This window comes from Neofelis nebulosa, chromosome 1, assembly GCF_028018385.1.
Source record: "Neofelis nebulosa isolate mNeoNeb1 chromosome 1, mNeoNeb1.pri, whole genome shotgun sequence".
Classification (NCBI taxonomy): Eukaryota; Metazoa; Chordata; class Mammalia; order Carnivora; family Felidae; genus Neofelis; species Neofelis nebulosa.
In genome coordinates, this window is record NC_080782.1 from 123085755 (window position 1) to 123229053 (window position 143299).

Sequence of the window (143299 nt, forward strand, 5' to 3'; positions counted from 1 at the left end):
CATATTACCTTACTGTTGCAAAACCAAAAAACAGTTTGGGATGCCTAATTGAATTTTCTGTCTCAGCTTCTCCCTAAGAGTCTTCTACATGCTAATAAAAACATTAAATTAATTAACAAGAGATTGGGGAGAGGCCAGGGGAGAGACAAAGTACTCTTCCCAAAAAAGGTGGAAATTTTTAAATGGTTATTAAGGAATAGATGAATAGAATGAATGTTTATAGGAACAAAATAAAGAGGAAACAAAAAGGAGGGAGCCATAGGACTTGTCCTAGCAGGGTGGAAATCTTTAGATGACTACTTAAAAATGGGGTAAGTAAAATGGACACTGATTGCATTAAACAAAGGTTTTAATACAGCACTACCTAAGGTTGGGCAGGCCAAAGGGACCTCCTCGTTGGCCTCCCAACATTAAAGGACCCCCAAACAAGTCTAACTCTCTTTACCCCTGTTTGAAGACATGTAAAAAGTCAGAAGGTAGAGATTACAATGAGAAACTTAACCAGAAATCCCTTGGGGACATTGCTTAGGCAGATTAATCAAGATAAAGACTGACAAAAGAGTCAGCATCCCATGACTTGGCCTCTCACAGGGGACCCAAAGCCTTTTGCACAAGAGTGGTTAAAATGGTCAGGGGGTGAAGAAGAGAAGTTTCCAGGACTCCTTGATATGGAAGTCCCACATAATGTGGTACCAAAGCCCACTGGTGAAGCCATGATTTGGGCTACAATTAGGTTGAGATTACCTAAAACCTTAATGGTTGGCCGGATTATGAAAGACAGAATGTTTAAGCAAGTATTATGTAAAGATGTTGTGTTGGGGCACCTGGGTGACTCAGCTAAGTGTCCAACTTCAGCTCAGGTCATGATTTCATGGCTTGTGAGTTTGAGCCCCACATTGGGCTCTGGGCTGACAGCTGAGAGCCTAGAGTCTGCTTCGAATTCTGTGTCTCCCTCTCTCTCTCTTCCCCTTCCCTGCTCGCTCTCTGTCTCTCTGTCTCTCTCTGTCAAAAATAAACGTTAAAAATTAAAAAAAAAAAAAGAGGTTGTGTCAACTTTACTGAATATTTTATATGGGAATGGATGTTCTATATGGCTGAGGAACTCTTCCTCTACCTAGTATAGTAAATTCAAAACCTGTGGATAATATCCCAATAGAGGCTACAGTGAGGAACATATGAGTTGATAGAATTATGGTAAAATTTTGTAGAATTGGTATCTTTGAACAAGCTATACATGAAGAGGTTGTGTCTTTTTTACCTGATTGTACTTGGGCTACAGACATTGTATCTGACTGGGGAACATTTCTCCTACTTAGTATTATAAAACAGAAGACATGTAAATCAGCTCTCTTCAAGTAAGGCTAATTGGACATGCTAAATGAGAACTAGTAAGATTGCCTGAGCCACACAGTGTGGAATGGAAGCTAGAGTACTAGTAGGGACAAATTCTCTCTGTCGATAGCCCTATGTGGAAGGAACCTCGTCTGGGACTTAAGACAAAAGCCTGTGAGTGCTTCCCAGTAATGACTATGGTGACTTTGGACACCAAAGAATTTCCATTTGACAGGTATTTGCTACCTTGCTATCAGATGTTAACCAAAGCTATCCTGATTACTGCAGGACATAGGAGGTTCTTGAAACCTGAAATACCCATAACGTCTAGAGTGATATTGAAAAACACTCTAATGAAGACCTCAATGCCCAGACAAGTTCTATAATAAAATGGAAGTGATTTACTTAGGATCATGCTGCCTGGGGAGTACAGGAGATATTTACAAGTAGGAGCCTCTTTTCCCCTAGGACTGACTCTGGAATTTCATAAGGACTTTCTGCATTCTACTATCACACGACAGTGCTCTATAAAGAGCACTCGACTAACCAACAAAAAGTTGCTTGGTTTATGGATGACAGTTCCAAGGTGAATGGACAAATATCCTGTTTGAAAGGCTAATACCCTGATAAGGTGGTCACCTGAGTCCATGAAATAAGTGGATATTAGGGCAATGTAGAGAAGTGATGAATCTAGACATATTCCTCTTGCACCCACTGAGACACAAAATGCCAGTAAAGACTGTTCTGACTGTCCACAAAAGACACAGAGACTACAGGTGGCTATATGGCAGATTCCCTGGTGGGAAATCCTTGAACATAACTGGCAAGTCAAGCTGATACTGGTAGCTCCAGGGGGCTACAAATGGGTGCTGACAGGAATAGATATGGACAATGGACTAGGCTTGGCTTACCTGGTGGTAGATGCAAATGCTCAGAGTGTTATGAAAGAACCAGAACAGAAAATACTGCACCAATTTAGACAACTGACCATCATTTCTTCAAACCAAAGAAAAAAATTGGTTGTCTAAAATAGGGGCAGATAAAAGCAGGAAGATCTGGCTTACATGCCTTCACAGGTGTGTCTAAAGGACTGTCCCTACTGGCTAGATTTCTCTTGTTTTTCTGATGGCTCTGGGGAAGAGGGAGTAGGGGAGGTGCTGCCATACTTTTGTCCCTGTATCACCTCAACTATTTTTTCCCTGCTTGATACAGTAGTCATAGGACCAGGTCTGCAACTACAAGGTCTGGAATCAGGGATAATTCCTAAGCAAGAAACTGTAACTATGTTTTTAACCTTTATGTCAGAATTCCTAAGGGCCTGCTCAGCCAGGATGTACCTTCACCCCGTCTGGAAAAATTGGGGTTAACAGTGAATGCAGCTATATTGCTGGTGGTATATATAGCCCCCTCATTCTGCAGCTCTGCAACCTTATTCTATGTGAATAGGAGTGGACTCAAAGGGAAGTGTTGCTAGACTAGTATTGCTGCCTGCAATCTAGACCAGCACAGTGGCCAAATTTAATGTCCCTTCCAAGCATGGAAAATTTTGAAAATAAATGCAGAGAACAAACAATAATATCTATGACTAAAGGAATGGATAAATGAGTTATGTAATGAAGGAAATACAGTACTACACGAACACCTTGAAAGAAGCTCAGAGCAAGAGATTATATACAGACTTTCTTGTTATCAACCTTCTAATCTTTCTACTCCATGACGTATAGGCCAAATCATCAGCCACTGCTCATGAATAAATGACGTTATGAGTTGAATTATGTCTTTCCTGAGACGTTCTAACCCCTGGTACCTCAAAATACAAAGGCAACAAAGTTAAAATGCGGTCATTGGGATGGACTCCAATCCAATATGGCTGATGCCCTTATAAAAAGGGGAACTTTGGACACAGACACAAATGGAGTGAAGACTGTGTAAAGATACAAAGGGAGAAGAATTCCACCTACAAGTCCAGGAAAGGGACCCAAAACAGACTCTTCCCCCTGAGGCTTCACAAGGAACCAACCTTGCTAACATTTTAACTTCAGACCTCCAGCTCCCAAAACCACAAGATGATAAAATGTCCATTATTTAAGCCATCCAGTTTGTGGTACTTTGGTATGGCAGCCCTAGAAAACTAATACAAATGCAAATCTATACCTCTAGGGGCACCTGGGTGGCTCATTCCATTAGGCATCCAACTCTTAACTTTGGCACAGGTCATGATCTCACAGTTTGTGAGTTTGAGCCCCACATCAGGCTCTGCACTGACAGTGTGTGAAGACTACTTGTGATTCTGTCTCCCTCTCTCTGTGCCCCTCACACATTTGCTATCTCTCTCTCAAAATAAATAAAAATAAACTATTAAAAATTCTATAACTCTAGCCATCTTTCTTTCCAGGAAAAGTGAACAATCCGTTGTATCAGTTGAAGTTCTCTCCCATGAGGGGGAGTTCACTCCCTTTCTGGGCCAGTCCTACAGGATGCAATTCTCTAGAGGTCTTATTCTGGCTTCTGCCAGATTTCTGTGTGGAAATATTTCTAGGTTAGGCTCAAATTTTCCATCTTCAGTAATTTGATCACAGGGCACTCCCACTGAGACCAGAGTTGGAGGGTGAAAGAGAGGGGGTAATGCAGGAGCAATAGGTGCATTGCCAGTCTGAACTATCCACTAATGAAACATATGAAACATTTACATTCTCTAGAACTTGTCATGTATGATCTTGTATTATTCCACTTGAAGATGGAATGCTGATACACAGGAAACCAATTTTATGGTTTGATGAATCCGGTAATATCTAGTAGTCAGGGGTTCAGTCTCTACCACAGTCTAGTAACAAACCAGAAGCTGTGTTACTAAGTTGGGATCTCTAGGAAGCTGACATTGAGATAGAGTTTGAGTGTAGGGTGTCTGCTGAGAGTTCTTTGGGATTTATATCTGTGGAATTGAGGTGATGGAGGCAGGATTCAGCAGACAGTGAAGTAGGGAGTTCTGGAGCTAAAATGGCCCATTAGAGTTGTTTTGTGTTAGTCTGAAATAACCAGGTCTTCATATTTCCACCTTGATCAGTGGCTTGATGTGGCTTACCCTGGGATGGGTGTGACAGCTGAAGGATGCCCACTGATAGTGCTCCTGCCACTCCCAGACACAAGTCCTTCTCTGAAGGGGAATCTTAGTGGTGCATCTCCATGTCTTTACAGTACACCTGCTGTGCCAGTCAGATCCTCTTCATACATATATTCAGAAGACAGCTCTTTCATGGTTCTGATGGTCCTCTTCCTGGAGGGAAACTTAAAGAGAAAGTTTAATGGGATGACCTACAGCCCCTGCTACTGAACCTGGTTTCAGGGTTAAAACTGACAATCATTTCCTCACTTCTCTACTGTCCACTTTAGGTTTCTTCCAACCCTCCACTAGCATCCCTGCTGATCTCACCAGCTTACCTGGTGGTGTAATCCAGACGTTCATCCCTGAGAGATCTGAGCCATGGTCACCATGCCCTTCTCAATCTGGGATTGTTGCATATGTCCAATTACCAAAGTAAATGGCCAAAGGTGTACTAGGAGGCATCTAAGTGGGTCCATGGGGTGCCAAACATATTTTTCCTTGCCCCCCAGTATGTAATAGCAGCCCTATTTCCTCCTGATGATAAGAGTCAAGTTGGTCACTTCTCTTCTTGTCTGCTGGACCCTGGTCACATAGAATCCAAAAGATTGAGGCTACTGCTTTAGCTTACATTATATTGGGAATCTTGCTTTGTTTCCTGGTGGAAAATTTTCCCTTTAGGGACAAGGGCTTCTAACCATGCAGAGTCCAGAGTTCAGAAAAGGGAAGCACAAATTCCCTAAATTGTTTGTTAGGAGCAATGGTAACTGAGGCCATTCCTGCCATATAAAGGGTTTAGTTTTGGTCTCAATTGCTGGAAGGTTAGACATTTGGCTGTGTATGGAAGCAGCTAGATCAGCCTTGGTAAGTGAGGCACAGACACTTGCATCGTTGCCAATGTGTCCTCTTTGTTCATGTGCTCATCGTGCCAGTGGTATTCTGGCTGATGAAAAAAGCTTTCTAAAGTTCAGAGGGTATATGGGGTGCCTGGGTGGCTCAGTCAGTTGAGTGTCTCATTTTGGTTCAGGCCATGATCTCCCGGTTTGTGGGTTCAAGAGCCACATCAGGCCCGGTGCTGACAGCTCAGAACCTGGAGCCTGCTTTGGATTCTCTATCTCCCCCTCTGTCTCTGCCCCTCCCCCACTCATGCTCTGTCTGTCTCTCTCTAAAAATAAACATTACAATTTTTTTTTTAATTTTTAAAGTTCAATGGATATATAATTGTGTCTATTTCAATGTTTAGTGACTCTTCTTGGTGGGATGCCCTCTGGTGGCCATTAACTTAGCACATAGAGGTTTTCACACTTTATGATCACTCTCACATGTCCATCAACATGCTTCTAACCCAGAGCTCCTTATACTCAATCTTCCAACTTTTCAGACGTGCAAGATTTTGTCCTCTAACACCTTTATTCAATGAAAAGGAAGCAGAGCTCTTTGTAAGGATAGTGTAATACATACTGGATCACCAATAAAAAAAAAGAATAATTTTGTGACCTCTTGCTATTACCAGAAACCAAGAAGGATGCTTTCAAAATAATGGGTTGGGTCAAAACCCAGAGAGGCCAGTTTAAGGAGTTTCCGGCTGGCCAAGTTGTGATTAATTAGTAAAAAAGAACCAATGATGTATACTTGATTAGAACAAATTAAGTCCATAAATCCATGAGTATATAAGGATACAGAAAAAAAATGTTCATTTTCTCTTCAAATAATTAGTAGTACATTAAGTTCAATTTTTAGTTTGTTCACTGATCCTTTTGCTAATATATATGTCTATACAAGATGTCTTACAATATATATGTCTATACACGATGTCTTACAAATACGTATGTTTGCTTGCCAATTGCCAATTTCTACCAAACAGTCTGGTTCAATTTTGATTGGGATTGCATCTCTATAGAGGTCAACTTTGTAGTAATGGACATCTTAACAATTCTGAGTCCTCCAACCAGTGAACATGGCATATTTCTCCATTTATTTAAATCTTCTCAACTCTTCTTTGCAATATTTTATAATTTTCAGTGTCGAAACTTTGCACATCTTTGGTTAAATCTATTCCTATTTATTTTCTAATGTTATAGCAAATGGTAGTTTTTAACTCTTATTTTCCATTTGTTGCAGTTATATAGAAATGTAACTGATTTTCTGGGGCACCTGGGTGGCTCAGTCTGTTAAGCGGCCGACTTCGGCTCAGGTCATGATCTCGCGGTCCTTGAGTTTGAGCCCTGCGTCGGGCTCTGTGCTGACAGCTCAGAGCCTGGAGCCTGTTTCAGATTCTGTGTCCCCCTCTCTCTGACCCTCCCCCGTTCACGCTCTGTCTCTGTCTCAAAAATAAATAAACGTTAAAAAAAATTTTTTTAAAAGAAATATAACTGATTTTCTATAGTATAGAAATCAACCTTATATCCTCACCCTTGCTCAGCCTACTACTCATTAGTCCCTGTAGTTTAACAATTATTTCATCTGTAAATAAACACTAATATTTTAAGTATCTGTGTCTTTTATTTACTTTTAAAAAATGTGTATTTTGAGGTGGGGGTGGGGCATAGAGAAAGGGAGAAAGAGAATCCTGTCAGTGCAGAGCAAGCTCCGGGGCTTAAGCTCACAACCAGGAGATCATGACCTGAGTTGAAATCAAGAGTCAGATGCTTAACTGACTGAACCATCCAGGCACCTCAGTCTTTTATTTATTTTTCCTGTATTTTTTTTAAAATTTTTTTTAATTTTTTTTTCAACGTTTTTTATTTATTTTTGGGACAGAGAGAGACAGAGCATGAACGGGGGAGGGGCAGAGACAGAGGGAGAGACACAGAATCGGAAACAGGCTCCAGGCTCCGAGCCATCAGCCCAAAGCCTGACGCAGGGCTCGAACTCACCGACCGCGAAATCGTGACCTGGCTGAAGTCGGACGCTTAACCGACTGCGCCACCCAGGCGCCCCTAAATTTTTTTAATGTTTATTTATTTTTAACACAGAGAGAGACAGAGCATGAACAGGGGAGGGGCAGAGAGAGAGGGAGACACAGAATCTGAAGCAGGCTCCAGGCTCTGAGCCATCAGCCCAGAGCCCTACGCGGGGCTTGAACTCACGGACCGCGAGATCGTGACCTGAGCTGAAGTCGGAGGCTTAACTGACTGAGCCACCCAGGCGCCCCTATTTTTCCTGTATTTTTAAATTGACTAGATCCTCCATTATAATGTTGAACAGAAGCAGTGAGAACTTACTGGCCTTGTCTCTAATATAATGGGGAAGTACTCATTATTTCACCATTAATTATGATGTTAGTTGTAGGATTTTTGTAGATATTCTTTACCACAGTGAAGATGTTCCCATCCTCTACAGTGTTAAAAATTTCACAAAGTGCACTTTATATTTTTCAAAGACTTTGTATGCATTTATTGAGGTGATCGCATAAATGTTCTCCTTTATGTTGCTAATACCATGAGTTACATTAATCAATTAATTTAACACATACTATGTTTATCATTTAGGATTTTATTAGTTTTGAATAATGTAAAATTCTCACAACATGACCCACAAATCAGCAAGGTGCTTTTTTCTCTCCTGGAAGAGTCCAGAAATAGTCAGTACAGGCATAGTGTAACCACTTAATACAAAAGGGGAACAAAGTTACTAATTTGTTTATGTTTATTTTTGAACTATGTGCTCACTACAGAAAATACACCTTTTACAATGTAGAGAAAAGGGAATCAGAATATTGGAAAAGTTTCAAATCATGATATCCTGAAAGGGCAGTAAGAGTAAGCAGGTTTGAGTGCATAATTCAAACAGCTGTGCATTTCTATCCATCAAAGTAGGTCTATGAAGAATGAGCTCATGGAGATGTTTGTGGAATCTACCACCTCTGAAGGAACTGAGGTTAAGTGCTTAATGATCGGCTCAGGGCTGATGTTCAACAAAGCCAATAGTCAGGAAGTCATCCTTGAAGTTTGAAACTTCTGAATGGTTCTGCATCTGTCAATCTGCTACTTCCACACCCTTTTGAGATTAATAGCTTCTTCATTTTGCATTCCAAATCTCATGCATGTTCCTCTTGTCCACTTTTAACCTGAAACCATATAGGATTCTGGAAAATGTGGTTCTAAGCCTCATATAACACAATCCAGCACAATCATTATCCTTAGCTTTCATTCTCATGGTTGAAAGGGCTCTCCAACTTGAAGTGTTGTGTCCAACTTGGAAGAGCAAAACACAGAAGGTGAAATTACCAAGTCTAATGAAACCATCCTTTTTGATAACTTGGCAGTTTTTACTTATATCAACTACCCATTGACCAAAACAATTAGTTATGTACTACATTAGCTACAAAAATGCTGTAGATCTCTCAACAGTAAGAATCAATTATTTGTCCCAACAAGTACCAAAGTCAATAGCACAATGACCACATGCATTGCATATAGTGGTAATTAGAAACAATAACAAAAATAATTTCAAATACACTTACATACTGAAAATACTTAAGTTCAAAGAGACTTCACAATAGAAATGATATAATACATTTTAGTGAATCATAATACAAATAAAATATCAGAAGTTGTATGATATAGCTACAAGGGTATTGGGAACAACAATTTTCATACCATAAAGGTTTATATTAGAAAATAAAAAGTAGGAATTATGAGCTAAAAAATATGAGAAATTATGAGCTTATGAGTCACTTCAAAGATGAGACACTGTTAAAGAAATTCCATACTTACAACATTTTAAAGATTTCTCCTCCAGTATGAATTTCCTTACACATAATAAAAGATGAGAGTCATTGGAAGGTTTTCCAAAATTGACGACATTCATTGCATTTCTCTCCAACGTGACTTTTCACGTGCCTTTGAAGCATGAAGGTAAACTAAAGAATTTTCCACATTTTTTACAGTCTTGTATCACAGTATGAGTTCTCACTAGCTCACTAAGCAATGAGAAAAACTTCAAAGCTTTTCTACATTCTTTACATTTATATAGTTTCTCTTCTGTGTATATGTTCTCAAATATGTACTGAAGTGTTTGGAAATATACTTTTCCATATTTCTTACACTTATATGCTCTCTCTCCAATGTGAATTTTCACAAGGCTTTGAAGGAATTGGATACAAGGTAAGACTCTCCCACATTCCAAACATTAACATGGTTTCTCCCTAGTATGAGTTCTCATTACCGAACAGATGCGAAGGCAGTAGATACTACATTTCATATATTCACAGTGTTTCTCTTCCAATGTGTAATATCATATATACAGTAAATCATATACAATTATAAGGCATCTCTCCAGTGCTCGTGGTTATTAAAAGGAGAGGGAAAACTAGTCTTTCCCACATTTCTTCCATGTATAGAGTTCCTTTTTGATAGGTTTTCTCACCTGTTGAGTAAGCTTTGAGGAGTAAGTGAAGGTTTTCCTATATTCCTTACATTCATAAGGATTCCCCTCAATGTCAATCTTACATGTACAGTAAGGAATGTGGAAGAAATAAAGATTTACTCATAATCTTCTATAGTCAAAGTCATACCTTCAATATGAGTTCTCACATGTGTCTCTAGGTTGAAGGACAACTGAATATTTTCCCACATTTTTCACATTCATAGTATTTGTCTTCATTGAGAAAGCATTCTTCTAAGAGATGAAAAAAATGCAAGACTTTTTCACATTGTATGAAATAAAGCTTATTTCCACCATGAGTTTTACATGTACAACAATGGATGAAGAATGAATAATGGTTTTCCTACATTTTGTGTATTCTTTTCCAAGAAGAATTTTCACATCATGAGCCCTACACTACAAAGAATAGCTGACAGGCTCTCTATATTCCTTAAACTGATAGAGTTTGTGCCAGTGTGTGATCCCATGTGTGTTTTAACAATGAATGATTAGTTAATGCTTTCTCACATCCACTGAATTCATAGCATTTCTCTTCAGTATGAGTTCTTTTTGTGCACACTTAAAGTTGGAATCTGGCTGAAGGCTTTCTCACACTGATTATTTTTATTAGATTTCTCTCTAGTATGGAGTATCTTCTACACATTGCATATTAAAATCTTTTTCAAATATTTCCCAATTTGATTATATTCAGAGTTTGTTTACCATATGAATTCTTTTTTTAAATTTTTTAAACATTTTTATTTATTTATTTTAAATTTTTTTTTAATGTTTATTTATTTTTGAGACAGAGAGAGACAGAGCATGAATGGGGGAGGGGCAGAGAGAGAGGGAGACACAGAATCGGAAGCAGGCTCCAGGCTCTGAGCCATCAGCCCAGAGCCTGACGCGGGGCTCGAACTCACGGACCGCGAGATCGTGACCTGAGCCGAAGTCGGACGCTTAACCGAGCCACCCAGGCGCCCCAAAATTTTTATTTATTTTTGAGACAGAGAGAGAGCATGAACAGGGGAGGGTCAGAGAGAGAGGGAGACACAGAATCTGAAACAGGCTCCAGGCTCTGAGCTGTCAGCACCGAGCCCGATGCGGGGCTTGAACTCACAGACCACAAGATCATGACCTGAGCTGAAGTCGGAGGCTTAACCGACTGAGCCACCCAGGCGCCCCTTTTTTTCTTTTTTTTTAATTTACCATATGAATTCTTAATTATCTCTCCTATGTCTTGTACTGATCTTCTCTGCCATGACAAAAAAAGATGAGGATCACCTAATAGAAAGTTTTTCACATTATTGGTGAAGTGAAATAATAAAAACTTAAGGTCGACTGTGTTAAGGAAAGGCTGTGTATTCATATCCTGAGATACCCCAAAAACGTTACAGGTAAAAAGTTAATTTAGGATATAAGATGGAATACAAAAAAATACATAATTAAGCAAAACAAACAAACCAACAAAATCCAAACCCAGTAAACAAGAAACAAAGGAATGAAAATAGATGGTACAAAAAACTGCAGTAGGGGTGCCTGTCTGGCTCAGTTGGTAGAGCATGCAACTCTTGATCTATGGGTTGTGGGTTTGGGCCCAACATTGGTTGTAGAGATTACTTAAAAAATAAAATCTTAAACCACCACAACCCTAGAGAAAACAAGCAACAACTTCTTTGACCTCAGCCCCAGCAATTTCTTGCTTGACATGTCTCCAAAGGCAAGGGAATTAAAGGCAAAAGTGAACTATTGGGACCTCATCAAGGTAAAAATCTTCTGCACAGCGAAGGAAATAATCAACAAAACTAAAAGGCAATCAACGGAATGGGAAAAGATATTTGCAAATGACATATCAGATAAAGGGTTAGTATCCAAAATCTATCAAGAACTTACCAAAGCCAACACCTGAAAAACAAATATTCCAGTGAAGAAATGGGCAAAAGACATAGACACTTCTCCAAAGAAGACGACATCCAGACGGCCAACAGACACATGAAAAGATGCTCAATATCACTCATCATCAGGGAAATGCAAATCAAAACCACACTGAGATACTACATCCCACCGGTCAGAGTGGCTAAAATTATTAACTCAGGAAACAACAGATGCTGGAGAGGATGTGGAGAAACGGGAAACCTCTTGCACTGTTGGTGGGAATGCAAACTGATGCAGCTGCTCTGGAAAATGGTGTGGAGGTTCCTCAAAAAATTAAAAATACAACTACCCTACAACTCAGCAATAGCACTACTAGGAATTTATCCTAAGGATACAGGAGTGCTGATGCATAGGGGCACATGTACCCCAATGTTTATAGCAGTGGTTTCAAGAGTAGCCAAATTATGGAAAAAGCCTAAATGTCCATCAACTAATGAATGAATAAAGAAGATATGGTTTACGTATACAATGGACTACTACTTAGCAAAGAGAAGGAATGAAATCCTGTCATTTGCAGCAACGTGGATGGAACTGGAGGGTATTATGCTAAGTGAAATCAATCAGTCAGAGAAAGACAGGTACCATATGTTTTCACTCATATGTGAAACTTGAAAAACATAACAGAAGACCACGGGGGTAGGGTAGGGGAAAAATAGTTACAAACATAGAGGGAGGGAGGCAAACTGTAAGAGACTCTTAAATACAGAGAACAAACAGTGTTGGGGGAGAGGGGAAAATGGGTGATGAGCATTGAGGTGGGCCCTTGTTGGGATGAGCACTGTGTGTTTGTATGTAAGCGATTAATCATGGTAATCTACCCCCAAAACCAAGAGCACACAGTATACACTGTATGTTAGCCAACTTAGCAATAACTTATATTAGAAACAAAAAATATTTAAAAAATTGCAATAGACACAATAATATAAATAATTACATTAAATATAAATGGAACTAACTCTACAATTAAGAGACAAAAATGATAAAACTGGATTAAAAAAAGCAAGATCCAATTTTGTGTTTACATATGATGTATTTAAAATATTAAGACGGCAATCAGCAAAACTAAAAGGCAATGGACAGAATGGGAGAAGATATTTGCAAACGACCTATCAGATAAAGGGTTAGTATCGAAAATCTATAAAGAACTTATCAAACTCAACAGCCCCAAAACAAATAATCCAGTGAAGACATGGGCAAAAGACATGAATAGACACTTCTCCAAAAAAGACGTCTAGATGGCCAACTGACACATGAAAAAATGCTCAACATCACTCATCATAAGGGAAATACAAATAAAAACCACAATGAAATACCACCTCACACCTGTCAGAATGGCTGAAATTAACAACTCAGGCAACAGATGTTGGAGAGGATGTAGAGAAAGAGGATCTTTTTTGCACTGCTGATGGGAATGAAATTGGTGCAGCCACTCTGGAAAACAGTATAGAGGTTCCTCAGAAAATTAAAAATAGAACTACTCTACAGCCCAGCAATTGCACTACTAGGTATTTATCCAAGGGATACAGGTGTGCTGTTTCGAAGGGACACATGCACCCCAATGTTTATAGCAGCACTATCAACAATAGCCAAAGCATGGAAAGAGCCCAAATGTCCACCGATGAATGAATGGATAAAGAAGATGTGGTATACACACACACACACACACACAATGGGAGTATTACCCGGCAATCAAAAAGAATAAAATCTTGCCATCTGCAACTACATCAGTCAGAGAAAAGCAAGTATCATATGACTTCACTCATATGAGGACTTTAAGAGACAAAACAGATGAACCTAAGGGAAGGTAAGCAAAAATAATATAAAAACAGGGAGGGGGATAAAACATAAGAGACTCTTAAATATGGAGAACAGAGGGTTATGGAGGGGTTGAGGGAGAGGGGATAGGCTAAATGGATAAGGGGCACTGATAAATCTACTCCTGAAATCATTGTTGCACTATATGGTAACTAATTTGGAAATTTCAAACTAAATTTTAACCAAATTTTAAAAATAAATAAATAAAATTAAAAAAGAAAATAAAAAGGATGAGAAAGTAAAAGGAGGGAAAAGATATATCATATGAACTCTAAGCATAAGAAATATAGGGTGATTATAGTAATATCAGATTAACAGTATTACCAGACACTAAACGGGATGTTTCATACTAGTGTCAGTTCATCAAGAAGATAAAATAATCCGGGGCACCTGGGTGGCTTAGTCGGTTAAGCATCTGACTTTGGCTCAGGTCATGATCTTTTGGTTCATGAGTTCAAGCCCCGTATTGGGCTCTGTGCTGACAGCTCAGTGCCTGGAGCCTGCTTTGGATTGTGCCTGTCTCCTTCTCCCTCTGCCCCTCCTCTGTGCGCTGTCTCTGTCTCTCTCTCAAAAATAAACATTAAAACATTTTTTTAATTAAAAACAAATTTAAAAAAAGATAAAAGAATCCTTGTGCATATCTAATAACAGAGCTTCAAAATGTATGAATTTTTACAAAGTGCTACACCAGAAGGGAGAAATAAATAATGATTGTGAATTTGTCTAAGAATTTAACATTTTATCTCAATAATTGACAGAAAAACATGTAGGAGAAATGGTAAGAATAAAGAAAAATCAAACAACATTATCAAGCAACTTGGTTTAATTGATATAGCATACTAAATACACATTTAAGTACACATGGGAAACTCACCAAGATAACCCATATATTGGATAACAACAAAACCCAATAAATTTCAAAGGATCAAAATCATACTGAGGATGTTTCCAGACCAAAGCAATTATTTTCACTATGAAAAATGTTATCTCTGGATATTTGGACATGAAGCAACATACTTCCAGTTAACCAATAGTTTAAATAAGAAATCAACAGGGAAGTTACAGATGAATTCAAACTGAATGTATCAAAATTCATGAAATGTAGGGGTGCCTGGGTGGCTCAGTTGGTCGAGCATCTGACTCTTGGTTTTGGCTCCAGTCATGATCTCACAGTTTCAAAAGTTCGAGCCCCCTGCCTGGATCTGCACTGGCGGGTTCTCTTTCCTTCTCACTCTGTCCCTCCCCTGCTCGTGCTGTCTCTGTCTCTCTCAAAAGAATTAAAATTTTAAAAATTCATGAAATGTAGCTTCAATAATGCATGGAAAGAAATGTATAGGTTTTATTTATATATTTTAATCTATATATCTATATATCTATATATCTCTCTCTCTCTATATATATATATAGATATATATATATATATTAAAAGAAGTTTAGCATCAATTATCTAAATCTTCAGAGAAACTAGGGGAATAAAACTAAACCCAAAGTAAGTATAGAGAAAGAAATAAAAATATAAGAGTGGAAGTCAATGAAATAAAAAACAGAAATAGGAAAATAAGAATAAGATTGGTTTTTTAAAAAGATTAATAAAATTGATACTGATAAACCAATACTGATAAAGACAAAAGGAGAGATAATGTATTTTACCAATACCCAGAATGAAAAAGGCGCATCATTACAGATTCTAAATATATTGAACAGATGATATAGGAGTATTAGCAATAACTTCATGTCAATAAATTTAACATCTGATAAAATAGATAAACTGTTTTAAAAAACACAGGTTACCAACTGACACAAGAGAAAACAGAAAGGGAGAATTGCAGCCTATCTATTTAAGCAATTGATTTTACAATTCAAAAGACATGTGTCTTTTGTGGTAAATTCTATCAAATACATAAAGAAGAACTAGTATCTTACACAAACTCTTTCATAAAAGAGAGGAGGAGGAAACAATTGCCAAATCATTTTATGAGACCAATATGACCCTGAAACTAAACCTGGTAAGAGTATAACATGAAAAAAATAGATAGGTCAATATTACTCATGAACATAAATGCAAAATTCTCAACAACATAGTAGCAGATCGAATCTACCTAACAGATAGAATATTTTTCACACAGCTGCATGCCACTTGGAAGAAAACTGTAAACAATTTGCCTGGCCAGTCACAGCCATAGGTGTGCTTTTCTCTTCTCAGTCTGTAGGACTCCAGTTCATTGGATCTCCTTGGGTATATTTGTATTCTTCTATCCTTGCTGCAGCTACCCCATAATCAGAATGGAGAGGCAACTGATTCAGATTTCAGTGCTCAGATTCTAGCTATGACTATAACACAAGTAGTGCAATGGCCACTTGAACTTGCAAGTTGGAAACAACCAATAGGACCTGGACCAGGCTAAGTCAAGTGTCTCAGAAACAAAATTAATGTCACCCAAAAATGTAGTACTAAAGATAGATACTATTTAATGCAATATTCTAAAAAAAAAAAACTTAATGAACAAAATCAATGATGGACAAAATATCAGAATAGTAAACAAAGAAAGGATATAACCACACACTTGCACAAACGTGGTCTCATCCTAATCCCATCCCTGTCACATTCTGATGTCAACTTTATTGTTTCCTGAACTCATTAGGGGAAAAAATTACCATACCTACTGTACAGTTCTCTCTCCTGGGCTGTTCCTTCAAGGACAAGAGGGCTATCAAACATCTAGATATAATAATGCTGGAACTGTTAAAATTACAAAATAAAGCTCCTTTAGTTTTCAAATATGATCTCTTCTAGAATACGTTATCAATGCCTAGTTTATTACATGCATTTATGCATTAAAGGAAAAATCTCTTTAAAAGTGGAAAAGCTATGTAAAAGCAATGTTACTCTAGTAGTTACATGTGCATGCAGGGCATCTCTACCATCTACTAAAGCTACTTCCCCCCGTCCCCCGCCAAACGCACATAATACAAACATACATAGACACACAAACACTTAGTGCAGCCCTGGAGTTCTAAAACTGGGCCAGGCATTACCAGTCATGTGTCATGAAAGATTTTTATTGCTTTTTCATGACTCTGCTGATAAATTGGAAGCAATGCTCTTTTTGAGGCATTCCAGATGAATCCAAGAAAGACATAAGTATTTATCCTTGGGAGATGGCTTTAAATTCTATACTAATAAAATATTTGTGAAGTAACCTAAGAAAGGAGTAGTGAATACTGACACATGGGGGTCTCTGAGCCTGTTACAAAACACACATCTCTGTGTTTTGAAAAGGTTGTTAGGAATTTCTGATCTTTCTACCAAGCATATTTTACCAAGTTATTTAGATTGATGATCTGCTTATGAAGATTTTCAGGACACATGCCTCGGTAATTTATTTTACTAAGTAAACTTTTTGGTCCTGCTGCTTCCCTGCCTGAGAAGGAAACCAGTTCTGGATTATCCATAAATATCACAGTCATTTTGTCAGGGCACCACTCCCACAGGTTTTAAAGTATAGCTTATCAGCTCACCTTCTCATTCTCTTCTTTAGAACTTAACCTTGGCATTGCTACTAGCCAAAAATATTCCTTTGAAAGTTCAGTTTTTATGTATGTATTAGCCAAATTGGAAAATGACTAAATGAAGCTATAAAGTCAGCTACATTATCTCTGAGTATTCATCTCATGGCTGCAAACTGGCTGCTTCAACTCAAGGCTTACTCACCAGTACATACACTGGTTATGAAAAAGGAACATGGGCAAAAGACCTAAGAACATGCCACCTCAGACTAACCCTCTGAGAAATATTTGCCTTAATTATACCAAAATTGAAGGCTTTTTCACAGTAAAAAAAAAGCATCAGCAAAATAAAAAGGCAACCTACTAAATGGGAGATGATAATTGCAAATGACATATCCAATAATCAAAATATGTAAAGAACTTCTACAACTCAACACCAAAAAGCAAATAATCCAATGTAATGGGCAGAGGACCTCACATTTTTTTTCAAAGACATACAGATATCCAATACATACATGAAAAGATGCTTGACATCACCAATAATGAAGGAAATGCAAATCAAACAAAATAAGACATCAACCTACACCTGTCAGAATGGCTGGTATCAAAAAGACAAGAAATAGCAAGTGTTGGCAAGGATGTGGAGAAAAAGGAACTCCCCTGAACCGATGGTAGGAATGTAAATTGGTGCAACCACTGTGGAAAACAGTATGGTGTTTCCTCAAAAAACTAAAAATAGAAATACCATACAAGGCAGTAATACACACTGGTTATTTAACCAAAGAAAACAAAAACACTAATTCAAAAATATATATGTACCTTTATGTATAATGCAGCTTTATTTACAACAGCCAAGGTATGGAAGCAACTTAAGAGTCCATCAACAGATGAATGGATAAAGATGATGTGATGTGTGTGTGTGTATATATATATATATATATATATATATATATATACACACACACACACACACACACACAACCGAATATTATTCAGCCCTTAAGAAGAACAAGATCTCACCATTTTCAACAACATGGACCTAAGTGTATTATGCAAAGTGACACATGTCAGACAGACAAATACCATATGATTTCACTTACATGTGGAATCTAAAAAAAAAACAAAAAAACCTGAACCAAAAACAGAAACAAAAACAGACCCACAAACACAAAGAACAAACTGGTGTTTGCCAGAGAGGAGGGAAGTGGTGATGTGTACAAAAGGTGAAGAAGAGTGAGAAACACAGGCTTCCAGTTATGGAATGTATAATTCATGGGGATGAAAGGTAGGGCATAGGGAATACAGTCAATGGCATTGTAATAGTGTTGTAAGATGGTACCTACACTTGTGATGAGTAAAGCATAATATATGGGGTTGTTAAATTACTGAATTATACACCTGAAACTAATTTAACATTGTGTATCAACTATACTTCAATTTTAAAAAGGAAAAGAAAAAAGCTTTAAAAAAAGAAAAATTTCCCTTAAGCAAAATTCCCCAAATGCACTTTCAAATCATTAACAACAGCTGAATACTATATTCCTACCTGCAAGGGATCATGGGAACATGAATATTTTGGCCTAGAAGAGGGGAAGGCAAAGAAAAATGGGTTCAGAAATGGCTTTTTAGTAGTCACTTCTCTCTGTTTCCTATTGTTGCTGTAACAAATTACAAAATAATTGTGACTTAAAAACTCAAGTTTAATATTTTACAGTTCTAGAAGACAGAAGTCTAAAATGGGTCTCACTGGGCTATATTTAAGGTAGGGCTGCATCCCTTTCTGTAGGCTCTAAGGGAAAATATATTTTTGCCTTATCTAGCTTCTAGTGCCTCCCTGAATTCCTTCACTGGAGGGTCCCTTCCATCTTCAAACTCACCAAAGGCTGGCCGAGTCTTTCCTAAAACATCTCTCTGATAATGACTCTTATTAAGGGCTCTTGTGATTGCATTGGATTCACCTGGATTGTCTAGGGTAATCTAGTTTAAGGTCAGCTGATTATCAACTTTAATTCTATCAGCAATTTTAATTCCTCTTTGCCACTTAACTTGATACTCATGGTTCCAGAGATTACTTTGTGGGGCCATTATCCTTCTTACCACACTCCATTCTCTGCCCCCCCCAAAGATCCACATTCATTCCACATTAAAAAAATATATTCAAGGTCCCCAAAGATCTCATCTCATTATAGTATCAACTCAGTCCATAATTTCATCTAAATCTCATCAACTCAAAAGTTCCAAATTTCACCAGTGACATCATCTAAATTAGGTATGGTTGAGACTCTAATTACCTATCCTGAGCATAATTCCTCTCCATCTGTGGACCAGTAAAACTAATTATCTGTTCTTCAAACTGTATAGTGACAAGAGGGCATAGGTAACAATAGTTATTCCCGTTCAAAAAACAGAAAATGAAAGCAGTCATATGTTCCAAGAAATGTAGAAATCCATGTAGGAAAACTCTATTTGCTTTCAAGGCTTGGGTTTGGAGCTCCACCCTCCAGGCTCCAGCTCTGTCTTAAGAGTCATCTTTTGCATGAGAGGGTTGTACATGTTTTAGCTAAGTAGTTTTTTCAGTCGTTTCTTGCTTATATAATTGTGAAGTACAACAGGTTTCTTTTCTATCATTCTCTCTGTGCCTTCCAACTTATGCTGGTAATATTTCTGCCGGTATAACATTCTCAAGAACCTTTTGAGTCCCTTGTGTATGTCACAGGGATTCTCTCTCCTATACAAAGGGCTGCTTCAGAGTTCTTTCCTGGGTAATCTCATCTCTATTCCTGACTTCGGCTGAGATGTTTGGGATTTCCATGAAACACATGCCTAATCTCTTTAAAGAACCTGCTGCATGACTGAATACTCTTACCTATTAATTCTTCCAAAGCACTATCAAAAGGTTGTCCTGTGACACCCTTGGCTTTCTCTCTAAAGCATGCTTTCCTAATAGTGACTTTCCTTTTTGAGCCCCTTTTGCCATTTGAATAGGCTGAGAATTTCCCACATGACCAAGTTCTAGTTCCTTTTTGCTTAACAGTTCTTCCCTCCATCTGTCTCATTACTCTCATATTTTATTATAAGCATCAAGAAGAAATGAGGTTGCACCTCCAACTCCTTGCCTGGAAATCTCAGTTAAATAACCAAGCTGATTATTTACAAGTCCTTCTTCGGTAAAACTGCAGGACACAACTCAGCCTAGTTTTCTGCTACTATATAACAAGGATTCTCTTTACTTTCCAATATCACCTTCTTCACCTCATTTCTTTCTGAGCCCTCATTATCAGTGACTTTAACACCCATATTTCTACCAGCATTCTCTTTACAAGGATTTAGATATTCCGTAAGGCAACGTATATTTTCTCCACCATGCTCATTTCCTCCTGAGACTTTGATAGAATTGATAACATCCATATTTCTACTAACAGTCTGTCCAAAACAATCTAGACTTTTTCCATCATGCTTTTCAAAATTCTTCCAGCTTCTGCCTTCCTTCCAGTTCCAAAACAACTTTCATGATTTTAGTTATTTGTTACAACAGCATTCCACTCCCAGGTAACAAAACCTGTGGCATTCAGTGTTCAACTGCAGAAACAGAACCATTAGGAGATACAAAATGAAAGATTTGTTGCAAGGAAGTGACTTAATTGTGAGAGCTGGCTAGGCAAGTCCATTATCTGTAGGGCAGGCAATTACAGGGCTGGCTGAAACTCTGGAGCACAAGCTGAAGCCACTGCCCACAGACAGAATTTCTTCCGCATCTCAGGGAAAACTCAGATGTGTTCTTAAAGCCTTTTGACTTATTAAATCACTCCTACACAGAACATCTGGGATATTCTCCCTATTTTAAGGTTAGCTAATTAGCAACCTTAATTCCATCTGAACCTAATTCATCTTCACAGTATAGCATAACATCTTCACAGGTTCCAGGAATTAGGATGCAGATGTCTTTAGGGGGCCATTATTCTGCCTACGCACACTATTTTATAGCATTTCCAAAATTAAGAGGCTCCTGGAGGTTGAGATAAATTTTCTTTGGCTAACTAATAGTAATATACAATGTATTTTCTTTCAAATCCCTTAACAATAAGCACAATGTCATCATCCAAAGGCAAGTAGATACTGGCATATTGTGCCATCAAAAGCTCCACTAGGCCTAGAATCTGGAACTCATTTGAGAATTACTCTGCAATCCCAGGGGACAACTGTAAGCAATGTATTACTCGATACTAGAATCTTTAGAGTATCTAGGAAGTCCTCAACACAGTCAATCTGGGTATCAGCAAATCTGCCCAGGACTCTTAACAAGATTGTAATTTAAGTTACATGTAAGTGACAACCCATAAGTCTTTTCAACATTAATTAATATGAGAAAGAAATCATAATAAAGATATACTTTCATGAGGTGACATATATATTTCAGAGTGAAAATCTAATGATTACAAGTGTGATTTTTAAAAAAATAAATAGCATGAAAATATATACATTGATGCCTATTAGTAAAAGAAAAATCCAAACAGAATTCAGAAGAAACTAGACATTAGTATATACAAACTGAGTTCACCCAAAACTCACAAGGGGTTATACAAAAGTTGTAGCTGTGTTACTAATAGAAACTAAAAGGATTCCAGTAATTTAAAAATGAAGTATGTTAAAAGGAATCAGACATTCTTATGTAATATCATATAGTCAGTAAAATATTTTCAAAATGAGAATTGTTTATTCTAAGAGGTTAATTTTCATATTATCCTTTAGGAATGAGTATGAAAATTTTAATCAGAAATGTGAATTTCCTGATATAAAATTTTTGCTGATTATACAATAATTGTAAAAATAATCATAAGACAACCAAGCCAACAAAGCAAAGTAAATTTACTATGGAAAATAGGGGGGGGGGGAGTAGAATTAAAATTACTACTGGATTAAAAAATAAACAGAAAGGTGAAGGAGACAAAGCTAATGTAAAAGCAAACAGGAAACTTTCAGATACCTAAACTATTCTGGAACGTTGGATTTCCCTCTGACTTCCTCCCAAGGTCCTGGTTTAGAATACTGGGGAAGAAGGGCTTCAAGAACTTGAACTCATTGGTCCCCGAGTCTCCCGTCAGACACACCTCGTACTGGTAGCTCTGGGACAGCGTCCCCGCGCCGCTGACGTCCACCAAGTGGCCCGGAAAGTGGCCCTCGGGCCCCGAGCAGCGACCCGCAGACGCCGCCCGGCTCCGCCTGCACAGCCGCACCGCCACGAACACCAGCACCGAGAACAGGAAGAGCGACGACACGGACGCCAAGGCCACGACCAAGTAGACGGTGAACGGGTCTGCCCGCGCCTCGGCCGCCGCTACCTCCGGGAGCGGCAGGTAGGGCTGCGAGAAGCCGTCCACCAGCAGCACGTGCAGCGTGACGCTGGCCGAGCGCGGCGGCTCGCCATTGTCCTTGACCAGCACCACCAGCCTGTGCTTGACGGCGTCGCGCTCGCTCAGCAGCCGGGCCGTGCGCACCTCGCCGTTGTGCGCCCACACGCCGAACAGCCCGGGCTCCGTGGCCTTGAGCAGCTGGTACGACAGCCAGGCGTTCTGGCCCGAGTCGCCGTCCACCGCCACCACCTTGGTCACCAGGTAGCCCGCCTCGGCCGCCCTGGGCACCAGCTCGGTGCAGGGCGCAGAGCCGTTCTGCGGCGGGTACAGCACGAAGGGCGCGTTGTCGTTGTCGTCCAGCACCAGCACGCGCACCCGCGCCTGGCTGCTGAGCGCGGGCGAGCCGCGGTCGGCCGCGCGCACGCCGAACTCGAACGCCTGCAGCGCCTCGTAATCCAGGGACCTGAGCGCGAACAGCTGCCCGTTGTCCGCGTTGATGGACACCAGGGAGGCCAGGGGCAGCTGCGGGTCCGCGGGCGGCAGCAGTGAGTAGGTGACCTGGGCGTTGGCGCCCGAGTCCCTGTCCGTGGCGCTCACGCTGCCGATGTGCAGGGCGGGGCTGTTGTTCTCGCGGACGCGCAGGGTGTAGGTGGTTTGGCTGAAGGCGGGCGCGTTGTCGTTGACGTCGGAGACCGTCACGGTTATGTTGTGCTGCGTTTTCAGCCTGGGGGTCCCCAAGTCGGTGACTGTGATGGTGATGTTGTACTCGGGTCTTGTCTCTCTGTCTAACGCCCCATTTGTTACCAGGGTGTAGAAATTCTCTTCTGATGGCTTCAGGACGAAGGGAAGATCATCCTGGATGGAACAAGTCATCCTTCCGTTGTCCCCCGAGTCTCGGTCTCGAATTCTAAACAAGGCCACTTCTGTCTCTGGAGAATTTTCAGGAATGGGGCTGGTGAGTGATGAAATCGTTAGTTCTGGGAAGTTATCGTTAACATCCACCACCTCAATGGAGACAGAACATCTTCCAGAAAGCCCCCCACCATCAGTCGCATCTATTTCCAGCTCATATGAAGATATTGTCTCAAAATCTAATTTTTTAAGTAGGCGAACTTCTCCTGAAAGGTTGTTTAGCTCAAAAGTTGCGCTTATTTCTTGGGAACTATAAAAATAGGAGTATGATATTTCCCCATTTGTCCCAGTGTCTAAATCTCTAGCAGAGACCTTGACTACTAGCGTACCTACAGGGCTGTTCTCTGGAACTTGCACCTGGTAGAGTGTCTGTGCAAACTCAGGGGCATTGTCATTGACGTCTAAGACGAAGATGCGAACCTGGGCAGTGCCAGACAGGGGTGGAGAGCCGCCATCCAGCGCTGTGAGGGTTAAGCTGAGTTCGGCCTGCTTTTCGCGATCCAGCTCTTTGTCTAGTACCAGCTCTGGGTATTTCCTGCCATCCCCCCGGGTGCGGGTAGAAATATGGAAATGAGGGTTGGAACTGATACTGTAATTTTGGATGTTGTTGTTGCCCACGTCCAAGTCCTGGGCTTTTTTCAGTGGAAACGCGGTTCCAGGAGGGCTAGTCTCTGAGATTTTCAGAGTCATTTCTCTTTCAGGAAACTCAGGAGAATGATCATTTATGTCTCTCACCAGTAGTTCAGCTCGAAATACTCCCAGTGGTTTTTTCAGTAACACTTGGAAATGCATTACACATGGATCTGTGGGGCCGCACATCTCCTCCCGATCCAGTTTCTCATGCAGTATCAATTCCCCGGTATGCAGATCAAGCTGCAAGCGGGGTTCGTTATCCTCAGAGACCACCCGGGCTCCCCGCGCGGCTAGCTCCCCAACTCCCAGCCCCAGGTCCTTGGCCAGATTGGCCACAAACGAACCACTCTCTGTTTCCTCCATCACGGAATAGCGTCGGGATTTCCAGCCTGCCAGAGCCACTCCCAACATGAGAAAGAGAATCAGGACTTGCCTTTGTTTAGGAAAACACTCTTTTCCGACCTCCATCTTTAATTCCATAAATGCTTTCCAGAAACGGGGCTCAGCTCTACCTTAGGGACGGTGATAGATCTCTTAGTCGGTAACCTGTCCAGAAATGATGGTGAGTAGTAAGACTTACAGTCCGGAACTCTGCTTACAGGCTTTTGTCTTCGGCTATAGATCTAAGGTAGAGTTCGTAGCAGTTCCTGGGCTTTTTTTTTTTTTTTTTTACGCCTTAGCCTGCAGCGCCACCATGCGTTGTCTTCGAAAAGAATTGCTACAATTTATTCCCTCTGTATGATATCTAGCCAGCTATTAGGAGTTTGGAAATGGTTTGGAAATGATGTAATCAGAAAACCATGCAATTATAATTATTCATTCCTTCATTTAAAAAAAGTGTTATTGATATCTATGTACTAAGTTCTGAAACAGATCAGCAAAGAACCTAAACATGGTCCTTACTTTTTAAAACCTGTAGTATGGGTGAGGTGCTCTGAAAGATGAGAAGTGAAAGAAGACAATAGTGGTATGTCATCTTATAAATATAACAGCATATGCTTACGTGATTTCTTAAAATTCCCTCAGCAAAAAGGAAAGGGTTAATTCTTCTGGATTTTCTTTCAAATTCTAGGCAGTGTATGTGACAGAATTGTGGTTCCCATTGGTTGAATCATATCAAAGAAAAAACTACCAGTTAGTTCCAGTTTATGATGCCATTTCAACATAAGGTCAGAGAATTATGATTTTATGAAACTTTCAAACTATGGGAAAATGCATATAAGTCCTATAACTCTTACCCTGCTTTTTCTCCTTAGTATTGACCACCATCTGATATAGCATATACATACATAATTAGTTTTTTCTTTTCTGTGTCATTTTTGTGCTTGAGAACTTTGTTTTGTTGACTTCCACATCCCCCAACATCTATAAGAGTCCCTGACACATGGTGGATACTCAACAAATATTTGTTGAATAGATCATTCAATAAATCACAATTAATTTTAAAATTCTCATAGATGGATTCTCCTCCTAATGTAGAAGACCCCCTTTTTTTCTGGGACCCTAGTTCATTACATGAGCTGGATAAACAAGACCCCATATTCCCAAGTAGCCATTTTCTATGTTCTTTTGAATAGTAATTTGCAATAATTCAGAGTGATCTAAATGTATTTCATCAAATGGCAAAACACTCTGGCTTCCACTATGCAATGGAATAGATTCTAAAATACAAACAAAAACCAGAACATAACAACCAGGTTATAAAGATTCTACAAAAAAGGTATACATCTCTTTTAGAACACATTTCACATTGTCAATGTTATTTCACCCTAATGCTATTATGACACTGATTATATGCAAAAACTCCTACGTAGAATTTTCATAAGACATTCCAAAAACAGTAAAATTTGAAAATAGCCACCAATTCTTCTCAAAATCATACATTTTAACAAAAGCTTGTGCTTATCCCTAACTAATATTCCACAAACTTTTGATCCCAAATATTACATTAATATAAAAACCCTAAGTTAAAAAGTTCCAATTAATAGTAAAGTTCAACCCATGAAAGAATATCTAAACATGCTTTTGACAAGGGAAAAATCCACTTAGCTATCATAATTAAAAGGAGATTTATTAAAAGAGCACATATTTGTTTCCAAAAACCCAAGGGAGAAAGCAGACTTGGGAGAGATTGGTTAATCTGTAAAGTTGCTTTTTAGGCATCTCCTTTCTTCTTTTCCCTAAGTGGATTGACTTTCTGTGTTTCTTTCCATTTATTTAGCCAACACGATATCACATTCTTGTTAAGTTCTTAACAGAAAAACTATTTTAAAACATTTTTTTTAGGGGCGCCTGGGTGGCTCAGTCGGTTAAGCGACCGACTTCAGCTCAGGTCCTGATCTCACAGCTTGTGAGGTCAAGCCCCGCATAGGGCTCTGTGCTGACAGCTCAGAGCCTGGAGCCTGCTTCAGTTTCTGTGCCTCCCTCTCTCTCTGCCCCTCCCCTGCTCAAGCTCTGTCTTTCTCTGTCTCAAAAATAAATAAACAAAAATAAATAAATAAAACATTTTTTAGCGTTTACTTATTCTTGAGAGAGAGACAGAGACAGAGCATGAGTGGGGAGGGTCAGAGAGAGGAGACACAGAATCCGAAGCAGGATCCAGGCTCCAGGCTGTCAGCACAGAGACTGATGAGGGGCTCTGAGCCACCCAGGTGCCCAACAGAAAAACTATTTTAGATCTGATTTCTAAAGCCATTTTTTAAACAAAAGAGTCAGATTTGCTCAGCTTGGATTAGCGATATCTACCATCTTGTCTGATTGTCTGAAGTCACAAGGGGAAATGAGTGAAATAAATGTAGCTGAAATGTAGAATAAATGTCACTTCAACTGAAGAGAGAAGTTTACCAAACATGATGGGGTGGGCTAGACAAAAAGGATCTATCATTTAAGTATCTTGAAATAATCTAATAATCTTTTAATAATACTCATATATATGATATATTGAAGGTTGTTATAGAAGAAAAGCCCTTAAATATGGGAGAAATTGTAGCCTTTCTATTTAATACTACCGTGAAACAAAAATATGCATTTTTTTGCAGAACTTTTTTCCACTTAAAAATTTAAGATAGGTAAGCTTAATATCAGATTAAACATAGGCTTCATTATGTTAATGAATGATACCTCCTAAGTAACCACAACATCAAAAATTTAGAGCTTCCATATACCAACCAAATAGAGGATGGAGCTGGAGTCATCTTCAAATCAACAGTGCTCGATAATGAAAAGTTGATAAACTGAACCACATGTTCATGATTTTTCAGTAAAGCAATAAATTTGAAATTTCTTTGTTTCCATCAAAATAGAAATAAAAAAAAACAGAGTAAATATGAGGATATGCTTAAAGAATATTTCTAATCCCTTTAATAGGAATGTGGAATCAGCAAAACACCCAAGAAACACATTCTATATGGACCAAAGCAGTAATGGAGACCTATCATATTTAGAAAGAACTAACCTTCATCCAAATTCGTAATTGAATCCAAAATTTACAAAATGTGTGTTTTCCTCCACATCATTCACAGACTTCTGTTGAGCAATGGAGACAATAGATTTCAAAAACTTAAATTCCTTGGTCCCAGATCCTCTCCTGACACACCTCGTACTGGTAGCTCTGGGACAGCGTCCCCGCGCCGCTGACGTCCACCAGGTGGCCCGGAAAATGGCCCTCGGGCCCCGAGCAGCAACCCGCAGACGCCGCCCGGCTCCGCCTGCACAGCCGCACCGCCACGAACACCAGCACCGAGAACAGGAAGAGCGACGACACGGACGCCAAGGCCACGACCAAGTAGACGGTGAGCGGGTCTGCCCGCGCCTCGGCCGCCGCCACCTCCGGGAGCGGCAGGTAGGGCTGCGAGAAGCCGTCCACCAGCAGCACGTGCAGCGTGACGCTGGCCGAGCGCGGCGGCTCGCCATTGTCCTTGACCAGCACCACCAGCCTGTGCTTGACGGCGTCGCGCTCGCTCAGCAGCCGGGCCGTGCGCACCTCGCCGTTGTGCGCCCACACGCCGAACAGCCCGGGCTCCGTGGCCTTGAGCAGCTGGTACGACAGCCAGGCGTTCTGGCCCGAGTCGCCGTCCACCGCCACCACCTTGGTCACCAGGTAGCCCGCCTCGGCCGCCCTGAGCACCAGCTCGGTGCAGGGCGCAGAGCCGTTCTGCGGCGGGTACAGCACGAAGGGCGCGTTGTCGTTGTCGTCCAGCACCAGCACGCGCACCCGCGCCTGGCTGCTGAGCGCGGGCGAGCCGCGGTCGGCCGCGCGCACGCCGAACTCGAACGCCTGCAGCGCCTCGTAATCCAGGGACCTGAGCGCGAACAGCTGCCCGTTGTCCGCGTTGATGGACACCAGGGAGGCCAGGGGCAGCTGCGGGTCCGCGGGCGGCAGCAGCGAGTAGGTGACCTGGGCGTTGGCGCCCGAGTCCCTGTCCGTGGCGCTCACGCTGCCGATGTGCAGGGCGGGGCTGTTGTTCTCGCGGACGCGCAGGGTGTAGGTGGTTTGGCTGAAGGCGGGCGCGTTGTCGTTGACGTCGGAGACCGTCACGGTTATGTTGTGCTGCGTTTTCAGCCTGGGGGTCCCTAAGTCGGTGACGGTGATGGTGATGTTGTACTCAGATCTTGTCTCTCTGTCTAGCACTCCTTCTGTTACTAACTTGTAGAAATTTTCAACAGAATGTTTCAGAGTGAACGGAACATCTTCCTGGATGGAACAAACCATCCTCCCATTTTCCCCAGAGTCTGGGTCTTGAATACTGAAAAGAGCTATCGTGGTCTCAGGGGAATTTTCAGGGATGGAACTTATAAGGGAAGCCACCGTCATTTCTGGGGTGTTGTCATTTATATCCACCACCTCTATTATGACAGTGCATTTTCCCGAAAGACCTGCCCCATCAGAAGCCTTAATATCCAGCTCATATGACTTAATTTTTTCAAAATCTAATTTCCTAATTATTTTAATTTCTCCTGTGAGTTCATTTAGTGCAAATGTCCTAGTAATCTCTTCATCGCCATAGAAAAATGAATAGACTACTTCACCGTTTATTCCTGTGTCTAAATCTCTAGCTGAAACAGTGACAATAAGAGATCCCAGGGGACTGTTTTCCAGGATCTGCACACGATAGAGTGGCTGCACAAACTGAGGAGCATTGTCATTGATGTCCAAAACATGAATGAGGACCAGGGTAGTCCCAGTTTTGGGAGGAGTTCCACCATCTACTGCCATGAGAGTTAATCTAAACTCGGGCTGCTGTTCTCGATCTAGGGCTTTGTCCAGAACCAGTTCCGGGTATTTTCTGCCTTCACCGCTGTTGCGGGTGAGCACGTGGAAATGGGAGTTGGGATAAATGGTGTAGTTTTGAACATTATTGACACCTACATCCAAATCTTGCGCATTTTTCAGGGGAAACACAGCCCCTGGAAGAGTATTTTCCATGATTTTTAAAATCATTTCTGCCTCTGGGAACACAGGGGAATTGTCATTTATGTCAGTGACCAAAAGCTTATACCTATATACCTCCAAAGGTTCTTCCAGTAACACTTGAAATTGCAGTACACAAGGTTCAGTGGAGCCACACAATTCTTCCCGATCCAGTTTCTCATTTACTTGTAAATCTCCAGTCTGAAGGTTCAGCTGAAAATGCTTTTTGTCATTGTTAAAAATGATCCGAGCCCTCCGCCGAGAGAGCTCTCTTGCCCCTAGCCCTATATCCTTTGCTAGATTGGCCACAAAAGAACCACTCTCTGTTTCTTCTGTAATAAAATAATCTTCCCGCTCCGCGCAAGTGTGAGCCAGCAAAACAAAGAGAAGAAGAACTTGCCTTAGTCTAGGAAAACGCTCCTCTTCAGCCTCCATTTCTCCAACGCCAAAAGCCTTTAGAATCTGGGTACTTACTGGGTCTTTAGGCAAACTGCTCTGCAAGTCGATCCCTGCCGCAAGGTTAATTCTCTTCTCTTAGATCTGCGTATAACTGCAGGGACAGTAACCATCCGCCTGTCTGGTATTCCCAGCCTTAGCTTACAGCGCCACCATGTGTTGTACTTAAACCTAGTTTGCTGACGATGCTACAAAACGTATAACACTCATTTTATTTACATGCACACACAAAAACATACCACAGATTACACATGGGATGGTTTATAAATAAAATGATAACTTGTATTCTCCTGTGAAGTTATAAATGTGGAAATGGTGACAGGCACGTTAGGAAAGGATGTTGGCAAGAACAAAGCCAACTGTATTTGTTCAACAAACACTTATTTCATGTTATACGTCAAATATTGTACTAAGTGTTGGAAATACAAATACCTTCTCTGACCTCATGGACTTGTCTATTATATTGTATAATCTGTGCTCTGGGGAAAAATTAAGTAGAAAACGGTGTTGCTATCAGTCTATTCCTAAACAAAGAATATACACAAACTCACTGCCACTACAGTAGGTGAAGAGATTCATTCACATGTTTCAGGAGTATAAACTTAAGTGATAGACCAGCTAGAATTGGTTTACTATGCAAATTCAATAGACAGTTTAAGGGGTGGGGCACCTGGGTGGTTCAGCGGGTTAAGCATCAGACTCTTGATTTCTGCTCAGGTCATGATCTCAGGGATGGTGGGATCCAGCCCTGCATAAGGCATACTGACAGCGTGGAGCCTGCATGGGATTCTCTGTCTCTCTGCCCCTAACCTGCACTTGCTCTCTCTCTCAAAATAAAGAAATAAACTTAAAATTTAAGAAATAAAATTTAAAAAAAAGAAAGTTTAGGAGTGCCTGGGCAGCTCAATAGGTGAAGTGTTGGGACTTTGGCTCAGGTCATGATCTCAGGGTTTGTGAGTTCCAGCCCCACATTGGGCTCTCCACTGTCAACATGGGGCCACTTAGGATCCTCTGTCCCCAGATCACTCTGTTCCTCCCCACACTCTCTTTCGTTCAAAAATAAATAAACATAAAAAAAGTTGAAGGGGTTATGGATGACTTATGTGTAAATTTTGTCTAAGGAGAATGTGTCTGTACCTATGTGAGCATACTGTATTGATTTGTTCCATTGTACAAAACAATTTGTGAAGATATCTACATTTATTCCTAAAATCAAGACACATGATGAAGCAGAGATTCACTGAGATCTTGAAAAATAGCATGGTGAAGATCATAAAAATAAAGGGCTGAAGTTAAACCAATAAATAAAGTGCAGAAGAAAATAAGATGGATTCATCTGAAAGAGCAGGTAAAACTTATATCAAATAAGGAAGATCACAACTCAATTTTAGCAAGCAGCTCACATGTCTCTGAATAGCTTGGGATCCTGGCACCCTAGCATGACTTCAGAGTCCTAGCAATGGGAAAAACATCTTGTGGTAGGGGATCTGTGTCTCCCCAGTTGCATCAAACTTTAGCCAAAATTTTAATAACTTTTAAATAGATACTATCATGAAATCTGGTACACTAATATGTGGCTAACTGGGAAAACAGCATGGGCCAAGTGTAAAAACTGTCTTGCATATTAGTTTAATTCTATTAAGGTACAAATCACTCAAACTGACATTCTATTTTATAATGTTTTCCTCTACACAGCAAAACAAATTTGATTATGTAAATCTAAAATGTGGGAACATGCTGGTAACAATAAAAATCTGATAATTTTCCTCATAGAAAGATGTTGGTCATGCATCAAACTCTTTATTATGGAATCAACAGTCCAAGAAAATGTGCCCTTAATGTCCATGCACTTTAAAAAATATTAATAGGTAGATGCTGGTACCTGTATCAGTAAATTAATGGATCAAAATTAGTTTTTAATTCCCATTTGTCATCTCTCAGATAAATTTTCACATTATTTTCTCTTCTGAGAAGAACATTTTAAGCCCATATACTTGGTAGAAAGCTTGAAATTTTTTTCATGAAAGTTCTAGTAATAAACTAGAATCAATCAAATTACTACTAATGAAATCATGAATTACCCCATATTATTTATAAATGGGATTATTTATAGATCCTGAAGATTTTACATTAAATGATAAAATAATTCTGTTCACATTGAACTTAGTTATTTTTAAAAGAGATGCTAAGGAAGGTTTGATGTATAGATATCCAAACAATAACAAATTCAATGTTACTTTTTAAAACTAATCCTGAAGCACATTTAAACAAAGGAGGGATACCTGTTAACAAAATATTTCATAAAACATTTTATAACATCTTTAAGTTGAAAGATCTTATAAATTATTTACAAAATTGAGTTTTGTAACAAAACTCTCTAGTACAGATTAGTTATCTCTAAGCTTGTACATTTTTATCCCATTCATTGATTAAGATAATATTAAAAACCTGCAGTAAAAGACCAGAGTTTATGGTAGTCTAATTGAATACTCAAAATTGCATGTATCATTCAAAAGAGTTTGGTTTCAACAAATGCCTTCTCCCCAAGATGCGTTAAATAAAGGAGTTTTATTATTAGGGAACTGGAGTTTCACTGCAAATGTGAAGGACAATTAGACATTAGGGACTTAGGAACACTGGAATCAGGAACTAACATGCCTAGAATCAAATGGCTCTTAGTCTCTTCTGTTTCTTAGGCTTCTGCCTCCACCAGTCCCTTATTCCTTCTCATTTTCCTTCCAGTCCTCCTTTCTTTCTTCCCTCTCTACATGCCACTCTGTCCTGCCAGCTTACACAAGTATAACATGGCTACCTCAGCCCATACTTAATATTTATTTCCTAGTTACAAGCAATCAAGAAAAAAACAGATGAACTACATCATAAGTAGAAATTTAGAGGCTTGGAGAATGTGACTATGTCTACTTTAATCAGGAGTCTATTACTAGGCTAATCAAAAATGGCCAAGAGAGGTAAAGAAAAGTATAATAAACATCTCAACAGTGATTACCTCCCTTGGGAAGTCCCAGGAAGTTCTCAGACAAGAAGTGTGGGCTGGATATGTATCTTAATCCAAACAAGATTAAAATTTATTTTAATACATCTTCCAGCAATATATACAGTTCCAAAGTGTTTACAAAGAAAAATACCTAAATGCAGAAAAATTACTCAAATATTTGGTTGGAAAGATTGGCAAAATTGATTATGGTTTTTTAAAAAATCTAAATAAGATAACATCTCAGAAACCATGCATGGTTTTTATTTATATCATGCACTTTCCTCTATCAAACATATAAAAACAGTTTCAGTGAGAGGATTTACAGCTTAGACACCCAGAGAATATGACTGAACCCAGTGTACCATTAAGCTTGAAGGGCAAATGCTGTATATTTGAATAAATTACTTGAGGTTGCATTTTGGAAGAAAGTCTAAGCAAATCCTAGCTCTCTTAGTTTTTCCACAGTTAATATTTAAAAAGTAGATAGCAGAAAATTCATCAAAACTTCTGGAAACTCTTAAGTAAAATGAAGTTACCCAAAACAAAGAATTTTACATTACAATGAACATATTTTACAAAGAAATAGCACTCACTCTAAAAGTTCTGCAGAGTAATCAAATCCCTAAATGAACTCAAAGCCATTCAGAAAGGTGTGGCTTTCCTCCATTTTACCTTCTGGGGGAGAGACGTTGGGGATAGCGGGTTTAAGGAACTTGAATTCACTGATCCCCGATCCTCCCCGCAGACACACCTCATACTGGTAGCTCTGGGACAGCGTCCCCGCGCCGCTGACGTCCACCAAGTGGCCCGGAAAGTGGCCCTCGGGCCCCGAGCAGCGACCCGCAGACGCCGCCCGGCTCCGCCTGCACAGTCGCACCGCCACGAACACCAGCACCGAGAACAGGAAGAGCGACGACACGGACGCCAAGGCCACGACCAAGTAGACGGTGAGCGGGTCTGCCCGCGCCTCGGCCGCCGCCACCTCCGGGAGCGGCAGGTAGGGCTGCGAGAAGCCGTCCACCAGCAGCACGTGCAGCGTGACGCTGGCCGAGCGCGGCGGCTCGCCATTGTCCTTGACCAGCACCACCAGCCTGTGCTTGACGGCGTCGCGCTCGCTCAGCAGCCGGGCCGTGCGCACCTCGCCGTTGTGCGCCCACACGCCGAACAGCCCGGGCTCCGTGGCCTTGAGCAGCTGGTACGACAGCCAGGCGTTCTGGCCCGAGTCGCCGTCCACCGCCACCACCTTGGTCACCAGGTAGCCCGCCTCGGCCGCCCTGGGCACCAGCTCGGTGCAGGGCGCAGAGCCGTTCTGCGGCGGGTACAGCACGAAGGGCGCGTTGTCGTTGTCGTCCAGCACCAGCACGCGCACCCGCGCCTGGCTGCTGAGCGCGGGCGAGCCGCGGTCGGCCGCGCGCACGCCGAACTCGAACGCCTGCAGCGCCTCGTAATCCAGGGACCTGAGCGCGAACAGCTGCCCGTTGTCTGCGTTGATGGACACCACGGAGGCCAGGGGCAGCTGCGGGTCCGCGGGCGGCAGCAGCGAGTAGGTGACCTGGGCGTTGGCGCCCGAGTCCCTGTCCGTGGCGCTCACGCTGCCGATGTGCAGGGCGGGGCTGTTGTTCTCGCGGACGCGCAGGGTGTAGGTGGTTTGGCTGAAGGCGGGCGCGTTGTCGTTGACGTCGGAGACCGTCACGGTTATGTTGTGCTGCGTTTTCAGCCTGGGGGTCCCCAAGTCGGTGACGGTGATGGTGATGTTGTACTCGGCCTGGCTTTCTCTGTCCAGTGGGAGTCCTGCTACCAGAGTGTAGAAATTCTTGAAGGTAGGCTTCAGGAGAAAGGGGAGATCGTCCTGAATTGAGCACACCATCCTCCCGTTGTCCCCAGAATCTTGATCTCTTACACTGAAAATAGCGACCACCATCTCACGCGACGAATTTTCTGGTATGGGGCTGGTAAGAGATGTCATGACTATTTCTGGTGGGTTGTCATTCACATCCACAACCTGAACTAAAACTGCTGATTTTCCTGAAAGGCTACCACCATCTGTTGCCTGAATATTTATTGTAAATGACTGAATTAATTCAAAATCCAGAAGCGCTTTTAAGCGGATTTCACCAGAAATTGGATGGATTTCAAATGTTTTCCGTATGTCTCTGGAGACATGGGAAAATGAGTATGATAGTTCTCCATATATTCCCGCATCCAAATCCGTAGCAGACACCCTAATGACCAAGGAGTCCAGAGGGCTGTTTTCTGGTACCTGAACCTCATAGACAGACCTCTCAAACTCTGGAGCATTGTCATTGATATCGAAGACCAAAATACGAACAAGTGTAGTTCCAGACCTGGACGGGGACCCGCCATCCAAAGCTGTTACAATTAATGTAAACTCGGATTCCTTTTCTCGATCCAGAGATTGGTCCAGGAACAGCTCTGGGTATTTTTTTCCATCATCACTGTCTTGTAATTTAAGATGGAAATAAGGATTGGGGCTTAATGTGTAGTTTTGGACACCATTCTTTCCTACATCCAAGTCCTGGGCACTGTCCATTGGAAATGAGGCTCCTGGAGCAGTACCTTCTGAGATTTTCAGAAGTATATGTTTGTCTAGGAATGCAGGGGTATGATCATTTATGTCATTGACCCAAAGCTCAGCCCGAAAAAACTGTAAAGGATTTTCAAATAATACCTGGAAATGCAATATACATGGTTCTGTGAGATGGCAAAGTGCCTCCCGGTCCAGTTGTTCATTTAAGAGCAAGTTGCCAGTCTGCTGATCCAACTGTAAATATGGTTTATGGTCATCAAAGATGACTCTTGCCCCCCGTGCAACCAAGTCTTCAACACCCAAACCTGTATCTTTCACCACATTGGCTATAAAGGAGCCAATTTCCATTTCCTCTGATACAGAATAGCGCCAGGGCTCTGAACACACCAAAGACCCTCCCAGGAAAACAAAGAAAAGCAGCACTTGCCTTATCTGCTGAGGGCACCTCTCTCCTGACTCCATGGCTCCTTAGACAAACATCTCTCTGCAGAAATGTTTCAACTCAGTTGCAAACAGCTCCTAAATTGCTCCTCTCATCTATCAGCCTGGACCACTGGTAATCTGTGGGTTTGTAATCCTGCCACGAAGGTGTTGTTGGTTCCTTAGCTTTCTCTTGAAATCCTCTTTTCCCCCTTCCTGCTTCTCCTGTGCTCTCAGTTCCACTGACTAATGGAGACCAGAGCATTTGATGATACAGAAAAGTCCCCATCTTATCCTGCAGCGCCACCACGCGACTGCAGATTCTCAGGTTTTAAACAGTCAAGTAAGTGTGAGACAAAATATTAATTTATCTTCTGTATTGATTAATTTAAATTACACTTTCTCCTATATTCTTATTTTCTGAGTTGCATTCTTTGTGATATGCGATGCTATTACTATTCAGTCTTTAACAGAATAAACCACAATCTGTTAAGAGCTGGGTGAATACAAAAATCGTATGTAAGATATAGCCCCCAATTCAAGTAAGTTATGATCTCTCTTTGAAGACAATATATAAAATAACTACAAATAGTTAAGTGAATTCATGTAATTGATTTTGTAAGCAGAATGTTCCCAGGAAAATTGGAAAGGAAAGGGGAACCAGAGGCTTTAGTCTTTAGCTATCAGCAGAGTCTCTTAGAAAAGACAATAAGATCATGCATTTGTAACTGAACCTGATATATGCAAATAGTTGCTTTGGGGAGGCTGGGCATTTCAGGTTCGGTAAATGATACTATTTACTTAGGGATACTCTGTAGGAGACTTACCTGTCAGCAGTAGAAAGTAAATGCTCAACAGTAGTTAATAAAGTAAGATACGTCGAGTTTCTGACATTAAAAAGTTGAACAGGGGCGCCTGGGTGGCGCAGTCGGTTAAGCGTCCGACTTCAGCCAGGTCACGATCTCGCAGTCCGTGAGTTCGAGCCCCGCGTCAGGCTCTGGGCTGATGGCTCGGAGCCTGGAGCCTGTTTCCGATTCTGTGTCTCCCTCTCTCTCTGCCCCTCCCCCGTTCATGCTCTGTCTCTCTCTGTCCCAAAAATAAATAAAAAACGTTGAAAAAAAAATTTAAAAAGTTGAACAAACTAGATCCAGGTTTAGTTGTGGAAAATAAACCTATTTTGTAGACCCAGACCTTCCAGAGGCATAATTATAAATATTTTACTCATCCATTCATTACTTTGTCAAGCAAATATTTATTGAGCATATAATTTGTGCTAGGAATAGTAGTGAGTATTAGCGATACAGTGGTAAGCAGACAGACATAGTTCCTGTCCTGAAAGATGGAGGCAGAAAAGTGATTACACATTTAAAAATAGAACATAATGAATACCATGATAGCAAAAGTTCATATGCTATTGTTAACAACATAGATAAGGGTCATCTGACCAGAATTTGGAAATACAGGAAACACTTTCCTGGAACAAAAATTGGGGGTTAAGTAAAATTTCCAGACAATTTCAAAAAACACTTGTACAAATCTGAGATGACAGAACTGTTTTGGAATAACTAAAATAGGATCAATATGGCTGAGCCATAGATCAAGAGGAAAGAAATGAGAACTGAGACTGGAGAGATAAGCAAATATTTTGTAAGCCCTGCCAAGGCATTTGGACTCTACATCAGTGGAAATGCAATGTTTTAAAGGCTTTTAAATATAAAAGGAGAGGATATTAACCTCAACTAGAAATGCAATAATAAGATTGTATTAAAAAGATGACAAGGGACGCCTGGATGGCTCAGTCGGTTAAGCATCCAACTTCGGCTCAGGTAATGATCCCATGGTTCCGGAGTTTGAGCCCAGTGCAGAGCCTGCTTCGGATCTTCTGTCTCCCTCTCTGTCTGCCCCCTCCCTCTCTCAAAAATAAGCATTTTAAAAAATGATAACTTTACAGGATGTGTGACAGATTTAAACATGGAGGAGGTCTGATAAGAAAAAGTGAAGTAAATGTACCTTTTTTCAGGTTTAGGGAATGGAGTGAATGTCGGTGCTATTAACTGATAGAAAAAAACAGGAAGAGGAGAAGAAAGGAACAGGTATAGAGTTGGAGGTAATGTTTAGGTTTGAGGAAGGAAAAATTTTAATTTAAAACATGTTGAGTTTGAATTATCCATAGAGCATCCCATATAAATAGTTCTATAAATGATCTTACATTATATAAATAAAGTTGAGAAGAGACGTTTGAGGGGCAGAAGCTAATGTGGGGTTTATTGGTATAAATAATGATTGCAGCCCTTAAAGAATGTAAGCTGTACATTAGGAGTGTGCTTGATTTTGTGATTTCAGAGATGATGTAGCTCTGAGAGACTACCATCTCCAGAAAGTGACCATAATCTTAGGTGACTAAGACTAGACTAGAAGTGAATGTCACCAGAAAGGAAGAAGGCTAGAAGAGAGGTCAGACTCCTGGACTTGAAATTGTGGCAAGGAATGGACAGAGGAAAACTGTAAGAAGTTATATTTGAGAAATCAAATGTCTTTACGCCACCTCTCTCCTATGATCTTGTTTAATTTTTTAGTTTATTTTGAGAGAGAGAGAGAGTTCAGGCAGGAGAGGGGCAGAGAAAGAGTTAGAGATAGAATCCCAGGCAGTCTCCAGGACAGTGTGCGGAGTCCAGAGTCTAACTAGGGGCTTGAGGGTGGGTCTTGAATCCACAAGCCAGGATATCATGACCTGAGCTGAAATCAGTAGTCCCTCGGCCAACCGACTGAGCCACCCAGGTGCCCCCCCATCTTGTTTAATTTAAACCCAAACTGATCTCTCTCATTTGATTCTCTCATTTGATGACTCTTATGTGCAAAGACTGTTAAGGCAGGAAGATTTGCTAATCTCTTTCAGCATATTGAAGATATCTTACTTTTAGTTTTCAGTGCCACAGTTTAGAGATTGTCAACATGGAACATAGCTGTCTGTCTGTCATGTATTTAAAGATTACATGTCTTTTCCCTATGCGTTTTCATTTTTATATATTTTTTAATTTATGCAATCTCTCTATATTATATATAAATTTTTTACGTGGGCTCCACACCCAACGTGGGGCTTGAATTCACAACCCTAAGATTAAGAGTCATGTGCTCCACCAATGAACCAGCCAGACATCCCTACAATATTTTTCAAATATTGCTTCTGATCCTATCTTAAACCTTTTTAGTTTGTCCTATGTTTCTAACCATATCCTCCATATTTTTCATCTTCTGAACTCTCTGAGCTATATGCTAGATAAATTATATTCTGACCTATCTTTCACTTCTCAAATTATTCATCTGGTAATATCTACTTTCCTAATAAACCTTTTATCCAGTTTTGATTGAATTTAAATTTTGGTTATATATTTCAGATCTAGGATTTCTATTTGGTTCTTTAATAATCTGTCACATTTCTTATTCCCTATACATCTTCAAGTATAACCTTTAAGTGTTCAGTATATTATTAGATTATGTCTGCTAATCAAAATGTTTGAGGTATACTTCTGTGTTCTGTTTTTTTTCTGCTGGCTCTCACTCATGGTGTCATGTTTCCTTGTGTATGCAGTTATCTTTGTTCAAGTTAAGAATGGAAAACTTATTTATATGAATGTTTTTAGCCTTAGGATGAGCTTTCTTACATAGAAGGTCTGCTTTTGGTTCCATCAGGATCTGGAAGCACTACTTGTCAACAACCACTAACAAGTTCAGAGCTGAATTTCCACACAAGGACTTGCCCATTTCCAGTTTACTTTCATCTCAAAGGTATATCTCTTAGGGATCCATTTTTATTAATGCAGAGCTCTTCTATAAACTTCTCACTTTGTTATGCTTTGATTTCCTCCCTTATTATATAAACCATCAAAATAGGGGTTCACACTTTCCAGAACTCTATAGATTCCAGGGAAAAGGTAGTTTTTAGGTTCATTTATCTCCTTGGATTACCCTTAGACATTAATTGTGACCTGATAATATATTAGTGTCTTATTAGCTAATTTTTTTCAGTGGAAGCATTGGTCTACATAATCTATACCATCCTTATGAAAAATAAGTCTCAAGGATATTATTATGTCTCAAAGTTACAACTCTTAGCTTCCTAGAGTATGGGCAATTGACCTCAGGAAGATAGAGAAATAATATGCATTTTTTACCAACTTCAACTAATCAATACTAAATCAACTCTATAATGCTGTAGTCAATTAAAACAATCTCTTGGAAGATACAATCTCTGTCATTGACATTGGTATATCTCCCACTTCTGTATCCCTTATTCTGCTTTAAACACATCTTCTTTCCTGCATTTCTTATTTCTCTCCCTCCAATATGCTTATTTATATATTTATAAATATATAAGAAATTATTACATAGATAAGTATGGCACTGTGCCATAAATTTCAGTATCTTTCTTCCTTTCAAAATATCTTGGGGGTGGTGCCTCGGCTCAGTCAGTTAAGCGTCTGACTCTTGATTTTGGCACAGGTCATGATCTCATGGTTTATGAGATAAGCCCCACGTCAAGGCCTGCATTGGCAACTCAGAACCTGCTTGGGATTTTCTCTCTGCCCCTCCCTGACTCATGCTGCCTCTGTTTCTCTCAAAATAAATAAATAAAAATAAACTTTAAAGTATTTGGGATTTAGGGGTGCCTGGGTGGCTCATTCGGTTAAGCGTCCAACTTTAGCTCAAGTTATGATCTCGCAGTTCGTGGGTTCGAGCCCTGCATCAGGCTCTGTGCTGACAACTCAGAGCCTGGAAGCCTGTTTCAGATTCTGTGTTTCCCTCTCTCTCTGCCCCTCTCCCGCTCACGCTCTGTCTCTCTCTCTCTCTCTCAAAAATAAAATAAACACTAAAAAAACCTAATAAAATAAAAAATAAAATATCCTTCAGAAACCTTTTCCACATTTCATTTATCAGTTGTTTCACTGATGGATATGTAGGATTGACTCCTATTCTTGGGGATTGATTCCCAAGATGAACATTCTTATATATATCATTTGTGAAGCCGTGAAAGAAATTTTCTGGCTTATACCTCTTAAACTTATAACATTGTGTGTCAACTATACTTCAATGAAAAATGAAAGAATTTTCTGTCTTATTTACCCGAAGTAGAATTCCTGAATCAGAGGGTATATTCATTCTAAATTTCATTGAGTCCTATGAAAATCTCTCAAAGTGGGCTGTACATGTGATTTCCTGTTGTTCCACTTGATATTATGCAAATTTCTCATTTTTACGCATGCAATGGGTGTAAACTAGTGTCTTATTGTAGTATGTTTTTTCACCAACTAATGAGGTCAAGCATCATTTCAAGTTCTTTTCAGACTTAGGTTTCCCTTTTTAAAATTTCTTTTCCCTTTATCCTTTAAAAAATCTTATTGTCTCTCGACTTTTTGATTTTTGCTTATCTGCAACAATTATTTGAATAATCTGAATATTAATCCTTCTCAAGTAAACTGCTGCAAGTAGCTTCTACCTGTCTTTTATCTTGCCTATGCTGTCCTCTAGTTCTGAGATAGAAATATTTGTCAACTTTCATCTTTATTTTGTACTTTTAAAGCCTTGTTTAAGAAATTCAAACTAATAGTATGGTCATAAATATATTTTTACCTAGATTTATTACATTTTCTCAATTAAAATACTTTAAATTCACCTCTTAGATCCATATAAAGTTTATTCTTATATGGCATGAGATCAGGATTTTCTTTATATAGTGACCCAATTTTCCCAATAGCATTTTCTAAGTAATATGACTTGCTCCTACCTCCTAGTGATTTTAACACCTCCCCTATTACAACCAAGTTCTCTTAATCAAACTCAACATGGCCAAAAATAAATAATCCAGTTAAGGGGCGCCTGGGTGGCGCAGTCGGTTAAGCGTCCGACTTCAGCCAGGTCACGATCTCGCGGTCCGTGAGTTCGAGCCCCGCGTCAGGCTCTGGGCTGATGGCTCGGAGCCTGGAGCCTGTTTCCGATTCTGTGTCTCCCTCTCTCTCTGCCCCTCCCCCGTTCATGCTCTGTCTCTCTCTGTCCCAAAAATAAATAAAAAAAAAAAAACGTTGAAAAAAAAAATAATCCAGTTAAGAATTAGCAGAAGACATGAACAGACATTTCTCCAAATAAGACATACAAATAACTAAGACACATGAAAAGATGGTCAACATGACTCATCATCAGGGAAATACAAGTCAAAACTGCAATGAGATACTACCTCCCATCTGTCAGAATGGCTAAAATTAACAACTCAGGAAACAATAGAAGTTGGCAAGGATGGAGAGAAAAGGGAACCCTCTTACAATGTTGGTGGGAACATGACCTGGTACAGCTACTCTAGAAAATAGTGTGAGGGTTCCTCAGAAAATTAAATATAGAACTACCCTATAACTCAGAAATTGCACTGCTAGGTATTTCTCCAAAGGATACAAAACTACTGATCCAAAGGAACACATACACCCCAATGTTTATAGCAGCACTATGAACAATAGCCAAATTATGGAAAAAGCCCAAATGTCCATTGACTTATGAACGGATAAAGAAGATGTGCAATATTACACAACTATCAAAATAATAAAATCTTGCCATTTGCAAAGATGTGGATGGAGCTAGAGTGTATTATGCTAAGCAAAGTAAGTCAGTCACAGAAAGACAAATACTATGATTTCACTCACGTGGAATTTAAGAAACAAAAACTGATGAACATAGGGGAAGGGAAGGAAAAATAAAATAAGATAAAAACAGAGAGGGAGGCAAACCATAAAAGACTCTTAAATATAGAGAACAAACTGACGAAGGTTGCTGGAGGGGAGGTGGGTGAGGATAAGGGCTAAATGGGCAATGGGCATTAAGGAGGCCACTTGTTGGGATGAGTGTTGGGTAACAACATGTAAGTGATGAATCACTAAATTCTACTCCTGAAACCAATACTACAGTATATGTTAATTAACTTGAATTTAAATAAAAAATCTTGGAATTAAAAAAAAGAGACCAAGTTCTCATATAAAAGGATCTGACCCTGGATTCTATTCTCTTCTACTCTATCTGGTAGTCTACAAATTTGTTCCCACATTATTCAAATAGGTTATTCTGTTCTTATCTATTCTTATTAGTGTGTAAGAAGCATAAGATTTACTTCTTATGAGTCTGAGGGATTAAGAGGGCCCAAACATTGTTTTTCAAGATTTTACTGTTTAAATATCAATTTATATGAAATTCTCACAACTAGTAAATACCTGTTGCAACACAAAATAAGTAAAAATTTAATGAAGGAAAGAAAAAAATTCCTAAGGAAATTGGTATTTGTTTCACCCATTTCACAATGTCAAATTCCATTTTATTAGACCATCTAGTCTATAATATCTAATTTTAAGAGAGAAACTACAAAAATGTAAGGTACACTAGCTCTATATCCACATTGCATTATAGCTATGAAAATCTCTACCTATAATCTTCCATTAAACTGTCTACTCTATATTAGAGACATAATCTGTAATACCATGAGATATCTATAAACCATAAATACAGACACATTCCTTCTTTGTGGATATCTGAGAGAGACCACAAAGTATTAAAGATTTTTTATATTTACTCTTACAAATCAATAGAAAAGCGAACCTCATTCATTTAACAGTTTGAATTTTCATTTCAATTTCTTAAGAAGTTTCTATCTGTACTCTTCTGAAGGAGTTATTATCATACCCAGGATGATACCATGACCTACATTCTAGTTAAATCATAAACTATAAAAAATAAATTTAAACTAGCAAACATGGTATTTAAGAAAACAAAACAGTGACATCAAGGCCCACAGCATTATAAGGCTCCTTCCCCACAACAGCTTAACAAGAACAACAAAGGAAACTTACTTAAGAAATCAATAATTTTCAAATTTTTTTTTCAACGTTTTTTATTTCTTTTTGGATAGAGAGAGACAGAGCATGAACGGGGGAGGGGCAGAGAGAGAGGGAGACACAGAATCGGAAACAGGCTCCAGGCTCCGAGCCATCAGCCCAGAGCCTGACGCGGGGCTCGAACTCACGGACCGCGAGATCGTGACCTGGCTGAAGTCGGACGCTTAACCGACTGCGCCACCCAGGCGCCCCAAGAAATCAATAATTTTCAATGTGGTCACTTTTATTTTGTCATAAAGTGAATTCTTGAAAAACACTAAAAAAGCAAGCAAATAAGGTATCCTAGGCACTGAATATGGAGGAGTATCATTTTTTAAACTTTATGATGAAACTCTGCAAAGTGAATAGTGCAATAAAATCCAGTATGACTCCACCCAGATCCAACAGCACTTTTTATTTTTTCTTTATGATTTAATGTAATGTCTAGTAGTCAATCACATATATAGGGGCATTCACTCTTAATACATCAGTTTGTACCTCCAAATAATTAGTAACATTGTCTTGCAAAATAACACCATTACCAAAACAAAAAATTCTAATAACTGTTAATATAACATTTATGACCAAATAAGTGTAAAAAAACAGAAAACACAGATTATATTTCCATTTCATTATGACCACTAATAAAGATTTTCAAAGCAACTATAAGGAGAGCGCAAGAAGTGATAGTGCATGCAACTATAATACAGCCTAATATTCATTATAGACTGGCAAAAAGTATCCACAGATTGTCAAGAATAACAAAAGATTCAAAGTTTAAAGTAATTTTATCGAATGTTGAATCCAAAGCTATTCCTAAAGTTCTCATTTCCCCCTATATTCCTGCCAGTGTCAGGGACTGGAAGGCTGGGGATAATTGGCTTCAGAAATTTAAACTCATTGGTCCCCGAGTCTCCCGTCAGACACACCTCGTACTGGTAGCTCTGCGACAAGGTCCCCGTGCCGCTGACGTCCACCAGGTGGCCCGGAAAGTGGCCCTCGGGCCCCGAGCAGCAACCCGTAGACGCCGCCCGGCTCCGCCTGCACAGCCGCACCGCCACGAACACCAGCACCGAGAACAGGAAGAGCGACGACACGGACGCCAAGGCCACGACCAAGTAGACGGTGAGCGGGTCTGCCCGCGCCTCGGCCGCCGCCACCTCCGGGAGCGGCAGGTAGGGCTGCGAGAAGCCGTCCACCAGCAGCACGTGCAGCGTGACGCTGGCCGAGCGCGGCGGCTCGCCATTGTCCTTGACCAGCACCACCAGCCTGTGCTTGACGGCGTCGCGCTCGCTCAGCAGCCGGGCCGTGCGCACCTCGCCGTTGTGCGCCCACACGCCGAACAGCCCGGGCTCCGTGGCCTTGAGCAGCTGGTACGACAGCCAGGCGTTCTGGCCCGAGTCGCCGTCCACCGCCACCACCTTGGTCACCAGGTAGCCCGCCTCGGCCGCCCTGGGCACCAGCTCGGTGCAGGGCGCAGAGCCGTTCTGCGGCGGGTACAGCACGAAGGGCGCGTTGTCGTTGTCGTCCAGCACCAGCACGCGCACCCGCGCCTGGCTGCTGAGCGCGGGCGAGCCGCGGTCGGCCGCGCGCACGCCGAACTCGAACGCCTGCAGCGCCTCGTAATCCAGGGACCTGAGCGCGAACAGCTGCCCGTTGTCCGCGTTGATGGACACCAGGGAGGCCAGGGGCAGCTGCGGGTCCGCGGGCGGCAGCAGCGAGTAGGTGACCTGGGCGTTGGCGCCCGAGTCCCTGTCCGTGGCGCTCACGCTGCCGATGTGCAGGGCGGGGCTGTTGTTCTCGCGGACGCGCAGGGTGTAGGTGGTTTGGCTGAAGGCGGGCGCGTTGTCGTTGACGTCGGAGACCGTCACGGTTATGTTGTGCTGCGTTTTCAGCCTGGGGGTCCCCAAGTCGGTGACGGTGATGGTGATGTTGTACTCAGATCTTGTCTCTCTGTCCAGTGCTTTTTCCGAAACTAGAGTGAAAAAGTTCTTGAAGGTTGGTTTCAGAAAAAAAGGCAGCTCGTCTTGAATAGAGCAAACCATCCTCCCATTATCCCCAGCGTCTTGGTCTCGGACGCTGAAAAGAGCAACTAGAGTCTCTGAGGCGTTCTCTGGAATTGTCTTTGTAAATGATGAAATGGTCACTTCTGGTGGATTATCATTTATATCTACTACTTTAACCAGAAGACTGCATTCTTCTGAAAGACCCCCACCATCTGTTGCCTGAATATTTATAGTGTAGAACTGTATTACTTCAAAATCCAGGCATGATCTCAAATGAACCTCCCCAGATATTGGATTAATTTCAAATGTTTTACGAATATCTTCTGATGCATGCAAAAATGTGTATGATATTTTCCCATAATTTCCTGAATCCATATCCTTAGCAGAAATGGTGATAATCCAGGAGCCAGCAGGTGTGTCCTCCAGGACATGTACTTCATAGAGCCTCTGAGCAAACTCAGGGGCATTGTCATTGATGTCCAAGACCTTGATGAGAACCAAAGTTGTTCCAGTCCTGGGTGGAGATCCACCATCCAGTGCTATGAGTGTTAATGTGAGCTCAGGCTCCTCCTCATGATCTAATGCTCTGTCCAGGACCAGTTCTGGGTATATCTTTCCATCACCACTGTCTCGAATTTTAATGTAGAAATGAGAATTAGGGCTAAGTGTGTAGTTTTGGAGACTGTTGGTTCCTACATCCAAATCTTGGGCACTCTCCATTAGGAATGTGGTTCCACTGCTGGTACTTTCTGATATTTTAATAAGTATTTCCTTGTCCAGAAACATAGGGGAGTGATCATTTATGTCTTTGACATGCAGCTCACCCCGAAAAAACTCTAAAGGATTTTCCAATACCATCTGAAAATGTAGCACACACGGCTCGGTGAAGCCACAGAGCTCTTCTCGGTCCAGTTTCTCATTTAGGAGCAAATCCCCCGTCAATAAATCAAGTTGTAAGTGCTTTTCATTATCATCAGACACTACCCGGGCCTCGCGTGAGGACAGCTCCTCCACCCCAAGCCCTAGATCCCTTGCAAGATTTGCCACAAAAGAACCAACTTCTGTTTCCTCTGCCACTGAATATCCCACCGATTCAGGACCCGCCTGAGATAATCCCAGCAAAACAAAGAGAATCAGGACTTGCCTTTTCTGCAGAGCGAGCACCCCTTTGATCTCCATGGCTCCTTCCAGCAACCTCTTTTGTAGAAAAATTTAAGTTCAGCCCTAATTTTGGAAGCTGAAGCTGAATTTTAAAAAATAAGACCCCCCCCACCCCCACCCCCGGAGAGTATATAGTCCTCCAGCAGCTTTAGTAGATGAAGCTCCTTTACTCCCTCTCTTCTCAGTGGCTTGGATGTTCTCTGTTCCCTGAATAATGGAGCCCACAGTGTAGTCCATGCACTGATTTCATCTTATCCTACAGCGCCACCATGTGTTTCCATGAATTTTAAAAAAAATTTTGTTTTCTTTGAACAAATAATTCATGAATACCTCTGGAGTATTTTAAAGCAAATCCCAGACATCATATATCTTTACCTCTAAATACTTCACCAAGTGTCTCTAATAGATAAAGGCTTTAAAATATAAATACAATACCACTATTAAAACCAGCAAATTTAGCAATAATTCCTTGATATACTTTATACTCAGTCTGTGTTTGGTATTCCTCATTTTTCTCCAAACTGTTTTTTACTGTTGGTTTGTTTGAATCACGATCCAAACAAAGTCTATACAGGGCATTTAATTAGTGCTGTTTTGAATGCTGACAAGAAGACTCTATTAAAATGTCTTGAACTGAAGGGAGGTTGGGAAGAAAGATGTCCTGAATTGAAGAAATAATATTTTATTTAGGCCATTTCTTGAGAATTTCAAATATATTATCTCCTTTGCTCTTGTAAATACTTTTGAATTCAGTTAACTATAGTTAGTAATGTCATTACCTTTTTCTCACATATTTTAAAAATATACATGTGGGGGCACCTGGGCTCACACAGTTAAGCCTCCAGCTCTTGATTTCAGCTCAGGTCATGATCTCACAGTTCGCAGGATCCAGCCCCCACATCGGGCTCTGCACTGACAGTGTAGAGCCTTCTCAGGATTCTTCCTCTCCCTCTCTCTCTGCCCCTCCCCTGCCTGTGCTCTGTTTCTCTTTCTCAAAATAAATAAATAAACATTTTAAAAAATTTAATTTACATGTAAGAAGGTGGCATAAATAAAATAGATTTAGTCCTTGTCTTTATGGAGTTCACTGGATGAAAATTTGGCAGACACATTATTAAAATATTTCACAATGTATTCATAGGTAAAGAGTAATACAGAAATACCTAGAAGGGCCATCTTGTACCTAGGAGGCAGCATAGCATATGAACATGGATTCTGGAACCAAAATATTTACATTTGAATCCTACTTCTACCATTCAATATCTTCAGTCTCAGACAAGTAATGTATCTCTGTTTCCTTACCTATAAAATAGGGGTGATAATGGTATTTACCTCCTAGGATTATTATAGTAGGAATCAAATGAATTAATATTTACAAAATTGCTAGTAAGTGCTAGTTAAGTACCTACTAAAAAATAAAATCTAGCCCAGATTTTTGAACATCAGTGAAAGCTTTCCTAAGGTAGTAAACTATAAGTTGTGATCTGAAGGAGCTAGCCAGGAGAAGGAGTGTTTCCGGCAGACCTTTTGAAGAACAGAAAGAAGTTAAATATGCCTTGAACTTTAAACCATAGAAGGGGATAATTTAAAAATGAGACTGGGGGGAGCACTGGGTGTTGTATGTAAGCGATGAATCATGGGAATCTACCCCCCAACCCCCGCAAACCAAGAGCACACTGTATACACTGTTTGTTAGCCAACTTGATAATAAATTATATTTAAAATATAAAGGAAACTGATACTAAATGTTTTTGTTCCCCCAAATTCACATGTTTAAACCTAATCCCCAGTATGATGTTATTTGGAGAGGTAAGGCCATTGGGAGGTGATTTGGTCATTAGGTTGGAGCTCTCATGAGTGGGATTAGTGACCGTATAAAAGAGATCCTAGAGAGCTCCCTTGTGAAGACACAGCAAGAAGAGAACCACTAGGAAGTGGACTCACCAGACAGAATCTGCTTACACCCTGACCTTGGACTTCCCAGCATCCATAACTGTGAGAAATAAATGTTTGTTGTTTAAAAAAAAAAGGGAGACTGGCAGGGGTGGGGGGAGTGGGGTGAGGACACAAGTTACTATATAGGATATAGCATGAATTTAAAATTTTATCCTATGGAAAATGTACACATCTACACAATGTAGAGTTTTAAACATTTGATTAACATGATTGCATCTGCATTTTTGAAAAATCAGTTTGAAGGAAGTATAGAGAATCAATTTCAGGAGGAATGACTGGAATCAGAGACACGAGTTAGGAGATGGTGGCAGCCTGTTTAAGAGTAATGCTGGTGTGGATGGAGAGAAGAAGGGTGCTTAGAAAGATACTTAGGATCTGGTCACTGATAGGTTGCATGTGGAGAAAAAAAAGGAAAGAATCAAGGATGATTAACACACTTCTGGACTTGGCAACTGGATGGTTAGTTGTGTCATTCCCTAAGACAGAGAACACTGAAGAACAAAAGACTGAAGTGGAAAAAGCTGAAGTCAATTTTGTACATGCTGATACTAACATGAATGCCTTGGAAGATATGTGTAAGTGTTCGCACATGCATGTCCCTATGTGGAGCTGTATGTAATTATATATAGAATATAAACTGGGGTAGATATGGACTTTGGGTTTCACCAGCATGTATATGGTGATTGAAACCATGAGAATTCTAAGATAATCAAGCAAAAGTATGTCAGGTAACAACAGAAGAGGCAAAAGTCTGAAAAAAACACCTTCATTAGAAGAGAGAGGAAATAAAGTATCTTTTAAAAGACAAAGACAGCTCAGAGTCGAGAATCATGAAACCAAAAGCAAATAGCATTTCAAGGATATGAGGAAGATCAATAGTAGCAAATGCTTCAGTAAACTCAAGAAAAATGAATGTTGAAATGATTCCTTGTATTAAGAAGATGGTCATTGTGGAGGATTCTAATAGATGTCTGCCAAAACCTGTTCCCTTTATAGAACAGGGAACCTGTTCCCTGTACCCAGGCACATTGGCTATTCATAGATGCCAGTCCCAGTCTCCCTTGTAGTTAGGCATGGCCAATTGAATTAAGTTCTCACTAACATTGTGAATAGAATTTTTGTTTGCCACTCCTAGGTCTAGAATAGAAGACATCTAGATGTGTTTCTTCCCTCCCAGCCAGCTAGAACCTAGATGTGGCAGTGACTCAGCTACAGTCATGCAGATTATGACATTGCAGTAGGAAATGTAGGAGCAATTACTTGGAACAAAGGACTGTAAAGAGCAAAGCTGCCTCGTATACCTATTCATTTACACTTGAACTGTTTTAAGGAGATACACACTTTTACAAGCCACTATGTAATTGTACTGCTTTGTTCAGCAATATAACCTTATCTAACTTGTACAGAAATCTTCAACCACTTTTACAGTAGCGGTTTAGAATGGTCACAATGAAAATCAGATTGCACTTGGTTGAAAAGAGAGAAGGATAAGGAAGTAAAGATGACAATCCTTTCAAATTTAGCTCCAAAGAAAAAAAATTGATAGTCTCTGGAGGAGTCTTGAGACTCAGTAGGGTTTTTTTTAAACCTAGGGAAATTTGAACTTATTTAAAATGCTTATTTGTAGTATTCAATAGAGAGGGAGAAAAGAGAAGACTTAATCAAAGTGAAGCCCCTAGAAGGTGGTTAAAGATAGGATCCAGAAAACAAATGAAGGGATTGGACTTGGGTAGAAGGTCATTATAAGTACCAATGCTATCCAGTGTGTAGGTTTGGGGCCAGAAATTTAAGAGAATTCCTATCTGATAGATTCTATTTTCTTGGCAAGGTATTAAGCAAGTTATCTGCTGAAAGGGGTGGGTAAGTAAGTAGTAGAGAGAGAAATTTAAAGTAAGATAACTAGGTTTGAAGTAGTTGTTATGAAGAATAGAAGAGAAAACTGATTAGGAAAATATAAAATGATTTCTTGGTCTTGAAAGCCCAATTAAGTAGATGTGATAAAATTAGTGTGATAGTAGTGATAATTCTCTAACTTTCCACTTAGAGAGTGCAGCATCCCTGACATGACAGAAGAGGAAGGGGACAATTATATTCATCTGGAGTGGATTTTCATCAGGTGATTTTTGTGAAGGAAAATTGAACAAGGGAATAGAGAATATGGGCATGAGGATGATTAGAAGTGGTAGACCAGGGAATCAGCTGAACAGGAGAGAAATTAGAACATGAAGGGAGTTAATATATAGTAAAAGCATCGTGGAATAAAGATTCTAATAAGGTAAAGACAAGATGTGACAGGAATAGCAGAATGAGAGGGTTAAAGACATAGTGGATTATATTCTGAGAGATATCTGAAATTTTTATTTCATATAAAGAACCAATTTGGGGTGGTAGAAAAGTACAGCACATGGCCAGGGCATAAGGATTGAGCCAGAGGAGAGGTGAATATCTAGGGATTGAAAAGCCATGTTGTTAGATTAACCAGTGGACCTGGGAGTGGTAGCAGGAATTGAGGTAGAAAGGAGATGAGCAGAACAAAGTGTTTGTAAGCTAAAATGTCTTTATGTCCTTTCTCATAGTGAATTCCAACGTAAATTTTTACTTGATTTTTATTGGTAACGATTTTCAGGGAAATCATCTCTGGGAGGCTGGGCCATCTCTCACATCTCCGTTTTGTAAGTGACCTTTTCCCCAGTGGACAATGTATAGTCCTTTGATATAAAATTGGCTGATCCAGTTTGAATTCTATGCATTGGCTTAAATTTAACTATAAATGAGTTATTTGATGCATAAGAACAAAATTTGTTTTTAGTTATACCTTTGAAGATAATTGGTTGGTTGCTTTTATCTGGGCATCTGAGCTCCTGAAGGCCTGGCCACTCTCCATTAGAGTCAGGAAACACATAGTTCTTTTTATAAATACACAAGTCCCAAGTCCTCCTGTTCAGATTTCTGGAAAAACTTGAAGCAAGAAAACCTAGTCTTTTTTTCTGCTCTTGCAACACATTAGATTTTCTGCCTGAGCTATTTGAAATTTTTTAATATACATTTATTTTTGAGAGAAAGAATGAGACAGAGCATGAGCAGAGGAGGGGCAGAGAGAGGAGACAAAGAATCTGAAGCAGGCTCCAGGCTCTGAACAAGCATTCGGCACAGAGTCTGATGTGGGGCTCAAACCCATGAACTGTGAGATCATGACCTGAGCCTAAGTCAGACACTTAACCGACTGAGCCACCCAAGCGACCCGTGCCTGAGCTATTTGAACTGCACTTTCCCCCTCCCATATTATAGATGACAGAAGGCCCATCTAACTTGGGACACAGGCTGCTAGAACCATTCTCATCACTGCTATTAATAGCATTATTGACATATCACTTACATACCAGAGAGTTTTCCCATTTAAAGTGTACAGTGCAATTGTTTTTAGTATATTTCCAGAGTTGTGCAATTATCACCACAGTCTAATCTCAGAACACCATGCCCTAAAAAGAAACCTGTTACCCTTTAGCCACTCTCCATCCTATACCCTCCCTCCAGCTGTAGGCAACCACTAATCTGCTTTCTGTCCCTATAGATTTGCCTGTTCATAACATATCATACGAATGGGATCATACAATATAGGATATTTTTAAAGTTTATTTATTTATGAGAGAAGGCACAATTTGGGGAGAGGAAGAGAGAGAAGGAGAGAGAATCCCAAGCAGGTTCCATGTTGTCAACACAGAGCCCAATGTGGGGTTCAAAAACAATGGGATCACGACTTGAGCTAAAGTCAGACACTTAACCAACTGAGCCACCCAGGTACCCCAAGAGAGGAGGTAATCTTAATACTTGACTTTGATTTATAAATTTTTTATGAATCTTTGTTCTCTATGTAAAGCAGCTTTCATTTAGAGGAGGAAAGAACTTGCTCCTAGTTCCACTTCTAAAAATAGGAAATTAGAATTTAATTAGCCTGCAGAAGAAACTTCTGTTCCCTCCATTTGTCTTGAATTCAAAGCATTATGAATCAGTTTATGCAGTTCAGAAGAACTGGTAGTGAAATTGTAGCTTTCAGAAAGTGTGAACATTATTTTGGATATGCTAGAGCAAGAGATTCTGCTTCCTGACATTAACTAATACCTAGCCCTGCTAATTGATAAGATAAAGTTTTTAAATTTATTAAAGAGGCAGTTTCTGGCACTGATTCTAGAGGTACTAGAGGTAACAGAACAATCATTTTCCTCACCCTCACCCATTTCATCCTTCCTGTGCCTACTCTCTCTCTCACACACTTCCTTTCCTCGATAGCCTCACTGATTTTGTTTCTCTACACTTTCCTTCCACAATGTATAGACTTTGGGCTTATTGATGAGATTCACTGGCAAACTCTTGCCCCAACAATGAAAGCTTTCTCTTCTGTAATGTAGTCACATTACTAAAGCCAAGAGTGGTTTGTTGGTGCCTGTGCTGCATTAGACAAAACTTTCTCTTACAATGTGTTCGGGAAAAAAAATGTTTTGAATTAGAACCTTAAAGGATTATCGTTTGATACTGCTCCCCAAATACTTACATATATCTCTGAGAAAAGTGGTTTTCACACTTTGGATTACAGTCCATTATTAGTAGGGTCATGAAATCACTTTAGTGGATCATAACCATGCTTGAAAATTAATGAGAATGGAATAATATGGGCAATTTCAGACTTCATAAAACATCTAATAATTATTTACAAAACATTTCTTTCTATTATGTTTGTATATTACATAATATATACAACATAACTTTTCTGTTGGCTCTCATTTTACGTTTAGAAATTAGTACCCAGGAGCACTGGCTGGCTCAGTCGGTAAAGTGTGCAACTCTTGATCTTGAGTCATGAGTTCAAGCCCCACGTTAGGTATAGAGAGGACTTAAAAATGAATTAAAAAAAAAAGAAATTGGTGCCGTGTGTGTGTGTGTGTGTGTGTGTGTGTGTGTGTGAGATTCTGGGAGGATACAGAAAGCAAAAATTATAAATATTAGCATACAGTCCACTTTATGCTATACAAATAATTATTCAGATGGATTCAAGTGGATTGTATCATAGCTTTGTAATATCAACAAGAAATCTGGAAAATTATAACTTCATATTCCAAGACTCTCTGGGTAGCCACAATATTGATATGCTTTCACAGTCACTCTCCAGGATGCATGAAGAAAAGATGCTAAAAATTTGGCTCTGGCCCTTTCTAACAAGGTGATTACACTTACAATTCTATTAAGGACATGATTTTTCAGGTGTATTTTAAACAGCAATAAACATTTTTAAATGTTAATATAAATGCAGTGAATTTAAGGAAACAAAAATTACATTTCTGAATAGTAACCATTACTACACCGCAAGAAAAAAATGCAAGAAAGAATGAAGAAATACTTGCACACTTGAAATACTCTGAAAATGGTCTGCTTTATTTTACCATAAGCATAATTGTGGGTGAAAGTTCAAAATTCAACTGGAGAGAGGGTCATGGACAAAAAGTGATTTGGTGTTATAACTTAAGGACGCAAACTCATTACACATTAAGACGCCTTGGATTACAAAATAAATTACCATCTCATTACAATCACAAAGATAAACATTCTCTTAAAAGTAAAAATGGGTAGAATTAGTGACAGTATAAATGTACACTGAATACAATTTAAAATACACACAAATTAGGGGAAATAGCATTGATTTGGAAGGGGCAACAAAAAAGTGTCATATATGGAATATAAAAGCTACTTATTGTCACTATATATTGAACCCAAAGCTATTGCCAAAGGTAGGATTTTCTTCCGTTTCTTTCCCAGAGCACTGGGGTGGGAGGTTCGGGATAATCGGCTTCAAGAACTTGAACTCACTAGTCCCCGAGCCTCCCCGAAGACACACCTCGTACTGGTAGCTCTGGGACAGCGTCCCCGCGCCGCTGACGTCCACCAGGTGGTCCGGAAAGTGGCCCTCGGGCCCCGAGCAGCGACCCGCAGACGCCGCCCGGCTCCGCCTGCACAGCCGCACCGCCACGAACACCAGCACCGAGAACAGGAAGAGCGACGACACGGACGCCAAGGCGACGACCAAGTAGACGGTGAGCGGGTCTGCCCGCGCCTCGGCCGCCGCCACCTCCGGGAGCGGCAGGTAGGGCTGCGAGAAGCCGTCCACCAGCAGCACGTGCAGCGTGACGCTGGCCGAGCGCGGCGGCTCGCCATTGTCCTTGACCAGCACCACCAGCCTGTGCTTGACGGCGTCGCGCTCGCTCAGCAGCCGGGCCGTGCGCACCTCGCCGTTGTGCGCCCACACGCCGAACAGCCCGGGCTCCGTGGCCTTGAGCAGCTGGTACGACAGCCAGGCGTTCTGGCCCGAGTCGCCGTCCACCGCCACCACCTTGGTCACCAGGTAGCCCGCCTCGGCCGCCCTGGGCACCAGCTCGGTGCAGGGCGCAGAGCCGTTCTGCGGCGGGTACAGCACGAAGGGCGCGTTGTCGTTGTCGTCCAGCACCAGCACGCGCACCCGCGCCTGGCTGCTGAGCGCGGGCGAGCCGCGGTCGGCCGCGCGCACGCCGAACTCGAACGCCTGCAGCGCCTCGTAATCCAGGGACCTGAGCGCGAACAGCTGCCCGTTGTCTGCGTTGATGGACACCACGGAGGCCAGGGGCAGCTGCGGGTCCGCGGGCGGCAGCAGCGAGTAGGTGACCTGGGCGTTGGCGCCCGAGTCCCTGTCCGTGGCGCTCACGCTGCCGATGTGCAGGGCGGGGCTGTTGTTCTCGCGGACGCGCAGGGTGTAGGTGGTTTGGCTGAAGGCGGGCGCGTTGTCGTTGACGTCGGAGACCGTCACGGTTATGTTGTGCTGCGTTTTCAGCCTGGGGGTCCCTAAGTCGGTGACGGTGATGGTGATGTTGTACTCGGCCTGGCTCTCTCTATCCAGCATTTTCTCCGTTTCCAAAGTGTAATAATTCTCAACTGAAGATTTTAGCATGAAAGGGAGGTCTTCTGGGATAGAACAAATCATCCTCCCATTGTCCCCAGAGTCTCTGTCTCGGATGCTAAAAACCATAACCACAGTCTCAGGCGAATTTTCTGGGATTGGACTGGTAATTGACGATATGGCTATTTCAGGAGCATTGTCATTCACATCCATCACCTGAATTCTGACTGTTGATTTTCCAAAGAGACCTCCCCCATCTGTAGCTTGAATGATTACTGAATATGATTCAATTGTTTCAAAATCCATGGATGCTGTTAAACTGACTTCTCCAGACTTTTGATTAATTTCAAATGTCTTGCGAATATCTTCTGAGGCATGGGAAAAAGAATATGATATTTCTCCATTTTTTCCCGAGTCGAAATCCCAAGCTGAGACGGTGACAATGAGTGAGCCTAATATGCTATTCTCTGGAATCTTCACCTCATAAAATGGTTGCTCAAACTCGGGGGAGTTGTCATTAATGTCCACAACCACCACCCGGACAGTTGCAGTCCCAGACCTAGGTGGAGACCCACCATCCAGAGCAGTAAGGATGAAACTGAGCTCCGACTGCTCTTCATAATCCAGTGCCTTGTCCAGAACCAACTCTGGGTATTTCCTATTGTCCGGATTGACTCGCATTTTAATGTGGAAATGAGAGTTGGGGCTTATTATGTAGTTGTTTAGAGCATTGATTCCTACATCTAAATCCTTCGCACTTTCTAGTAAGAACACAGCACCAACAGGACTATTCTCTGGGATTTCTAGGAGCATTTCTTTTTCTAAGAATATGGGAGAGTGGTCATTTATGTCCGTGACCTGGAGCTCAATGCGTAAAAACTGCAAAGGGTTTTTCATTAATACCTGGAAATGCAGCACACAAGGCTCAGTGGAGCCACAGAGTTCCTCCCGGTCTAGCGATTCGCTTAAGAGCAAATCCCCGGTGTTTTTGTCCAGCTGCAAACGGTTTTTGTTATCATTAGAGACCACCTGAGCCCCCCTTGAGAACAGCTCACCCACTTCTACTCCCAGGTCCTTTGCCAAGTTGCCTACAAAGCTCCCACTCTGCATTTCCTCTGCCACAGAAAAGCGCCCAGACTCGGAACCCGCCTGAGATATTCCTAGCAAAACAAAGAGAAGCAGGACTTGCCTTATCTGCAGTGTGTCTGCTCTTCCGTTCTCCATAGCTCCCTTCCTGAAAGCTTCCTGCAGAATCGCTTCAGCTACCCTTCGCAGTTCTGGGAAATGTGCCTCTGATAATGTCCGTCGAATCTTCGGAGGCCTAAGGATTTTAACCCCTTTGAATAGCTTGTAGTTCGCCCTTTGAAGGTGTGTTCTTTTTGTCTTCCCAACGCTCTGTGCGCACTGGGTAACAGGGCCCAGAACATCATCCAATTCAGTTTCTTTTCCCCCGGCGCGATGTTATCCTGCAGCGCCACCATGCGTCTCCACAGATTTTCAGTTAGATGAAAGCTACCTAAATTCCACTAATATAAATGTCCCTTTAGAAACAAATGTTGTTTTACTCATTGTGTTTAGTGATTAAAAATATATTCTATCTTCCATAAGAATTGTTTTATACTCTTTACAGTTTCTGATGTTGTTAGTATTGTTTTAAAAACAAGATGTGATTCCTGGACCCAGAAGTTTGTAATTATTTCTGAGAAGACTGAAAACCTGAAAGAAGATTGCATCATTACTTGGCCTTCTTTCGGTTGTAATGCAAAGGGAAAGTATACATGAGTCACTTTGAGAGTCTTCTCAGAGGATATGAAATTGGACAAACTGTAAGATGGAACACAAATAGATAGTTATTATAGTAGAAGAAGGCATCTTTGTAGATTTCCTTAACAGCAGTGAACTGTGAACTGTGAGAAAATGAACTAAAATATTGGGGTGGAACGCATTATGTAAAGTCATAATTTAGTTCCAGCTTCTCATAATTTACCAAAGTATTTAATAAGTACACAAACATGCTAGTTTTGTTTAAAGCAGGCTTACTCCTAAAGCCACCTTCCCTTAGGTTCACAAGATTTATTCCAGCTACAACTATGGTCACCTGCTTTCATTTTCCGCCCCACAAGAGATTCCCATTCCCAGTCATAGAGCAAAACTTAGTTTTACTCTGAGTAGACTAATTAAGATCCTATACCTGCTATTGAAGCAATCATTATTTCATGAGGCAGAGAATTATAACGTGGAGATTTTAGTCTCAGAATCTGAAGACCCATCTTTGGCCTTGCTTTAACTGTCTGGGACCACCTCGGAAGCTTTGGGTAGTCTGAGTCCTAGCCAAAGTGAAAGGTTGCTACATAAGGAGGGAAATTGTTTGGAATAGATGCTATAAATTCAATGATCTCAAAAATGCTCTCAAAAATGGATTAAGGAGGGATCTAAAAAATTTGCATCTAAAAATGTTAAGTTCAAATTACATTTAAAAAATGTAAGATAGATACGTTATTGAAAAATTGACCACTACAAGGGTAGAAATAGAAAAGTAGGTGGGTTGGGGCGCCTGGGTGGCGCAGTCGGTTAAGCGTCCGACTTCAGCCAGGTCACGATCTCGCGGTCTGTGAGTTCGAGCCCCGCATCAGGCTCTGGGCTGATGGCTCGGAGCCTGGAGCCTGTTTCCGATTCTGTGTCTCCCTCTCTCTCTGCCCCTCCCCCGTTCATGCTCAGTTTCTCTCTGTCCCAAAAATAAATAAAAAACGTTGAAAAAAAAAAAAAAAAGAAAAGTAGGTGGGTTGACTACTCTTAGTTATTCTCCCTCCTTTAAAAATACTCACTAGGGGGCTCCTGGGTGGCTCAGTCAGTTGAGCATCCTATTTCTGTGAGTTTGAGCCTGGAATCTCTGCTGTCGGTGCAGAGCCTGCTTCAGATCCTGTCCCCACCCCCCGCCCTTTCCCCAATTGTACTCTCTTTCAAAAATAAATAAACATAAAACCCATAAAATACTAACTAAAATGACAAAAAAAGAGCAAAAGTGGTATGAACACATAAAGACTAAGAATGCACAAGTGAACACCCAAAATTTTGATGACAGAAAGCCGAAAGAAGAGCAATTGAGTTAGCAGTTCTAAGAAACATGTAAAGTGCCTGCATTGGAAATGTTCATACAAAACTAGTGGGTTTGTCCTACAGTATTCCATTTATGTACAAGATTTAGAGGAACCATGTGTAAGAAAGCTGAAGTCAGTTAAGAACTAAAAAGGAAAGTTGGATAGTCCAACCATTTCATCAGCCTATATAGACAGGAAAGTATCTCAGAGGCAGAGAATGGGAAGTTACTTCTTTGGAGAAATTAAATGGGATGACCCCTAGTTTAGGAGACCTTAGGCAAAGCTGAGTAAAAGTTGAAGCGTGAAACTAAAAATAGGGAGGTGAAGCAAAACTTTGCATCCTGAATGATGAAATTTCCAGATCACCCTTATCATGCAATACTTTCCAATTGTAGCACACAGGGTATATACCTGATCTCCTCTCTAACTTTCCTTCACACAGCAGATATTGTAGAATTCTAACCTGGAGAATATGAAAAGCTTAAAGATTTACACATAATGGGGCGCCTAGCTGGCTCAGTCAGTAAAGCATACAACTCTTGGTCTCTGGGTTGTGAGTTCAAGTCCTGCATGAGATGTGGAGATTACTTAAAAATTTTAAAAATCTTATAAAAAACCATTTACACATACTAATATTCGGAAGGGTCTCCCAAAATAATAGTCTTATCCTAGCATGGTTACATTAGAGTGAAGTCCTACCATCAACAGGCCTCACGCACTCACAAAGAGCTGACAGGATGGTATCTCTTCGTCCTTCCATCCAAACTTCCTTCCTTCCTTCCTTCCTTCCTTCCTTCCTTCCTTCCTTCCTTCCTTCCTTCCTTCCTTCCTTCCTCCCTCCCTCCCTCTGTCTCTGTCTGTCTCTGTCTCTCTTTCTCTCTTTCACTGATGCTGGGATGGGCTCATTCCCACAACTCTGAGATCATGACCTAAGCCGAAATTGAGAGTCAGAGGCTAAACCATCTGAGTGACACAGGAGCCCCTCTCATCACTCTTAAATATGAGAGCATCATCCTTCTTTAAAGTTTATTTATTTTGAGATAGAAAGAGCACAAATGGGGTAGGGACAAAGAGAGAGGGGAGAAAGACAATCCCAAGCGGTTCCACACTGTCAGCACAGAGCCTGATGGGGGGCTTGAACTCATGAACCATGTGAGATCATGACCTGAGCCAAAATCAAGAAGAGTTCGATGATTAACGTACTGAGCCACTCAGGCGCCCCTGAGAATATCATTCTTAATAATGAAAAGATAGCCCAGGACCACAAGAAATTTGAAGAAATACCTATGACATGACATAGCAAGGTCAAACCACCATCTCCAAAAAACAAAAACAAAAACAAAAACGAGGAAATAGACATAATAGAGAAAACAGAAGAAAGTCTTTAAAAATGTCTAATATCCCCAGAGCAGTAAAATCTCATAAGAGCTAACACTTACTGAAAATTTGCTCTGTCATATCCATTGTTCTAAGTGACACATATGCTTTTATTCATTTAATATTAACAGTAACTTCATGAAGTATGTGTTCTTACTATAAGATTGAGAATAGATTATGGCTTAAGTCCCCCTTACTAACTATATAACCTTGGATAAGTTCTTAACTTCCCTGTAACTCACTCTCATTTTAATAATGGATGTAACGGTTTCTACTGCATAATGCATTTTGTGTAGAATGTATTTTAAAAGAATAAATTAATTATAGATGAGAGAAGATAATACATTTACATATCTACAAAAGGATCCTATGCAAAACACTCAGAAAACCAAAAGAGCTATTAAAAATAGTTAGCCAAAAAGAAAAACTTAAATATAAAGGTTGGATTATAAAATAAATTGTCCAAAAAAGTAGAGCAACAGACAGAGAAAATAAGGAAAAAATTTAGTGTCTTAGAGTATCAATCTAGAAGATCCAATATTTAACTAATGAAATTCTGGATAAAGTGAGAATGTAGAAAATTCAAGGGAGAACTTATTATCAAAAGCATAACAAGAAAATTTCTCACAACTGGAAGTGAGAGTTTAAATGTTAATAGAGTACACCCCTGTGACCAAATAGATAAATAAGTGATAATAGAGTATTTTCAGAATATGAAGAAAAAGTTTCCAATTCTTCCAGAATGAAAAATTAGGGGTGACATTAAAAGAGATCAGAATTAGGGGCTCCTGGGTGGCGCAGTCGGTTAAGCGTCCGACTTCAGCCAGGTCACGATCTCGCGGTCCGTGAGTTCGAGCCCCGCGTCGGGCTCTGGGCTGATGGCTCCGAGGCTGGAGCCTGTTTCCGATTCTGTGTCTCCCTCTCTCTCTGCCCCTCCCCCGTTCATGCTCTGTCTCTCTCTGTCCCAAAAATAAATTTAAAAACGTTGAAAAAAAAAAAAGAGATCAGAATTAGAAGGGACTCAGTATTCTCAACAGAACTCTAATTGCAATCAGTAAAAAGAACACTGCTTTCAAAATGTGAGGGAAAATTTTCTTTTTTTTAATTTTTTTTTAATTTATTTTTGGGACAGAGAGAGACAGAGCATGAACGGGGGAGGGGCAGAGAGAGAGGGAGACACAGAATCGGAAACAGGCTCCAGGCTCCGAGCCATCAGCCCAGAGCCTGACGCGGGGCTCCAACTCACGGACCGCGAGATTGTGACCTGGCTGAAGTCGGACGCTCAACCGACTGCACCACCCAGGCGCCCCGGGAAAATTATTTTCAACTTAGAATTTTACACCCGAAGTATCACTCAAAAGAAAAACAAGAGTGCTTTACTAAGCAAATTTTCAAAAACTTTCACCTCCTCTGAATCATTTTTATGAAACTAGTGAGAGATGTGTGTTAGTTAAGTAAGGAATACGCTAATAAAAAAGAATATATTGGATCTTGTAAAAGGGGACCAACACAAGAAAGTAATAAAGGAAAAAGTTCTAGGGTGACAGCCATTAGAACAACCAATGTTGGAAAAAATTAACAAAACTAAAAGGCAACCTAAGTGATGGGAGAAGATATTTGCAAATGACATATCTGATAAAGGGTTAGTATCCAAAATATATAAAGAACTTATACAACTCAACGCCCCAAAAAAAACAGTTTAAAAAGGGGCAGAAGACTGAATAGACATTTTTCCAAAGAAGACATTCAGATGGACAACAAACACCTGAAAAGAAGCTCACCATCATTCATCATTGGGGAAACATAAATCAAAAGTACTGTGAAATATCACCTCATACCAGTCAGAATGGCTAAAATTAACAAGACAAACAACAGGTGTTGGTGAAGACACAGGAAAAAGAGAACCATCTTGCACTGTTGGTGGTAATGTACACTGGTGCAGACACTCTAGAAAACAGTGTGGAAGTTTCTAAAAAAGTTAAAAATAGAACCACCTTATGATCCAGCAATTGCACTACTGGGTATTTATCCAATGAATACACAAATACTAATTTGAAGGGATACATGCACTCTCATATTTATGGCAGCATTATCAACAATAGCTAAATTATGGAAAGAGCCCAAGTGTCCACTGACTGATGAATGGATAAAGTAAGATGTATGTGTGTATGTATATATGGAACGGAATATTACTCAGCCATAAAAAGAGTGGAATCTTGTCACTTGCAACCACATGGATGGAGCTAAAGAGTATTACGCTAAGCAAAATAAGTCAGAGAAAGACAAATACCATATGATTTCACTTGTATGTGGAATTTAAGAAAACAAACGATCATAGGAGAAAAAAACCAAAAAAAACCTCTTAACTATAGAGAACAAACCAATGGTTACCAGAGGGGAGATGGGTGGGGGATGGGTAAAATAAGTGATGAGGATTAAGAAGGGCACTTGTAGCAATGAGCACTGGGTGTTGGATGGAAACACTGAATCACTAAATTTTACATCTGAAACTAATATTTACTCTGTATGTTAACTAACCAGAATTTAAATAAAAACTAAAAATAAAAAAAAGAACAACCAGTGTTAATGAATCAGAGATACAAAAGGTTCTGGGTGAAAGATCTAAAATAAATTGATAGGTATCTGGCATTTTTTAATATTTAAGAGAATTATTGTTATTGAAATGAGAGTTAATGTGAAAAATCAATAATAGTAAATAGAAAATGATGCAAGTAAAAACAAGGATCAACTCTAGGAATTAAGTTTTTCAAGAAAAGAAATGTAATCATTACACTAATGTGTATTTTGAAGTAATTTTTGCAATATACATAAAAACTACTAGTTTAACCTAAAAAAAATGACAGCTCTATTGGGAGAACAGGAGAAAGGGCACATGCAATGTTGTATGTGTATTAGTTGGAAAGTAAGGAAGTGAAATCATCTTTTGTCATATGAAGGAGTGATTAAAGTATAAAACTGTTAAGATATAGTGGCATAAACATATTACTTCAAAAGATGATCAATTCTAGAGAAACTACTCCATAAGAGGGGCCAGACATTGAAGAATTTATTGTTTTTCTTTGTGACTTTTAGTTCATCGTGATTTAAAAATTTCATAACTAAAATATATTTATAAAATGAAATGAAAAGTGAGTACCTTTCCAACAGTCCACAAATATTCTTCACAAATTTTCAAAATGCTTTTATTTATTTTCATGCAGGCTATTACATTTTTTTGCCATTAAGAGACACGACCTATTTTTTAACATATGTCAGCAAAAGTGAACACCAGAAAATAGTAAGAGTAGTGTATTTGAAGGAAATGGAATAATAATATGACTACAAGATATTACTGTAGTCCCATATCACTCACAAAATGATCTCTCTCATTTTCTCACGAGCAGAGTAAGAGAGAAATATCTTTAAAATGCTAGATGACATGATTTTTTTTCACATGATGAAACAGAATGTTAGAGAAGATCAGAAGTTGAGGGATGTCTGCTGACATGAAGGAAGTACAAGGTGATGAGGACAGAGATTAGTCTATGAAATATACTAAAAGGAAAAGACAAATTTCGATTTTCTAGGTAAGAATAACTACATCCTTGTACATTTTGAAATGATTAAACCTTAAACTATTATTTACAAATGAGTGCTAATTAAAGCTACCTATTGATTAAATGCAAAAAAGGATGAAATGACATTGTAAATCATAGATATATAGTACTTAAAATTAGGCTTAAAATTGTACAATAACTAGGAATTTTAAAACTAAACTGATATTGATATGATTGTACACCACTTAAAAGTGCGTGAAAATACGAAAAAGAATTTTTACTGTAAGTTAAATCCAAAGCTATTTCGAAAGGTGGGATTTTCTTCGCTATGCCCCCCAGAGTCCTGTGCCTGGATATTGGGGATAATGGGCTTGAGGAACTTGAACTCACTGGTCCCCGAGCCTCCCCGAAGACACACCTCATACTGGTAGCTCTGCGACAGCGTCCCCGCGCCGCTGACGTCCACCAGGTGGCCCGGAAAGTGGCCCTCGGGCCCCGAGCAGCGACCCGCAGACGCCGCCCGGCTCCGCCTGCACAGCCGCACCGCCACGAACACCAGCACCGAGAACAGGAAGAGCGACGACACGGACGCCAAGGCCACGACCAAGTAGACGGTGAGCGGGTCTGCCCGCGCCTCGGCCGCCGCCACCTCCGGGAGCGGCAGGTAGGGCTGCGAGAAGCCGTCCACCAGCAGCACGTGCAGCGTGACGCTGGCCGAGCGCGGCGGCTCGCCATTGTCCTTGACCAGCACCACCAGCCTGTGCTTGACGGCGTCGCGCTCGCTCAGCAGCCGGGCCGTGCGCACCTCGCCGTTGTGCGCCCACACGCCGAACAGCCCGGGCTCCGTGGCCTTGAGCAGCTGGTACGACAGCCAGGCGTTCTGGCCCGAGTCGCCGTCCACCGCCACCACCTTGGTCACCAGGTAGCCCGCCTCGGCCGCCCTGGGCACCAGCTCGGTGCAGGGCGCAGAGCCGTTCTGCGGCGGGTACAGCACGAAGGGCGCGTTGTCGTTGTCGTCCAGCACCAGCACGCGCACCCGCGCCTGGCTGCTGAGCGCGGGCGAGCCGCGGTCGGCCGCGCGCACGCCGAACTCGAACGCCTGCAGCGCCTCGTAATCCAGGGACCTGAGCGCGAACAGCTGCCCGTTGTCCGCGTTGATGGACACCAGGGAGGCCAGGGGCAGCTGCGGGTCCGCGGGCGGCAGCAGCGAGTAGGTGACCTGGGCGTTGGCGCCCGAGTCCCTGTCCGTGGCGCTCACGCTGCCGATGTGCAGGGCGGGGCTGTTGTTCTCGCGGACGCGCAGGGTGTAGGTGGTTTGGCTGAAGGCGGGCGCGTTGTCGTTGACGTCGGAGACCGTCACGGTTATGTTGTGCTGCGTTTTCAGCCTGGGGGTCCCTAAATCGGTGACTGTGATGGTGATGTTGTACTCGGGTTGACTTTCCCTGTCCAGCCCTCCTTCTGTCATGAGGATGTAAAAATTTTCCACAGAGGGTTTCAGAAGGAATGGCAGATTATCTTGAATGTAGCAGTGCATTTTTCCATTTTCTCCAGAGTCTCTGTCTTTAATTCTAAAAACAGCCAGTACCGTCTCAGGAGAGTTCTCAGCGACATGGTTGGAAAGTGATGACATGATCAGTTCAGGGGGATTGTCATTGATATCTAATACTTCCACCAAAACGGTACATGTTGCAGCAAGACCCCCTCCATCCATTGCCTGTATATTTATTTTGTAAGACTTTACTAGCTCATAATCAAGCAACACTATGAGGACAATTTCTCCAGAAAAAGGATTGATTTGAAAGGTTTCTCGAATATCTTCAGAAGCATCAAAAAATGAATAGGATATGTCTGCATTGATTCCAGAATCTATATCTCCTGCAGAGACTTTTGCAATAAGGGACCCTACTGGGCTGTTTTCTGGGGCCTGGGTCTCATACATTGTCTGAGAAAACTGGGGAGCATTATCATTGATGTCCAGGATCACAATTCGTATTGTGGTGGTCCCAGACCTGGGTGGAGACCCACCATCCAGTGCCGTGAGTGTTAAACTGAGTTCGTGCTGCTTCTCCCGGTCCAGTGCCTTATCCAATACTAGTTCTGGATATATCATGCCTTCATCACTGTCACTAATTTTAATATGGAAAAAAGGGTTCGGGTTGATAATGTAGCTTTGTATACCGTTAAGTCCTCCATCTGAATCCTCTGCTCTTTCTAGTCGAAATGCTGTCCCTTCAGCTGTATTTTCTAATATTTTTAAGACCGTCTCTTTGTCCCGAAACATTGGTGAATGATCATTTATGTCCCTGACCCTCAGCTCAGCCCGGTAAATCTGAAAGGGGTTATCCATTAAAATTTGGAAATACAGCAAACAGGGCTCTGTGAGGCCACACAGCTTTTCCCGGTCCAGTTTCTCATTTGTGAGCAAATCTCCAGAATGAGGATCCAGGAGCAAGTGTTGTTTGTTATCAGAGACCACCCGGGCTCCCCTTGAAACCAATTCCTGGTTCCCTAGCCCCAGATCCTTTGCCAGATTAACCACAAATGATCCTCTCTCTGTTTCCTCTGTCACAGAATATTGTCCAAACCCAGAACCTGCTAAGGATACTCCCCCAAACATAAAGAGAAATAGGACTTGCCTTTGTCTTGGGCAGCACAACATTCCAGCCTCCATTGCTTTTTCAGAACACGTCTTTTGTCAATGTTGGTCACAATCACAGCTCCCAGCATACAGAACCAGCAGTTGCAACCCCCAGACCTATGCCATTTGTAGCAGGAGTCTGGGTTTTTTTCCTTTTCCAATCTTGGGCCAGTACAGGTTTTCTCCCAGCTCATCTGCCTTGATCCTTTTTGTTAATGCCTTCCGCAGCATTCTCAGTTCATGGTCGATTTTTTTTTTTTGTCTCTTTAGCCTGCAGCGCCACCGCGTGGCCTCCAACAGACTCAAATGGCTTTACCCAATTTGTGTATTTACAATTTTTTTCTTTAGTGGCTCATTTAAGTATTTCATTTTTCTTTTCTTTTGTTTGGTAGAAAGTAATGTTGAGATAGAGTACTGCTCACATTGTTGAGATTTTTCACTGATTCATGGGAAAAGTTAAAAATTCAAAACTTGGAAAATGTTTCTAGCAGTTAACTCTGTCCACCTCATTGTACTACATTTAGTTCTGTAGTAGGCCTTTCACTCCTGAAACTACTCCCATGCAATGTCATGAACCAAAGTGGAAAACAGTGGTGACCTCTGGGACCAAAATAACAGATTTTACTTTTCCAAAAACATTGACCAAACTGAAAAAAGAAACTTGTTTCACACATTCTTCAACAATTTCCTTAAAATCTAATCATATTGCCTAAATATAATCATCCAGAGGGAAGGGTTTAGGCTTTCCCTCCTCTGTGCTCCCATAGAAACTTGTATAATTGCTCTGTACATATTACTGCTTCCTGTTTCATGCCAATTTGTCCCTTATTCAAGTCAATCTGTCCCTATGTAAGGATGGAAGGATGCCTTAATCATCTTAAATTCACAAATCAGACACTCAATGCTTGCTATATTACGGAATGGATAAATAAGCTCTACTTACTAGGATATGAAACGACCTTCTGTGCCTTAAATCCATACCATTTGAAAATTGTATTCTTTCACTTAAACTCATTCTTATCAACTTGTTTCTTTTTTTCATATGTCTTTGTTTTTCTTATATTAGCTTTAAAATTACTTACAAAATTAAAGAAGGGGCTGGTCTTTATTTTAAAGTCCCTCTTAATTAAAATCTGGTGGGATCTAATTTCTCTGTACCAAATAAAAGGGAGGGAAAGAATAGACCAGCATAATGCCTATCCAAACACTACCTACAGTAAGAAAAGCATGATAACATCTACCTCATAGAAAATTTTATTCAAAGGCCTAATATCCAGAAATAACTCTGTTTTTCCTCTAATAAGCAAGTGATACAGATTAAACTGAAGGACATTGTAGAGGGAAAGGGCTAGATACTGCCAAAAACTCTAACTGCTAAACGAAGAATCTATACCATATAAACTTCTGACGATTTCTACAGTTCTTTTCCAACTGAATGGGACTGCTTTGTTAGCCATTAAAAACTTAACAGGAATCTCTGGTTTTTTTCATACAGGATTTAAAACAAATGATTAAATATTTCTACATGATGCTATAAAACACCTAAACATTGTTTTTTGTCTCCAAACTTAAATACATATAGACACACTCAGTATCTTACGGAGGTGTTTCTTATTTTACATAAGATTTATTAGGGATTTATTTATCTTATCACACAATGTAAATACTTTAAAGATGCAAATACCAATAACGGGAAAACAACTTTAAAAAAGTAACAGTTTTAAAAATCACTATAATAAAAATTGAGGTCGATAAACCAACAAAAATACCAGTTTTAAGAGGGAAGAGAAGAACTACCAAATAGGAAATGCATAGATCACATGCACATTATTTTCATAACTGAAGAAGCTCCGGAAAGAAAACTAAAATGAAAATTGTGAGTACAAAGCCAATAAAGACACTTATTCATAAAGTAGTAGAAAATGTTAATGGTATCATCTTTGAAAGTAGAGCTTATTTCACTTACTGGGATTCTACTGAAAAATACTTCACTGGACTAAAATATGAGGGTAAAGAAACCTGTGAAGACAGGTATGAAATTGGAAATTGAGGATGAACCAAATAGAGAAAATTAAACAACACCTTATTTGTGGTGGCAGGCATAAACAATTTAGTCAAGAAAAAAATTAGAAGTTAATGTCTTTATTAAATAGGTTCCTAGCAATAATTAAATCCCAAAATTATTCTGGAAGGGGGGATTTTCTTCCACTTCCTTCCCTGTGCTCTGAAACTGCAGATTAGGGATAATGGGCTTGAGGAATTTGAACTCACTGGTCCCCGAACCTCCCCGAAGACACACCTCATACTGGTAGCTCTGCGACAGCGTCCCCGCGCCGCTGACGTCCACCAGGTGGCCCGGAAAGTGGCCCTCGGGCCCCGAGCAGCGACCCGCAGACGCCGCCCGGCTCCGCCTGCACAGCCGCACCGCCACGAACACCAGCACCGAGAACAGGAAGAGCGACGACACGGACGCCAAGGCCACGACCAAGTAGACGGTGAGCGGGTCTGCCCGCGCCTCGGCCGCCGCCACCTCCGGGAGCGGCAGGTAGGGCTGCGAGAAGCCGTCCACCAGCAGCACGTGCAGCGTGACGCTGGCCGAGCGCGGCGGCTCGCCATTGTCCTTGACCAGCACCACCAGCCTGTGCTTGACGGCGTCGCGCTCGCTCAGCAGCCGGGCCGTGCGCACCTCGCCGTTGTGCGCCCACACGCCGAACAGCCCGGGCTCCGTGGCCTTGAGCAGCTGGTACGACAGCCAGGCGTTCTGGCCCGAGTCGCCGTCCACCGCCACCACCTTGGTCACCAGGTAGCCCGCCTCGGCCGCCCTGGGCACCAGCTCGGTGCAGGGCGCAGAGCCGTTCTGCGGCGGGTACAGCACGAAGGGCGCGTTGTCGTTGTCGTCCAGCACCAGCACGCGCACCCGCGCCTGGCTGCTGAGCGCGGGCGAGCCGCGGTCGGCCGCGCGCACGCCGAACTCGAACGCCTGCAGCGCCTCGTAATCCAGGGACCTGAGCGCGAACAGCTGCCCGTTGTCCGCGTTGATGGACACCAGGGAGGCCAGGGGCAGCTGCGGGTCCGCGGGCGGCAGCAGCGAGTAGGTGACCTGGGCGTTGGCGCCCGAGTCCCTGTCCGTGGCGCTCACGCTGCCGATGTGCAGGGCGGGGCTGTTGTTCTCGCGGACGCGCAGGGTGTAGGTGGTTTGGCTGAAGGCGGGCGCGTTGTCGTTGACGTCGGAGACCGTCACGGTTATGTTGTGCTGCGTTTTCAGCCTGGGGGTCCCTAAGTCAGTGACGGTGATAGTGATGTTGTATTGGGCTCTTTCTTCTCTGTCTAGTGCTCTCTTGGTTACCAAGGTGTAAAAGTTCTTGACTGAAGGTTTTAGAAGAAAAGGAAGGTAATCCTGGATGGAGGCAACAGTCTTCCCGTTATCCCCAGAGTCAGGATCTGAAACACTGAAAACAGCAACTACAATCTCAGGTGAGTTCTCCAGGATAGGGCTGGTGAGTGCAGACATGGTCACTTCTGGGGGATTATCATTTATATCCACCACCTGTAGGAGAAGAGTGCATTTTCCTGAAAGGCCTCCCCCATCTGTGGCCTTGATGTCCACCTCATAAGATTGAACTGTTTCAAAATCTACTTGTTTTCTCAGTTGAATTTCTCCTGTTACAGGATTCACCTCCAAAGTTTTGCTAATATCTTCTGAAGGCTGAAAGAGCGTGTAGGCTATTTTTCCATGTACTCCGCTGTCTAAATCTCTGGCAGACACAGTGACAACCAAGGAGCCTACATGGCTGTTCTCAGGAATTTGCACCTTGTAGATGGGCTGCTCAAACTCAGGGGCGTTATCGTTGCTGTCCACCACTTCAATGCGCACCTGAGCGGTCCCATACCGAGGTGGAGAGCCGCCATCCAGCGCCGTTAGGGTTAAAACGATTTCAGGCTCCTCCTCCCTGTCCAGCTCTTCTTCCAACACCAGCTCAGGGTATATTCTGCCGTCACTGAGTTTGCGGGTTAGAACCCGGAAATGGGAGTTGGGGCTGATTTTATAGTTTTGAACATTGTTGCTTCCTACATCCAAGTCCAGAGCATTACTCAGAGGGAATGCAATTCCTAGAGGACTGTTTTCAGGTATTCTTAGAATCATTTCTCTTTCGGTGAACACAGGAGAATTGTCATTTATGTCTTTCACCCTCAGTTCAGCCTGAAATATCTCTAAGGGCTTTTCCATTAACAGTTGGAAATATAACAAGCAAGGGTCAGCTGGACCACATAGCTCCTCTCGATCTAGTTTCTCGTTTATGACCAAATCCCCAGTCTGAACCTTGAGCTGCAAATGCTCTTTGTTCCCCTGAAAAATGATCCGAGCCCTGCGGTTGTACATCTCTGTCAATCCCAACCCCAGGTCTTTTCCTAGATTTGCCACAAAGGAGCCTTTCTCCATTTCTTCCACTACTGAATAGGGACCTAACTCGGCACCCACCCCAAACATGCTCAGCAAAACAAAGAAAACTAGGACTTGCCTTTGTCTCAGATAGCACATCCAGCCAATCTCCATTGCTCTTTCATGAAAATTTGGTTTACAGGAGCTTTGTGTATGTCCAGGATCCTGGTAGCCTGGTCCTGCAGTCCAGATATCAAAACTATGCCACTAAATATAGTTTTAAAGAGATTTCAGATTCACGTTCGCTGTGGCCAAGAAAAACGTACTTTAGCTTCCAGGCAATGTGAAATTGTTTGGCTGGATACTGGAGCTGCATAGGCAATTCTGTTTTTCATCATTTAACCTGCAGCGCCACCATGTGTTCTCACTGAGTCTTATATTTTCCACAAAATACTCCTAAATGTACCGAATAAGTTGTGTAAAATGTGTTCTGTAATATAAAACAATGAGCTCTATTTTCATGTGATGTGTGTGTGTTCAGATAGAGCTCTGTGTTGTTGCACAGGAGGAGTACAAAGATCAAACTGTCACTTATGTTACTGTTAAAACCTGTTGAGAGTTAATGATTAAATAAAATAATTAACATTTAAGCTGAAAACAATGTACATTTAGGAGCAAAATGTTTTTGAATTACCATGCGAACAGTTTCACAAGTAGATCATTTTCATGGTACACATTACAGAATTACAAATGAATGGACACTGCAAAATTGCAATTAGTGACAGTTCTAAAGATATTATTTAACCAATGTGTTATTAAATTGCATACTTCCTCTTCTTTACAACACCGAAGACTGAGAGCTGTTTTTGCAATTTTCAAGTTATTGAAAAATTATTTCTCAAATACACAGATCTCAAGATTAGACCTGCCATGCTTTTGGATTCTTTTAAAAAATATATATAACAAGAATAATTTGTTATATTTAAAAAGGTTTAATGACATATAACTCACATACCACACAGTTCACTCATTTAAAGTGTACAATTCAGTGAATTATAGTATATTCACAGAGTAGTACATCCATCACCATAGTCAATTTTAGAATATTTTCATCACCCCTCAAAATCCATACCCTTTAGCAACAACCCTAATCCCCTATCCCTCCCGTGCTGAGCCCTAATCAATAACTAATTTACTTTCTATCTCTATAGATTCCCCTATTCTGGACTTTCATATGAATAGAATAATATGTGGAGTTTTGTGACTGGCTTCTTTCACTGAGCATGTTTTTGAGGTTCAAGTTGTAGCATGTATCAGTACTTCATTCCTTTTTATGGATAAATAATATTCCATTGTATAGATATATATCACATTTTGATTATCCATTCGTCTGTTGATAGACATTTGGTTTGTTTCCACCTTTTCACTATTCAGAGTCCTGCTGCTGCAAACATTCATATACAAGAGTTCATGTGGACATAAACTTTCATTTCTCTGGCAGAATTGCCAGGTCATAAGGTAGCTCTATATTTTCCAAGGTGGCTGCACCATTTTACATTCCCACCAGCTTTGTATCAGCATTCCAGTTTTCCCACATCCTTCCAACACTGGTTATCTGACTTTTTGATTCTACCCACTCTAGTGAGTATGAAGTTGTATCACATGATTTTAATTTGCATTTCTCTGATGACTGATGATGTTGGACATCTTTTCATGTGCTTATTGTCCATTTGCATATCTTCCTTAGAAAACCATCTATTCAGATCTTTGTCCATTTTAAACTGGATTATTTATCTTTTCATAATTGAGTTGCAAGCGTTCTTTGTATATCCTAGATACAAGTCCCTTTCAGATTTGTATTTATTTGTTCAGGCTTTCCATTTCTATAATTTGAATTGAATTGCAGTAAGCTTCATATCTTTATCAATTCAGTGTTTTTCTTAGTAATTCTTAGAAGTTTGTTAAATACCTTGTCTGAGATTAAAGCATCTAATCAATGAGGCCTAAATTCCTGTTATAAAGACCTTTATGTGCTTTCCATTGGCTACCAGTGGTATTGCTAGACTGGATGATTTTCTTCCAAGCAGCCAATCTGTGGTAGATAGAATAATGGCTACCCACCCAAAGACATCCTAATCCCCCAAATCTGTAAATATGTATCTTACATGGCAAAAGGTTTATAGATGTAATTAAATTGAAGATCTTATGAAGGGAATATTATCCTGGATTATCTGGGTGGGAAAACTTTTGTTGGGAATGGTCAAAAGGAGATGTGATTATGGAATAATCTGTTTCAGAGATACAGTATTTGGTTTTGACAATGGATGAAAGGTGAAATGAGTCAAGTAATGTAGGCAGCATCTAGAAGTTGGAAAAGACAAAGAAACAGATTCTCCTCTAGAGCCCAGAAAGACATGCACTCCTGCCAACACTTTGACTTATCCCAGTGATACCTATACCAGACATGAGACCTAAAAAGCTATAAGGTAATACATTTTTTTATTTTAAGCAACTTTGTGGTAATTTTTTATAGCAACAATGGAAAAAAAATACGTTACACAAGTATGGATATTCATGCACCTCACAGCTGAGTCAACAACAATTTATCACTCTACAAGAATAGTTTCCCACAGCAATTGCTGGAAGATGTCTGATTCAGCTCCAGTAAGCCATCCTTTCAGAATAAAGTCATTTATGACTCTCTAAATTTTTTGCAGCATAATTTTTTTGTGGAGTTGCCAAAGATGTGGTTAATTTTAACAGAACATAGCTGGAGCCTATCAGTTTTGTTCCTACTAAATTTCCAGAATCTCTAAATTATTCAGTGAAAAAAATTCTTCCACATCATTGCCTATACTTCTCTGAAATTAGTTATTTCATTTAAAATTAATGCTAGAATATGAGGGGCACCTGGGTGGCTCAGTTGGTTAAGCATCTGACTTCAGCTCAGGTCATGATCTTGCAATCATGAGTTCAAGCCCCCCATCTGGCTCTCTGCTGTCAGCACAGAGCCTGTTTCTGATCCTCTGTCTCCCTCTCTCTCTCTCTCTCTCTCCCTCTGCCCCTCTCCCATGCTCATTCTCCCTCTCTCAAAATAAAAAAATAAGCTTTAAAAAATAAAATTAATACTAGAATATCAATTGCTTTCAAATAATAGTGTGCTAAAATAATTACAGTGTATTTAATCTGCATAAGGGACTTAGAAAAAAATGTAAATAATAAAGTGAATTTCAACTTTCTAAGGAAAATAAAAATTTTATATTAGGACTGACAGAAAACAGACTGAAGGGCTAAGTACAAGAAACTCAAGAAACATAACCATAAGGTAACTTTATTCCTTATTCAGGGCATTCATTAGTGCAATAATGAATGTGATATGTTTAGACGGTACAGGAAAATGATCAGGCTGTATTACTCCCAATGAAGATTAACTGTGGTGTCTCACCCAGATAGTAGGTCAGTGCTTCTATAAGAACTTTGGATCTACTGGTCCAGAGTAGTATTTTAGTCTATAGTAAAGAAACAAGTACAAACTGTAGACTAAAAGCTACATTTCTACATAAGGTTCAGTTTATGGAATAGATGGATTTCACTTTCCTTAGTTAGGAAGACAATGCTACCAGTTAATGCCTGCCATTATAACACATGGATTAAGAACTGGAGTATTCAGTTAAAACAGACAGATATTCAAATTTCTCCTTTTATTACTTTATAATTGCTAGCAAGTTACTAACCTTTCTAAGCTTCAGTTTTATCATATGTGACTCAGAAAGTTAAAGTTCACTTTATTACATACATTTTTTCTAAGTCCCTTATTCAGACCTTAGAGTTTGGCAGAGGACTAAAAAGATAATGAATGTAAAGCATTCTAGTCTACTATTTTTTTTTCCGTACCCTACTTTGAACTAAATTAGAAATCATGAATAAGAGCTTTAAAAGATCAGTTATATCAAACTATACACTTAAGATCTGTGCATTTTACTGTCTTACATAACATTTTAGTTTTAAAAAATCTTACTGTTAAAGCCTTAGGATTGGATTCCACTGGAGGTAGCACAAAAACTAAAATGATGGTGGCTGAAATGAGATAGAAGTTCTTTTATCTCTCAAGTAAAAAAAGAAATTCAGAAGTAGGCACTCCAGGGGTGATATGATGACTCCATAGTTACAAGGGACCCTCATTTCTTTTAAGTTTATTCTACACTGACTGTCTTTGTACATTATTTCCATTCTAAGTGTTGTTCTATGGTCCAACATGGCTAATTATGTTTCAGCTATTACTTACACATTCCAAGCCATAAGAAGCAGTTAGAGAAAAACAAAAAGGTACCTCTCCCTTTAAATAGCCTTCTTGGAAATCTCCTACAACATCTGTATATACATTCCATTGGCAATAACCTAGTGAAATACTCCATTCCAGCTGCCAAGGAGGAAAAGGTATTTTTTTTTTCACTAAACTTGCTAATGCTAATGTAATTTGTGATCTGTTACTAAGGAAGAAAAAAATAAATGGATATTTGCTGGCCACTGCATTTTCTGTCATCCATGCTCAATGTTTCTCAAATAGAAAAAGTCCATTTCACTACTATGCTATCTTATGTCACTGGGTGAACACAATGTAGCTATTTTTTCTCCAGTTAACAGCAATGAAACTTAATAGAAAACAATTAAAATAATTACATTAAAATTAACACTACTATATGAATGAAAGGAAGCACAGTTAGTATAACATTTAAGAGAAAACAATATCAGAGTTAAGAGCTATGAGAGCAGCTTCCCTGACTGCGCAGAGTCTGCTTGGGATTCTCTCTTTTCTGCCCTCTCTCTGCCCCTCCTTCGCATGCATGTGTGCACACATCCTCGAAGTAAATTAAAAAAGAGCTATGAGAGCAGAATAAAGCAAGGGCCAGATTCTCACTGTACCAGTTATTTCCTTCTCCACCAGGCATACTTCATGTGTTAGTGTATTACTGCTTTTATTTATGATTTAAAACAAGAAAAGGGAATACAATTGATTGTATAAAATTAACTTTCCACTGTTTTTTCCTAATCCATTTCTTTTTTCAAGCTCTATTTAAAAAATGTTTATTCCTTTTTGAGGGGGAGGGGCAGAAAGAGAAGGAGACAGAGGATCCGAATAGGGCTCCCACAGCATCCAGCCCTATTCTGGGCTCCAACTCTGGAGCAGTGAGATCATGACCTGAGGGGAAGTTGGGATGCTCACCCGGGCTACCCAGGTGCCCCATCCTAATCCATTCCTAAACTATTCCACAGCAACAATTTGTACAACTAATGACCTCACCAATGTTTTGAGGGCAAAATTTAAGACCAATCATCTCATAGTGATGAAAAAAAGACTATTCTTTATAACAAAGGGGTAATATAAAGTATTTTGCAGGCAAATTTAGTGTGATTTAAAAAGTCTTAACGGGTGGCCAGGAAAGCTATATCTTGAACTTACCAATTTTAAATATCTGGAATATGAAAAACAATACAATCACTGAATACTAAAACCAAAGTCATTCCTAAAGTTGGCGCTTTCTTCTATTTCTGGCCCAGGGGAGTGGCCCTGGAAATTGGGCACATTTGGCTTGAGGAACTTGAACTCACTGGTCCCCGAACCTCCCCGAAGACACACCTCATACTGGTAGCTCTGCGACAGCGTCCCCGCGCCACTGACGTCCACCAGGTGGCCCGGAAAGTGGCCCTCGGGCCCCGAGCAGCGACCCGCAGACGCCGCCCGGCTCCGCCTGCACAGCCGCACCGCCACGAACACCAGCACCGAGAACAGGAAGAGCGACGACACGGACGCCAAGGCCACGACCAAGTAGACGGTGAGCGGGTCTGCCCGCGCCTCGGCCGCCGCCACCTCCGGGAGCGGCAGGTAGGGCTGCGAGAAGCCGTCCACCAGCAGCACGTGCAGCGTGACGCTGGCCGAGCGCGGCGGCTCGCCATTGTCCTTGACCAGCACCACCAGCCTGTGCTTGACGGCGTCGCGCTCGCTCAGCAGCCGGGCCGTGCGCACCTCGCCGTTGTGCGCCCACACGCCGAACAGCCCGGGCTCCGTGGCCTTGAGCAGCTGGTACGACAGCCAGGCGTTCTGGCCCGAGTCGCCGTCCACCGCCACCACCTTGGTCACCAGGTAGCCCGCCTCGGCCGCCCTGGGCACCAGCTCGGTGCAGGGCGCAGAGCCGTTCTGCGGCGGGTACAGCACGAAGGGCGCGTTGTCGTTGTCGTCCAGCACCAGCACGCGCACCCGCGCCTGGCTGCTGAGCGCGGGCGAGCCGCGGTCGGCCGCGCGCACGCCGAACTCGAACGCCTGCAGCGCCTCGTAATCCAGGGACCTGAGCGCGAACAGCTGCCCGTTGTCCGCGTTGATGGACACCAGGGAGGCCAGGGGCAGCTGCGGGTCCGCGGGCGGCAGCAGCGAGTAGGTGACCTGGGCGTTGGCGCCCGAGTCCCTGTCCGTGGCGCTCAAGCTGCCGATGTGCAGGGCGGGGCTGTTGTTCTCGCGGACGCGCAGGGTGTAGGTGGTTTGGCTGAAGGCGGGCGCGTTGTCGTTGACGTCGGAGACCGTCACGGTTATGTTGTGCTGCGTTTTCAGCCTGGGGGTCCCTAAGTCGGTGACGGTGATGGTGATGTTGTACTCGGCCTGGCTCTCTCTGTCCAGGGGTCTCTCTGTTACCAGGGTGTAAAAATTTTCTAAGGAAGATTTCAGGAGAAAGGGTAGATCGTCCTGAATTGTGCAATTTATTTTCCCATTTTCTTCCGAATCAAGGTCTGAAACACTGAGAACTGCAACCATAGCCTCAGGCGAGTTCTCAGATATGTGTCTAGTAAATGCAGACATGGTGATTTCTGGGGCATTGTCGTTCACATCCAAGACTTGAGTCAGGACGGTGCATTTTCCAGAAAAGCTGCCAGAATCTCTGGCCTCAATATTGACTTCATAGAACTGTATTCTTTCAAAATCAAGTTGTTTTTTAAGTCGAATTTCTCCTGTCATGGAATTGATTTCAAAGGTTTTGCAAATCTCTTCAGAAGCCTGGAAAAGTGAATAGGAAATCTCTCCGTTGACTCCTATGTCTGCATCCGTAGCAGAGACTGTGACAATCAGGAAGCCTATCGGACTGTCCTCAGGAATTTTCACCCTATAGAGAGACTGCTCAAATTCAGGGGCGTTATCATTGATGTCCACGACTAAAATGTTGATCTGAGCGATGCCAGACCTGGGTGGAGAGCCGCCATCCTGAGCTGTAAGGGTTAACCTGAGCTCAGGTTCCTGCTCTCGATCTAGCGCTTTATCCAGCACCAACTCAGGATATCTGCTGCCATCACTGCTCTTGCGGGTGAGGACGCGAAAATAAGAGTTGGGACTGATTATATAGGTCTCAATATTATTTCGGCCTACGTCCACATCCTGAGCGTTCTTCAGTGGAAATGTAGTTCCAGGTGGACTGCTCTCTGATATTTTTAGCAACATATCTCTGTCTACGAATACTGGGGAATGGTCATTTATGTCTATTACTTGTAGCTCAGCTTGAAAAAACTGTAAGGGATTTTCTAGCAACACCTGGAAACGCAGCACACAGGGGTCTGTGTGACCGCACAATTCCTCCCGGTCCAGTTTCTCATTTAGCAACAAATCTCCAGTCTCCTGATCCAGCTTCAAATGTAGTTTGTTCCCTTTGGAAATAACCCTTGCCCCACGCTTGGAGAGTTCCCTCTGACCCAGACCTAGATCCTTTGCTAAATTGGTTACAAAGGAGCTCCCCTCGGTTTCCTCCACCACAGAATAGCGCCTAGGTTCTATACCCGCCTGAGATAAGCCCAAGAGGACAAAGAATAAAACGACTTGCCTTTGTCTGCAAATGAACTTCCCACTGGCCTCCATTGTTGTTGTCTGGTAAAGCCTCCCTCCAGGGTGGTTCTGCTGAACTGTAACGACTTCAGTATCCGAGACTGTGGCTCTGTCACAGGATACCTCAGAAATATTCCAGTGAGTGGTCCTTATCAAAGGACCCAGTCCTCCTCCAGTGGCATCCAAGCTTCCCGTGGGCTTCCAGGTTCTGTTGCTTAGGTTTTTTGCCTGTTAATGGTGCTGCAGCTGCGGTGCTGGTCTGTACCGTCTTATCCTGCAGCGCCACCAGGCGTCCTCAAAGGATCTTACATTTTCTGGGATGAAAAATGATGCAGTATTCCCAACTCTTGCCTGTATGTACTGTACTGAGTCTTACCTTTACTATCCCTGGACTTTACAGTGCAGACAACTGTCTGAGAGCCAAAAAAGAGAAATAACACTAGTAAGGACTTTCTACTTTCAATAACGCTAAGTGAATTTGGAGCAAAAAGAAAATATTTATGTAACAGCCTGGCTAAGAAGAAAACATATACAATTAAAATATACAACTGGAGGGGTGCCTGAGTGGCTCATTGGTTGAGCGTCTGACTTCAAGTCATGATCTTGTGGTTTGTGAGTTAGAGCCCCACTTTCGGCTCACTGCTGTCAGCACAGAGCCTGCTTCAGATGCTCTGCCCCCGCCTCTCTCTGCCCCTATCCTGCTTGTGCTCCCTCTCAAAATTAAACTCATATATATATAGTATATAGTATATGTATTATGTATATATATATATATATATATATATACACACACACATACATATACATACACACACACAATTGGAGTCATATAGAAAACTTTCAGAGTTACATATTTTTATTGCCAAGAACTATGGAAACTGCTAGCTATGAAACTTGGACAAATTATTTAACCTCTCCCAGTTTTCTCACCTGTAGGGTGGAGATAGTAATAGTGTATACCTCATAGGGCCGCCTTGAGTTTCCTCACTTTACAGATGAAGATACTGAGACAGAGAGAGATTAACTTTACACACACACACACACACACACACACACACACACAAAGCATGTAATTTGATGCCATCAGGTAGCAGAGTTTACATGAGTCCATTGCTGTGACTTGAAAACACCCAAGATTCATGTGGTAGAAGAATGCATGAGCAGGATTACTCAAAAATTATCATCTCAAATGATGAAACAAGGAAAGGCTGGAGAGTTTATCTAAGAGAGATATAATCTGTAACTGCAGTGGTGATTCCACATCTCAGATGGATGTCCTAATTTCATTAACTTCCCTTCTTACAGTGTCAATTGTAAAAACTTTTTATTATGAAAAATTTCAAACCCCATAAGGAAGAACTGTATGATGAATCTCCAGGTACTCATCACTAGCTTCAACAGTTCTCAATATTTTGCCATTATTGCTCACTCTATCTGCCCATCATTTTCCAATCCCAAATTAAGTTTTCACCCATAAATACTTCATTATAGATCTCCAACTTTTAATACTTAAAAAAATAAAACAACTATAATGCCATCCCCACACCTAAGAAGTTAGGTTAGCATTATTTAATATCCACTTAGATTCAAATTTCTCTAATTCTTTCAGTTGTTATGGTTGTTTGAATCAAGACCCACCAAGCATTATATTTGCTTGGTATGTGTCTTAATTTCTTTCATTGTGTAGAATTCCCTCCTCCCTTTTTCCATTTCATTGATTTGTTGGAAAAAGGGTAATTTTACCCTGACACCATGAAAACAATTTAGGATTTTACTGCCATGAGGGGTTTTTCTTTTGCCCTTAGACTATATCCCATTAGTAATTCATAGTAGCAGTACTATTTTAAGAGCTACCAGCACTTAGCATATAATACATTCAGAATACAGCTATGTAGAAATTATCTGAATAGTTGTTAAAGAAAAAGCAGTGGCAGATTATTATAGCAAGCAAAACTTCTCATTAACTTTCCAGAATCTCTAAGCAATTTAATGACAATTTGTTTCTTTAATATGACATATTTAAAACTATTCTTTTTCTTATATTTCCCTGATTCATCACTGCAATATATTGAATAGGAAGTTTTAAAAATTAACTTTAAAATTAAGGAAGGAAAATGTGTTTTAAAAGTAGGTAGGGACCACTGTAGAAAAGTTATTGCAATGTGAGGAAAAATAAACTAATGAAGCAATCAAACTGATGTATTATTTCTATTCAGGGTCATTAAGTTTTCTGTGACATGAAGGTCATATGTTCAGATAACAAGGAGAAAGCACAAATGGATCCTTCAATATTTTTTAACTTAAGCTTTGGTCAGATCACAGCTCTAATAATAATAGTTGAATAATTGATCCAGAAAAGCTGGCTTATTGGTATGTGAGAACATATAACCACAGACCACCACACACATTATTATTTCCAAACGTAGAAAACACTCAACAGGAATACTAACCTAAGAAGATTTCTTCTCCTTAATTAGGAGAAACTTGCCAGGTGATATCTAATGACAGAAAGCAGTATAGCATCATAGCAAGATCCCAGAGTCAGACAGATCTAGGAGAGATGCTCAGCTCTACCATTTATTAGTTGCTGACCCTAGTGAACTCGCTGGGCCTCTATGAATATCTATTTGCTCATTTCTAAAACACCTTACAGATTTACTTCTCATGTTAAAAGTGTTAAAATTGTGTATGATGCATAGTAAGCGTTTTTTAAAAAGCTTTAAAAGATACTATCTATACTTCTAAAACTAAGAGTAGGTATACTACAACACTCCAACTCAGAAAATAAGAGTAGCAAAATTTTAAAGACAAAACCAACTTAAAACATCATAAACAAGATTAATCATGTAATAGGCTGCAAAAAATGCACAATTGTTTGAGATAAAATATAACACATATACATTACATGCTTTGTGGAAGTTTCCTAGGGCTAAAGCTGGATCCGTTTCTCTGTAAAGAAATTTACCCTGACTTTAAATAATATTAAAGCACTCCTCTACAGGTAACTCAGGACGAATTTCACAATAGAAAAGTATTTACAGACACAATATGGACATTTATGTTCCATCCCTTATCAGAAACCCAAATCATTCTGAAATGAGGGATATTCTTCCACTTCCCTTCTTGTACTTTGAAACTGCAGATTAGGGATAATGGGCTTGAGGAACTTGAACTCACTGGTCCCCAAGCCTCCCTGCAGACACACCTCATACTGGTAGCTCTGCGACAGCGTCCCCGCGCCGCTGACGTCCACCAGGTGGTCCGGAAAGTGGCCCTCGGGCCCGGAGCAGCGACCCGCAGACGCCGCCCGGCTCCGCCTGCACAGCCGCACCGCCACGAACACCAGCACCGAGAACAGGAAGAGCGACGACACGGACGCCAAGGCCACGACCAAGTAGACGGTGAGCGGGTCTGCCCGCGCCTCGGCCGCCGCCACCTCCGGGAGCGGCAGGTAGGGCTGCGAGAAGCCGTCCACCAGCAGCACGTGCAGCGTGACGCTGGCCGAGCGCGGCGGCTCGCCATTGTCCTTGACCAGCACCACCAGCCTGTGCTTGACGGCGTCGCGCTCGCTCAGCAGCCGGGCCGTGCGCACCTCGCCGTTGTGCGCCCACACGCCGAACAGCCCGGGCTCCGTGGCCTTGAGCAGCTGGTACGACAGCCAGGCGTTCTGGCCCGAGTCGCCGTCCACCGCCACCACCTTGGTCACCAGGTAGCCCGCCTCGGCCGCCCTGGGCACCAGCTCGGTGCAGGGCGCAGAGCCGTTCTGCGGCGGGTACAGCACGAAGGGCGCGTTGTCGTTGTCGTCCAGCACCAGCACGCGCACCCGCGCCTGGCTGCTGAGCGCGGGCGAGCCGCGGTCGGCCGCGCGCACGCCGAACTCGAACGCCTGCAGCGCCTCGTAATCCAGGGACCTGAGCGCGAACAGCTGCCCGTTGTCCGCGTTGATGGACACCAGGGAGGCCAGGGGCAGCTGCGGGTCCGCGGGCGGCAGCAGCGAGTAGGTGACCTGGGCGTTGGCGCCCGAGTCCCTGTCCGTGGCGCTCACGCTGCCGATGTGCAGGGCGGGGCTGTTGTTCTCGCGGACGCGCAGGGTGTAGGTGGTTTGGCTGAAGGCGGGGGCGTTGTCGTTGACGTCGGAGACCGTCACGGTTATGTTGTGCTGCGTTTTCAGCCTGGGGGTCCCCAAGTCGGTGACGGTGATGGTGATGTTGTACTCGGCCTGGCTTTCTCTGTCCAGGGGTCTCTCTGTTACCAGGGTGTAGAAATTCTGTACTGAAGGCTTCAGGACGAAGGGGAGATGGTTTTGGATGGAGCACACCATCTTTGCATTGTTCCCTGCATCTCTGTCTCTAATCCTAAAAACAGCTACTACTGTCTCAGGTGAGTTTTCTGCAATTGGGCTAGTAAGTGATGACATAAGCAGTTCCGGTGGATTATCATTTATATCTGTTACATGGACCACCACCGTACATTTTCCAGAAAGCCCTCCACCATCTTTGGCCTGAATAGTTAATGTATAAGTTTGTATTGCCTCGTAGTTCAATTCGGCTTTAAGATAAAGCTTGCCAGATGTTGAATTGATTCGAAATGTTTTGAGAATTACTTCAGTGGCATAAAAAAATGCATAGACTATTTCTCCATTAGTTCCGGTATCTAAATCTCTAGCTGACACAGCGACAACCAGGGAGCCAACAGGGCTGTCTTCAGGCACCTGCACCTTGTAGAGGGACTGTACAAATTCAGGGATGTTGTCATTTATGTCCAAAACCAGGATGCGTATGAGGGCAGTCCCGGATCTGGGCGGAGACCCGCCATCCATGGCTGTGAGGGTTAAATTGAGCTCAGAAATCTTTTCACGATCCAGCACTGCATCCAGGACCAATTCAGGATAAACATTCCCCTCCCCACTATCACGGACATTAATATGGAAATAGGCATTGGAGCTGATCGTGTAGTTTCTCAGGTTGTTGATTCCAACATCTGAATCCTGTGCACTTTCTAGGAGAAATGTTGCCCCTGGAGTGGTACTTTCTAATATTTTCAAGGTAGTCTCTCTATCTAGAAATACTGGAGAATGATCGTTGATGTCTCTGACCCATAGTTCAGCACGGAAAATCTGAAAAGGCTTTTCAAGTAACAACTGGAAAGGTAGCACACACGGCTCTCTGGGCCCACACAGTTCCTCTCGGTCTAATTTCTCATTTAGAAGTAAATCACCAGTAAGCGGGTTGAATAGTAAAAATCGTATGTTCTCATCTGAAATGACTCTAGATCCCCGAGCTGACAGTTCTCCCACCCCCAACCCCAGATCATTTGCTAGGTTGGCCAGAAAGGTCTCTCTCTCTGTTTCCTCCGCCACAAAATACCGAAGCGGTTCTGTGCCAGCCCAAGACATTCCCAGAAATACATAAAGAAAAAACACTTGCCTTTTCTGCACTTCAGGCATCACTCTGGCCTCCATTCTTCGTTTAAACAATCTTTCAAAACCACGTTCACTCGGCCTCAAGCAGTTCTCAGAAATGGCAGAAACCGAATCCTTAGAAATGAGTTGGTATGTTTGTGGGGAGGGGTCCTACTTTTCCCCAACTCCAACACCACGGTTTCCTTTCTTCTACTTTTGTCTGGCCAGCTTTCCTCTGAAAACTGGAGTCTGTAACATCCTTTGTGCGAATATTTCCCCCTCTTTTTAAGCCTGCAGCGCCACCTTGCGTTTTGTGGATGTTATTCCCACTTTCAAGAATAGAACAAAAAGATGGCGGATTAAAGGAACTGCAACAGGAGTAGCTTCCCCCCCCACCCCACCCCCACCCCCGCCAAGTGTCTTTGCGGTTTTATTACCATTTACCTTAAATGGTCACAGTAATGTTAGTAAGGGCCTACATTGTTTACCCCTCTGATAGTCTGAATTCGTAGAAAAGTAAATTTGTTGTTTTCCTTAATCTGGGAACAGGAAATTCAACTCTGGCTTCCCACCAGAAGTAAATCTTAAACCTTTCTCCAATTTTTTAATGGATTGGGGGTTTGGTGGCTTTGCTGGTGGTAAATCTATGACTATCTTTTCCATTTCACTTTTGGTTATCTATCTGTCCAGGTTTTGTTCGGTTTTAAAGTAATTTGTATTTAATTTTAAAAACTAGTCATTTTATCTGGATTTGCAAAATTCATTGTATTTTTTATCTTTGGTTATAGCCTTGTTCTTATTAGTAATGTTTAATTTTTTATCTCCTTTTTATTCTTGGGGAGACTTGTAAGATCTCTATTTTGCTGATCTTTTAAAATGCGGTTCTTTTTTCAAAATATGTGACCCTTGGTTCAAAATCAAATAGTACTAAGTGGTTTAGAATAAAATCTTTGTCCGCCTTTGTTTCCTTACTTTCCTAGATCCCTTCCCAATAGGCAGTCATTTTAAACTCCTTTAGTTTTCTCTTCTGCCTTATTCTGTATTCTGCTGTATTTTTATTAATTTTAGGCATTATCAATTGACTCCTTATTATATTGGATTAGGTTTAGCTCTTGGACACTCAAGGCCCTTTCATGCCTCCTTTAGTTGTAGTACTATTTCAAACATGGTTGTGTACTAATTATATTTTCTTTTTCACTGTTTTCTTGAAGTTAATAATTGCCTTGCTTTTTCATTTACTTGATTTTCTTTATTATTTGTCACGTGTTCTTCCCATACTTCCAATTGCCTCTCAGTAGAATTTTCCACATGGTCATTCCCATATCTCCCGAGATACCAATTTTCTTTAAATTGAGTGTTTGTTTTCTACATCTGCTGCATTGCTATCATCCTGGAACTTTCCTTTGCTGTCATTCTTGGAGTTCTCTTTGTCTTTTATTCTCGTTGGATTTCCTATTTTAGGATTTTATTTCTTCCTCTTTTTTTGGTTTACTCCATGCTTTAATAGATTCATCCTATAATAGTTTCATCTGAAAAGATGTCAGGGGACTTGATGATGATATCCTCCAAAATGCCTGTCTCTTGAGTTACACAGCTCCAAATTGGACTAGTTTGCACTTGAGACACAGTTGTCATCCTGGGATTATCCTTGAACATCATTTGAAGATTCATTTCATTTCTTTTTTTCAATATTCTCTTCTCTTTTTATTCTGACTTCCTCTCTTGGATTACTCTATCATTTTAATAGATATATTCCAGTAGTCTCCAGAGAAGAATGTATGAGAGTTACATTTTGTGGTGACCTTGAGTGTATTAAAATATCTTTAGTCTGCCCTCAAACTTGATTGGAAATTTGATGATAGAGTTTGAGGTTGGAAATATTTTTCTTCAGAATTTTAAAATATTTTGTTAGTGAGCTCCCTAAAATCAATGTGCTTGCTAAGAAGTCTAAAGGAAATCTTATTTTATAGTTTCTATATAACCTGTATTTTTACTTCTTGGAGTATTTCATCATTGTGCTATTTTCAAATTAAACACTGATGTGTCTTGGTTTGGGTTTAAGTTCATGCATTGACAATTGGTAAGCGCTTTCTACTAGGGAACTAATTTTCTACAGCTTTTAGAAATTTTCTGGAATTATTTCATGGGAAATGTTATTTTTTTCTCTCTCTCTCTCCTCTCTGTCTCTCTCAATTACTACAAATAAGATGTTGGACCTCTGGTATGATCTCTAATTTCCTTATTTTTTTCTCACCTTTTTGCCATTTTAAAATACTTTTGTAATATCTCCTGGAATACTTTCTCAACCTTACCTTCAAGCTCTTCTATTGAGATTTTCATTTATTATGTTCATATTTTACAAGAGCTCTGTTTTTAAGGAATTTTTCTTTTTTTTAATTTTTTTTAACGTTTATTTATTTTTGAGACAGAGAGAGACAGAGCATGAACAGGGGTGGGGCAGAGAGAGAGGGAGACACAGAATGGGAAGCAGGCTCCAGGCTCTGAGCCATCAGCCCAGAGCCCGAGGCGGGGCTCGAACTCACGGACCACGAGATCGTGACCTGAGCTGAAGTCGGAGGCTTAACCGACTGAGCCACCCAGGCGCCCCTTAAGGAATTTTTCAAGAGAGTCCTCTTTTTGTGCTTATTTCATAGATGCAACAACTTATCTGATTATATTAATTTTAGGGGTTTTTTTTCAAGTTTTCATCTCTGAAATCTTTATTTTGTCCAATTTACCTTTTTTCCTCTTTGCCTGGTTTTTGTTTCAGTTTTTCTTTTTAGAAGCTTTCTTCAGGGGTATCATTCAGGTGTCTGTTCTTAACTTAGTTTGGTAGCCTAAGGAGTTCAGTGCTAGCTCTAAGCATGTTGGCAGGGCTTGTCCATTTTGATGTGTGCTCTAAGGTGAACTGGAAGCACTTGTGGTTGGGGAAACCCTAGTGTCAGTCGGAATAGGTCTTTGCCACTTGGACTGGTTAGATTCTTCAACTCTATAAAATCTCCTACTCAAAAGGAAAAGGTATAAGTTGAAAAGGTAAAGGACTGATGGAGGAAGACGAGTGGATATCTGCATCACTCAGAATATGATAGGTAATGCTTCAATATCAAACAACCCTTCCAAATCTCAGAGGCTTAACACAATGAAGGTTGATTCATTTCTCACACTATATATCCTATACAGTTCAGCATGGAGTCCTCATGGTGCTCAGCCAGGGATCCAGGCTTCTGGAGACTCCATCTCTACCTATGCTTTCAGGATCACTGTATTGGAGAAAGTAAATGTGTTAAACCATGTGCAGTCTCTGAAAGCCTTAGCCCAGAAGTAACATATATCATTTATTATCACATTTTATTGGCCACATGTAATTTAAAGAAGAAACACAATTAAAATTCTGCCATGTGTCTGAGAACGGAAACATCTGTAATTGGTCCCAATGACTCTCATTGCATTTTAACAATCCATCAGCATACAATGTTTAGATGGTCATTTGTTTCTACTACCCATATGACCCCTGCTCTCAACTTTGCCAGTGGAACCTCTAATATAATGACTCTCCTTTTTTGTGGTGATGAGAAATCAAAATTCTAGAATTAATGCTAGGATCAGAGAAAGAGGTTGCTCATTGACTACATTGGGGAAAAGTTATCTGCTGTAGATTTAACCACTTTTCACGCAATTTTAATGTGACCCTCCATATTTGGCATGCTATCATCATTTCCATAGTATGTAGGGCTGATGGCTCTGATGCTTCTGAAAATCCTGCAGCCTCAACAGGATTGGTTCTCAGCTTTTCACACTTCAGGATTTGGTAGTTGGTTTGTCGTTCCACTAAGTCATTCATTTACTTTCCAACTACTAATATTTTTCCCTGTTGTCCTCTACCTTGTTCTTTCCATTATTATAAGTTTATATTTTTGAAAATATCTCTTTACTTTCATGTTAGTGCATATTTAGAGGAAGCCAAATTAAAGGTATATGTCCAACCCACCAATTTAACTCAAAATACCCTTGAATTTTTCAAAGAAATAGACTTACGTTTTATTGGTGAAATCTTCTGTGGTTATTATTCTACTTAATTAATTTACTTTTATTCTTATAATCAATTCATTTTTAAAAATTATTTTTCTTAAATCTTGAGCTGTTTTCTTTGTAAGACATGCATGTAAACCTCATAACTTTCTCTGTTCCTTCTTTGGTTATCTTAAATATCATTTTGTTAAAGAAGCTTACTATAACAGCAAGAATTATGTTCTAGGTAATTTCTATATATAAATATGTTCTCTATAATTTCAACCTGATATTATAGAAGAAACCATAACAACAATGGCTTCTCCAAAATATAATTTTATTTTCTCTTATAAAAGGATAGTGGCTTGAAATGCATTCAGTGCTATCTGGGATAGTCACTTTCCATCTTGTTGTTTTATCACCTTCAAATCATGGCCTTCACTTTACAGTTCAAGACCGCTGTCTAATATCCACCCTTTATAGCTCCATTAAGACCAATAAGTAGGAGAAAGGGAAGGCTTTGTCTTCATTTTTAAAGACTACTTCCATGAAATATTCCATGGCACTTGTAGTCATGTCTCAGTGGCCATAACTTTGGTACAAGACCACTTCCAATCACAGCAGAAGTTGGGAAATATAATTTATAGCCCACATATCCACATGAGCAACTAAAAAATGAGAGGTCTATTAGTAAAAAAAAAAAATAAGGGGATAACATATATTTGGGTGAAGTGAGTAGTCTATGTCATACCCACTCAAACCACACCTATAGTTCCCATTGCTCACTAGGAGCAGATAGGGTCAACTAACTTGCCTGTTTGGGTTGGTTATTAGAGGAGCATATGATTGCATTTCTACATATTGGTGGTGTGATTTGTAGCCAAAAGAATTTTTGTTCCACTGAAAACTTAGCCCCAAAGCAATAAATGAATTCATTTGCTGAGACAAGATTCTCTTTGAACTAATGATGCTTCCTCAGTGGGCTCTTGGCAACTGTCATCCATTCCTACTTCTTTTTATGATTTTTAAAAAATTCTGGGTCTAGATATCTTAAAATTTAATTTTAAGGACTCTGAATTATTATTCTGGATGAAAATTAGGTTTTACCAATGAGATGGCTTCAGATGATGAGCCTGAGAAGACAGGCAAAGGTCATCTACCCACTGTCAATGCTATTAATCAGCAAGGTCAGAGAGATGTGAGTGCTTGCAGCCAAGTCAGCATTTCTGTGTCGAGCCATCAATTTCAGAAGTAATTGGAGGCCACTGTGGCAGCTAGAAACTAGGTTCCCCTGAATTTTCACCAGTTTTAGAGGTGATGATGGGAGAGGACATTGTAGGAGCAACAGTTTTGATAGTAGCAGTAGCAGTGGCTTCCTGATTTCTATACTACAAAAATGGTAGTATGGCTTCAAAACCAGGAGTTAATTGCAGGCTCTCTCACTTCTGCTTGTCCAGTTCTTCTGATTCTGTAAGCATCTAATACCTTCTAGCAAATATCTGTTTTTGGTTAGATATACATAAAGTGGTTTCTATTTTTTTATTGTGCTGAATTCTGAATAATTCACCCAAAGTCACCCAAGGTCAAAGTCAAAATTGCATGCCTTCACTCAAATTATAAGGAATAGGAGCTTATCAGAGTTTGTAAAGGAAAAGAAATAAGGTACAAAATCATCAAGCAATTAAAGTGTTCCCTTATGCTAACACATCTTAGTTGGTTCAAAAATAGGGCAGAATAAAAAATTACAGGTACAGGGGCGCCTGGGTGGCGCAGTCGGTTAAGCGTCCGACTTCAGCCAGGTCACGATCTCGCGGTCCGTGAGTTCGAGCCCCGCGTCAGGCTCTGGGCTGATGGCTCGGAGCCTGGAGCCTGTTTCCGATTCTGTGTCTCCCTCTCTCTCTGCCCCTCCCCCGTTCATGCTCTGTCTCTCTCTGTCCCAAAAAAAAAAAAAAAAAAAAAATTACAGGTACATTCCTGAGAAACTAAGGATAAAAATGTTTAATAATCTAATTATATATATAATTAGTTGCATATATATATATATTCAGTCTGAAACTGAATCTTAGACTCTTTCTCCCCTTATGTGTAATACAATAAATAAAATTAGCTTAAATTTCATTATTTGTGAATAAATATGGAAAGTGCTCAACATATCATACACTTTACAAGATGATAGTTGGCTCACATATTCTAAATGATAAATCATTCTTTTTTAAGTTTTATTATTTATTTATTTTGAGAGAGAGAGAGTGTGTGTGTGCATGCACACATGAGTGGGGTAGGGGCAAAGAGAGGGAGAGAGAATCCCTAGCAGGCTCTACACTGTCAGCATACAGACTGATGCAGGGCTTGAACCCATGGGCTGTAAGATCATTGTCTGAGCCAAAATCAAGAGTCGAACACCCAACCACTGAGCCCAGGCACTTGTAAATGATAAATTGTTAGGTGAATGAAACAAATGTCAAATAGTGTAAACAGTACATGAGCATTTTATAAAAATAGGTAATTTTTTGTTGTAGTTTATAAGTTTATAAAGCCAGATGATAAAATAACACACTAATTCATTAATTCAATAATTTATTCAACTCTCATTCGTCTATATTTACTTCAGTATGTATTTTCCTAAATGTAATAGAAAAAGAGCTCTCTCCATGAGATTAAAGTTTAGTAAGGAAAGGAGATCATTTGCCTGGGCAGGGTACCCAAAGAATGAAACACTGGATTCAAAGAAAAAATAGCCTCATATGTCATTGGAATGATGGCAAAACTGAATCTGCAAATTGAAACAACATTAGGCAAAACTCCTCATTTCTGAAATGGATGGTATAGATAATTCAGATGACTTTCCCACGGAAAACAATAAAGAATAATGGACAAGACTTTAAAAAAAAACTACTTTAAAAATATTGAAGAGCTAGGGGTGCTTGGGTGGCTCAGTGGGTTGAGCGGTTGAGCAATTCCCTCTTGATTTCAGCTCAAGTTATCATCCTGGAATCAAGTCTGCCTCCAGCTCCACACTAAGTGTGGAGCCTGCTTAAGACACTCTCTCTCTCTCTCTCTCTCTCTCTCTCTCTCTCTCTCTCTCCCTCCCTCCCTCCCTCCCTCCCTCTGCCCCTCTCCCCACTCGCTCGCTCTCTCTCTTAAAAAAATTGAAGAGATGGGGCGCCTGGGTGGCGCAGTCGGTTAAGCGTCCGACTTCAGCCAGGTCACGATCTCGCGGTGCGGTCCGTGAGTTCGAGCCCCGCGTCGGGCTCTGGGCTGATGGCTCGGAGCCTGGAGCCTGTTTCCGATTCTGTGTCTCCCTCTCTCTCTGCCCCTCCCCCGTTCATGCTCTGTCTCTCTCTGTCCCAAAAATAAAAATAAAATACGTTGAAAAAAAAAAAATTGAAGAGCTAAAAACACAGTAGAAAACACAATGGAAAAAAAGCCCAATTTTTGATGGAAGCTTGTAATGGAGGAGTAAACCATTTGTCAGAACAACAAAACTCATTATTCCCTCAGGGCAATTAAAAATATTTGCCCTTGGACTTTGATTTGAAGCTATTCATGACATTAAATATAAATCAAGACTCAGGGTCAACCAAATTTGCAGCATATTCTACAAAGATCCTCCCATTTTAAGAGATCCCCACAGGGCTATATCCACTATATATACATATGTTGATACAATGTAAACATAAACAAATCTAAAGATGCTCCCTCACCCCAACTTCAGGAAACTATATGGAAGTGCTCCTGATGTTAAGTAGAGTAGAAAAAAAAGAAAAGATGCCTGGGAAATTATAGCTACAGACTGGTCTTCATGTGTGTTTAATTTTCAATATGCATATGTTGAGTTGTGAGAAACATCAAGCCATAAAATTGGTTTGCAGTGGTTCCCTACTGAGAGTGATTTAAGAATCCTAGCTGAACCCAATGGGTTCAATGAAAATACATTTTGAAGGATGAAACATGCAACCTAGGCTTTGAGGACATCCTACAAATAAATTTTTCAAGGGCAATCAACCATATGAGTCACACAAAGAAACAAAGATAAAACCAATAAGAAAAATCAGTAACAATACAGCAGAAATAGGCGCATACAAACTTCAGCTATCAGAAGTATCAGGTTTAAAAACTAACTATGCTTACCATATGTAAATAAATAAATGACTGCTTGAACATATTTGCATGAAACAGAGTGAAAGGGTACACTGACTTTGAAAACATAAAAAGTCTAAAAAATCATGGGGATTATCCTTTAAAAATACATTGTAAATACTATAAACATTGAAAAGGTACTATATATAACAAAAAGTATAAAGTAAGGTGAGGGGGCATGTATTAGAGGATGCCTCATTTTTTAGCAGGCAGTTAAGTGATGCTAATATCTTACTATGCATTATATTCTTGTGTTTTAACCTTATAGAGATTATTTATTTAAGCTTAAGCAAAATCTATAGTTGCATATAATTTTTGCTTTATTACATTCAGGTGAAACATGATAGCTTTAATTATGAATCTATGATAAGCACTAGGTCTTGTAAGTAATGAATCACTAAATTCTACTGAAACTAATATTACACTCTATGTTAACTAATTAGAATTTAAACAAAAATCTGAAAGAGAAAAAAATTTTCTGTTTTCTATTCATATTGAATATGTTTGAATCCTGTAACTTTCTATTATTTTAAAAGAATGAGAATCATTATTTACATACCCAAATCATTTATTTTGAAAAAGTAATCATAAGTCTACCAACATTTTTTCTATTTAACAGGGATTGAATTCTTTAAAATTGTATCAAATGGTATAGTCCAAAGAGATCAATTTTGAAAGACAATACTCAACTTAGACGACACCCAGATAAAATATTAGTTCCTTTGAGGCAAGACAAAACACTACTACAGAAATCTAACAATTTCTAACGTGACAAAATTTTTTTTGTATAAATGAAAAGTATAATTCATTTGTATAAATGAAAAGTATTTTTAAAATTGGAAGTCATGATTTACAATACTCTATGCTAATGATAATCAGAAAACACAATTCTCTTAGCCATAACAAGATATTAGTGAACAAGCTCAAACATCAGGAACCTGAAAACATTTCTGACCTCCAAAAATCTTACCCCCAAAAAACAGATACACCATTTCTCCCCTATTGTATGAACATGCAAAATGTGAGCTGGCTAAAAACACCACCACCACCAACAACAAAAACCCAGAGATTCAGAATGTAAAATACTTCAATAGGATGAAATACCTATAAATATGACAATAATTATTGTGTGAATATGTAGTTCTTTATGTGAATGAACAGGTTGCGAACTAATAATACATTAGTTAGTATTATCATATATCTCCCCTTAAGGTGAGATGCCTAAGTGAACCCAAAATTATTTGTAAAATTAGAGTTTTCCTCGGCGTCCCTACCAGCTGCTTCACCCACGAAGTTGGGGAAAATGGGCTTGAGAAACTTGAACTCACTGGTCCCAGAGCCTCCCCGAAGACACACCTCATACTGGTAGCTCTGGGACAGCGTCCCCGCGCCGCTGACGTCCACCAGGTGGCCCGGAAAGTGGCCCTCGGGCCCCGAGCAGCGACCCGCAGACGCCGCCCGGCTCCGCCTGCACAGCCGCACCGCCACGAACACCAGCACCGAGAACAGGAAGAGCGACGACACGGACGCCAAAGCCACGACCAAGTAGACGGTGAGCGGGTCGGCCCGCGCCTCGGCCGCCGCCACCTCCGGGAGCGGCAGGTAGGGCTGCGAGAAGCCGTCCACCAGCAGCACGTGCAGCGTGACGCTGGCCGAGCGTGGCGGCTCGCCATTGTCCTTGACCAGCACCACCAGCCTGTGCTTGACGGCGTCGCGCTCGCTCAGCAGCCGGGCCGTGCGCACCTCGCCGTTGTGCGCCCACACGCCGAACAGCCCGGGCTCCGTGGCCTTGAGCAGCTGGTACGACAGCCAGGCGTTCTGGCCCGAGTCGCCGTCCACCGCCACCACCTTGGTCACCAGGTAGCCCGCCTCGGCCGCCCTGGGCACCAGCTCGGTGCAGGGCGCAGAGCCGTTCTGCGGCGGGTACAGCACGAAGGGCGCGTTGTCGTTGTCGTCCAGCACCAGCACGCGCACCCGCGCCTGGCTGCTGAGCGCGGGCGAGCCGCGGTCGGCCGCGCGCACGCCGAACTCGAACGCCTGCAGCGCCTCGTAATCCAGGGACCTGAGCGCGAACAGCTGCCCGTTGTCCGCGTTGATGGACACCAGGGAGGCCAGGGGCAGCTGCGGGTCCGCGGGCGGCAGCAGCGAGTAGGTGACCTGGGCGTTGGCGCCCGAGTCCCTGTCCGTGGCGCTCACGCTGCCGATGTGCAGGGCGGGGCTGTTGTTCTCGCGGACGCGCAGGGTGTAGGTGGTTTGGCTGAAGGCGGGCGCGTTGTCGTTGACGTCGGAGACCGTCACGGTTATGTTGTGCTGCGTTTTCAGCCTGGGGGTCCCTAAGTCGGTGACGGTGATGGTGATGTTGTACTCGGCCTGGCTCTCTCTATCCAGCGCTCTTTCAGTCACCAAAGTGTAGAAATTTTCTACAGTAAGTTTCAGAAAGAAGGGGAGATGGTCTTGGATGGTACACATCATTTTGCCATTTTCCCCGGAGTCTGGATCTGAAATTCCGAAAATCGCGACGACGGTGTCAGGGGTGTTTTCTGGGATATCACTGATGAGTACTGACATCGTCAGTTCGGGGGCGTTGTCGTTTACATCCATCACTTCTATGGCTATAGTGCATTTTCCCGAAAGACCCCCACCATCTGAGGCCTCAATTTCCAAACGATAAGATCGAATTTCCTCAAAATCCAACGGTTTTTTTAATCGAATTTCCCCCGTGACTGCGTTTATTTCAAAGGCCTGAATCACTTGATTTGAGGATTGGAAAAATGAGTAGGATAACTCTCCATAGGTCCCAGCATCTAAATCTGTAGCAAACACGGTGATGACGAGGGAACCTACAGGGCTGTTTTCTGGGACCTGGACCTCATAGAGCAGCTGAGCAAATTCAGGGGCATTATCATTTATGTCCAGGACTACAACGAGAACCTGAGAAGTCCCAGTTCTCGGCGGTGACCCACCATCCAGCGCCGTGAGCGTTAACCTGAGCTCTGACTGCTCCTCACGGTCCAGCGCTTTGTCCAGCACCAGCTCAGGGTATCTCCTGCCATCACTGTGATTTAGAGTGAAAAGGTGGAAATAGGAGTTGGTGCTAATAGTGTAGTTCTGAACTGTGTTACTGCCCACGTCTAAATCTTGAGCTATTTTCAAAGGAAATGCAGTCCCTGGATGGCTGCTTTCCGAGATTTTCAGGAGGATTTCATTTTCCAGGAATTCTGGGGCATGGTCATTTATATCTAGTAGCTGTAGTTCACCTTGAATAAAGTGCACTGGGCTTTTTAGTAACACCTGGAAATGCAGTATACATGGATCTGTGTCACTGCACAACTCTTCCCGGTCCAATTTTTCTTTTAGGATCAAATTCCCACTCTTCTGCTCGAGCTGCAAATACTGTTGATTCCCTTTGGAAAGAATCCGGGCGTCCCGTGCCTCCAGCTCCCCTAAGCCAAGCCCCAGATCTTTTGCAAGGTTGGCCACATAAGAGCCGCTTTCCCTCTCTTCTAGAACCGAATATTTAATGGTCATACCGTCCACCTCCCACAGAATTAATAGTATTAATACAATAATAATGGCGGTCACTTGCCTTTTCTGTGGCGCTTTGGGTAGCGGTGTTTCCATCGTTCCTTAGCGTCCAAAAGATGCAGTTATTTAATCACAAAATAATTGCTGTGCAGCCAACTCCGCTATCTCGGTTCAATAATCTTGAGTTAGTTCTTAACACTGATTGATATGGCGATAGCTGCCTCTCAGAAACCTACTATCCCCCTAATGGTGTAAAACACTTCCTTTTTGAGCAGCTAGAAACTGCTCAGCTATTATGGTGCCTGCAGAGATAGTTTTTTACTTTCTTAGCCTGCAGCGCCACCAAGCGTCTTGCCTTACAACTTCAGGGTTTTTTGTTTGTTTTTTTCCTTTTCAAAGCATCATGCAACAGTTAAAACAAATAGAAAGCCTTTTGGGTTATAAACTCTCTTCCACCCAATTGCAGGTAACAGGTAACTAACAATATTTGTGAGAGCAAAAGTAATACCTATATATCTATGTCTATATTCATCTTCGTTAAAGGTACAAGGTACAAGTTCAGTAACACAAAACTCTGCTCAAGACAAATTCACTTATCCATTTAACCAGTATTTCTCCATGCAGGCATTTTTCCAGCTTCTGGAGATTAAGTGGTAAAATAAACACAAAAGTTCTTCCTCATGGGTGCTTACATTCAATTACAAAAATACTAATTTGTTGTATTGTTGGAAGAAGTTACAAATTTTAGAATTTACTTTCCACTCCCAAAGTGAAATGTGCCTGTAACCCCTGAAAAAAATTAAAATGTGATTTCGTGTCAGTCTCCTGGACTACATAGCCTTTGGCAATTTTTTTTCCTTCATAAAATCACTCCATGCAATGCCCAGTAAGACTACGAGGAAATGGCTGTTTGATTTGTTAGAAATCAATATAAGTTCAGGATTCAGGCAGTGTCTTTTCTACAAAGATGAAGAAGGAAAAAAAAGTCAATGGAGTTAAAGATACACTTTCTGGGGAAGTGTTTTAACCTGTCAACATTGGACAGGGGTCCATCCCAGTGTATATCCCCTGGGACTATGGAAATGAGTATACCGAAAAATACCACGGCACCAACGAAAGCCAAGTGGTTGCAGTGACCTAGCAGGAAAAGTAGTTTCCCCCAAAGAAGAATGCTATTCCGAGGAGCAGGGGATAAATATCTAAGAATGCAAAACAGTAAGTGTTCCCTATACTCATTGAACCACCTAGTAATAATCCATGACAGTTCACTTATTTGGACACAAATCACAGCCAAATATAATTTAGTTAAGGCTAGTTCCATTTTAATTAAGTATAAAAATAAAATATTCACTCAGCTGTCACTTTAGTATAAACTGCCTGACTTTGATGGGAAGGTGAAATAAGAAATTTTTCTTAAAATACTACAAATAAAACCAGCACAAGACAAATACGGGCTAAACTGTGAAAGTAAATGATTTTATGGTTAATAAAGATAAATGACAGGGTGCCTGGCTGGCTCAGCTGGTTGAGCAACTGACTTGATCTCAGCTCAGGTTTTAATCACAGGGTTGTGAGTTCAGAATCTGCACTGGGCTCCACACTGAGCGTAGAGCCTACCTAAAAAAGAAAGATAAATGATACTTATACAGCACTAGAACAGAAAATCCGACATTACCTAATAACATGACACTAATAGCTTACTTAGGTCTTGGCAGGTATCACATATAAAAAAGCTTTAGAAGCTAGGAGGAAGGTATTTTTCAATTTAATTTGGATTTTACTAAATAATACATTTGAACTTTCAGATTGTTAGACAAAGACAAGGAGATGAAATATACTCTCAACATTTTATATTCTGTAATAGAGTTTAGGGTGCATGGAGGGTGTTTTCTGTTTAGAAAGAAAATAAAACGATGTGTAGTTTCACTTACTGACAAAGGTACTTCATTAGCATTTTTCTGTATTCCTTGAAAATTAATTTTTTAAATTCACTATTGGAATGTTAATAACTTTCAACAAATATTTATTATGCACTTATAATTGGGTTGGTATTATTAAAAAAGACTATCATAGGCTTACATGAAGCTCACCAATTGGAGTTTAATGTACTGATACTTTTGTAAAGTTTATATACATAGAAAAATGTATTGACTATTATGGTATGTTGAATTACCCATAAATATGAATGGCTATCCTTGCATTTAGCCATCTTTAGTATTTATCTTTAGTTATTCACACTGTGGCAGTCACCCCAAAATGAAACTTAAACAAGCAGATTAAATATCAAACATTCACATTTTATTCTTCTTCTTTTTTTTTTTTTTTTTTAAGTAGGCTCTATAACCAACATGGGACTTGAACTCACCGCCCAGGTCAAGAGTCGAATGCTCTACCAACTGAGTCAGTCAAATGCCCCAAACACTCACATTTTAAAAATTTCCTTACATAGCTATAGTGATGACCATTGTCACTAATAGATATACAATCCTACTTAAGGACTTTGCATTACAATTTTTGTAAAATGAATAGATTGAGTTTCAAAAATTTTAAAGTATTCAAATAAAAATTTACTTTTTATTCAGACTGTCAAAATAGTTGAGAGAAACAAAAATCTACTAACCATAGCATAGGGAAAATACTGTGTATACTCAGTATCTGATTTTTTCTCAATCTAAGGACGCGTCGTAAATAATTAAAATCGGACCATCAATAACATGTAACTTTGAGTTAAAAGAGATTTTCAAAAGAGCTGAATAGAATACTTAACTGAATAAGAAACTATCCCGAACCGTGGGGCTTTCCTCCATTTCCTTTCCAATGCCCTGGGGAGGGAAGTTCGGGATAATCGGCTTCAAGAACTTGAACTCACTAGTCCCCGAGCCTCCCCGAAGACACACCTCATACTGGTAGCTCTGGGACAGCGTCCCCGCGCCGCTGACGTCCACCAGGTGGCCCGGAAAGTGGCCCTCGGGCCCCGAGCAGCGACCCGCAGACGCCGCCCGGCTCCGCCTGCACAGCCGCACCGCCACGAACACCAGCACCGAGAACAGGAAGAGCGACGACACGGACGCCAAAGCCACGACCAAGTAGACGGTGAGCGGGTCGGCCCGCGCCTCGGCCGCCGCCACCTCCGGGAGCGGCAGGTAGGGCTGCGAGAAGCCGTCCACCAGCAGCACGTGCAGCGTGACGCTGGCCGAGCGTGGCGGCTCGCCATTGTCCTTGACCAGCACCACCAGCCTGTGCTTGACGGCGTCGCGCTCGCTCAGCAGCCGGGCCGTGCGCACCTCGCCGTTGTGCGCCCACACGCCGAACAGCCCGGGCTCCGTGGCCTTGAGCAGCTGGTACGACAGCCAGGCGTTCTGGCCCGAGTCGCCGTCCACCGCCACCACCTTGGTCACCAGGTAGCCCGCCTCGGCCGCCCTGGGCACCAGCTCGGTGCAGGGCGCAGAGCCGTTCTGCGGCGGGTACAGCACGAAGGGCGCGTTGTCGTTGTCGTCCAGCACCAGCACGCGCACCCGCGCCTGGCTGCTGAGCGCGGGCGAGCCGCGGTCGGCCGCGCGCACGCCGAACTCGAACGCCTGCAGCGCCTCGTAATCCAGGGACCTGAGCGCGAACAGCTGCCCGTTGTCCGCGTTGATGGACACCAGGGAGGCCAGGGGCAGCTGCGGGTCCGCGGGCGGCAGCAGCGAGTAGGTGACCTGGGCGTTGGCGCCCGAGTCCCTGTCCGTGGCGCTCACGCTGCCGATGTGCAGGGCGGGGCTGTTGTTCTCGCGGACGCGCAGGGTGTAGGTGGTTTGGCTGAAGGCGGGCGCGTTGTCGTTGACGTCGGAGACCGTCACGGTTATGTTGTGCTGCGTTTTCAGCCTGGGGGTCCCTAAGTCGGTGACGGTGATGGTGATGTTGTACTCGGCCTGGCTCTCTCTATCCAGCGCTCCTTCAGTTACCAATGTGTAGAAATTCTCCACTGATGGTCTTAGAAGAAAGGGGAGATTGTCATCTATAGAGCAAACAATCTGTTGATTTTGTCCAGAATCTGCATCTGATACACTGAAAACTGCCACTATGATGTCTGGCAGGTTTTCGGGAATGGGACTGGTGAGTGAGGACATGGTCAGTTCAGGAGTGTTGTCATTTACGTCCAGAACCTTGATGACCAAAGAGCATTTTCCTGATAGTCCCCCGCCATCTGTAGCCTCAATATCCACATGGTAAGATTGAAATTCCTCAAAATCCAAAGTCTTTCTCAGTCGAATTTCGCCTGTAATTGCGTTTATTTCGAAGGGCTGATTAATGTCATCTACCTGAAACAGGGCGTAAGATACTTCCCCAAAAGATCCAGCATCTAAATCCCTCGCTGAGACGGTGATAATCAGAGAGCCCAGGGAATTGTTTTCAGGGATTTGCGCCTCATATTGCTCCTGAGCAAACTCGGGGGCGTTGTCATTGATGTCCAAGACCAGTATCTGAATCTCCGTGGTTCCAGAACGCGGCGGAGACCCACCATCCAGTGCTGTGAGGGTAAGCCTAAGCTCGGGCTGCTCCTCCCGGTCCAAGGCTTTGTCTAGCACCAGCTCCGGGAACTTCCTGCCGTCGCTGCGATTGCGAGTGAGAACGTGGAAATGAGGATTGGAGCTGATTATATAGCTCTGAAGACCGTTGCTACCAGCGTCTAAATCCTGTGCCATTTTCAAAGGAAATAGCTTTCCTGGTGTAGTAATTTCTGATATTTTTAGTAGCATTTCTCTGGTTGGGAACTCTGGGGCGTGGTCATTTATATCTCTGACTCGTAAAGCAGCCTGAAAAAACTGCAAGGGATTTTCCAGTAATACTTGGAAAGGTAGCACACAGGGCTCAGTGGAACCGCACAGCTCTTCCCGGTCCAGTTTCTCATTTAGCAGCAAATCATAAGTCTGTGGGTCAAGCTGCAAATGCTGTCTGTTCCCCTTGAAAACGACCTGAGCACCCCGCTCAGCCAGCTCTCCTCTCTTGAGTCCCAGATCCTTTGTCAAATTGGCCACAAACGTGCCACTTTCTGTCTCCTCCAGTACAGAATATTGAATCGATTCTGAACCCACTTCCCACAAAATCATCCATATAATGAGGATAGTCACTTGCCTTTTCTTGCGATGTACTTTTGTTTGCGCCATTTCTATTAGGTCTGATTCCAAAGGAAAAAATCCTTTTCCAGTCCCAATCACCACGTCCATCATCTACGCTCCGTAATCTCTTTGCTGTTGAATTTCGAATTTGTCTTATAACTTCTCTGGTGACGACTGCCTTCCTGAATACTTCTAACTTTGCTCTAGCTGTAAATGTGTCCTATATTTGAGGGGAGAGGGGGTCTCTGAATAAAATGGAGTCCTCTGAATCTGCAGAGCTTTATTCACTCTCTTAGCCTGCACTGCCACCACGCGTTCAAATTGATAACTTCAATATGATAACATACAGGCAATATTATTCCCCAAATCTGAGCGTTATAAAGACTTTGAGGTGGAGTCAGTGTTTCTCAAACCATAGTGTGTGAACCATATGCATAAATAATTACTTGGGAGTCTTGGGTTGTTTTTTTTTCAAAGTCAACTCCTAGTCTTCCCTCTAGATCTTGAATCAAATTCTCTGGGGGTGCTAACTGAAATCTGCACTTCAATCTTTGTCTTTAAGTGATTCTCATGCATACTAATGTTTAAAAATCACTACCCCAAGTAATGTAAATTTACTATAATCTTGTATTCTTTGGCAATGAAATTTATCTCTGACGAATAGTGTGATTTGTGAATTCAAAATGTACATTATTTGTCCCAACAAACAAATCAATAAACTACAAAATGTAAATGTTGGTTAGCAACACCAATTATAAAATAAAAAAACTATTTCTCTAAGTTATATGGCTCATAAAATGACATAAACAACAGACCTACTTTATTTTGTGCTTATACCTGCAAAATAAAGGAAAGAATTAGGCTATTAGAAGGAAAACTGAGGCCAAGAAATACTTAAGATAGAAGTATCTAATCAATTCAATTATTTAAAAGAGGAACTAGCAACAATCAATAGTCTGTCATGAGTACACATCTTGGGATTTTACTTCATTTTGTACAGGTAGAATTGGTCATGATTTTTATTAGGATTGTTTATATTATTGTAATTTTTAAATCAAATTTAACTCCTATAGTAATTAATCGAGGCCCAAATATATTATCCTGTTGTAAGGACATAATGCAATGCAGAAAATAAACATTCACCTCTACCACCCTCCCACAACAAAGATGACATGAGTTTCTAGAAATAAACATCAAATAAGGTAATGTGAAAGGTGAATTACACTTGAGTGGATTCCACAGAATTCAATGATGGTTCATCATGGCTTTATCCATTTCTACCTCCTCAGTTTCTGTTCAGATTAATAGGAAAACATGTCTTTAAACATCCTGAAAATACATGAACTGGGTCAGTGCACATATAACAACACAAAATGCGCCGAGCATAATTTCATTTCAGATTGATTTCATATATATTGAGAGATTAAATCAACTGAGTTCAACCAAACTTCACTTCAGGTAAGAGCCAAAATGATGAAAGATTAAAACTGAGGATCTTTTTCAAAATGTTTCAACTCTAGGTAAAATAAGTAAAGCTAAATAAAATCTAAACTCTGACCATATGAAATAATTTTGTACTTAAAAAGCACTCTATCTATCCAGAAGGATAAAAAAATAAGATTATGGTGACCAGTCTCTATGGTTCACTTGATAAATGTTACTGAGAATAGATTTCCTTGAGGGTATGAATGACAAAATAAACTGATGAAGTAAAACCAACAACCATAAACACATTATATGGGTGTAGTTTCTTCTTTGAAACAGAGCTATTTCTAGTCCAACCCTAAAGATTTCCTTCCTTCAGTGGATATTCTGATTCCAGCTTAACGGCATCCCTGACATCTGTGCAGTCCTTTATTTACTCTCTTGACCTGCAGCACCACCACACATCTTCACAGATAGCTTACTGAATAATTTTTCATTTTAAAGCAAATTTTACTAGCAGTACAGCATTTGTAGAACTCAGTTTAGATCACTGAAATATCTTGTAGAACATTGCTTTTTATTATAGAAAGAAGAACAGAATATCTTAATGTATCCTCCAAGGGTGTCAGTTGGTATGTGAAGAAACTGCCTTTTTATGGAAATGGATTACTTTAGATTCTTTCAGGAGAATGCGTCTCTGTTTTACTCTCTTTTGTTTTGCTTTGCTAGAGTAGAATTGAATTGACATTTATCAACTTGTCTCACAAGTAATAACTCATTAGCATTTATTGTGGAACAAGTTCAGTACATACAAGGCAAACAGCATAACTTCCATGTACACATCACCCAGCTTCAAAACATCTTGTCTTGCTTCATCTAGATCTTTCCCTCCACCCTCTGCCTCCCAGTCAATGTTTATTTTTGTATAGTTGTTTTAAGGTAACATTTACACAAATTCAAATGCACCAATCTTAACTGTGCCATTTTAACAATGGATCCATCCATGTAACCCACAACTCTTTCAAGATGTAGAACGTTTCCTTCATTCATTGGGAACCTTCTTACTCATATTCCAGCTTATTTTTAATAATTAGGTGGCAAAACCTTGGTTTCCTCTAGACACAACATGTAAAGGGAAACAATGTAAAAAAACACCATTTCCAATACTCATACCAATACTTATTATGTTCGTGTATGCTTATGTGAAGTGACAGATCATTAAGATTAACTGATTATTATCAAAGAGCTGAAATAATACTTTGATGAAACATTATAAAGTATATTAAACTTAATTTTATTTAGTTAGCTTATAATTATTGCATAGCTGATCAAGCTGATTTCCATTTTTATGCTACAAATGTTTGTTTTCCTTTCATTCCATTATACATTTTAAAAATTCTTCAAGTTTACTAAAAATGAAAGATAAAGACCAACCCTCATGGTTCATCTTAGAACTCTTTAATTTTGTTATAAATCTCTTAAAATCTCATTTAACTATATGCAAGAAAAAACAATGACTCAGGGCAAAGATGGAGACATGTAAGCAATCACTTAAAGAACCCCCTCAATTGATGGGAGAAAGAAATGATGCATAAAAGTCTGAAAATATAAAGGAATTGATGCTAAACACATTTGAAATCTCAAATGTTTGGGGAAGAAGACTTCCTTGTTAGATATCTGTCAGTTTTATTTTTTCAAAGAATCAACTTTTTATTTCATTGATTTTCTCTATTATTTTTATTTGGAATTTAATTGGTTTCTTCTATTATTTATACTATTTTCTTCCTCCTGCTTCTCCTGCTTGCTTTGGGTTATTTTTCTCTTATTTTTCTAGATTCTGGAGGTGGGAGATTAGATGATTGGGACTTTTCCTCTTTTCTTTAAAAAATTTTTTTAAGTTTTAGAGAGAGAGAGAGAAACATCACATGTGCACAGAGGCAGGGCAGAAAGAGAAGGAGAGAAAAAGAATCCCACACAGGCTCCACACCATCAGTGATGAGTCCCACGCAGGGCTGGAACTCAATAAATGAACTGTGAGATCATGATCTGAGCTGAAATCAAGAGTCAAGACGCTTAACCGAGTGAGCCACCCAGGAGCCCCTTCCTCTTCTAATATGCATTTAGTGCTATAAATGTCCCTCTGCACTGCTTTAGCTGTGTCTTATAAATTTTAATTTGTTGTCTTTTCACTTTTAGTTAAGCTTGGTGTATTTTTTATATTCCTTGAGACTTTGCCTTTGATCCATGGATTAATTAGAAATGTTTCGTTTTCAAGCATTTGAAGATTTTCCTGTTACTTTATGTTTGATTTTTTAGTTTGATTCTATTGTGAATGGAGAACCCACACCGTATGATTTCAATTCTTTTAAATTGATTGAAGTTTGTGTATGGCCTTGTTTACACAGTCTATCTTGCATACTTTTGGGAAGCATTTGAAAAGAAGGTGTATTCTGGTATTTTTGGCTAGGTGTTCTGTAAATATGGATTAGATCCATCCGGTTGAGGGTGTTGTTCGGTTCTGTGTTCTTGCTGATTTTCTGTATTGAAGTATCCAACTTTTATTGTAGATCTATTTCTCCTTTCAGTTTTGTCAGTTTTTGCTTCACGTATTTTGTACCTTTGTTGTTTGTAAATATGTATACTTATTTAGGAATGCTGTGTCCTCTTTTATCATTACCTAATGTCCTACTCTGTCTCTGGTCATTTTCTTTCCTCTGATGTCACTTTATCTGACATTAGTATGGCCACTCCTAATACATTTTTATCAACATTTGCATAATATGTTTTCCATCTTTTTACATTCAACTTGCCTATATCATATTTGAAGTGAAGTTTCTTGTAGACAGCATACAGTTGGTCATTTTTAAACACATTATATCAATCTCTTTGTATTGATTGGTGTGTTCAGACCATTTGCATTAAATGTAATTACTGATATGTTAGAGCCTAAGCCTGCCATTTTTTCTTTTATATTTGTTCTGATTTTTGTTTCTGTTTTCTTTTTCCTGCCTTTCTTGTAGTTTATTAGAACACTTTTTTAGAATTCCACTTTGATTTATCTATAGCATTTTTTGGTGTATCACACTGTATAGCTTTCATAGTAGTTGCTCCATACTTAACTTATTACAGTTTACTGGTATGTCATTTTACCAGTTCAAGAGAAGGGTAGAAAACTTACCTCCCTTTAACCTCCCCCATTTAAAGCTGTCTTAAGTATTTCTTCAATATATACTTAGAACTAATCAGACATAATCATATATAATTTGGGATTCAACCATCAAATATAATTTAGAAAACTCAAGAGGAGAAGGAATGTCTATGGCATTTAACCGTATTTTTATTTACTGTGTTCTTCTTTCCTGATGTTCCAAGATTCTTTTTTTAATTGATTCCTTTCTGTTTGGAGAACTTCCGTCAGCCAGTCTTTTAGGGTAGGTTTACTGGCAACAAATTCTCTTCCTGAAAGATATTTTCACTGGATATATGATTCTTTTAACATTTCTTTTCTTTCAGCACTTGAAAAATATGTGTCACTTGTTTCTGACTCCCATGGTTTTTGGTGAGAAATCTGTCACTGCCATCAAGATTTTTTCCTTCTCTTTAGTTTTCAGAAATTTGGTGTGGATTACCAGATTTGATGTCATGAGGTTTTTCCTATGTTTTCAGCATGTCACTCTTCTGCTGTGAAGTTGCCAGGATATCCCTGCATCCTGTAGCAACAAATATCAACACTTCTCCTAGGGGAAGAAACAGAAATGCTCAAAATAAAGTGAGGGACTCACTTTAAAAGAGGATGGAGAGGAAAAACCAAAGATGTAAAATAAAGGAGAAATATAAGAAACTAGAGATATTATTGAGAATGTTCAATATCTGACAAAACACAAGGCTCAGAAAAAAATAAAGTTAGGAATACAGTTATTAAGGAAATAATAGTAGAGATGAAATGATCCCAGATATGAAAAGGCAGGAATTTTTAGAATTTTTCGGACATTAAATGACATATATGCTATATAGCACATCAATGAAGTGTAAAAGAAAACTAAATGCATTTTCAGACATGCAGAGACAGAGTTTATTTTTCATGTGCCCTCTCTTAGGAATCCACTTGAGGATATACTGTAGCACAGAGAGGGCTTTAAAAATAGGAGATAAGTAATCTATCAAACAATGGGCTTAACTAGGAGAGGTATAAAAACAAGATGATAGTTTTGTACACATTTAGAGATCATTTAGTCTAGACAGAAGCAGAAAGAGAGCTTCAGGCAAGAGTTATGGGAACCTGAATTATTTAGAAATATTTGAAGATATGGTAAAGCCAACTGATGGAGTCTAAAATGGTGAATCTGTAGCACCTGGGTGGCTCAGTTGGCTAAATCTGACTCTTGATTTCTGTTCAGGTCATGATCCCAGGGTTGTGGGATCAAGCCCCACATCAGGCTCTGTGCTAAGCATGGAGCCTGCTTGGGATCCCCACCCCCCTCCCTCTCTCTCCCTGTGCCTCTGTCCCCCACTTCTGTGCTCTCTCTCTAAAAAAGAAAAAGTAACCTAAAGTAAAGTAAAATAAAATAAAATGGTGAATTTATTTTATCTTGATTCTACGAACACTGTATTTTCAATGGCACAGGAAACACAACAGTAGATCAAAGGAGCAGAAAATACAGTCCTTAAGTAATATGGCTCTGCAATGAGCAATGTATTTCACTGCGGTTAAAAAATGTAACACAAAATTTACCATCATAACCATTTTGAGGTATACAGTTCCATAGTGTTAAGTACATTCACATTGTTGGGAAGCAGATCTCCAGAACGTTTCCATTTTGCAAATCTGAAACTCTATACCCATCAAACAAAAACTCTCCTTTTCCTCCTCCCCCAGTCCCTGGTAGGCACCATTCTACTTTCTGTTTGTATGAATTTAACAACCTTGGATACATCATATAAGTGGAATCATACTGTATTTGCCTTTTTGTGACTATCTTCTTTCACTTAGAATAATGCCCTCAAAGTTCATCCATGTTGTAGCATGTGATAGGCTTCCCTTCCTTTTTTAAGATTCCATACATGGGTATTTGGGTTGGTTCCATCTCTGGCCAGTTGTGAATACTGCTGCTATGAACATGGGTGCACAAATATCTTTGAGACCCTACTTTCAATTCCTTTAGGTATATACCCAGATATGGGATTGCCAGATCATATAGAAGTTCTCTTTTACACTTTTTTGAGAAGACTTCATACTGTTTTTATAGCAGTTGCACCATTCTACAATCTCACCAACATTGCACGGAGGGAATAGTTTCTCCACATTCTTTTGAACACTTGCTATTTTCTGGTTTGGTTTTTTTTTTTTTTTTGATAGCAGTCGTCCTAATGTGTGTAGGGTGACACTACATTGTGGTTTGGATTTCCATTTCTCTGATGATTAGTGATGTTGAACATTTTTTCATATGTTTGTTGGTCGTCTGCATATCATCTCTGGAGAAATATCTAAGTCCATTGCTCATTTTTTAATCAGGTTATTTGATTTTTTTGTTTTTGTTGGGTTGTAGGAGTTCTTAAATATTATGGACATTAATCCCATATCAGATATAGTATTTGCAAATATTTTCTCCCATTCCATAGGTTGCCTTTTCACTGTTGATGGTGTTCTTTGGTGCACAAAATTTTTTAAGTTTGATGTAGTCTCATTGGTCTATTTTCGCTTTGTTCCATGTGCTTCTGGTGTGAAAGCCAAGAAATCACCACCAAATTCAATGTCATGAAGCTTTTCTCCTATGCTTTCTTCTAGGAATTTTATAGTGCAATGAATATTTTGAGAAAATCAGTCTCTTATACATAGGAATTGGCGTGGCACTCACAATAGGCCATGATCTCCTGTTGAATATAAACAACTTCACAGAACAACATCATTAAAGAGGGATTGTGATCAGATGGAACAAAACTGCAATAAGATGACATCATGATCATGCTTGAGCACAGTCAAAAACAAGAACGTTGTATAAACCAAAACAATGCCCAGAGTACTCTGTCCTGGCTGATTATGATTGAATGCTGGTTTTTAAAAAAACAATTACATTTTAACCTCCCTTTGTTCTTCTCATTTCCTGAATAGAATTCAATAAGATACTCTATAATAGAATTACTCCCATTCACTGGAAGCATCCAGTCCAGGGCTACTTCCTTGAGCCCTATGCAAAACTACCAAACAAAAGCCTTATACTTTTTTAAGGAGCTATTACTAAGGTGACCAAAGCTTTCCCAGAACGTGCAGTCTCCCTTGTTACAACAAGTCAATAAACTCAGCTTTGTTCTGATCCAGTGTGTCCTTGTGATCTTTGGGTACAGGGCATTCATAATATAATGGTCATTAAAAGTGAATTTTTAATATTGATTTCAGATTCTACAACAGATATACAGACAAAAGGGGGAATTCTATTCTTAGCTATGGTTATAGAGTAAAAATGTCATCAATCTGGACTATATAAAAGTGTAAGTTAATTTGACAGAGGTTGTAAAGTGTAAGGGAGAAAGAAGTAAGAGAAAAAAATAAGAATTGTATTTTTTCTGTCAGACAAGTAAATGAAATGAACTGTTGTTATGAACAATAAATGGAGGGTTTCAGCTTGTTCAGGGAAGTACTGGAAAATAGTGACAGAGCTCTATGTAAAGGATGAATGAGAGAAGTTTTAAGTGTGCTAGGTACTAGACAACAGTAGCAGAAAATTAAGGAAATTGTTTAGACTTTATGAAAAGGTTACAAACATATTCTTTAGTAATAAAAAAAGAATATAAGAAGGACTAGAAATAAAAAGGTTTAAAGGTACTTTCCAAAGGGATAAAATGAAAGTGTGGGCAAAAATATGGAGGAACTGGTACATCCAGACAGTACTGAGAGCAGTGTAAACTGGTACAACCACTTTGGAAACTATTTGGAAGAATCTACAAAAAGGGAACATGTACTTACTAAATGAGCAGCAATTTCACCCCTAGGTATATACCAACAGAAATGCATATACATGTTTGCCAAAGGACGTGTATGAGAATGTTCAAAGTAGTACTATTCAAACAGGCAAACTGTGCACCAACCCAAATATCCGTCTATAGTGGGATGGGTCATAAATTGTAAAATATTCATACAGTGGAATACTATACAGCAATGAGAATGAAAAACTAAAATTAAAAGCATTGTCATGGACAAATATCATAAACATAATGTTGAGTGAAATCAGCCAGACACAAAGCAGTTCATACTCTACTATTCCAATTATATAAATTCAAAACAGGCAAAAGTAAATCATAGTATTGGAAGTCAGGATATTGTTATACTTGGGCTGGTAGTGACTTTAAGGGGTAATTTGTGTGGCACCTGAAATGTTAGTAACGTTTCATTACTAACCACCAAGATGCTGGTACCAAGTATGTTAACTTTCTGAAAACACATTGAAATTATGATTCGTTCCCTTTTCTGTATGTATAATTCAATAAAAATTGTTTAAAAAATGTTTGCCAGTATGGATGAAAGCTAGGAAAGAAGAGTAGTTAGAACATTGGTGCTTTTTGTCAAGTTTTCTCACATATTACATTCATTATCATTTGCATGTATTCCTTTGAAAACAAAATAAAATTATGTAAAACCTTTTTATTTTTGCTATTTAGCATCAAAAACAGTGTGATGAAACATAATGGACAGAATACAGAGAAAAACAGTATTTGATTTCATTAATACAGCTTATCCTGACAAATACCATCAAAAGCAAACATTTTAGTAAAGTCAACAGCATGCATAGATTTGGGATGGCACTGTGTATACATAGATGCAGTGACAGAGAATTCAGTTTTCCCAAAATTGGGCAAGATAAAGTTGAAAAGGATAAATTCAGGGAAATCATACCTGAAGGTGGGATTTTTCTCCATGACGCTCTCAAACTCGGTATTAGGGGAAATTAGAGATAAATGACAAAACTCACGGCATTGTGATCAGATCCCTAATTGAATCCAAAGCTATTCCTGAAGGTGGCGTTTTCCTCCATTTCCTTTCCAATGCCCTGGGGAGGGAAGTTCGGGATAATCGGCTTCAAGAACTTGAACTCACTGGTCTCCGAGCCTCCCGTCAGACACACCTCATACTGGTAGCTCTGGGACAGCGTCCCCGCGCCGCTGACGTCCACCAGGTGGTCCGGAAAGTGGCCCTCGGGCCCCGAGCAGCGACCCGCAGACGCCGCCCCGCTCCGCCTGCACAGCCGCACCGCCACGAACACCAGCACCGAGAACAGGAAGAGCGACGACACGGACGCCAAAGCCACGACCAAGTAGACGGTGAGCGGGTCTGCCCGCGCCTCGGCCGCCGCCACCTCCGGGAGCGGCAGGTAGGGCTGCGAGAAGCCGTCCACCAGCAGCACGTGCAGCGTGACGCTGGCCGAACGCGGCGGCTCGCCATTGTCCTTGACCAGCACCACCAGCCTGTGCTTGACGGCGTCGCGCTCGCTCAGCAGCCGGGCCGTGCGCACCTCGCCGTTGTGCGCCCACACGCCGAACAGCCCGGGCTCCGTGGCCTTGAGCAGCTGGTACGACAGCCAGGCGTTCTGGCCCGAGTCGCCGTCCACCGCCACCACCTTGGTCACCAGGTAGCCCGCCTCGGCCGCCCTGGGCACCAGCTCGGTGCAGGGCGCAGAGCCGTTCTGCGGCGGGTACAGCACGAAGGGCGCGTTGTCGTTGTCGTCCAGCACCAGCACGCGCACCCGCGCCTGGCTGCTGAGCGCGGGCGAGCCGCGGTCGGCCGCGCGCACGCCGAACTCGAACGCCTGCAGCGCCTCGTAATCCAGGGACCTGAGCGCGAACAGCTGCCCGTTGTCCGCGTTGATGGACACCAGGGAGGCCAGGGGCAGCTGCGGGTCCGCGGGCGGCAGCAGCGAGTAGGTGACCTGGGCGTTGGCGCCCGAGTCCCTGTCCGTGGCGCTCACGCTGCCGATGTGCAGGGCGGGGCTGTTGTTCTCGCGGACGCGCAGGGTGTAGGTGGTTTGGCTGAAGGCGGGCGCGTTGTCGTTGACGTCGGAGACCGTCACGGTTATGTTGTGCTGCGTTTTCAGCCTGGGGGTCCCCAAGTCGGTGACCGTGATGGTGATGTTGTACTCAGCTTGGCTTTCTCTGTCCAGTGGCTTTTCTGTAACTAGGGTGTAAAAGTTCTTGAATGTGGGTTTCAAGAGAAAGGGAAGATCGTTCTGGATGGAGCAAACCATCCTACCGTTGTCCCCGGAGTCTGGATCAGAAACACTGAAAACAGCAACTACAGTCTCTGGGGAGTTTTCTGGGGTTGTGCTTGTGAGCGTTGACATGGTCAGTTCGGGGGCGTTGTCATTCACATCCACAACTTCTATAGCTACAGTGCATTTTCCTGAAAGGCCCCCACCGTCCGTGCCTGCAATTTCCACGTTATAGTATCGAGTTGCCTCGAAATCCAATGCCTTTTTCAGATGAATTTCTCCTGTTATTTCGTCTACTACAAATGGTTGAATAACTTGATTGCCTTGGAATAGAGTGTAGCGTACATTCCCATATGTTCCTGCATCTAAATCTTGGGCAGAGACAACGACAACTAAGGAGTTTGGGGGGCTGTTCTCCGGGACCTGTACCTCATAGAGCGACTGTAAAAACGCAGGGGCATTATCATTGATGTCCACGACTTCAATACGGACTGCAGTGGTCCCGGACCTAGGTGGATCCCCACCATCCAGCGCCGTAAGGGTTAAACTGAGTTCAGACTGCTCCTCCCGGTCCAGCGATTTGTCCAGCATGAGCTCTGGGTATTTTCTGCCATCTCCGCGATTATGAGTGACAACATGAAAATGGGAGTTGGGGCTGATTGTGTAGTTCTGAACAGTGTTGCTACCTATGTCAAAGTCCTGAGCTATTTTCAAAGGAAATACAGTCCCAGGCTGAACACTTTCTGGGATTTTGAGGAGCATTTCCTTGTCTAGGAACTCTGGGGAATGGTCATTTATATCTGTAAGCTGCAGATCAGCCTGAAAAAACTGCACTGGGTTTTCCAGTAATAACTGGAAGTACAGTATACAGGGATCTGTCACTCCGCACAGCACCTCCCGGTCTAGTTTTTCATATAGCAGCAAATTCCCGGTTTCTACATCCAGTTCCAAGAGCTGTTTGTTTCCTTTGTAATGGATTCGCGCGCCTCGAGTAGCTAGTTCCCCCACCCTGAGCCCCAGGTCCTTTGCCAGGTTGGCCACAAAGGAGCCACTTTCTGTTTCTTCTGGAATGGAATACCTAATTGAGTCACAGCCAGCCTCCCACAAAAGCATCAATATAGCAAGAAAGAGAACTTGCCTTTTCTGTGGCGTTTTTGCTAGCGCTGTCTCCATTGTTCAGACCAAATTCATGTGGTGCAGTTTCTTCACCTCTGTATACGGTCGACCCAGATGATTTGGTTAAATAACCTTGAATTAGATCTTTCTGACTGACTCGCCCTAGAATGATGTCCTCTCTGAAGACATCTGCCCCTAGATCTTACCTAAAATACTTCCGTCTTTCAGGAAGCATTCATTATTCTGAGTCCCAGCTTAATGGCGTCCGGCATAGTCACAGAGCTTTTCATTCATACTCCTAGCCTGCAGCGCCACCAGGCGTCCTTATTTACTATTGCATATAGTATTTGTCATTTCATTCCAAATTATAACTGTTGTCATACCAATGTCCTTTTAAGTCACAGAAGTGCGCCCGATCGTTTCTCCAGTTCTTAAGTAGTGGAAGTTCTAAAGAAATATCTGTTGGGTTAGCTTTCAGTAAAAGAACACTTTTCAGAACAAACTGAAATAATATATTAGTGTTCTTCATAAAATACATTTTGAGAAGAAACTTTCTCTTGTGGGTTTGATTATATTTAAGAAATAAGTGATAACTGATGTTTACAAAAGTTTACAATTTTTAAAAAGTCACTATTTTGAAATATATATCAGAAAAGGGTACACATTCTAAGTGTAAAACTCAATACATTTTCATGAAGTGAGCACACTTGTATAAGTAGAACCCAAATTAAAACGGTTACCAAAACCCTTGAAGCCCCCTTCTGTTTTTGTGTGCTCATTACCCTCCCTGCTAAATGTAAGCATGCTTCTGACTTCTATTATCATAGATTCGTTTCTTTTTTTTAACTTTTTTTTAACGTTTATTTTTGAGACAGAGAGAGACAGAGTATGAGCAGGGGAGGGTCAGAGAGAGAGGGAGACACAGAATCTGAAACAGGCTCCAGACTCTGAGCAGTCAGCACAGAGCCCGACGCAGGGCTCGAACTCACGGACCGCGAGATCTTGACCTGAGCCGAAGTCGTTCGCTTAACCGACTGACCTACCCAGGCACCCCTCTTTTTTTTTTTTTAACTTTTATACAAATGGACTTATGGAGTATTTCTCTTTTATGTTTGGCTTCTTTTACTCAACATTATGTTTGTAAAATTCATCTGTTACACACTATCCTAATTGATTTTATTCTCAGTGCTTTATATTATTCTATTGTATGACTGTACTACTATTTGTTTATTCTCCAATTGATTGGGTGCTCCAGTTTGAGGGTATTTTGGATAGTGCTGCTATGAACATTCTTGAACATGTCTTTTAGTGTCTATGGGAGCATTTATGTTGAATATATTCCTACAAGTTAGACTTCTGTGTTATAAGACATGAATATATATTTAGCTTTAACAGATATTGCAAAAGTTTACAAATGTGGTTCCATGAAAACCAGCAAAGAATGACAGTTTCAGTTGTTCCATGTCCTTGTCAACACTTGATATTGTCTTTTAATTTTAACCACTCTGATGAGTGTGTAGTGATATCATATTGTAACTTTAATTAGCAACTCCTTGATTAATTAATCTATCTATCTATTTAGGGCATTTGCCTTTTTTTCTTATCAATCTTTAGAAGTTCCTTATTATATTCTGAGTATAAGCACTTTTTCAGAAGTAAGTATGGCAAATATCTTCTCCTACTCTATGGCTTGCATTTTAGTTCTCTTGTGCTATCTTTGATGAACAAAACTTCTTATTTTTAGTCTAATTTATCAATATTTTTTAATTTATGGTTTTAAGACTTTTTGTGTTCTTGGGGTGGCTCAATCAGTTAAGTATCCCACTCTTGTTTTTGGTTCAGGTCATGATCTCATGGTCTGTTGGAATGAGCCCCTAGTCTGGCTCCATGCTGGGCATGGAGTCTGCTTGGAATTCTCTCTTCTCTCTCTGCACCCCCCCCCCCGCTCCTGCACTCACTCTCTCTCTCAAAATAAATAAACATTAAAAAAACACTTTTTTGTGTTCTCTTAAAACCTTTGCACATCTCAAGGTCATGGAAATATTCTCATATGGCGTTTTTGAAAAATCAATTGCTTTACCTTTCACATTTAGAGCTATAGTATTCCAGAATTTTTTTCATATGAAGTTAGGGTTACATCATTTTTCATAAAAATATCCAGATTTTGCACTATCCTTTGAGAAGTTTCATTCCCCTTTGTTTTTGAATTGTCATTTTTGTTATAAATCAGGTGACCATAGGTCTATTCAAGACTCTTCTTTCCATTTTTCCCTTAATTTATCCTGCAATACCATATTTTCTTAATTACTATAGCTTTATAATAGTCATTATTATTGGGGCATCTGGCTGGGTCTGTCAGAAACGCTTGTGACTCTTGATCTCAGGGTTGTGAGTTCAGGCCCCATGTCAGGTATAGAAATTACTTAATAAATAAATCCTCCACTTTCATTCTTTTTCTTCAAGATTGTTTTGGTTCTTCTTGTCCCTTTGCATTTCTATATAATCTCTAGATTTGGCCTGTCAATTTTTACAAAGAAATCTGCTGAAATTTTGTTTAGAATTTTATTCCATCTATAGACTGGGGATAATTGACATATTCCCAACATTGAGTCTTCCAACTATTGAAAATTATATATCCTCTATTTATTTAGATCTTTAACCTTTCTCAATATTTTATAGTTTTTCAGTATATAAGTCTTACACATATTCTGTTAGTTTCTAGATAACTGATATTTTTTAAACTATTGTAAATTATACTTAAGATTTTTAATTTTAGGATTTTTGTTGCTATCAGAAATACAATTTATATTTTATGCTACCTTATAACCAGTGGAATTGCTAACTAGTTTATTTATTAAGCCTAATCATCAAGTGATTCTTTACGACTTTTTATATGTACAATCATGTCATTTTTTAAAGTTTATTTAGAGAGAGAGAAAGAGAGAGCACAAGCGGGGGAGGGTCAGGGAAAGGGAGAGACAGAATCCCAAGCAGGCTCTGCACTGTCAGCACAGAGCCTGACATGTCACTCAAATTCATAAACATTGAGATCATGACTGGAGTGGAAATCAGGAGTCAGATGCTTAACCAACTGTCACCCAGGCGCCCCATAGTCTGAAAACTTTTGGTTAATTAATTATTTAATCTAACCACGATTGATGTAATATTTGATAATTCTCTATTTATATTTACCATCTATTTTTTTCTATTTGTCTCTAAAGTTTTGTTCTTTTTAGACTATTCAGATATTTGTTATTTTTCATTTTCCTTCAGTTAGTTTTTTAGTTAATTTTGTAGTAATTATCCTACAGATTAAAGCATGTATCTTTGATCTACAAGAGTCTGATACAAACTTTTTAATTTTACTACTTCCATGATCATTCTTAGAACCTTAGAACTCATCCACTGTATCTATATCATCTTCCCCTTTACATTATTGTTGTCATGAATTTAAATCTTGTATATATTTTAAATCTTTTAAGAAACTGTTTTTGCCTCGTATAATCAATATTAATTTATATTTATTCTTCCTGTTGCTCTTCGTTTCTTCCTGCAAGTCTGATTCCTTTAGGACTGTTCTCCCTCTACCCAGTGAATTCTACTAAAAACATTTGTTTTGGTGCAAATGTGACTATCATTAATTCTCTTGGTTTTTATCTGTTTGAAAACTTTATTTTTGAAGGATATTTTCTGATGATAGAAGAGTGCTAATCTGGTTTCTTTTTCCCACGACCTTAAAGACCTCATTTCTTTGTCTTTTGGTTTCATGATTTATGTTGAAAAGCCAGCTCTCCATTTTACTGTTGCTCCTTTAAGAGTAATGTGTCATTTTTATGTGGTTGCTTTTAAGATTTTCTCCTTGACGCTGGTCTTCAGCAGTTTTGCTATGATATTTCCTAGTTGTATTTTCTATTTTATTTCTCTCTCTTTTTTAAAATTTTTTAATGTTTATTTTTGAGAGAGAGAGAGAGAGAGAGACAGACAGACAGACAGACAGACATGGGAGCATGGGAGGGGCAGAGAGAGGAGACACAGAATCTGAAGCAGGCTCCAGGCTCTGACCTGTCAGCACAGAGCCCAACACGGAGCTGGAACTCATGAACCGAACCATAAGATCATGACCTGAGCCAAAGTCAGGCTTGACCAACTGAGCCACCCAGGTGCCCCTGTATTTTATTTCTATTGACTGGGTTTCCCTGAGCATTTTGGGTGATGAAGGATTTGTACAAATTCTTCGTCATTATCTCTTCAAACATTGCTTATTCTCCATTCCTAGTATCTCTTCTCCTTTTAGGATTACGATCCTATGTATATTAGAGTTTTTCATTATGTCTCACTTGTCAATTATGTTCTTTTCTGTATCTTTCTTTCTTTTTTATATGAAATTTATTGTCAAATTGGTTTCCATACAAAACCCAGTGCTCATCCCAACAGGTGCCCTCCTCATTGTCCATCATCCACTTTCCCCTACCTCCCACCCCCCAACAACCCTCAGTTTATTCTCAGTTTTTAAGAGTCTCTTATGGTTTGCCTCCTTCCCTCTCTGTAATTTTTCCCCCTTCCACTCCCCCATGGTCTTCTGTTAAGTTTCTCAGTATCCACATAAGAGTGAAAACATATGGTATCTTTCTCTGTATGACTTATTTCACTTAGCATAACACTCCAGTTCCATCCACGTTGCAACAAAAGGCCATATATGTTTCTGTATTTTTCAATATTTTTTCCTATGCTGCTTTTTGGATATTTTATATTGGTCTGTCTTTCATTCATTAATCCTGTATTCCTTTATATCTACTAAGTCATAAACTACCTTAATAGCTTTTAATTTCAGATATTATATTTTTCTGTTCTGTAATGAATTTCTATTTTAAATATCAATTCTCTGGTGAAATTCTCTTTTGTTTTCTCTATTCTTTTTTTTAAAAATTTTAAAAATGTTTTTATTTATTTTTGAGACACAGAGAGACACAGCATAAGCAGAGGAGGGGAAGAGAGAGAGAGAGACTCAGAAGCTGAAGCAGGCTCCAGGCTCCGAGCTGTCAGCACAGAGCCTGACGCAGGGCTCGAACTCACAGACTGTGAGATCATGACCTGAGCTGAAGTCGGACACTTAACCGACTGAGACACCCAGGTGCCCCTATTTTCTCTATTCTTTACAATCTATTAGTCATACTTATTTTAACATCATTGTCAGTAAATTCTAGTATCTGTTTGTATTGTCTGTTTTTTCTCTAGGTTTTTTTCATGTCAACCAGTTTTTTGTATGTCTTCCTAGTAGTTTTTTTTATTGAATTCTCAATATTTATGTAAAAAGCTGTCCAGGATCCAGATGATATTATCTTTTTCCAAAAAGAGTTCACCTTTTCCCATTAACTTGAATCATGTGAAATCCAATTTCCTTAATCCAAACAGGCACTGTAATCAGTCAAGCTGCTTTGCAGTCCTAATAACACCTAACCCTCCAGAATTACCAGTTCAGAACTTAGTGTATTGTCCACAGTCCCTTCCCATGGCAGTTTCTAAACCCTAATCTTTACGCATCAAGACTATCAAAAGTGCACTCTGCTATTCAGAGATTTTTTTTTTTACTTAGGTTTTTAGTCTTCTAAAAGACTAAATGGAATATCCCTGAGTTTGACAAGTATCCTGAGGGAAAACTGGCCTTGAGCTTGAATCTTCCAGTCTGCGGAAGGCTAATGAATGTGCTCTACCCCTAGCAAGAGTCTTTTGTCTGTTCTAAGACTTAGCAAATTTCCTCAGGGCAAATCGACTGTAGAAGTCGGTTCACAACTAGAGGATTCTCCTTTTCAGAAATCTTAGCCCTTTCTGTTCTTATTATAACATCTGCTGTCTGTTGCTTCCAACAGATAATTTCTGAATTTTAACGAGTTTTTGTGGTTGTTTCTGCTGTTAGATAATACATCCAGTCTACCTGTAAGCAGAATTCCACCAAATAAGTGTATAACTTTTAACCTCAGCCTTTTTAAAATCTGTATTTTGTAACTTTGGTAGTAAAGGAAGAGGGGTCCTTAAAGTGGTTGTAAAGTCCTATACAATGCCTTCACTAAAATTTCTGCCACCAAAACAGCATATGTTAAACTGACTATATGCTGTGCCTAAAAACAGTAAAGTAACTGTAAAAGATGTATGTATAAGATAGAAGTTAGTTGAACCTATTGTGGTAATCATTTCACAATATGTGTAATTCAAAGCATCTTGCTGTACACCTTAAATTTACAGTGCTGTAAATTATTTCTCAATGAAAATTATTAATATTATTAATAATGAAATTATTTCTCAATTATTTATCAATAACACTGGGAAAAGGATGCACTTATAACAGAAACATGTGAGAAACATAGAATTGAAATGAACAATGTTATCAAGATATTTGGCCTCCATTCTTTATTTTTGTTTTGCAACAATAGAACTGGCCAATTTTTCATAAGGTAGGCATTTGTGCAAGTTATTTGGATCATATTTACTACTAAATTATAATGACTGATTTTCAAAGTCTGGTGTAAGGAATGACCTATGCTTTATGGTAAAGAATGATCTGTGCTTTATGAATACATACAGAAATCCATAAAATAATATACAAAGTAATTCACAAATTTACCTACAAATTCATAAAGGTGGGTTCTGGGTGTTTATTTAGCCAGTCTCATTTGGGCAATTATACAATTGGGAATTTCCTGACATAAACAAAAAGAGAGAGAGAGAGAGAGAGAGAGAGAGAGAGAGAGAGAGAGAAAGTCAACTTGGATTTTCATAATGGTGAAATACACTGGTGAAAGCTTCAGTCAGATTTCTTGTCATCATACATAAAGCTATTCATATAATAGCTAATAAACAGTTCAGTCAGATTTCTTGTCACCATACATAAAGCTATTCATATAATAGCTAATCAGTAGTTGTTAAAGTTGACTACCAAATTTATGTCCATATATACTTGTGTTTAATTTTGTTCTCATTTTTATTGCTTTCTCATTTCAATTTTTAGACTGGATGAAGGCTAAAAGTTATGTTTCAAGAGTAACTTAACCAGTAATTCCCCTTTTTATGTCACTTTACCCTTAGAGAAAAAAGTAATTCAAGGTTAATAAGTACAAGTAATTAAATTCCAGTAGAATGACCCATGAGATTTAAAAATATTTAGACTACAAAACAGACTCTTTAATTGCTCACATTGTACCAAAAGTTCAACTAAGAGGTCTTATACTTATATCCATATAAATTTAGTTGGAAACCACATGATCAGCTTACTAGGCTTACTGAACACAACATAAACAACTACACTTAAGATAAGTTCATTCTTATTTAATTTCTATTTCTGTTCTTATTGTCCAAAATGACAAAATAATGCTTATTTCTTACAATGAAAGTTTAACATAAAACTGATAAATTGAAATAAAATACCTCAAAGCTACATTGAAGAGAAGATAACTTGGACATCAAAGGTAAATAATTATTTGGTTGATAACGGATGTTCATGTCTGCAAAGTAATTTAAAGTGAAAATCTTGTACCAGCCAATAATCAAACCTGAATAGGATAAGAGAAACTCAGAAGAAATTCTTTCTTTTGAAAGGTGAGGAGAAGCTGCAGGAAAACCAAAAGAAATATACATTATACTTGAACTTTTATTTACAGAGGAAAAGGAAGGACAAGGAAGTAATGATGCCTTTCCTGTTTTGCATCCTTTGAAAGGATCTAAGGTGTACTTAAGGTTCTGAAATAGTTATAAAGGATTTTACCAAGTAGTGACTTAGTTTTGTTTAGTGAACCTGATACCAAATTATAGAAGATTTTTCTCTTCAATTATTTATGAGAATAATTTTTAAAATTTATTATTAGTATTTATGGAATACATACAGTGTGCCATGTAAGTATCGATCAAATACATTTTTTAAATTCTAGCATACATGGTGTGCACAACAGAAAGTCACAATTTTAGTGTATTAATATTTTAATGGAAGTGCATGTTTATGTACAATCTGAGAGATACAAATAAGTTATATGCTTATGGTTATTCAGGGAGGAGCCTGGAGAGCAATGAACAAAGCCTAGGTATTTCAAACACTCTACAGATAAAGTTAACGGTAAAGACAAACACCACAAATATAGAGAAATGCATAATTACATAAAAGCTTTAAGACATTAAGAAGTCGATTTAAATAAAATTTCTTCTTATGCTACTTGAGTAATTTATAGTTATGGAAAGATTAATCACCAAGAGAAGGTCAAATATGGAGAATATACATACTTAATCAGTTAACTAAAAATGCCAAGTCCAATGAATATTAATAAAAGGAGAAAAATTTGGCACAATCAGGGACACCCATAGGTTTGGAATGGAGGTGCACATATTGAGACAACAAACTTTTTTAAAAGAAAGGTGTTGCAATGGGAGTTAGGTTGACCAAAATTAAGGAGAGGCTGACTTGACCAAATACAATCCTTAACTGAATACAAAGCTATTCCTGCAGTTGGGGTTTTCTTTTATTTCTCTCTCAGTGTCTTCAACCAAGAGGTTGGGAAATATCGGCTTCAGGAATTTGAACTCACCAGTCCTAGGGTCTCCCGTCAGACACACGTCATACTGGTAGCTCTGCGACAGCGTCCCCGCGCCACTGACGTCCACCAGGTGGCCCGGAAAGTGGCCCTCGGGCCCCGAGCAGCGACCCGCAGACGCCGCCCCGCTCCGCCTGCACAGCCGCACCGCCACGAACACCAGCACCGAGAACAGGAAGAGCGACGACACGGACGCCAAGGCCACGACCAAGTAGACGGTGAGCGGGTCGGCCCGCGCCTCGGCCGCCGCCACCTCCGGGAGCGGCAGGTAGGGCTGCGAGAAGCCGTCCACCAGCAGCACGTGCAGCGTGACGCTGGCCGAGCGCGGCGGCTCGCCATTGTCCTTGACCAGCACCACCAGCCTGTGCTTGACGGCGTCGCGCTCGCTCAGCAGCCGGGCCGTGCGCACCTCGCCGTTGTGCGCCCACACGCCGAACAGCCCGGGCTCCGTGGCCTTGAGCAGCTGGTACGACAGCCAGGCGTTCTGGCCCGAGTCGCCGTCCACCGCCACCACCTTGGTCACCAGGTAGCCCGCCTCGGCCGCCCTGGGCACCAGCTCGGTGCAGGGCGCAGAGCCGTTCTGCGGCGGGTACAGCACGAAGGGCGCGTTGTCGTTGTCGTCCAGCACCAGCACGCGCACCCGCGCCTGGCTGCTGAGCGCGGGCGAGCCGCGGTCGGCCGCGCGCACGCCGAACTCGAACGCCTGCAGCGCCTCGTAATCCAGGGACCTGAGCGCGAACAGCTGCCCGTTGTCCGCGTTGATGGACACCAGGGAGGCCAGGGGCAGCTGCGGGTCCGCGGGCGGCAGCAGCGAGTAGGTGACCTGGGCGTTGGCGCCCGAGTCCCTGTCCGTGGCGCTCACGCTGCCGATGTGCAGGGCGGGGCTGTTGTTCTCGCGGACGCGCAGGGTGTAGGTGGTTTGGCTGAAGGCGGGCGCGTTGTCGTTGACGTCGGAGACCGTCACGGTTATGTTGTGCTGCGTTTTCAGCCTGGGGGTCCCCAAGTCGGTGACCGTGATGGTGATGTTGTATTCGGCTCTGCTCTCTCTGTCGAGGGGACTCTCCGTTACCAGCGTGTAGAAATTCTTGAAAGTCGGTTTCAGAAGGAACGGCAGATTATCTGGGATAGAGCAAATCATCTTTCCATTGTCTCCAGAGTCTCTATCTCGAATTCTGAAGATAGACACTACAGTCTCAGGAGCATTTTCTGGGATGGAGTTGGTGAGTGAAGATATGGTAAGCTCAGGGGCATTGTCGTTCACATCCACCACGTGTATGACTACAGTGCCTTTTCCAGAAAGACCTCCGCCATCTATGGCCTCAATTTCTACGTGGTAAGATTTAATGTGTTCAAAATCCAGTTTCTTTGTCAGTCGGATTTCTCCTGTGACTTCATTAATTGAGAAAGTTTGTTTAATTTCATCTGATGCTTGGAAAAAGCCGTAGGAAACACTCCCGAAGTTTCCAGAATCTATATCTTTAGCTGAGACACTAAGTACTGGGGAGTCTAGGGAGCTGTTTTCCAAGACCTGTACTTCATATGGGGTGTGCACAAACTCTGGAGCATTGTCATTGACGTCTGTGATCAGGATTCGCACTGTGATGGTGCCAGACTTAGGTGGAGATCCACCATCCAGTGCTATGAGGGTTAAGCTGAACGCAGGCTGCTCCTCTCGATCCAGCGCTTTGTCCTGCACCAAATCTGGGTATTTCTTGGCCTCACTATGATTTCGAGTTAGAACATGAAAATAAGAATTGGGGCTGATAGTGTACTTTTGAAGGCCATTGCTACCCACATCCAAATCCTGAGCTAATTTCAACGGAAACAGAGTCCCTGGCTGGCTGTTCTCCGGTATTTTCAAGAGCATTTCCCCAGTCGGGAATACTGGGGAGTGGTCATTTATGTCCTGGATTGATAATTCTCCTTCAAAAAATTGCACCGGCGTTTCCAGCAACACTTGGAAATGCAGTACACACGGTTCAACAGAGCCACATAGTTCTTCCCGGTCTATTTTCTCTCTCAAAAGCAAATCTCCAGTCTGACGATCCAGTTGCAAGCGCTGCTTGTCATCGTCAGACACCACCCGGGCTGACCTAGCGGTCAGTTCCCCAATTCCTAGGCCCAGATCTTTGGCCAGATGGGCTATAAAGGAGCCACTCTCTGTTTCTTCTATCACAGAATAACGAATAGGCTCAGGGCAAGCCTGGGACAAGAACACCATCAAAATAAAGGCCACCACTTGCCTGTTTGGTTGAATTCTCTCTGGCGTCTTCATATTGGAGTCCGGGCGCTTACATCCAAACCTTCCTAGCAACCACAAAAAAACTGGAGATACTAAATTCTGGTTTCTTGTTTGGCAGAATCCTCACAAAGTTGCCTTTAATCTTAAATTCGTTTATCGCAGCCCAAACTCGCTGGTAACCCAGTACGGCTGGCAAAGCTTCTTCCGTGTATTTGATTCCTTTTTGCAACAAAGGAATACGGAGCTTTTTACAGCTCTTTATTCACAGTCTTAGCCTGCAGCGCCACCCTGCGTCTTGATTGGGAAATTAATATTTTCAAGTCAAAGCATATTTTGTTAAGGGTCCAAATGTAAACTATTTTTTAAGGTGTATATAACTTTTACAAACCTTGTTATTCCATCCAATTGCATAATATATAAGGTTACTTCATTATATTGCATGAGCTAGAGTAATTGTGAGCACAAAGCAGGATACCCTGATCTCCCCACATTCTAATCAGTGTAACTTCAAAGAATTCCATTTTCCCTTTGCATAATCTAACCAGGGGATATAAATTCTCATAAAATTATAATTCATAATAGTTACATTTGTTTATTTCCAAGTATGTGAGGAATTAATGATGATGCAAAAGCTTGTTAAGGTGTTCTGTATCACAAGGTCTCAGGGAGACTATTTTTCAAAGGAAAGTTTCTATGTCGCTACACTGGTACAAATAGTAATATAGTTGAATGAAGAGGCATCTTGATTTGTTATGAATCCTTTTACAGTGTAAACCCACATTAAATTCAGAAGGAATAAAAAAGTATTAGAATTTGATTCTATTCTCTCCAAGTAATAGACTTGGAGAGTAAATGAAAGGGGTTTTACCGATAAGGAAACTGAAGGGTATAGGATTTGATTACTCTACTTGACTATTAGCAGGATAATATAAAGACAAAATCAAGTGAATAAAAATCATAATATTTTGTTAAGATAAAGGGTTTAAGTTTAAGCTTACTTTGTTAGATAGATATCTATATTTTATGTTTGCTTCTTAGCACATTCATCCTTTGTATCCCAGATACTATATTCTTCAACCAACTCACTGCGGGGTGGGGGGTGGATAGGAAATCTTGATTTAAAACATTTTAATCTGTGAACAAAGGGTGCCTCAGGCCTTGTCTATTCATATATCATAAAGAGAAGAAACGTATTTATAAAATGGGTTCCAGCACAGTGTGCAGCTATTGTAATTGCCCTGATACAGTAAGTTAACTGAGATACAGTTAACCAGTTTGTTGGTTACAATTAGTATATTAAGTGGAGTGCCATTTATCTTGGCACATATGGGATTTCCCCTCCTTAAATACCCTGTCATTTTATTTAATTAGTTAATTAACTTAATAAATTATAATTCATGTAGAATGAGTTATTTTAAAAGCATGATAATCTTAGATTCTGTTAGTGACAGAAAGTATTATAAAAATATTTTTGGGGGCACCTTGGTTAAGTGTCTGACACTTGATTTTGGCTCAGGTGGTGATTCGATTTGGGAGCTCAAGCCCTGCATTGGGCTCTGCACTGTGAGTGCAGAGCCTGCTTGGGATTCTCTCTGTCTCCGCTTCTCCCTTGTTCGTGCTCTCTCTCTCTCTCTCTCTCAAAAATAAATAAACCTAAAAAATATTTTTGAAAGAAGCCTGGATAATGGTGATCATTCAAAAATATCAGCTGAATAAATAAATTAATCCACTCTAATGATCATGTTTCTATATATGTAAGATTATTGCCAGATCATATATGCAGCCATGAACATGTCTGAAAATAAATATAGAATTCTCAGAGATGAGGGTATAGTACATGCTAAGTACTATTCAATTAAATTTACTTTGAGTCTAGTTCTATTAATGAATTCCTATAAGAGATACAGCATTGGCAATAATAACATTAATACACTTTAGAATTCTTTTACATTTAAGGCAAATCAGAGGAGATACAATATATATATGAACATTAAGTGAAATAAATACTGAAAAGAATAAAAAGCAAGGATATTATTTTAGATATAAATGGAAAACAAATATCCTGGGCAAAACAAAGAGCAAATTGTATACAATATAATAATGAAGTTCTAGTTAGATTCAAATTAAAGTGTTCAGAACAAATCTCAAACTATATTTCATTTGCTTATTCCTATTTGTTGACATTCAAATAGTGTTGCAAACCAGCTCTTTTCAGTTCCTTTTGTCAATCCAAAGCAAATGAAATCTAGATAATATTAACACAAATGTGTCTCTATATGCCATTCTATGTAATACTCTAAGCAATTACATATACTAATTCATTTTATCCCCCAACAACCTTATGAGGTGGACACTCTTATCATCTGCATTTTATAGATGAAGAAATTTAGGTTTAAATAACCTACCCATAATCACACATCATATGAAATGGCAGAGCTGGGATTCAAACTGTTGTTTGTGTGTGGCTTCAGAATCTATTCTCTTATCTACATAAGTGGAATTGGAGAAGTGGGCAACTTTTTAGATAATGTAGATCCAAATTTAAGTCTTGGGTACATAGACATCATAGGTGAGATATATTTATGTTCAAGTTTGTAGTTAACCTAAGATGACCATCTTCAAGATGGTCTGTCTTCCTTTAGAGTTAGAAACCAGCAAAAAGAGGTACTTACAAAACTTAGGAATTGGAGGGGAAACTAACAGTGCTTTGTTGTGACCATTAATTAGGTAAAAAATAAAAATTAAGAATGACATATTTAATGAATTCCCTATAGCCTTAATTATTGGAGAAAAAGATATCTATGTATGCTCTTTTGAAATGTTATTAGTATGTGAAGTTAAAATCAAGAAAGATGGCCTAAAAGGACAGTCTAACATATTACATCATAGATTATTCCCCCCAAATAAACTGCTAAATTTAAAAACAGCCTATTATATTTTCCCTGCATGGAGGAGGAGTTAATGATATAAATAATGATCACCCAAAAAACCATTCTATTGCAGTCAGGAAAGTTGCATTATCCATTCTGAAGGATTCATACAATTTACACAACTTTTGCAGGACCTGAAATATGACATTTAAAGTATTTTTTCCATTTTGAGTATACAAAGAGAGAGAGAATAGTTTTAATATCTCCCTGGTAAAATATAAGCAAGAACTTTAAATTTCATTGAAGAAAAGGTAAAAATCATTTTAAAGGAATTTGAATACAAGTAGATGGAAAATTCAAAATGCAAAATCCATACTCTGAAGTTTTGAATACTCTCACTTGTTTTAAAAAAAAGCAAGAATTTTTTCAAACTTCCTGATGACTTGAGGGCTGTTTTTAAGGGGGAAAGTAGGAGTTTGAACATTAATTGTTGAGAGAAAGAGAAATTAATTGGTGAAATAGGTATTAGATATTAATTAGTATTTTTAGTTCCTTAAATTGCACTTTAATATTATTTCAAATTACTAAACTAACATTAATAATTGGTTAATATTGATGGTTTGTGGATTTTGTAAGAAAGTCTTATAAATTTTTGAGATTTGTTTCTACTAGATAGATAAATTAGATACCTCAGGCTTGCCATTTGAGTGAAATAACTATAAAGCAAACAATACAGCTCACTGGTGAAAGCAAACTAAAATTATTATTAATATCAGCTAAAATTCCAAACTAAATCTATAAGATATTTTTTATCACATGTATTGAAATGGAAATTTAGAAAGGACATATTTGAATAATGAGAATTTGGCTTGAGAAATTTATGATGTAGTCTAAGACAATTTCTAATAATTCCTTGTAGGACATACTAAATAAAGAGATTATATGTTTAACGTATCAAAAATTTCAAACATCTAATGTCTGCCTCACAATACATCTTTAAACTCAGGAAGTATGAGTCTTCCAAATCTGTTGTTCTTTTTCAAAGACTGTTTGGCTATTCTGGGTCCCCTATATTTCCATATGAATTTTAAGGTCAATATGCCAATTTCCAAAAAAAAAAAACCAAAAAACAAATCTGGCTGGGATATTGATAGGGATTGCATTGAACCTGTAGACCAATTTGGCAATTTGGGAGGTATCATCATTTCAACAATGTCGAGTCTTCTAGTCCATGAACACTTTCCATTTATTTAAGTCAGCTTTAATTTCTTTCAGTGATGCTTTGTTGTGTACAAGTCTTGCACTTATTTTGTTAAATTTGTTCCTAAGCATTTTATTCTTTTTGATGCTATCATAAATGGAATTGTTTTCTTCATTTCCTTTTTGGATTGTCCAATGCTAGTGTATAGAAATACAATTGATTTTTGTACGTTGATCTTGTATCCTCCAACCTTTCTGAACTCATTTATTAATTTTAGTAACTTTTGTGGATTCCTGAGGATTTTCTTTAGGCAAGATCATGTCATCCACAAATATGCTTTTACTTCTTTTCAATCTGAATGATTTTCTTTTTCTCATCTAATTGCCCTGGCTAGATTTCCAGTACAATATTAAATAGAAGCAGGGAGAGGGGGCATTCTTGTTCATTTCTCATCTTTCACCATTAAATATGAAGTTGGCTGTGGGTTTTTATAATTGCCCATTATCAGGTTGAGGATATTTCCTATTCTTACTAATTTGTTAAGTGTTTTTATCACGAAAAGGTGTTAGACTTTGTAAAGTGCTTTTTCTGTGTAAATTGAGATGATTGTATGGCTTTTCCCTTTTTGTTAATATGGTATATTTTATTGATTGATTTTCATATGTTAAACCAGCTTTTGATTTCTGGGATAAATTCCACTTGGCTGTGGTGTTTAATCCCTTTCATATGTTGCTGGAGTCAGGTTGCTAATATTTGGGTGAGAATTTTTGCATCTATATTCCTAAGGGATAATGGCATAGAGTTTTCTTTTCTTGTGTTATCTTTGCCTGCATTTAACATCAGAATAATATGGGCCTCACAGAATGAATTGGGAAGTGGTCCCTGCTCCTCTTTTTAAAATCAGGTTTGTGTGGGGCGCCTGGGTGGCGCAGTCGGTTAAGCGTCCGACTTCAGCCAGGTCACGATCTCGCGGTCTGTGAGTTCGAGCCCCGCGTCAGGCTCTGGGCTGATGGCTCGGAGCCTGGAGCCTGTTTCTGATTCTGTGTCTCCCTCTCTCTCTGCCCCTCCCCGTTCATGCTCTGTCTCTCTCTGTCCCAAAAATAAATAAAAAACGTTGAAAAAAAAATTTTTTTAAATAAAATAAAATCAGGTTTGTGAAGGACTGGTGTTAATTTTTTAAACATTCAATAGAATTCTAGTCCTGGGACTTTCTTTGTGTAAATTTTTTAAAAAATAGTATTATTATTTTTTAAGTTTATTTATTTTGAGAGAGACAGAGAGTGCAGGGGAGGGACAGAGAGACAGGGAGAGAGAGAATCCCAAGTAGGCTCCATGCTGTCAGTTCAGAGCCTGACACCAGGCTCAAACTCAGAAACCATGAGATCATGACCTGAGCCAAAATCAAGAGATGGATGCTTAACCAACTGAGCCACCCAGGAGCCCCTGGAAAGTTTTTTGATTACTTATTAAACCTTCTTGAATAGGAAAACATTCAAGATGAAAAAATTCACTTTCCCAGAGATAAATTTAGGCAAAACAAATCTGAAAATGACAATAGAGAACACAATTTTAATTTTTGATAAACCCCAAATTGTTCTAGAAGTTGAGTTTCTCATCAAAGCTCTTTTCCTCATAGACAGCCCATATTATCTGGAGCCAAATGACTTTAGAAATCTGAACCCATTTGTCTCTGATATTCTGGTCAGAAACCTCTCACATTAATAGTTCTGCAACTAAGTCCCGATGATGTTGATATCCCCCAAATACTCAAAAAATGGCCTTATGAGAAGTAGTCCGCTGAAGGTTCCCTGTTAGTCCTCCACAACAGGAGCAGAAAACCGAGAGTGGAAGATGGCTGAGTCAACTCAGTGATCAAGAGGATAGAGAACCTGTCAGCTGAGTAGACTTATGTGGAGGTTCAGGGAATGACAGGTCAGGCTGGGATAGGTCCTAGACCATGTCAAATGGAGGTGGCTTATAGTCCTTAATAACAGCAACAGCTTGTGCCTGGCTGTGCCTGTCACTTAGGAGCCTAGTAGTTATGCTTCAGTGCTCCATACTTCGACATGTAAACATCAAATACTCTGAAGCTTTGAATCATTGATAAAAGTCCTGAGTTTTAACTCAAGTTACATCCAGGTTACCACCTTGTTTTATGTGGCACCAGCTCAATGCATAAAATAAGATAGTTTTCCAGCAAGTATGTGTGTCATCCAGGACTACCATGTGCAGCAGTGTCATATATATTAATAAAGACCATGATTTTTTTCCTGTAGGTAAACCCTATGTATCAATTACTTCAGCTACAACTCGATTTTCCTCAAAATCAGTTTGTTTACTCTGAAGATTGAAAAGTAAAAAATGTCTCCATTAGCTCCCAAGTCTACAGCTGTAACAGACACCAAGATAAACAAGAGGCAGAGGGTGACACTCCCTGCGATTTTGCCTCATGGAGCAAATGCAGAGTAGGACCACCTACTCTGTAGTAGGGAGAGCGGGACCAAATCAAACACATCATTAGGTGTTGGTCTCAAACTTCTGTGTCTGACAAAGTTGAGCTAAGCTTCTTAATTAAGGCTTGGGTTTGTAGAACCTGGGACTGAAACCACCGTGAGACTCCTCTTTCCTCCCTTCGATAAGGCTACCAAAATCAGTACTGGTGTGAGTGAAACCTCCAGTAGGAGAGGAGTGATCAGTAAAGTATCACCAAGCATATGAGGAAGACTAACAGTGTGAAAAATGCACTCAACAGATAAAAGAATGTATACATAACAAACACAGATTCAGAACAATATGGAAAGAACTTAAGAGTGAAAGACATTTAATGTCCTCAAACAAAAAATAAGTTGTAAATAAAGAACAAGCTGTTATGAAAACTTATCAAATGGAAATTTTGAAAAGAAAAAAAACTATAGTTTTTTTTCAGTATATTGGGTGAATCTCAGGCTGAGACCGAGAAAGTACCAGAACATCGGGATAAAGGTAAAAAATCTAAAACAGAGTAAAGAAGGGGCTCTTGGCTGGCTCAGTTGGTACAGCATGTGACTTTGATCTTGGGGAATGAGCTTAAGCCCCATAGTTGGAATAGAGATTACTTTAAAAAAATAAAATAAAGAAGTTTACAGATAAAAAATGGCAACTATACTGAGTTCATACTTTTAATCAACAGTGTTGAATACCAAAGAACAGAAGGAAAATGAATTTAGATTTAAATATCTATGTTCAACCAAACTATTGGCTAAGAAGAGAACTATTAGACATGAAAGTATAGATTTCTAGCTTTAAAATATACAGCAAGCTACCCTAAGAAGCAAGTATAAATAGAGAATAAAAGTGGTGACATGTACAGAAAAACTTGCATTAAAAAAAAAAAGTCCTCATTTACAAGGAAGCCATATTTAAGGATTAAGAAAGAGTTCTAAAAAGTATGGTAACTTACTTCATTAGTTTTAATGAGTGATACTTGAATATAGTTTAGTTTTTTAACAAACGTACATAAAAGTTTTAAATTCATTGTCATTTCTTTGCTTTTAAGTGTTAAAAACTAGATTGTGAATGTCAAGGAAATATTTAAGTTATTTATGAATTTATGTTTTCAGAGAGGTAAAAGAATGTACACTATCTAGAATTACATTTTGAAAATACATTAATGATTGGCTACTTTAAAGTTTATTCAAAGACTTTCAGATCTTGCAAATTTCACTTAATTTTTATACCACGAGGACTAACCAGAGTTCAAGAGAATAATCGATTAGAGGCTAGTGAATTTAAATACAGATTTCAGGAAGTTAATTTGGTAAACAGAAGGTCTGGGAAGTTGACAGTGCTTTTATAAATTACTTTTATTTCATTTCTTCTTTATTGCTGAAATCAAAGATGTGAGCAAGTGCATCTGGAACCCAACTGGAGATCAGTACATTGTTTTACAATTCTCTGAGTTTCCAGAAATCTCCACACAAGTGAAGGAAGACAACTAAATAATATATTGGTTCTATGGAAATTGGCATTATCAATCCCCAGCCCTTTCTGAAGGTAGCTAGTTCTTTTGAAATTCAGTGTACAGATAAGTTCCAAGTAAATGAGCTCTTGAAAAATTCATTGATTTCTCAAATGTTTTTTAAAAATTACTCATTCAGCAAAAGTTATTCAAGCATCTACTATGTGTGAGGCATAATGCCATGTGTTGGAGATACAAGTCTGAATAAAACAGAAACAGATTCTACTGTCAAGTTCCTTAAAGTCTAGTAAGGTTATTTAGTATATTTGGGCAGAGGAGCCATTTTAATTTCTCTAATTTTTTGAAAATTAGAATATTAGAGATCAATTTGGAAATAATTCACAGTAATGAACTTACTAGTCCTCACAGAAGACTACTAAAAATTATCATTAACATAGAAGGTCATCGCTTTTACCTTGTACCAGACTTTCAGTATGGGAATTCCAAAAAGTGGCCACAATAGATAGTACTATACATATGGTACCTTCTCTGTCCTGTACTTAATATCCAGATAAAGAAGTTTTTGAAAATTGTCTTTAAATAAAAGGGAAAAACCTTCCAACAGCACAGAAATAAAAATCAACTTTGAAACAAGAGTAAGGTGTAATTGTTTCTAATCTTCAAATTTAGTCTAGAAGATCTTTTCTGGCTTTACTAAATTCTGTTCACTCAACAATAGGTGAATTCAATGGATCTACCAAGTTACTAACAGCGTCTGTTCTTCTGTCTTCTGGGTCTAAATGAGTGCTCAGCATATAGCTCCTCCAGCTTTAGTCCCAGATCATATACCATATTGGCCAAAAAAAGAACTGCTTTCTATACTTTCCACAATGGAATAGTAGCTCTGATACTACCTAGGACTAAGTCAGGCAAACAGAGAAGACTTGGTCACAATTCTTTGATCTTTTCCTCTCTTAATGAAAATTCAGCCAATTTATGAAAAGAAGAAAAAAAAAATCTAAACAGAAGAGCCAGATTAAAATATCTCTATAAAGTGCTTCATCAATGAAAGGAAATACTCTTTCCCCTGATTATTAAGGATTCATGCATTTGATCTCAGTTATGTAAAATGACACCATTTATAGCTGCACTTTAAAATATGACTGAAGTCATGTCAATCTTAAATTTTTCTTCTCTTTTGGGGATTTTCAAATTTGTTGAGAAACTTCAGTTTTCTCTCTTCTAGTCATAAGTATTCAATTCTTGGAAAGTTCTGTCCTTCTGGATGAGAAAATGCCTTCAAGAAGAAAACCAATTTTTTCCTAATCAACTTATTTAACTGGGGACTAAATATTTTATCACTTAAAAATAAGTTTTTCTCTTTCACTCAAAATAGCCATAAAATGTGACTTTGGTTGCTTCCAGATTTTATTCATAGTTATAGCTAATTTAGACTTTCACAATGATACTGCTCTTTTAGAAAATTTTCAATGTTTATTCACTTCTGAGAGAGAGAGAAAGAGAAAATGAATGAGTGGGGGAGGGGCAGAGAGACAGGGAGACACAGAATCTGAAGCAGGTTGGAGGTTCTGACCTATCAGCACAGGCCCTGATGCAAGGCTCAAACTCACAAACTGTGAGATTCATGACCTGAGTCAAATCAGTCATTCAACCAACTAGAGCCACCCAGGAGCCCCTTGCTCTGTCTTCTTTAGAACTACCTATTCTTGTATATCTTTTAATTACATTGTAGGTGGTAGAATGCTAGTGTGGATGGACAGTCCTCAAAAGGACCATATATGATCCTGGGTCATGTCAGGTTGAAATCAGGAGAAGGGAACCAAGACAAAAAACAAAAATTACATATATATGTATGTATCCATATATATAATAAAATTATATAATTTTATAAAATATAATAAAATTATATAATATACATATATGTATATATTATAATTTTTGTTATAGATTTCCCTCATATATCACCATCTAAATGCCAAGTAGATATTAATTTTAAAAGTAGGACTGGATGGGACACTACTTTTACATAAAGCATTTAGAGATCATACATGTACGTGCTTTCTTGAAATTATTAAAAAACGACTCTTAGGTTGATAACTTCTCTCAGAATTTACACACTAAATTGTCATAGCATCAGATGCCCCACTAAACAACATTTTCATGCAAAATGTAAAAGCACAATCTGTTTTTCAAAATGCTGTAGGTTTATATTTTTTCTTCAGTCTTCATGAGAATATTCTAGGCAAATCCAAGAGTAATTTGCCTTATAGCCTGTATTTTGTGTGCATTTATGACAACGGAAATGTAAAAATATTGAAATATTAATTGCAAATGTCAAAACAGAAAATGAACTAAATGTATTGTCCCTAAAAACATGGTGTACCTTAAAGAAGGTACAGCTTAGAGAAAACACATTTTAATCTATCCACAAACTTCATTAACTACAAAGCTGCTTTAAGTATATTATAAAGAACATTATCTGACTGTATTCAACAGGGTAAATTACAAGATTACTGTTTTGGAACTCTATCTACATTGCTTTGGATAGAGAATTTGAGATAGTTCCTTAAAGTAAACTTGTTTGAAATCACCATTAAAAGATAATGAATCTATTTTTGCTCACCTATTAGAAAAAGAAAAGAGGCATTAAGACTGCATTACTGACAGGAAGCAGATAAAAGAGAATACACGAGGATTAACAAAAACCACAAAGTAAAATCAATATTTAAAGACAATATTACATCAACTAAAGATTCTTGATTATAAAAGAAAACAATCAAAGCCAAACAATTACTTTTTGACCTAAACTATCATTAAAATTGGAGCTTTGCTTTAGTCTCACTCAGTGTCTTGAACCAGACCATTGGTAATAATCGGTTTGAGGAACTTGAACTCATTGGTCCCAAATCCTCCTGTCAGACACACCTCGTACTGGTAGCTCTGGGACAGCGTCCCCGCGCCGCTGACGTCCACCAGGTGGCCCGGAAAGTGGCCCTCGGGCCCCGAGCAGCGACCCGCAGACGCCGCCCGGCTCCGCCTGCACAGCCGCACCGCCACGAACACCAGCACCGAGAACAGGAAGAGCGACGACACGGACGCCAAAGCCACGACCAAGTAGACGGTGAGCGGGTCGGCCCGCGCCTCGGCCGCCGCCACCTCCGGGAGCGGCAGGTAGGGCTGCGAGAAGCCGTCCACCAGCAGCACGTGCAGCGTGACGCTGGCCGAGCGCGGCGGCTCGCCATTGTCCTTGACCAGCACCACCAGCCTGTGCTTGACGGCGTCGCGCTCGCTCAGCAGCCGGGCCGTGCGCACCTCGCCGTTGTGCGCCCACACGCCGAACAGCCCGGGCTCCGTGGCCTTGAGCAGCTGGTACGACAGCCAGGCGTTCTGGCCCGAGTCGCCGTCCACCGCCACCACCTTGGTCACCAGGTAGCCCGCCTCGGCCGTCCTGGGCACCAGCTCGGTGCAGGGCGCAGAGCCGTTCTGCGGCGGGTACAGCACGAAGGGCGCGTTGTCGTTGTCGTCCAGCACCAGCACGCGCACCCGCGCCTGGCTGCTGAGCGCGGGCGAGCCGCGGTCGGCCGCGCGCACGCCGAACTCGAACGCCTGCAGCGCCTCGTAATCCAGGGACCTGAGCGCGAACAGCTGCCCGTTGTCCGCGTTGATGGACACCAGGGAGGCCAGGGGCAGCTGCGGGTCCGCGGGCGGCAGCAGCGAGTAGGTGACCTGGGCGTTGGCGCCCGAGTCCCTGTCCGTGGCGCTCACGCTGCCGATGTGCAGGGCGGGGCTGTTGTTCTCGCGGACGCGCAGGGTGTAGGTGGTTTGGCTGAAGGCGGGCGCGTTGTCGTTGACGTCGGAGACCGTCACGGTTATGTTGTGCTGCGTTTTCAGCCTGGGGGTCCCCAAGTCGGTGACGGTGATGGTGATGTTGTACTCGGATTTGGTCTCTCGGTCCAGAGGTGTGTTTGTCAGTAGGGTGTAAAAATTCTCAACAGAGGGTTTAAGGATGAAGGGGAGACTGTCCTCGATGGAACACATAATTCTTCCATTTTCTCCAGAGTCTAGATCAGAAACACTGAAAACAGCCACCACAGTCTCTGGAGAGTTCTCAGGGATAGGGCTGGTAATTGAGGACAATGTCAGTTCTGGTGGGTTGTCGTTCACATCAACAACCTGAACTATCACTGTTGTTTTCCCTGAAAGGCCTCCGCCATCTTTGGCTTCTATGTCCAGTTCATAAGTATTCATCTCCTCAAAATTCAAATATTTGACTAGCTGGATATCACCAGTAATTGGATTTAGCTGAAAAGTTTTACGAATTTCTTCAGAAGCATGAAAAAATGCATATGATACTGTCCCAAAATTTCCTGTATCTAAATCAGTAGCTGAGACAGTGACAACAACAGAGTTAAGGGGGCTGGTCTCTAGAATCTGAACCTCATAGAGTGTCTGTGTAAATTCTGGGGCATTGTCGTTTATGTCTAAGACCAGGATGTGGATCTTGGCGATCCCAGACCGGTGTGGAGAGCCGCCATCCAGCGCGGTAAGAGTCAAAATGAACTCTGGCTGCTCCTCACGGTCCAGAGATTTGTCCAGCACTAGTTGTGGGTACTTTCTTCCATCCCTACGACTGCGTGTGAGAACGTGGAAATGGGAATTAGGAGTGATCGTATAGTTTTGGAGACTGTTTCTTCCCACATCCAAGTCCTCAGCATTTCCCAAAGGAATCATGGTTCCTGGTGGCGTGTTTTCCAAGAGTTTGAGCTGCATTTCATTTTCAAAGAATACCGGAGAATGGTCATTTACATCTATGACGTGAAGCTCATTTGTAATAAACTGCAAAGGGTTTTGCAGTAATATCTGAAAATGTAGTATACATGGCTCCGTGGGGCCGCATAGCTCTTCCCGGTCCAATTTCTCACGCAGGTGCAAATCGCCAGTTTGATGGTTAAGCTGAAAATGCTGTTTGTTTCCTTTAGACACAACTTGTGCACCTCTCACAGCCAGTTCCCCTTCCCCAAGCCCTAGATCATTTGCTATGTTGGCTATTAAAAAGCCCCTCTCTGTTTCCTCAACCACAGAGTAGCGTCTTGATTCAGACCCAGCCAGAGACCCACCCAGAAAAACAAAAAGAAACAGGACTTGCCTTTGTCTAAGAAAGCGCTCCCCTCTGGCCTCCATTGTGCTTTCGGCCATGTTCTTCCTGGAAATACTGCCAAGCTAAGCCTCTGGCAGTGCTAGGAAACGCAGTCTTTTGCCTTCCAATCTTTGAAGAAGGCCTAGCGAATAATTCTTTCCAGGGCTCAGTTTTGGTTGCTTAAAAATCTGCCCAGGCTCACAACCCCTAGTTTACGGCACTGGATCTGTGCCTTACGCAGTGCGCACAGTTCCTGTGGTTTAATTCGCCTTCTTAGATAACAGTGCCACCATGCGTTCGCTGGCAGTTTAGAAATCTCCGGAGAAGGTGTTTTGTTCGGGCGAGAGGGGGGTGGGTGTTGTTTCGATATTTTAATCGCTTATTCCCCTTATCAAACCCATATGACGCTGTTGGAGGAGGTTCTTGTGTTGTATCAGTGAAACTAACACAACCGAGGTAAATGAAATGTGCTGTTATCTAAAAAAAAATCCCACTGTCTCTGGTGGAGTCCTCATTTACATGATTTTGATTATTTATATGATTTCGCTGCTAGGGCTACTCCGCCTGCCCTTCTGTAATTATTACACGTAAACCTTAAAAGATTGTTTTTTAAATTATGACATGCTTCATATCCTATTTGCGTTTTTCTCTTATTTTCCAGAGTTTGTATAATGCGCATCAGTTGCATTTATACTCAGAAAAAAATACTATGAAAAGATTATCTCATGCAAGGTGACAAAAAATGATAATAGATCATGTCAGGGGATATTATCCAGAGGCCACAAATGCCTAATTTCTATAAAATTTTCACAATCACTCAAGGAACACAGATTTCTCCTTTTGTACTTACTGGTTTCATCTATATTAACTATTACCTGTACAACTGTATTTCATCTGTGGAAACAGCTATTTGTTGAGTTTGTAGAAGTTAAGCATCTAGTGGTAACAGGACAGACTGTGTCTATATATCTTATATGGTTTTCAATCTAAGGGGGTAAACAGACTTTAAATATATGTTCAAACAAACAAATATAACAGTTTGTGCTATATAGGAAAGGTACTGAGTGCATGGAAAGTATGCAATAGGGGACCTGACCTAATGAGTTGGGGGGTGAAAAAGTTTTGTCAAAGTTGTGCCATTTAGTCTGGAACATGAAGGATGTTTTCTAGGCTTGGGATGCCTGCGTGGCTCAGTGGTTTAAGCATCTGACTCGATTTCTGCTCCGGTCATGATCTCATCATGGTTAGTGGGACTGAATAGGGCTCTGTACCTACAGTGGAGGGCCTGCTTGGAATTCTCTCTCTCTCTCTGCCCTTCTCCCACTCATGCTTTATCTCCCTCTTTCTCAATAAATAAATAAATAAATAAACATTCAAGAAAAGATGTTTGCCAGGCTAAAACTGTAAAATGGGAAGAACCCATAAATGAAAAACTGATAGGTAAAGGCCATACAATAGTAAAGTATAGCTATTCTAGATAATAAAAGGACAGTGCACCTAAAACTTAGTGTCTCAAGAGTAAGTGGGAAGAGAAGGATGGAGAAATAAACTGAGGGCAAATAATGGGTGACTGGATTTTATTCTAAGAATAAAACGAAGATATTGCAAGGTTTTAAGCAGAGAAATGAAACAATGCAAATATCACGTGTTCAATCTAGCATCTTCACAATAATTAGGAATGCTACATGAAGGATCCTCTATTAGGTTTACTCTTAATATTAGTGACGCTAAAAATAACAGCGATTGCACTTCTATATCTTTGTATTACCTTAGTCATGGTTTCAAGTTATAGAAATAGCTGTTATCCTTTTGACAGGACAGAAATTATGTGACTTGTCCAAGATTCTACAGGTAACAAGTTGGGTGATCAGAGAATTTTGATAGTAAGATAGTGCTCTACATTGCTAATCTCAATAGGACACCTTTAAAATTCATATTATAATTTTAATAGTATAGCTCATTCAAATAAACATAATATACAATAATTTAAAGACAGATTGAAGAACATTAAGAATTAAAAATGTGTTTTAATGTATGGATCAGAAATTGAACTACAACAAATAAAGTTGGATGAATTAGGGAATTATACACTGAAATTTAAATTATAAAATAAAAAAAGTTTCTCCATATGTATTCCTTAAGCTAGAAGGCAGGAGAGGAGACTCCAATTAAGCAGAAAGGGAAAAGCAAAAATATGTTGAAGGAGAGAGACAGGGGACTGAAACTGCATATTGTTTGAATAACAGTGATCATCGGTTCAATTAGTAAAAAAAAATTATATATGTAATTCCTTAAACATCAGAGAGCATTTAATGCCGGCAAAATTTTGTCCTATGAGTATCTTAGTGTCTTTAAATATCAAAATATCACAGGTGAAGAAAAGACACTTTTTCCTTTCAATCATTTAAAAATTTTGTTAAGAACCTATAATCTTCCAGGTACTACACTAGTCATGCAATAAAAGGGCAGCTAGTGAGACACATATTCAAGCACATAAAAAGAAAAAAGCTTTGGGGCACCTGGGTGGCTCAGTTGGTTAAGCTTCCAACTCTTGGTTTCAGCTCAGGTTGTCATCTCACAGTTAGTGGGTTCAAGTCCCAGAACCGGCTTTTATCTGATAGCCTGCTTGGAATTCTCTCTCCTCTCTTTCTGCCCCTCCCCCCATCACACATGCATTCTCTCTCTCTCTCTCTCTCTCTCTCTCTCTCTCTCTCTCAAAATAAATAAACTTAAAAAAAGAAAAGAGCTTTGAAAACCCTAGGAAACTGAACAGGGAAAAATAGTGGTGCAAAAAAAAAAAAAAAAAAAGAAGAAGAACAAGAACAACAACAACAACAACAACACAAAATAATGGCCAGACCAAGATAAATCTTTTCCTCACAGGCTTATTCCCAAAGGAATTATAAACAATCCAAAATTTTTGAAACATGCAATGCCAAACTACATTTGAAGTTTCTAAAATTTGGTGAAGGACAAAGACATGTTTATTTCCTCATATCTTTTGGATTTTAAGGACTTGCTCAAAGTTAATAGATGTTTGTAATTGCTAAAACTAATATTTTAAAGGGGGAATTGATGTGAAAAGTTTAAAGAAAAAAATTTTAATAGAAAGCATTAAGAATTACATGGCTTTGAAAACGACTGGACATATGCTACTTATTTAACTACATTTGAGAATATTAGTGGTTGATTTATTGAGCATTTTAATATGAATGGTTTGTAGAATCCAACAGTCAAGGTTGTCACAATCTCAAAGGAATCATAACTTCCATTTAAGGATACTTTAAGGAAATACATATTTAGAAAAATATGAGACATTGCTTTAGTGTTCATGAACATACATATGTTAAAAGTTTTAGCCAATGTGAGTGAAGACAATTAAAGTTATACTAGTTTAAGAGAATATACAAACACAAATATTCTGGAAAAAGAATAAGCTTATGTAGTGATTGCAAACATTTAAAAAATGTTTTAAATTTTAAGTTCTGCAAAGTAACCTAGAAACTGTGGAAGGTGAATTTGGAAAAAGATGCTCTAACTTAAAAATTAAAGACTTCAGATTTTACAAAGTTTACTTTCACACTTTAAGTTGAATTAAGTTACAGTGAGACTAATCAACAAAAAGAAAAAGAAATCTGCATTCCTTACACCACAAACGAAGGCATTTAGAAACACCAGTAACATGCACCGAATTGGAATAGGATAGCTACACACCAAATAAAAAGAACCCAAGTGGGCAAGGCAGTACAAAAAGACTTTACACAAATTAACGGAGACTAGGCTCAGTAGACCCTTATTAATTAATACTTAACTGAATTTAAAGCTATTCCTGAAACTGGGGTTTGCTTCATGAACCCTCTCCTCACCCAGACCAAGGAAATTGGGGAGAATCGGCTTGAGGAACTTAAATTCGTTGGTCCCAGATCCTCCCGTCAGACACACCTCGTACTGGTAGCTCTGGGACAGCGTCCCCGCGCCGCTGACGTCCACCAGGTGGTCCGGAAAGTGGCCCTCGGGCCCCGAGCAGCGACCCGCAGACGCCGCCCGGCTCCGCCTGCACAGCCGCACCGCCACGAACACCAGCACCGAGAACAGGAAGAGCGACGACACGGACGCCAAAGCCACGACCAAGTAGACGGTGAGCGGGTCTGCCCGCGCCTCGGCCGCCGCCACCTCCGGGAGCGGCAGGTAGGGCTGCGAGAAGCCGTCCACCAGCAGCACGTGCAGCGTGACGCTGGCCGAGCGCGGCGGCTCGCCATTGTCCTTGACCAGCACCACCAGCCTGTGCTTGACGGCGTCGCGCTCGCTCAGCAGCCGGGCCGTGCGCACCTCGCCGTTGTGCGCCCACACGCCGAACAGCCCGGGCTCCGTGGCCTTGAGCAGCTGGTACGACAGCCAGGCGTTCTGGCCCGAGTCGCCGTCCACCGCCACCACCTTGGTCACCAGGTAGCCCGCCTCGGCCGTCCTGGGCACCAGCTCGGTGCAGGGCGCAGAGCCGTTCTGCGGCGGGTACAGCACGAAGGGCGCGTTGTCGTTGTCGTCCAGCACCAGCACGCGCACCCGCGCCTGGCTGCTGAGCGCGGGCGAGCCGCGGTCGGCCGCGCGCACGCCGAACTCGAACGCCTGCAGCGCCTCGTAATCCAGGGACCTGAGCGCGAACAGCTGCCCGTTGTCCGCGTTGATGGACACCAGGGAGGCCAGGGGCAGCTGCGGGTCCGCGGGCGGCAGCAGCGAGTAGGTGACCTGGGCGTTGGCGCCCGAGTCCCTGTCCGTGGCGCTCACGCTGCCGATGTGCAGGGCGGGGCTGTTGTTCTCGCGGACGCGCAGGGTGTAGGTGGTTTGGCTGAAGGCGGGCGCGTTGTCGTTGACGTCGGAGACCGTCACGGTTATGTTGTGCTGCGTTTTCAGCCTGGGGGTCCCCAAGTCGGTGACGGTGATGGTGATGTTGTACTCGGATTTGGTCTCTCGGTCCAGAGGTGTGTTTGTCAGTAGGGTGTAAAAATTCTCAACAGAAGGTTTAAGGAAGAAAGGAAGATCATCTTCAATGGAGCAAACCATTCTTCCATTGTCTCCCGAGTCAGGATCTGAAACACTGAGTACAGCAATTATGGTCTCCTGCAAGTTTTCTGGGATGTGATCGATAAGTGTTGACATAGTCAGTTCCGGAGGGTTGTCATTCAAATCCATCACTTGGACAAACACCATGCAACTTCCAGATAGGCCTCCACCATCCGTCGCCTGAATATTTAATGTATAACTCTGAATGGATTCGAAATCCAGTTTCTGTGTTAAAATGAGTTCTCCTGACTTTGCATTTATTTGAAAAGTTTTGCGAATATCTTCAGAGGCTTGGGAAAATACATAAGATATTTCTCCATAGGTTCCAATGTCCAAATCTCTAGCAGAGACTACGGCAACCTGGAATCCAATAGGACTGTTTTCCAGAACTTGCACCTCATAGAGCAGCTTTGCAAACTCGGGCGCGTTATCATTGATGTCTAAAACTTCAATGCGGACCAGGGCAGTGCCAGACCTGGGTGGAGTCCCGCCGTCCAGCGCAGTGAGAGTTAACCTGATCTCAGCCTGTTCCTCTCGATCCAGCGCTTTGTCCAGCACCAGCTGTGGTAATATGCCGTCGGAACTGTCTTGTAATTTAAGATGGAAGTGGGAATTTGGACTGACCGTGTAACTTTGGAGACTGTTGCTTCCCACATCTAAGTCCTGGGCACGTTCTATTAGGAAAGTAGTTCCGGGAGTGATACTTTCTGAAATTTTCAAAAGTATTTCTTTGTCTAGGAAAACCGGGGAATGATCATTTATATCTCTAATCCATAGCTCGGCCTGAAAAAACTGCAAGGGATTTTCCAATAATACCTGGAAAGGTAGCACACAGGGCTCGGCAAGGCCGCACAGCTCCTCCCGGTCCAGTTTCTCGTTTAACAACAAATTCCCTGTCTGCCTATCAAACTGCAAACGCGTTTTTTTCCCTTTGGAAACTACCCGAGCCCCCCGCGCAGCTAGGTCATTTACCTCCAGCCCCAGGTCTTTTAACAAATTGGCCACAAAGGAGCCACTCTCCATTTCCTCAGCCACTGAGTACTGCTTAGGCTTGGAAGCAACCTGAGCTATGCCCAGCAAAACAAAGAATATCAAGACTTGCCTTTGTTTTAGAAAGCGTTCTTTTCCCTCTCCGGCCTCCATCGCCTTCCGGTCTCCCAGCAAACTTGACCCAGCTTCGGCTCGAGTTGTCGCTCTTATCTCCCAATATCTCGTAGATGGTGGGAGAAATGGAGACGCCTAGGGCCCTGATTTCCCGGAGCAACCACCTTAGAATGCCTCCCCTTCCTGCTTGTTTCTTCAGCGGAGCATTTGGCTCAAGGAGCGCCGGCTGGTAGCTCTCTTCGTTCTACTTATAATGCTGCAGCGCCACCCAGCGTCCTTCCCGAGTGTTTAGTTTATCCAAAACAGGAAGAAAATCCTAATCCTTTCTTTCAAGACAGATGGCCATCTAAAGGGAGTATTTTCAAGTAATATCTCAAAGTCTTATCTGCGTCTCCAAAGGCTTTTTCATTGCATCCATAACAACCACGGCAAGCATTGACAAATTTCCGTTCCAGTTTTCTCACAGATCGAAGGGGCTCTTTTTAAATGAGAAAAAAAAAAATCGACTTCGGAAACTGGAAGGGAATAACTTCAGTCCCAGAAGGAAACAAGGCTTTGAGTAGGCAGTTCCCAGTTTTATTTAGAAGTTGGGCATGTATGCATCTC

The 143299-nt window shown here is 40.8% G+C and overlaps 14 protein-coding genes across 16 annotated transcripts in view; all 14 read right to left on the reverse strand.

Annotated features, from left to right (window-relative positions):
• Nucleotides 1-4030: 4030 nt before the first annotated feature.
• On the reverse strand, nucleotides 4031-31320 carry LOC131514222 (protocadherin beta-15-like). The gene is given in 3 exon segments (XM_058733977.1): nucleotides 4031-4617; nucleotides 27407-27541; nucleotides 27543-31320. Coding segments are annotated over 2 exon segments (2388 nt in total). The 5' UTR covers nucleotides 29798-31320; the 3' UTR covers nucleotides 4031-4617; nucleotides 27407-27408.
• On the reverse strand, nucleotides 18736-24617 carry PCDHB15 (protocadherin beta 15). The gene has a single exon (XM_058733963.1). The coding sequence runs from the start codon at nucleotides 24430-24432 to the stop codon at nucleotides 22033-22035; it is 2400 nt and encodes a 799-aa protein (XP_058589946.1). The 5' UTR covers nucleotides 24433-24617; the 3' UTR covers nucleotides 18736-22032.
• Nucleotides 31321-31431: 111 nt separating the features above from the next.
• Nucleotides 31432-36681, reverse strand: LOC131514225 (protocadherin beta-18-like). The gene has a single exon (XM_058733991.1). The coding sequence runs from the start codon at nucleotides 35821-35823 to the stop codon at nucleotides 33436-33438; it is 2388 nt and encodes a 795-aa protein (XP_058589974.1). The 5' UTR covers nucleotides 35824-36681; the 3' UTR covers nucleotides 31432-33435.
• Nucleotides 36682-43908: 7227 nt separating this feature from the next.
• LOC131514247 (protocadherin beta-14) lies at nucleotides 43909-53296 on the reverse strand. The gene has a single exon (XM_058734031.1). It carries the CDS (start codon nucleotides 46868-46870, stop codon nucleotides 44474-44476), a length of 2397 nt encoding a protein of 798 aa, XP_058590014.1. The 5' UTR covers nucleotides 46871-53296; the 3' UTR covers nucleotides 43909-44473.
• Nucleotides 53297-54214: 918 nt separating this feature from the next.
• On the reverse strand, nucleotides 54215-57412 carry LOC131514258 (protocadherin beta-11-like). The gene has a single exon (XM_058734074.1). The coding sequence runs from the start codon at nucleotides 56949-56951 to the stop codon at nucleotides 54558-54560; it is 2394 nt and encodes a 797-aa protein (XP_058590057.1). The 5' UTR covers nucleotides 56952-57412; the 3' UTR covers nucleotides 54215-54557.
• A 15-nt stretch (nucleotides 57413-57427) lies between these two features.
• PCDHB10 (protocadherin beta 10) lies at nucleotides 57428-66430 on the reverse strand. Its single transcript, XM_058734058.1, has 2 exons — nucleotides 64178-66430; nucleotides 57428-57551 (listed from the first exon to the last, which is right to left on the reverse strand). Exons 1-2 carry the CDS (start codon nucleotides 66428-66430, stop codon nucleotides 57528-57530), a joined length of 2277 nt encoding a protein of 758 aa, XP_058590041.1. The 3' UTR covers nucleotides 57428-57527.
• Nucleotides 66431-66897: 467 nt separating this feature from the next.
• On the reverse strand, nucleotides 66898-110188 carry LOC131514232 (protocadherin beta-6). 3 transcript variants are annotated; one of them, XM_058734009.1, is made up of 2 exons: nucleotides 93545-98467; nucleotides 66898-66997 (listed from the first exon to the last, which is right to left on the reverse strand). In XM_058734009.1, exons 1-2 carry the CDS (start codon nucleotides 95807-95809, stop codon nucleotides 66950-66952), a joined length of 2313 nt encoding a protein of 770 aa, XP_058589992.1. In that variant the 5' UTR covers nucleotides 95810-98467; the 3' UTR covers nucleotides 66898-66949. The 3 variants fall into 3 exon arrangements, with proteins under 3 accessions (XP_058589992.1, XP_058590001.1, XP_058589984.1); XM_058734018.1 differs by lacking the exon at nucleotides 66898-66997 and adding an exon at nucleotides 100498-102368 and having other exon boundaries at nucleotides 91829-95434; XM_058734001.1 differs by lacking the exon at nucleotides 66898-66997 and adding an exon at nucleotides 110126-110188 and having other exon boundaries at nucleotides 97014-105974.
• Nucleotides 68524-71506, reverse strand: LOC131514270 (protocadherin beta-16-like). Its single transcript, XM_058734098.1, has one exon. It carries the CDS (start codon nucleotides 70950-70952, stop codon nucleotides 68565-68567), a length of 2388 nt encoding a protein of 795 aa, XP_058590081.1. The 5' UTR covers nucleotides 70953-71506; the 3' UTR covers nucleotides 68524-68564.
• Nucleotides 75277-79307, reverse strand: LOC131514253 (protocadherin beta-8-like). The gene has a single exon (XM_058734044.1). The coding sequence runs from the start codon at nucleotides 78670-78672 to the stop codon at nucleotides 76276-76278; it is 2397 nt and encodes a 798-aa protein (XP_058590027.1). The 5' UTR covers nucleotides 78673-79307; the 3' UTR covers nucleotides 75277-76275.
• On the reverse strand, nucleotides 79478-84364 carry PCDHB7 (protocadherin beta 7). Its single transcript, XM_058734108.1, has one exon. The coding sequence runs from the start codon at nucleotides 84098-84100 to the stop codon at nucleotides 81713-81715; it is 2388 nt and encodes a 795-aa protein (XP_058590091.1). The 5' UTR covers nucleotides 84101-84364; the 3' UTR covers nucleotides 79478-81712.
• Nucleotides 106789-113371, reverse strand: PCDHB5 (protocadherin beta 5). The gene has a single exon (XM_058734086.1). It carries the CDS (start codon nucleotides 112605-112607, stop codon nucleotides 110220-110222), a length of 2388 nt encoding a protein of 795 aa, XP_058590069.1. The 5' UTR covers nucleotides 112608-113371; the 3' UTR covers nucleotides 106789-110219.
• A 5809-nt stretch (nucleotides 113372-119180) lies between these two features.
• PCDHB4 (protocadherin beta 4) lies at nucleotides 119181-127578 on the reverse strand. The gene has a single exon (XM_058734121.1). It carries the CDS (start codon nucleotides 123396-123398, stop codon nucleotides 121011-121013), a length of 2388 nt encoding a protein of 795 aa, XP_058590104.1. The 5' UTR covers nucleotides 123399-127578; the 3' UTR covers nucleotides 119181-121010.
• Nucleotides 127579-131260: 3682 nt separating this feature from the next.
• Nucleotides 131261-139231, reverse strand: PCDHB3 (protocadherin beta 3). Its single transcript, XM_058734135.1, has one exon. The coding sequence runs from the start codon at nucleotides 136588-136590 to the stop codon at nucleotides 134233-134235; it is 2358 nt and encodes a 785-aa protein (XP_058590118.1). The 5' UTR covers nucleotides 136591-139231; the 3' UTR covers nucleotides 131261-134232.
• A 475-nt stretch (nucleotides 139232-139706) lies between these two features.
• LOC131514350 (protocadherin beta-2) overlaps nucleotides 139707-143299 on the reverse strand; it is a 3807-nt gene continuing 214 nt past the window's right edge. The window contains exon 1 of the mRNA XM_058734251.1: nucleotides 139707-143299. This exon is cut by the window's right edge and continues 214 nt beyond it. Within this exon, the coding sequence (XP_058590234.1) occupies nucleotides 140339-142732 (2394 nt within the window). The 5' untranslated portion in view covers nucleotides 142733-143299 and the 3' untranslated portion in view covers nucleotides 139707-140338.

Excerpts from the sequence above, each read along its gene's own strand:
- PCDHB15 (XM_058733963.1), bottom strand. The coding sequence starts at position 24,432 with ATGGAATTAAAGATGGAGGTCGGAAAAGAGTGTTTTCCTAAACAAAGG.
- LOC131514225 (XM_058733991.1), bottom strand. The coding sequence starts at position 35,823 with ATGGAGTCAGGAGAGAGGTGCCCTCAGCAGATAAGGCAAGTGCTGCTT.
- LOC131514247 (XM_058734031.1), bottom strand. The coding sequence starts at position 46,870 with ATGGAGATCAAAGGGGTGCTCGCTCTGCAGAAAAGGCAAGTCCTGATT.
- LOC131514258 (XM_058734074.1), bottom strand. The coding sequence starts at position 56,951 with ATGGAGAACGGAAGAGCAGACACACTGCAGATAAGGCAAGTCCTGCTT.
- PCDHB10 (XM_058734058.1), bottom strand. The coding sequence starts at position 66,430 with ATGGAGGCTGGAATGTTGTGCTGCCCAAGACAAAGGCAAGTCCTATTT. Across the intron at positions 57,552-64,177 it reads CGCAGAGCTACCAGTATGAG|TTTGTCCAATTTCATATCCT; the intron begins GTGTGTCTTCGG and ends TCCATCTTACAG.
- LOC131514270 (XM_058734098.1), bottom strand. The coding sequence starts at position 70,952 with ATGGAGATTGGCTGGATGTGCTATCTGAGACAAAGGCAAGTCCTAGTT.
- LOC131514253 (XM_058734044.1), bottom strand. The coding sequence starts at position 78,672 with ATGGAGGCCAGTGGGAAGTTCATTTGCAGACAAAGGCAAGTCGTTTTA.
- PCDHB7 (XM_058734108.1), bottom strand. The coding sequence starts at position 84,100 with ATGGAGGCCAGAGTGATGCCTGAAGTGCAGAAAAGGCAAGTGTTTTTT.
- LOC131514232 (XM_058734018.1), bottom strand. The coding sequence starts at position 100,923 with ATGATGGACGTGGTGATTGGGACTGGAAAAGGATTTTTTCCTTTGGAA. Across the intron at positions 95,435-100,497 it reads TTTTTCAGGCTGCTTTACGA|CTACTAGATATAAATGACCA; the intron begins GTCAGAGATATA and ends GGTGAACTACAG.
- PCDHB5 (XM_058734086.1), bottom strand. The coding sequence starts at position 112,607 with ATGGAGACAGCGCTAGCAAAAACGCCACAGAAAAGGCAAGTTCTCTTT.
- PCDHB4 (XM_058734121.1), bottom strand. The coding sequence starts at position 123,398 with ATGAAGACGCCAGAGAGAATTCAACCAAACAGGCAAGTGGTGGCCTTT.
- PCDHB3 (XM_058734135.1), bottom strand. The coding sequence starts at position 136,590 with ATGGCCGAAAGCACAATGGAGGCCAGAGGGGAGCGCTTTCTTAGACAA.